The following is a 143,631-nucleotide window of genomic DNA, read 5'->3' as shown; positions in this document are numbered from 1 at the left end:
TGCTCACCGGAGCTAACAGATAGTTGGCTCGCGATCAGGTTGTTACACACACACACACACTCTGCACATCTCCCTGCTGTCCAAGCCACATATTTGATCTTGGCAAAGGGAGGTCTCTCCACAAAGGAGAATGATGCCCTGAGTTATTGCTCTCTCGTGAAGCGTAGGATGACCTCTTCAACTTCGCAACGATCGATAAATTATGGCTAAATCGGAGCGGCGAGGTTTTCGTGCCGCGCTGCGGACATCTAAGTCTGCAGATGACGTGGAAATCCGCCGCATCTTGATGAGGTCTTACGTTCACATGCGATGCTAATCCAAATATGCAGATATGTGCAAACGCTGAATGCAAATGAGTTCTGAGAACATCTTTAAATAAATCTACAGATGTTCCATTTGCATGATGTTTGAATATAATTCATGGATTTCTGGACGAGTTAAAACTCCCGAAAGGATGTTGTACTTAACGCTGAATTAGTGGACAGAAAATAAATCGTTAGTAATGATTTATCAAGCTAGAACATTGACCTGTTCCAAGAGATTTTCTCTTTCCAAATCACTGTAATATTAATATGTTTTGTGTCTGGGCAAAAGAAAGCTGTGAGCTACATTTTTTATAAACTGCCTTGATTATAATATCTATCATTCCTGTCTGGTGTTCTGGCCTTTGCCTGAATAAAACTGAACACAATTGGCTGCCTTCAACGTTCAGCACAGATCTAGACTTTGCACACTGAAATTTCCCCACCACACGCAACCGGGCTGTCGACGGTCATAGTCGAGGGCAAGCTTGTTACAATCCTGGAGAACGCCGGCGAGACCTCCCCTCCGACACCCAGCCCAAGAATGCAAGGTGCAAGAGCAGCAATTTCCCCTCCTTTCGCCGGCTGTCTTAACACGCCACACACGGAGGCCGTCATTACGGCTGGAGCGCACTCCCACCGAGAGTTCCAGGTAGAGCTGCGGCATGTGGACGGAGAAGGGGACGAACACGCTTGGATGTCGAAGCAGATTTGGAAATAAACTGAAGATATCTGGTATCTAGGATGGATGAGCGTGCGTACGGTGTGTCCTTGGGCGTAATGCGCATGAGTTGGGTAGAATATGGACAGAGTACGCCACAGCATGTATCCGATCGTAATTCATAATCCCATATTGTTGTGTTTGTCCAGGTGCGTAACAGCAGACTACGGGGTTTTAGGTGGGGGGGGCGTTGAATGGGTTTATGGGGGGTCTTGTTTCTAAGATAACACTAAAACACAATTAACCCCTCGTGACACATGAGAAGCACTTCCTGAGCCTCAGCTATACCAGCAGTTTCCCCTGCCAGCCACTGCTAGTAAGGGCTTCTATTGTAAAAAGGTGTGTTTACTTTGGCCAGTGCTCACCTTTTTGCCATTACAGACCCACCCCCTACCCCCCCTACTGCACACATGCACACAGATTGTGCTGTTGAAAACCAACCCTTTATTGCAAATTACCTTTGTCACTGAAAAAAAAAAAAAAAAAAAAAGTCTCCTCCCCGCCCCTCCCATCTCATTTGGTAACGAAGCCAAATGTTATTTTGCTGAATCTCATTGGCAATTTTTGGTGCGTGCCCACCCCCCGCACATTCCTGGCAAAGTGCTCTAAAATAAACGGCGGGCCACTAAATTTCAACGAGCCGAGATTGGAGCGGGGGGGGGGGCAATAGAGAAAAAAAAAAAAAACAAGCACACGCCAGCAAGAAAATGGGCAACTGGGTAGAACGCAGGGCTCTGCTGTTTGTTGTTACAGATGGCCACGCTCTTATGCAGGCCTCAGTTGATTTTCATTGTGGGAGAGCGGAGTGTAAAAAGAATAAAAGAATCAATTGTGAAACGCGAGAGGCAGAGTGATAGATCCGTGCTGAGGACACTGGAGGATTTATTGTGTTTGCATTAACCATAGAAGCTCAACATGCAATATGGTTTGGGGCCTGAAAAGGACTGAACTGTGGTGGACTCCCAGTGCTGTACCTCTGATTCTGAGATAGCCGAAAGATGACGGCTGACGTCACAAAGGATGAAAGAAAAGGATGCTGGTTCCTGACAAGAGATTCAAGATACACTGACTCTGCAGTTCCTCTCAACTCTATGAGTGGAAAACCAAAACAACAAGCCGAAAGGCACTAAAACAGCCTTTCCTTTTCACATGGAGCTTTTAGCAGCTGAAGCAATTTTAGGAGAGATAGAGCAACAAAGCAAGCTTTTCAAACGCATAGGTGTGATAGGAAAGAGGACTTTCCTGCACAAATTCGTGTCCAGTGACGGAAAATTACCAACTTTTCCTCCAAATAAGTTTCATCTGGCTAAACTACTGGTTTGTGTGACCGTGGAGTTTATTATTATTCATCAATCAACCTTTGGTCATTGCTTTTACCGGATAGTTTTTGCCTCTTCAGACTTCAGAACAGATGAAAATATGCAACCGTCACATTTCTTAGTCAAAGAGGTTACCTGCTATAGATCAGACAGGTGTTTATCCCAAAGCTGCATCACACAAACATTACTTGTTGCTCTGTTGTTTGAAACTTTGTGTTTTAGGACCGGTACACATCAAAAAGCAAAGGATCTGCAGGTTTACAGTGAAGAAAGTGATGATTGCAGTTTAAACACCATATTTCGCAGACCTACTAACACACAAAACCTTCTATTTGTGGTTGTTTCTGCTGTGGAATCTGTAATCAAAGATTTGTGCTGCGGAAGTCATAAATACACTCAAACACGTGCATGTGTATTAATCTCGCGTGTGTGCAAGCGCACATGTACAGAAGTGGATGTTAGGCGTGCACATGTGAATTCATGCATCGGTATTTATGCATGTGTTTTGCAAGAGCGGGGCTAACAGCTGGCCACAGCTTCACACCCTCCTCTCTGACTCAAGCTCCTTCTGGACGCAACACCGCCACATCTCAGCAGAAACAGCTGGAGTTGTCACCACTCCGATACGCCACCTTCAGCACAAAGCCACCTGGAGGGGAGTGAGAAGCGAGTGGGAGAGGAGCTGGAACAAGCCAAGGTAAGGGAGTCGGAGTGGATTCATGTCAAAAGCATTTTTACGCGCAAAAAAACATTGGGTGCGGCGCTTTCCAAAGAAACAAGAAAAGGACACAGAAGTGGAAAACAAGGGTGATGGCAGGAACATTTTAGAAAGGTAAATGAGAAGAGAAACATCTGCAGTGAGAGAAGCGAGATACACTAAAGATGATAGGTACAGGGAAGAGCAATGAGCTCTGCTCAGATGCAGGAGAAGAGAAATGAGGAGAGGCTTCCGGGCTGAAGTTCAGGCTTCTCTCCCCTCGGCTCTGTGGTTGCAATTTCCCCTCCTTTACTGTAACCCTAACCCAGGCAGTTCATATAAAAACACTCTATCTGTGGGCTTGGAACGCACTTTGACGTCAAAAGGGTTTTCCCATGAGGCCACGGGGACCCTTCTCAGCAGCGCTTGCCCACGTCAATGGAGGTAAAAGCGCCAAATTCCCACTCTCTGGTCCAATTGCTAAATTGCTCTCGTGCACAGGACGTCCCTCTGTGCGTTCTGTAATGATTCGAGATTTTATGTTGTGGAAGTGATCAACTGTAAGGTCTCTCTTTGCTAGGTGCAGCAGAGAAGAGATCTTTAATATCGCTGGTGACTTTTTTTTCCATCGTACCTCTCAGAAATCACCCAGTTCCTCTTTTGTATATTGTTCTAAATTGAATTGTTAAACATGTCACAATGGGATTACTGGAGCTCCCTTTGAAATTTCCCTGGTCCTGTTTCATGTTCAAACGTTTTCTTACATGCATGTAAAAGAGTGAGTCTACTCGGTGTTGCATAACTTTCTGTATAAGATCTAACAACACTGCTCAAGATGTTGGTTCCATTCAATTACCCGAACAGGAAACGGGCCGGAACAACACCTGAGGATAAAACACTTGAGGTTCAAATCCAGCGTGAGCTGTAACTCGCCGATACATAATCTTGCACCCTATAAAATGTAGCACAGGCCCTACAAGGTAACACCTGTTGAAAAGTCGGCAACCCTTGTACATAAAGCAACATCATCAGCGAAACAACAACAACAAGCGTGGTCAGGCCGACCCAGCCCTCTCATCTCTGGTTCATTCGGTCTCCTTGAAAAGCATGTTGGTCCATGCAAGCGAAGGTGGGAGGACCAGCTCCGCTCTGTAATCATGCCTTCTCCGTCCTAACAGACAGCTGTGTAACCAGGTGAGTCGCGGGTCTTTCATCCTAATGACAACCCCTGGCTGACTGCTGTCAACGAGGCTAAAGGGGCTTAAGGCCAACTGCAGAGAGGATTAAGAACAGGACTGGGAACAGTGATAGGTTTTCCATGCAGCTCTCTTGGCTTTGTTACGTAACGAAATCTGCCCTTTTGGAAAGAAGGCCGGAGCTAGTGGGATAACTCGCTGCCTTCTGCTTCTTGGCGGGCCGGTTTCGTTGAACCTACAGAGCGAGAGGCGATACAATCAGCGCTGTGGAGGTGTTTTTCGCCGAGCCTGAGAGACAGATGGACGCCGAACCAGGTGCACATTATGAAAACGCAACAGCAAAAAGGTGACCGACGTTGAAAAAAACACACATACTTGAATGTCAATATATACACGACTAAAAATAAAAAAAATTAAAATCCAGCCACATGTGCCCTGATCGGTACGTGACACGTCCACACGCTACCGCAATGCACTTTCACATATGGATCGGGGAGAAAGTTAATAAACACGTGTGAGTGGGTGCACGAGTGTAAAAATGTTCACGCTGACAGAGCTTACAGGTGCAGTGCAACACAGGAAATTTCTTGCAGCCAATAAAGTCCTGAATCCTGTAAATGATCCCCACTAGATTTTGGGCAGCGTACCACAGAGTCGCCATTTGAAAGTGTTATGCATAGTGGTGAAATGTGCATTTGTTTTTAATAACCACCAATGAGTTCTTGTCAAGAAAGATAAATACATTTGGAGAACTTGGGAAAACATTTGGACTTGCTGTTTTTGCTGAAAAAAAGTGTGTGTTGTCGCAAAGCCAGAAGCCAAACCAAAGATTGATTATCTAATTAATATCCTCATCAGTAAACATGTCTGTATTAATGAGATGACATTGGCCTATAGCAGCCTATGTACATATGGAAGCAATATTGAAAAACAGCTGTACCTCCTGTCTGAACGTACAAGAACTGTCGTCATAGAGTCAATAAAGCGTACATGTGATAAATTAATTCAATGGTGGCTCGAAGCAGGTGGGATTCATCATCACGCACATATACACTATATATTATGAAGCGCACTAAATCAGAACAATGCTGTCTCGCTGTTTGCTTTGATTTTTCTCTCTTGCAGTGACCCTGTGCTGCACAACACACCGTTAGGGGTTGCAGCTTGCACATCTCGACATTGACATTGTCCGTGTGTCAGCTTCACTCCTCCACACACACACACACACACACACACACACACACACACACACCCCCTCCCCTACTCTTCTCGGAAAAGAGGCACTGGAGAAATGTGGACAGAGCATAGGCCCCTCTTTCTCTGGTAAACCTCCCAACCTCTCCCTCTCTCTCTCAATTTCAGCTCACTCACTGACCATGCTGACTTTTTTTTTTGTCTAATTCTGATGTTAGAAAATATTAAAATCCAACGTTTCAATTCTGTAAAAGAAGTAGACACACATGAAGAGTTTTGTAAATATGATTTGATTTATTCCAGGTGTGTGATTTCCTACATTCCCCAGAATGCCTTTCACCATTCCTGCAAGAACAAGCCTGGACTTGCCTGAGTGTTGACCGTTAACAGATTATGCATTTACCCAAATGTCAGTCTTATGGCTGCATTGCTTTGTTAACTGTCAGCGCTATTTATAACAATCTACTTTGTGTGAGTTGAATAATAAGTTCTGACATATATAAATGCTTCTGATTCACTAGAACTGATGAATGTTTCTCGTGTTGGAGGCCCCGCGCTGGTGTTTGACCCCGTCTGGACAGGTGCCGCGCAACAGCTGCCATGTCCACCCTCCCATGGATCCAGCGGAGAAACATCAAAAGACGAAATGGACCTGTGGTGAAATGTGCCATATTTTAAAATTTGCTCCGCAGGCACAAATATGAAATCAAAAAACAGCAAAAAGGGCTGCCAAGTGGCTCAGTGTTCCAGGACTAAAAAGCATCATATTAATGGTGTCTGTGTCAGCCAAACACTCACTCTCTGAAATCTGTGTTTAGTTTAATTGAGGATTTTCAAGCTTCATGGATATTTTCAAATATGTACGCTGTAATCTAGATGTTAGTTGCTTAACTCTGGCATTTTGGCATAAACAGCTCTCGGAGGAGCCGTCTGCTGCGAGAGTAAAAAGCTTAGTGTCGGAGTCTGTAATGTGAGAGCAGCTACAGGCCTCTGCAGACACCTCCATGCAACTGTGGACACAAGAGATGCAACCATACTGCCCCCTGGAGACAGAGATGAGAACTTCTGGACAGAAAAAACAATGCACAGTGAAGCTTTATTATTTCTAAGTCAGCTCATTTTTGCACATAAAAGATAAAATCTCTTTGGAGCTCTGACTTTGCATGCAAGGATAGACGTTATCTCCATCTGTGCAACGTTCATTTCATGTTAAGATAAGGCTTTTAGAAACGTTTTAATTAAGCAACAACTTCTAAATTAATTTCTTGCAGCCCCGCCGTGTTAACTTTTAAGATTCTTACACTCGCGGACGTGTAACATCCTCTGTCACGCTGCGAAATCCCATCAAAGCATCAAGCAGCACGTTTTGATGACTCCTCGGTAACTGCAGTTGTGTTTTACAAGGTTTGCTGCGTCAGGAGCCTCTGCACTTTTTTTTTGTTGTCTGTCATTGCACTCTTTCTACATTTACGCTCATTTTAACCCGACTACCCTCGCAAATCAGAGCCGCTGAATGAACGCGATCTCATTCCGTTTTTAATATTTAGAGATTTTCTTTGATGCAGCCACCGTTTGAAGGCATAAATCTGTCGTCGCATAATTACGTCTCAGTGTGGCGGCTTCCAGTGCAAAGGCCACGACAAAGCAAACCGCCAGACTGGGGTTTATGATGCTTAGACTTGCTAATTAACTGACTTGCAGTTGCCTGCTCGACGTCACATCATTCGGCCACATGTGGATATCAGCTGAGCCCGTTTTTTTTTTTAGCGCTGAATCAACACAAGGATGCATTTTCCTTGTTATCAGTGCCTTCAGAAAGAAGATGATTTGGAAATAACCGATGGTTGTTGAACACTTTGACTGAAACTCGTCATCTCGACACTCTCTTTCTGTCCTGCAGCTTTATGCCGACTGACTTCTAACCTAGATGAGAAGCAGTAGGGTCAACACAGGTGTTCACAATGATACTGATTAAGGTCTGGATCCATTCAGGTCACTGCTGCACTAAATGAAACTGAACCTTAATGAGTATCATTGGAAACACCTGCGTCTAGATTTGAAGCTTCAACCAGCATGAAGGCTGAGGCCCTGTTTACACGTACACGGGTATTTTTAAAAACGGAGACATTTCCCTTCGCTTGTACCTATCTTTTACACGCAAACGGTGAATTCGCCTCTGAAAACGAATCTTTCTAAAAACTCCGGCTAGAGTGGAGATTCTGGAAAACTCCGGTTTTGCGTTTGCGTGTAAATTGAGATAAACAGAGTCTTAGGCAGCTGATGCGCTAAAAGTGCGACCAATGTTTACTTGTTGCTATGACGATGATCATGGAAGCGTTCAGAGTAGCAGTCGTCGCATTTCTTCTGGTGCAAACACTTTTCATGTCAGCTGATGCATCATGTCGATGACCAGAGACAAATGAGGGCTCGGAGGTCAGCAATTTTGCCACTTCTCCCACCTATTCAAAGACCCAGTCGCCGTCACCGCCAACGTCGCCGGTTTTGGGTCCGACCCGGGCGGACTGCTGTCTGGTGGGATAATTTTGAAAATAAAGTGGTTGTCCCGGAGAAGTGGCATGAAAATTTTAGGATGTCGCGGTCATCACTGTTGGTACTCTCCGACTTGCTGCGTCCTTACATCGAGGGCGAGATGACCGTCAGATGACCGGCTTGGCGTAGTTATGATGGAGCTTGATGGCGTTTTTATGCGGGTTGATGTAAACGAAAACGATGCTATGTGCACGATGTTATTTTGGAAAACATTGGGAGGGAAATATTTGTTTCTCAACATACCCGGCTATGTGTAAATGTAGCCTAAAACCAAACTGGTCCTGTTTACACTTGTCCAGATTTTGTAAAGGTTCGACAAGGTGTAAGATGGATTTCTTTCACCTTTAGACAGCCGTTTCTTTACGTCTGTCTGCTGCTGGTTGTAGTGCCATGAGGGGAACAGTGAGAATAGTACCAATCTTCTACTGTAATCCCTGGCACGAAAACAAATGTGTGTTTCCAAATATGTCTAACTATAATAAGGTTAAGTAAGTCTTAAGCATCAATTAGACTATATAGCCTTTATTTAATAAGATCTCATTAAGATCTGGATCTCTTTTGTTAGAGAAACCAGACAATACATAACCAGACAATCATCAAAAGCCCATAATTTAATTTCAGATGCAGCAAATACAAAACTTTCAGCAGTGAGATGATGAAATAACGACAGCGTTCGGACTGGCCAACGAGCGAGACGTTGTTTGTACCGGTTAGCATTACCACAATAACCACTATTAACTACCACGAGAGCGAAAAACATGTTTTATACTCCCAATAAACGGTTATACACCACGGTTCCGTGCAAAAGACTAAATTGTTGCATTCAACACTTGACGCCGACAGGCAATATAAAACATACATGCATAAAATCTTTTATAGATGGCCATTAGCTGGAAACGTTGGCTGTTACAACGCTGCAATAAAGGATGTTGCGTTTTATTGCGAATTGATGGAGTGCTCCATCGTTCGAGCAGTTTGTTACCGCGTCGGGCCGCTTTGATTTTGCACAGAAATGAAGCGTTTTGTTTAACGGCTGTAACTGATCGGAGGACGTGAACCGAGTGGCGGCATCAGTTAGTTAAGGATGAGAGGAGAACCGCATTGCTGAAAGGTGCAACTGAGCAAAGTAGTGACCTCTCCTAGTGGAGTCACATGCATGTATGAGGGGAAAAAGAAAATCAGGTTCCATGATAACTTTCCTGGAGAGTCAGAAATCTAAATCGTTTTTTTCGAGAGTTGGGAGATCATCCAAAACTGCAGAGATAAAATGGCCCAAAAACTTTATTATTGTGACAGGCGGACTTTCTGTTTCTAATTTGTCACTCTCATCTGTCATCGAGTCTTTCGAGGGTAGAAAAAAATCAGATCCTTCTGCTTCACGTGCACGCCAGATCCATTTTTATCACCATCTCACATTTGTATTTGTTCCCCTTTCTCAGTAGTCTATCTATCCCTCTGAATCTCTCATTCCATTTCTCTCTGCTTTTCTATGCCTCTTCCCATGGGGTGAGTGGGTAGGATGTGACTGTTAGAGTCATAACAAGCCGGTGGAAACGAGTCAGACATGGGAGCCAGCGGAGGAGCCCTGCTGCTTCGCCCACCTTCTGATGACTTTACAATGTGACAAAACCACTCGTCCTTGTTTTACTGGAGGCGACGTGTGTGCCAACATGCTGTGGAGCAACACAACAAGAAATCATGGAAAATAACAACAACAATTTTGGCAGGAGGATGGAAAAAAGGAGAACTGAGTTGTAGAGAGTTTGTGTGTGCATCTGAATTCCTGCATTTGCATCAATAGATCTGTTGCTCCCACACACTGAGGTGCACCAACAGATCCAGGAAACCTAATAGCGCTTCAAGCTTCCTTCCTCTGGGAAAACCCACAAGCCCACTGACGAGCTCAGCAGGCAGCAGGAGCCTCCAGATCCACCATCTACCTATCTTTCATATATCTTCATACATGTATGAAGCTATTGGTTCGCTTGATAGAGATGTGTGGCCACCAGTTAAACTTTAAAAACGATTTAATATTAACAAAAATGACAGTCTACAGCCAGGTTCAGAGGCTGCACTAAAGCATGGCGTGCTCTGAGCTTAATGCTAATGTCAGTATTCACCATTTTAGATATATAATGTAAATACTGGACAAATATCTGCAAATGAATACAATTCATCTTGTGGAGAACAAGAACATCCGGAGAAAATGTGATGATAATCCAACTACTCGCTGTGGAAGAATTTCAGGAAAAACCAAAAATGTCAACCTGGTGCAAATGGAGTACAAGACAGTCATTAGGGTACATCATCTGGGAACCATGAACGTCTGAACTAAGAGGCTACCCCCTGAAGGCAACACACGAAGTGCCAAAAAATTGGGAGTCATCCTTTTGGGAACTTAGTATCAGTAACACCATGGCTATCCATGTGTCGAGCTATTTAACCCTGGATCAAAGTCTGAACGACAATTCTTTCCTGAAAAAGCAGAATGTTCCTCTCTAAAACTCTAAAATAGAAAAATGTTAAATATTTCCAAGACTCCACAACAAGCACCCATAAACTTTTCCACTGGCTAATGTGGCCCTACGGTATATATACATATATTTTTATTTCTAGGAATAAATGGAGGTGGACGGGAACACTCCTCTTTTATTCTTCATTTGCTGAGCTTTATGGTGGAGTGTAGGCATGTCAAATGTAAAATGCAGATGCTACGTCTACACTGCCGGAAATTAAACATAAAGAAGAAACAGGTCCTCCAGCAACTTTTCTACCTCCACCGAACATAATAAACATTTTTGCGATACTTTTAAAGATTTCTGCCATTTCAACTTTCCATGAAGATATTAAAAATGGGCATAAGCACAGCTGGATGAAAATATACTTTGAGTACTTTTAATGCTATTAAACTCTTAAATAAATACTGTGAAATGCACACACAGTGCAACAGGAGACTCTCCACTGAGAGTCGACTCACATTCGGTCCACTGCAGGGGTTCTGCTGTGGTCAAGCCAACAGCAGGAATGCAGACTGGTATCCCAAGGGCAGTGGGTTAAGAATCTCTCTGTCTGCTTCTCTTTTTTTTTTACCCCTCCACCCAAAACAGTCCAGGGCCTTGGAATGGTGTTAAAACAACAGGGCTCTCTTAAATTAGCCCAGTGCGAAAGTCCAGATCAGCGTTTCCTTCATGGTTCAACAAGAGCGCTCCCCTCCCTCCCTCCGCTTCATATCCACGTGGGGGTCTTCTGAAGGCCGCGGACATGTAAACCCAATCCAAACAGCCAGGTGATGGAGATGGAGGCCTGGCTTAGCTTGACTCGGATGGCGACTTGCCAGCTAACCCGCTTTCCTCTTCCCAGTTGTGCTCCGTCTTTATTTGTGCAACCTAATGAACAGTGCAGCAAGCATGATGCAGCAGTTTAGCTGCTAACGAAACCAGGAATAACTTCTCTGCGTGTTTAGTTTAGTGTCACTAATTTAGATTTAGTGTTAAATTAAATAATACATTCGAGCAAGTTTATTTACCTTCCTTTCACCATCACAGTCTGTTGTTATGGTTGTATTTATCCAGACTTTATGAACTCAGTGCCCTATCCCTGGAGCATATTGAAGCATATTGTCAACTAATTAAAGATGGAGCAATCCGCTGGAGCAGGCGATCATCTCCAGATCTAAGACTCTGTGCTCTTGTGTGTAATGAAGATTGATTTATCTGTGTACCGTGACTGGGCTAAAACTGGACGCTGATCCGGCTGATTTGCTTTACATCCATACTCAGTCCAAAAGTGTGTGTCTGTGCATGCCTTCCTGCTGTGTCTCTCACACAGTTGGACGCAGACTTAAAATGCTCCAACTTTTCTCACAAGCCAAACTGCCTTTGTGGCTTCTGCGTTATAGTAAGTCACCCACAGGATACCGACCATGAGCCCCATCAGGCTCTCCGTCATCCAGACTGAGGACAGAATGAGGTTGTGACCTTGGCATCCACAGCCAAAGAGGGCAGATGTAGGGTTCAACATCCTTTCAAGAGTATAACTCATTGCACAGACCTTTCCCAGAGTTCCTCTGAGATTCTTGATTCTTCTTGGACTCTTTCCTGTGCCATCACTCTTCCTATCTCGCCATCTCCAACCCGGATACCTCTCTCCAGAGTCCATATGTTATCAGATACATCGAAACACACAGAGTGGTGTAATTTTTCAAGTTGGCCTGCGACCCCAGACGTGCATGTGATTTTTTTAATGCAAGTGGGACCGTGAATCAATCTCCACAACCTGACCTTGTCTCCCACTCTGGCACAGAACTCTCATATTGCCAAGGCTCATTACAGGCTAAAGTAGAAGCAGCAGATCAAGGGAGCTCCCCAGCAGGTTAATTTCCTCAACTAACCAAATCTCCAACATCAAATGGATCATCTTTCACTCCACCTAAGCTCTGGAGCTCTGAAGTCTGCGACTGAAACTCGGAGGACCTCCAACTTTTACTTTGAAGTCGTCGAAATCAAAGTAAATGGCATTGGAGCGACAATACCTTTAAAAAAAAAGGTATGTATACAGAAGATAAGCTTATCAAATGGACTGCAATTTCCCTATGAAAGATAGACTCCATGCTAATCTTGAAAGGGCTAAAATTCTGAATGATCCCCCTGTCCAATTTGAAATTGCAGCATTTCTCTGTCACTGGAGCAGATTTTGCTGAGTCACAGTGCAATGTGCATATTTCCTGCGATCAGTTTCAGCTATTGTGATGGACTTCCTGACCTCCCTCCCATAGATTTCACGTCCTCTCTGTTTTACTTTCCGGGTTGCTGACACACGCCCATGCCCTTCCATGACTAATCGTGGCAATGCCGGGAATAATCAAGGTCAACTCGCCTTCCACCTGACGCTCCACATGTGCAAAGCTTTTCACGGGCCTCACCGTCTCGCCTGGGTGTCCCAGAACAACAACCTTCCGGCTTATTCAAGTCATTCGCATGGGAGGTTTAGGAGGAAGTCAGGGTGTGTCTAAGGGAAGTAGAACGTACGACTTCCTCAGAAAGTGAAGCAAGGTAACATGTTGTTCTCACGTGTCATATTCAGGGAATGACATACACAAGTTTTCCTTCCTGATTTTCCAGAATTGAGTAATGATAAGACGGATAAGGACAATAGGACAAAAACAGAAACTAACCGGATAAATATAGAACAGAAATTAATAGAGTAGAGCTGAAGAAGTCATGACAGGGTGTTGAGAGGCTGTCTGATCTGCAGTTTAGCTCTCAGTCCACAGCAGCAGCAGCAGCAGCAGCAGGCAGAAACTCTGAGTCTCCAAAAAGAGGTCAACCTTCTGTTTGGATAAAAGCTTGCTCCAGCTGATCAATGCTCTTGGGAGGAGATGGCAGAAGTCTGGAGATCAAAAGGCTTCCGTTCCAAAAAGTCTGAAATATGTAACGTCTGAGATGTTGCCCCTTCTTTTCAAACCATAAAAAACTCAGGCTTTATCAAAAGTGAAAAGTTTGGCAGATCTTTTTAGGAGCTTGGAAACAGCCAGAAAACTATTTCAAAGGCAAGTGGAGAAGTGTTTTTAAGAAATTCCAAACTTTTGTGGAAAGCCAAAGACTTCCCCGATTAAAAAAGCATATTTAGACTTCTAATGATGTGTATGTCACTGAGAAAGATTTTTACTTTAATCTGTTCTGAGTTGTACAAAATAACCATTATGCTGATTTATGTATCCGAATCACAAACAAGCTTAAAAAACCACAACTCCTGACGCCTGAGGGATACAGCGCTTTGAACCACAACTTTTCTAACACAACTACTGCTAGTGGTTGTTTTTGTGAAGTTAACAATCAAAGACAGCCAAAAGCACAGGATGGCAATCTGACATCTTATAAAAATGTATTTTCCTTCGCTTTATTTTATAAAGTGGTGATTTTCCTGCAATACTTAAAGGAATAGTGTGTGGGATTTAGCGGCATCTAGTGGTGTAGTTGCAGAACCTCCTCCACTCACGTTCCTGTTCCAAGTTTAAATGAGAAAATATCGTGGCTGCAAAACATGCAAGAAGTAGGTGGTGAAACATGGCAGACTCCATTTGTTGATATAAAAGGCTCATTAGGTAAGAAAAACATAGCAATTAGGTGATTCTATAAATAGAGGACCATACATTTGACACACTGGAACTTCAAACTTGTAGGATTTTGAGGTTTTCATCCATGCTAAATAATCAAAAAGCAGTACTAAATAATCACAAGACATCAACATGATGCCACCAAGGCTGTTTATATCCACAGGCCATGTGCTTAACTGCAGATGTTTCACAATGTTCTCCACTCCTGTGTGGCGCTGATAATGAACAACAACCCGATACGCAATCTAGATACAGGAACCAGGCTTATACAGAGAGATAGGCAGAAATAGCTTCCATGTGTGGCTTATCTGCATTACAACCTGACAATGGAGCCATGAAAATTCCCCTCGATTAAAATCTTTGTTGACAATAACAAGAACGCAGTAGGTCACTGGGCTAATGACCCTGGCCTATGTTTCAACCACGGTGATCTGGCGCATGATCAATGATGTAATTCTTCAAGAGGTTAATCGACAATCCCGTAATCAGGCCTCAAGCAGCACCTAGATAACCTCGACAGTAAACATTTGGTTTCTATAACTGCACCTCTGCTGAGCCACTGGCGCAAAACAACCAAGGCGTTGACAGTCTTCCACCTCACTGGCGTGGATTACTTGGCAGAGACCACTAGGCAGCCCTCATGCCATCCCCCAGCTCTTAACATCGGCCTACTGGAACTGTGAGCCGAGTCCGGTAAATGATGTCAGAAGAGGTGGCACCACCGGAAAACAACGGCTCCGTAACAACCGGGAAACTGACGAAGAACCACCTGTTCCTCTATGTCGCTCAACTTACTAATGCACTAATTGCTTGTCACTGGCCCAAGTGTCCAGTCATATTACAGGCTGATAAAGAGTGACGGTATTGTAGAGCTGAGTGTGCAGCCCCAGCATTTCATTTGGTATAACTCACATCTCAAAGAGGTTTTCTCTGTTCTGGCAGAGCTCTTTATATCCTGAAAATTCATAATCGACTGCCAGGGAGTGAAGGGATAAGGAATCGTCCACGGACACAGATCGAGTTTAGATTGACTCGAGGGGTGTTCTCGAGTGACACGAAATGCAAAACAGGGGAATTAACTGTGCTTTAAAGTTTGTAGGGGTCAAGTTCGAGGGGTCTCCTGTGTGGTGTAACTCAAAACCTAGACCTGTGACAGGAAATGCAGTTATAGCTCCACCATGACAATCAATGGTGCTGTAATTATCCCTGATGTAGCCCTGGAGTCTAGTAGCCGGGGGGGGAAATGATGATGATATAGGATACAGACGACACACATGCTTCCTGAAAATAAGCTACACTGTACACACAAGCACACACACCGGATTCATCCGGAACGTCCTTTTCTTGACTGTATGACAGGTCAAGAATCTCGGGTTTGATCCACTCTGACATGAAGAAGGAAGCAGGGGGAAGAAGAAGAAGAAGAGAGATGATAAAGAGACAGAAAGGAGAGAGAGAGGTTGCTTTCCCTCGTCAGTTAAAGGCGATGAGAGGAACAGCTGTCGGGAGCTTCCTTTCTGGCTCTGTAAATCCACACGCCCCACACACGCACATCTTTATTCAATCGCTCAGTGCTAAAGGCCCGAGTTCTCCTGGGTGGGGTGGTGATGGAGGGCGACACCTCGCCGACACCCTGCGGCTCACCCGACAATCTGCATGTCCACTTGTCTTCCTGCTTTGTCCGTCTTCCTCTACTACCACCCTGCACTCCAGCGAGATTACCACAGGGGTGCCCCACAGTCAAATGGCTTCCTGACCTATTTGTCTGTAGCCGAGGGTGGGGGCGCTGCATGTGGAGGATGCACCGGGTGTGTGGACAGTGGAGGCATTGGGAGAGTAAGGAAGGGAGGGTAGTTGTATTTTGGCATCGGATACCTCGGCCCTTTCACTTTTTCCCCCCCTCCTTCCTGTGGTTTTATGGCCTACTTACCGGTAGCAGACTTTCATCTGGCTATAAGAGGGGATCTCTGGCAGATCTGTTGCAAAGATTTTTGCAGTGGCTCCAGGAGAAAAGGGATCTCCAGCAGGGTTGGACCGGATGACCCGGGGGGCGGGGGGACTGGCAAGTTCTGGGGCAATTTAACACCCCTGGGTGGCCCATTAAGGTGTGAGTATTAGGCGGGCCTGATTGTGTAGAAAATAGATCGTTTGAAGGCAAACATGACTTCAGAATAATTCAAAACTGGCTGCAAACAATATGACAGAAATATGCTTAGTCTCCTGTCATCAGTATTTACTGATATTACTAATATTTATAAAGCATAGAGTTCAATATTTTACACTTATTTAGTTTCTTGTTAAGCGGAAATTGATACCAATCTCATATCTGTGTCTTAAATACGAAGCTGGAGCCAGGACTTTAAACTTTAAAGACTGAAAGCAGGAGCAAGCTGCTACCGTGGCTCTATCCAAATAAAGATCCAAATCCGGCTACTGGCACCTTTAAATCTTACTAATTAACACCTAATAACTTTGTTAATAGAACCAGACTTTCAGGCTTTAAGCTAAATTAACCTTGTGTCTCACAAAGAAAGCAAATGTGCATTTTAGCATCTTTCAGCTCATTTTTTTTACATCAGTCATGTCCTTGGTGTGTCTAGACTGCAATATTCATTGTTTACTTACACATCTGATGCAACAGATGAACAGTTCTCATTATAATCTATGCAACTATCTGCACCGACTGTAGCACAACTACGTCCTGAAGCATTTATTGATCCTACAGGTCTATTTTTCAGCAATTTGCATGTTAACCTGAAGCTGATACCCAACTCAAAAAGGTACCCAGTGAATATATTTGACCACATTTCTCATCATGCCAAGTGTGAGACTGATGAATGGTTAAGTTTAAACATTACTGTCATGCCAACTTTAAAAGGTAATAGCCAGATCTAGTGTTTAAACCGTTTACTGTGATTGTTCTCATGTATTGTATCATGAGAACGGCATTACTTCAGTCTCGGGTAAACTCTCGTTAGAGCTTATAAAGTGCAACTAAGTTATACAGAGCACCTGAAACAAATTTAGCCGAGCAGGTAGGAGGCTATTAACAAGCAACTGAGCAAACTGGAAGGCACCACACACGTAGAGCACCGGCACACAGACAGCATTCACTGCAAATGTGCTCCGTTAGATTAAATTTGCATTTTTTTTGCAGAACAATATGATAATTCAACTACTCTGTGAAAATATACAGACGCTGATGCACGTCACAACTACAGATGGTGAAAAAAATAAAACTTGACTCCTCGAGGGAGATCTGTTTCGTGGAATGGAACATGTTAGAAGAGCGCCGCATTAGATATGACGTGGAAAATTCAAATACGTTTAAGCACGCTGCAAATTTAATTGTCGATAATGTGAGCGTGTTATGGAGCTGTTCGCATAAAGCAGCTCCCATTGTAGTCAGCATGACTCTCGGTCATCAGTGGAGGATGGGTTTCATTACTGAGCAGGGCCACCCAGGCTCCAAACTGCAAGCTGATGGTGTTTTGGCTAAAAAAAATCACATGTATGATCTGCAGTACATTGTACTAAATGTTGACTTGCTTCCATTATGGGTTGTGGCAGAAACTCTATCATCACCTGGTTTATGTTCAATCATAACACAAACTGATGTGAAGGGTTGAGCGAAAAGGGGGAAACCGAATCATAAGTTGTTCATTCTTGTGTTTTTCATGGTTAGTTCTTGTTAATTTTTCGAGACGTGAGCGCGGTGCTGGTCAGCAGCCCGACGGAGACGACAACACGCCTGATGTTTTTCATTTCGCAGAGCGAATATGTTCAAGCCTGCTTCAAGAGGTTTGTGTGGGAAAACCTCCTGCCCTCTCTGTAGTCCAACAGCCTGAGGCGAAAAAAAAAAGTCAAGCGTGACACATTAAGTACTGTGATCTGGATCACCTGAGAGAAAATGTGTGTGTGTGTGTGTGTGAGAGAAAGAGAGAAAACAAGAGGGAGAGGTGAACTGACACAGAGAGTGGGAAAGAAAGAGGGCAAAAATCTGATCCATGCTCTTTAAATCACTCTGGGATTGTTGTCAAAACATCACCGGGTCTCCATGTGTGTGTGTTGGAGAGAGAGCGAGTACTGTAGGTGGCATACCTGTGCTTGTGGGTCAGTGTGTGGGTGGGCAAAACTCTCCCAGGTAACCCCCCCGGTTTCTTTTTTTGTTTTCTCTTTTGTTTCAGTACCACTCTGCAGATGCTCCGCTACTTCAGCAACCGTTCTGGTTTTTAACTTTGATTAGCCACAGCGCCTGGACCGAATAAGGCTCCAGTGTGTTTGTGCATTGATCCACCGCTACCTTTTCTACAGCGTAATAATCTCCGAAGACATAAATCATAATACTGTGTACCGTTGCAGGGGAAGGCGAGCCAAGAAAAGCTCTTACAATGCATGTCGTCAAAACAAGGGGGATAATTACTTGTGGAAAAGCACATGTGTGAGCTCCTCAGATGGATGCATTTCACTGCTTGCTCAAGTGTTTTGGACAAAGGCAGCAGAATTGTCAAACAGGAAGAGAGACTTACCTTCCAGTGGGATACACAAAGCAATGTGTTGCCAGCAAAATGTCCCACACAAGAGTGCGTGACTATCTCCACTAGTGTCTGACCTTTGACCTCCAGTAGTTGCTCTATAGGGATTGGGATGGAAGTGGAAAAATCCCAGAGCTTTTGCAACCATTGCCCAGGTTCAGATATTTCTGACTCAGAAGTACAACCTACCTGCAGCTATGTGTTAAATAATTTACATTTTTCATCATATACAGTACTAATATCCTATTACCGTAATAGCAGAAAAAGTTGTACAGTATTTATTATTTATTTTTATAGTAAAACACATTTAACGGCAAAACCTTTATTTTATACGGCATTCATGCAGTATATTCTTGTCAATTATACAACAAAAGAGCATTTCTTTTAATGGAGAAAACTTACAGTACGAGATCTGAAACTTATTTTTTGCAGCTGCATTTCTTCATTTTTGCACCTAAAGTGCCCTTTTTTTGGCGTCGGGGCAAAAATAAACCATGCGATTTGACAAAAATGTGGAATGGAGGTTCTTAATGTTACAAGATTAACAAAAAGAAAATCAATAATCACTGCTGAGATAGCATTGATACCATGCAAGCAGACCACCCTGTCTGGTAAATGTCTTCAACACCTCGTCAGACTTCATGCTGATTTATTTTGCCCCTGCCAAGATGACCCCGATGACATCACCACTGCCCCCATGAAGTGTAAACAGGCTTATGGATGTAAAATTGGCTTACCAGCTTTTTCCTGAGCTTTCAGCCAATCATCTCACTGCCTTTTTTTCTCTCCCCTTTATTAGAAATACATGGAATGAGTTTAAATTTACAATACAGTCTTTCTGTTTGGACATGAAGCTTCCCAACCTTTTTTGGATTCTGGGTTGTACCATTTCCAAGATCAACACTGAAGGTGTCTCAGTGCCTCATTAGTGCAGAGAATTGTTTGACTGATTCGAGAAAAGGCCACATGTTACCTGCACAGTGTGATTTATCATTTGGTTGTTTACTTTTCCGTCTGACAGGTGTTTGTTTGGGACCTTGCCTGCAGCCATTTAGGGTTTTTTTTTTCTTCTTCTCGGTAAGCCTCTCCACCAAGCATTTCAGCATTTCCCCTGCTGGTGTACAGTATATAAACATTTAGACTTCATTGGGTAATTTTCCTGTCAAAGAGAGATTATGTGTCTGCTCCGCAATTCCCTCTGGTCTCCTCAGAGGAGCGTGTCACCAAAAATGGATTCAAACAGAGATCAGATCACTTTTGTTTTTCTCTGCAGTGCAAATATTTTGGGAGTGGGGAGATTGGGTTTCACTTCTTCTTTTTTTTTTTATTCTTTTCTTTTTTCAAACCGCCCATCGCTCCAAATTGTCGTATTGGAAAAAATCCTCCACATACAAGCCCGAGCCAGGAAAGTTTTCCCCGGAGCTGCACTCTCAGTCTGTTTTTATGGTGCGCTGAGAGGCTAATTGGCTTTGCAGACGGCCTTTCCCCACAGTGACCCACGGTGCTAACGGCCTAAGCGCTCATCGAGGCAATGACAGCTTCACTTTAGCTCGCTGACTGGCCCTAGGAAAATGAGTGGGGTCAAAATAACTTAAAGCCTCAGATGTGTGTGTGTGTGTGTGTGTGTGTGTGTTCGAGTGGGCAGACAGGTGACGAGTCTCTCCAAATGAGTCACCACGAGACACATATATCCAGAACTCCGCCTCAGCAGCTTCTGGAAAACGTCAGCTCACGTTTTTGACCCGATGCACTCTCAAATAAAAAAGGCAGAGTGGGATAAGAGTGATGTTTTGTTAAACCCATATGTCTTCCACTTGTCATTTTCGCCTGTCTTTGGCTTTCTGCACTGATAGAAATGGATTAGGGCGTTTCAAGTCCATGACAGATTTGAAGGCAAATCATTTCCAAACCTCCTACGTGCAACTGAATCACTCCTCAAGAGAGACCTTTACCATCAGGGAATGAAGGAGATTATTTTTTTGAAATTTTATTTGTTTTAACTGTCAAACTCCCACATAAATGTCAGTGTACTGACACGGTGGTATTGTACAATAATCCTATGTGGGAGGCAAACCTGGGACAAATCATATCTATCAGCGTTTCTTTGCATCAGTGCATCATAGTTAAATTTATTAACTAAATACTTACATGATAAAATAACCAGCTTACCTGCCCCTACATGAATTATCAAGATCCAGTCCAAGTGGGAGGAGGGAAAAGCGCGTGAGCGATTTCCACCCCAGCAAAACAGTGCACGGGTAGAAGAGAGTGGGAAACACAGATGGCCTCTGCAAATGAGCTGTGACCTGAGGCCGGGGAGAAGGTGGGAGTCCCGTGAGGCAGTGTGGGATCTTGGCGAAATGAGGGCAGGGGGAAGAGAAGTGTGTATGTGTGTGTGGACACATTAGTGTGTAGGCTACCAGGTTTACATGGAGAGCCAGCGCGAGAGTGTGTATTAACCCTCAAAAGACACCCTGTCTGCGATCGGGCCCTCTAGTCTCGTGTAAAAGTAGGTCACGTTTGTATTGCGTTTAATTATGTTTTGACAAAGCCAGAGGGTTTAGGTTACCGAGGCGGCTTTTGGGATTGGATGGCAAGGAGTCCCCGTGCACAAGGCTGCAAAGCATACATAAACAAAACACATACAAGTGCAAGAGCACAGGCTAAATACAGAAACACTGATGCTCTACTTGTAAAGGAGAACGACTCGAGACTGGTGTGAAGCTAATGAGACGTTGCATGAAGATTTTGCAGACTGAATTCACATATGAAACACAGAAACTAAAAATTTTGGAGCCTAAATTTGTGATATTTTATGGGAAAGTTCTCCTAAATTATGTTTTTTGAGTAGCCCACTTTGCAACGTACCATTAGATTTATGGAATTTGTGATTAATTCAATACAAATTTCCTGAAAAGCCAAATGTTCAATCTCATTTCAGATGAGTTTTCAAGCCAATTCAACAGACCATTATTACGCGCCGGTTCACGGGCAGATTTTTGAAAATAATACGCTTGTTCTCAAAAATAAGTGTCTTGATTGATCCAACATTTGCCAGAGAACATAACAATGTTTTAGGAAAGAATGCAAACCTAGTTATAGTTGGCAACAAAACCCCCTCCAGACGCTCTGGCTGCAAATATATAAACTCATTTCTTCTAATCAGTTCGACACATGACTTGACACTAAATGATCGGATGCGGTGCTCTTGCTTGAAAAAGACGGACGTGCATTGACAACTTGTGTTCAAGGTTCATGGCAAACAAAAATGCCAAGGTGGAGTTCATAGAAAAGGGGATCAAGGCACTAAAAAGGATTCATAGGGATCAAGAATGTTGGTGCAAAGTTGTCAAGTCTTTAGCGCCGGACTGACCAACATTGCTATCCCTGGAGACATACCGCAAAGCGTGGCGAAGTAATCAACTGTATTGTATACTACACCTGTACACACACTTGTACTCAGTCCTATATGAGGCACCTTCCCTTGACAACACTCGCTCCCCAAACCCCAAACCCACACTCTAACCCGACCCCTTCACCAAACCACTAACTGTAAAATAACCTCTTCTCAAAGTCAGAACCAACCACAGCGACTTCAACATCCACCAAATATCTTCGAGTTCGTCCAGTTCAGACGAGTCCTTAAAGTGTTCCGCAGTGTGTACACACAAACCCATCTGTTTCAGATTCTGAAATCATATTTATCCGACTATATCTTTAATAAATGAGTTTTTCTTCTCCATTTTCTCTCATTAGCGCCTTCTAGATTTACCTCGTGTGTTTCACATTAGATTTGCCATCCCTCTCAGACGAAAGCCTGTTTCCCAAAAAAAAGTCTCAGCTGTATATTTTATCAACAGATGTGTTTCATAACCGTGCCGCCTCGCTCTAATGGATATGTGAAGATTTCCCGCTCTCATTTTTAAGTGTTTACCTGATTGCATGAGGAGAAATTGATTCCTTTTTTTTCCCCACCGCGAAGCATCACGTCAAGCCTCTAGTGTCAACAACACATTGCAGCATCTTGATCCATTGATTGAGTTGTCAACAGTCGATGTCTGGATCTGACACGTTGTGTTCAGACACAGATCAGCCTCAGCTGTTTTGCCCATGTGTGTGTGTGTATTTGTGTGATCAAGAGGAAAAAGCATGGCTCATGGATCCAGAATGTTTATGAGCTGCTGTTCTGTGCTGAGCTCATCACCTTTGACCAAGGTCCCCACATTTACATGGTTACAGAGACTCACATCCAGATACATCTGCAGGAAAATCCCCCGAATTTATATGATTAATGTTGCTATATCAACAACAGGGCTATGCAGTATCAGATAACCAGAAGCAGACAGCAGAGCAGTGCTGACTCGGCAGACTGTTCATCATGGCAACAGTCGCTGAACTGGTTTTAAAAAGGAGCTGAAATTACTGGCTACGCTCTGAATTATCATATGACATAATTAAATTAAATCAGTGGTGTTTATGTGCTTTGATAAAATTGGAAATTTTGCCTTGTAGCAGAAATCAATCAAGGAGAACAACCAGTTTTTTCCCCTCAGTGACAAATTTAAAAGTAGGACACAAAGTAGGGTACCACTCATGTATCTGCTACACTGTCACTGTACATACAATAAATGCTACGGTGTGTATGGTTAATGTCATGGCAGATCATTATGATCTTTTGCTTTTTCTAGATTTGAACACCGTCAAACCAGAAAGTGGCATCATAAAGTTCCTCTACAACCGAACCGGGCTCAGCTGCTGGACGAGGGTTCCAGCACGGCCTCTGAAACCAACAAGGAATAACGTTACAAAACTGAGGCGATTTACAAATTTTCCTAATGGGAAAGGTTGCTATGTAGTGAACTGCTAACTGTTGTGGCGGTAACCGAACGAACTCAGCACCGGGATGCCAGAAGCCAAATATTTCTTGCCAAACTGTCCACCGCTGGTGAAGCAGTGTTCTGTCCTGGATCGGACCATGATCACTTGAAGGAAGATACCTGCAGAGCACAGTTGTTGCAGAAGGGGTAATGTACACACTATTGGCTACTGTAAACGGCAAACAATAACCTCATCTGATGGGGATTTTAAGCTACAGTCCTCCACTTCAGACTCTTCGGACTTTATTTGGGTTTGTCAAAGGTTACCAGAGTTTCGGTGCTTATGCTTGGGTGTATCCATAATCTCTGACTTGTCTTAGGTCCCTTTATGATCAGATCTCTTTTAAAAAAAAGATATATATACATACACAAACATGATGACTTTGATTGTTGTACGAGTGATTTGTGTGAAATTGTCAGGGTCTCTGTCGGAATAGCCTGCAAATCCATGTGAATCCAAGGCGACTGAAGCCGACGGCCTTCGAAACTACAAACGTTTTTTGCAGAGCCATGTTTCAAGTCTACAGATGGTGAGATACTCAAAAACACTTTTTTTTTTTTTTTTTAAGGAAACGTGTGTAGCAACAGAAACAACAGAACCAGTCGATGTCAGCATCTGGAAGACCTCGCGGGGCCTTTTTTTTTTTTCGAAAGTCATATTCTGCCTGGAATTGTAACTTTTGTCCCGCGGAAACGAGTCAAAATCGATGAGTCATGCTAAAAACCACAAGCGATTCTCAATAGAAAAACATGTTCTCCTGCAGCAGCTTTGGTTTTTGTTATTCACCAGTCATATTAGATTATCAGTGAGTCAAAAACGATTGCTTATTTTGAAATTTTGGTTTGCCCCTTCTGATGTGAATCAGTGACGGGGTTTGTCACATTTGGCTGTTGCTGCAAAGAATTAAGAGATCTTGTATTGCTAAGAAAACTCCTGACGCACATACACGTACATATGTGTATGCGCACGCCTAATTCTGGTTTTCACAAGCACGATGGTGTCGCCTCACCGTTCAAATCGGATTTCGAACAGTCAAACAATGCGTCTGTTATTATTATTTTTTTCCCCTTGAGTTTAACGGCAGCTTAGAAAAAATTAGGGCAGTTTAATTTTTTGGGGAAAATTAAATTCTTTCTTCAAAATCTGTTGACACCCTGTGCCCGAACTTGAACTGCCTGCCAGATTATTGTGTAATTTGCACAGTTTCAATTGCTAATTAGCTCATACATTAGTCATACTCAAACAATAAAAGGTGTGTGCGCGTACATATTCTATATATGTGTAGCTTTTGTCCTTGCTTGTAAATGAAGCAGTGGGGTTTTGTTTGTGCAGACGTGGCCCTGACCACCTCTGAAGCCCTCAGAAACTGTCCAGCTGCTTCACACTGATTCACATCTGGGACGAGTCTGCCTGTGGTTAAGACGTGAGCACGTGCACACACAGTCACACAGTAAATCCCCTTACACATCCATCCATACATGCATACATACAGGAGGCATTTCCACTTTTCTCGAAAAAATGCCTACCTCAGCGATGTACAGTTGTTTTTGTATCGTGGCCTTGTTGTGGCCCGTGACCTCCTTTTTTTTTTCTTCTCGATTCTGTAAAATGTGAACAGATTTCGAGGAAGTAGAATGGGGGTGAATAAACACAGCGACCACTCTTTCCTCTCCTCTCTTCTTCTCTCCTCCGCTTCCCCCTCTCTCTCTCCTTCTACCAATACAACTCCATCAGTGTTTGTCTGCTCCACTGAGGTTGACCCACTTGGCAAAGAATGAGCAGTGTGGTTAGAGCAAGATTAACACAGTCTCTTCACAGCCTGCCATAAGGTACAGTATACAGGGAAACTGCAGCATTGTTTGGGCATTGAATTGCTTTTTTAGCTGATTCTTCATTTTGAAGACGTTCACATTGGTTGTAAATCAGCAGTCCTGAACACACACCACCTTCAAAGTGTGTTAGATTACTGGTTGTGTGTGTTTAAAGCAGTCGCTTGTGACCCCTTATGGGAGATGTTTTCAATGAGTGTAAGTATTTCCAAGATGTGACGCGCTTTTCGGTGCCAACCTTTCGCCAAAACACGATTGTGGTTAGTACATGGCGGGAACTGAATTTTGTAATGCTTTTGCACTTCTTCTTTTCACCGTGTCTAACTGCTTCCCGTCCAAAGGAAGCCTGAAAGTATTAAACACTTTTCCCTCTCTCGTTCCTTTGACAGCCTTTGGTGTAGAGAAGCCAGTTTACCAAAATCTCATTACAAGATTTTTGGGTTATTGAAAGGTTGTATTTACAGCATTGCAGTTTCAAATAAGATTGACGATAAGCGTGAGATTAGAGTGTAAGTCGATTTACACAAGCCAACAAGGACTTTGGAATACACACACGCAAAATCCTGTTACAATGTGCCTTTCATGAGATGGATCCACCATCTTACCTTGCTCAGGGAGACTAATGGCTATCACAGAGACATTTGGTGACTAGACATTGTCTCAGCTTCTTTTATGGAGCATACTGTGTATGTACATAAACATAAAGATCAGATACTAATGGGCACGGCTTGGTGATTTCACAGTCGCAATGCTGTTCTAGTCCACAGGCTTTCATGTTCCACCAGAAGTGTGTCGGAAATTAAGTGTTTTGCTCATCAGACTTTGTTAATTTGCTCAGAATTGGTAATTTTTCCGTCATTAATATGCTTCTACCATGAGTAACTAGGCTATGTAGTTGTTTTATTTTGCTTCTACCATGAGTAACTAGGCTATGTAGTTGTTTTATTTTGAAAATCGATCGGATTCTCTATGCCATTTCAGGAGTCTGACTTCTGGCCATGCACCTAATAGGTTAATTGGTGACTCTAAATTGTCCGTAGGTGTGAATGTGAATGGTTGTTTGTCTCTCTGCGATAAGCTGGCGACTTGTCCAGGATGTACCCCGCCTATCGCCCAAAGTCAGCCGGGATGGGCTCCATCACCACCATGACCCTGATGAGGATAAGCAGTTAAAGATAATGGATGGACTTCTGGCCACCTAAATCTGCTCTGTGTTCCTTGGTGCATCCCTCAAAAACGCTTCTTAAACGTTTCTGGTGGAATAACAATCATTCTTGAGAAAGGGCGCGATGAGCACCTTCGGGCCGCGGCGCATCCTTAACGCACCGCAACTGTGATTGGTGGAATTTAGTCGTTAATCTTTGAATTTTCTGAAGTTTCAAGGCTTTATTTGAGTGGGTGATGTGAAAAACCACAGTGCAGACAGGCAGACACAAACACATTCATTTACCCACACTCATGGTCACATTTTAGCCTCGTCTAGACACACACACAAAAACTCTTGGTTGCATAGACAGACACTATGACATGCACTGCTAACTAGATACACAAATGTGCATGAACACACACACACACTCACACTTAATGCTCAACCGCCGTCCTGCCACACTCGCTCACCCTCTCATCTGGAGCACAGAGTAGCCTGTCAGTGTGTGAAATGAGCTGGAAAAGAGCGAAAACAAGAGGAGGAGAAGCGGTCGAGAGGAATTCATCAAAATCTCCCAAAAAAGGGCAAATCGCTGCCCGACAGAATCATCTTGCCGTGCCGCACAACCCGGCGGCGAGCTTCGCCTCGCAGGAATGCAAATACGCCTGAAAATGATCAATGTGGACACTTTTGGGTGAACTCGTCCCTCTTGCAGGTTTGACTCATAACTATTCCCTCTGGCGATGCACAGGGGGTTCTGAGTGGGATGTTGGTCTAATTGCAGTGACTTGCCATGTGCTTTGGGAAAGGAGAACGATACATCATCATTGGACATATGCATACAAACACATACGCACGTGCGGGCATGCATACTGGGTTTGCAGAGGCCAGAGCTGTGCCAAGCGATGATAAATCTATTTCTCCGCTAAGAGGTGTCTAGCAGGAGAAAGTTTTCCTGCCTGTCACATCAAATCTGTCCTGCAAATATCTGGCCTCATAGGAAATACTGGAGTACCTGTACATTTATGTGTGTGTGCATGTGTGTGTGTGGGCTTATAGGTTTGTTTTTATTCTGATCAGCTGCCAGATGGATCAACTTTTCCCTCACAGAATAACACAATGAGTGCCAGCGAAGTTTCAACAATCAGAAAAAGTATTTGTAAGTCAGTTTAGGAAACTTTTCTGTTGGCAAACACCATGAATCTGTTGCTCGAACCAGGTTGGCATGTGAAAGTGTGTGTGTGTTACTATGAATGAATGAATGAAGCCATTATGCTTATGATGCTCTATTCTGGGCATTGTGTGGCCGCACAGGAGTCGCAGTCGTCCACCGTCGGGCCCCCCGTCCCTCCTTTAGTTACACTCACACAGCGGGCCTTGTTGACTTTGGTTGGACTGACGTTGTCGCACAGCGGGGGCGCAGCGCCTTACTAGCCCTCATTTCGGGGTGGAAAGTCACTGCCGTCTTCCTCTCCAGAGAGAGGCCAAACAGAAATAGGTGATCCCTGCTGCCAGAGACGCAGACCTAGGTTTCCCAAAACCAACCGTTTACTGAGGACGCCACTGTTCTGCTGTAAGTCAGTGAGTGAATTTGAATTATGGTCATTTTCTGATAGCATGCAGGAGAGTAAAGCGTCCCATTTATAGGAACTCGCAAGCTCAGAACCTTGAGTCGCTTGGATTTAGTGATCGGAGTTGGAATACTGTGTATGTAAACACCATAATCTGTTTCCAGATAGTAGGCAATTTCTTTATTCTCTTGATTGCATATGGTATGTTTGTGGTTTACTCTGCATCTGCTGTGAACGAAGAAACCCTAGATGTATAGTAAGACATGAACGGGAAGCAGAATACGCTCGCATCACTGATAAAGCATGAACATTAATGTAAAACATGTGGCAAAGGCCAAAGGCTACACATGCTACCTGTCCTCCAATATTAAATAACACCCACAATCTTGTGTCAAAACCCCCAAAACTAGAATAGTACATCCTTTATGATGGGGCTAAATGCGGCATGGCCCACATTTCCATCTCATACAGTAGGTCACATTCACAGCACGCGTAAATTTCACACACATTTGTAGGTCAGTTATGTGGGCACGACTGCAGAAAAGAGCAAAAAATAAAACCACACGAGGCGGCCTTGCGCCAAGCTTGTAGTCGAGCCACTCGGTCCTGACTGGAAATTCCCAACGTGAACTTTCCATAGAGGGTGTGCAGCGAGGCATAAGTGCTGCTACTACGACTGTGATTCATTCTTCACCTCAAAACGGGGGTCATGGTTGCTAACGGTATTGGTTACAACCTCAGTTAAAAGTGCAACATGTAGCATTTTAAACAGCAATATATCATTGTCAAATTAGCCGTAATACCTTGGTGAAATTTCCACAAACAGCCTTTTTCTATGCCAGCGGTATTGGTAGCGTTTCCAAATTTCCCATAAACCCTCAAATCTGGTGACACTGCATGTTTTTTCTTGACTTTAAGAGGATTTACACCTGGTTTGGTTGTGTGCCATGAAGCGGCACCTCTTTCAATCCGTGAGGTTTTTAAACATGCTATCATTAACTTTCACCGCCTTATCATTTAACGTTATCCGTTGGTGTTAACGCGCCATCGTCCTCCTTGCCGTGTTCTCGTCATCGTCTGCCTCTGAAGCTCTTTCTCGCTCTCAATCAGGAACAGAACAGTGTGCGTTCGTGCAAAAGGTCTGACTCATCGAAAAACAACCCGTAAACTTCTGTGACCCCGAACTTTTGCCCTAATGAGGTGGATGAATGAGAGGGGAGTTTATGACAGTCTGATGGGTGGCTGAGTTTTTTTACAGCAGAGGCAATTTCCCAAAGATCCAAAGTTTTATTAATATAAAAGTTTAATGGACACACAGCCTTAGCTATTCCTGCCTTAATTGGTTTTCCCAATAAGAAAACAGTCCCGACATGTGTTTTAAACTTGGAAGTAGACTAGGAGAGAGCTGTAGATACAGAGCCTCAGAAGAAGTTATGAGTATCGTCCACACAGCTGCAGCTCCTTTGGTCCATCTATGAGTTTGCAAAATAGAAAAGTACTAGATGGAAAGATAGGGAAGCATATTTTAACGATGAAGAAGCAGGTCAAGGGATCACCAAAGGTACTGATGTTACTGAAAGGAGCATGGGTATCTGTACGAAATGTCATTGGCGCTCAAGTCAAGGTGTTTCGCTAAAAAACTAAAATGAGGTTGGTGGTGCTTGAAATCCTCAAAAAGGTGATCACCAAAGTCAGTAGGACCGATCAGAATAAAAAATTCTTTTGACGTTAGGGCTGATTTTGGTGCTTGAAGGTAGGCGTTACGATAAATGAGATGGGCAACCTTACTGGCACAAAAGTGTGGCAGCATCGACCCTCTACCCTAACAATTTTTGTAATAGTTGGCGATTGCTCAGACGCAAGAGGGTTAATACACAAACTGCTTATTGCATAATGATGTAAGGTAAAGTAAAGGCAGGTTTTGGAGTTCAGTAATATCCACAGAGATCTCATGGCCATCTTGCTCTCAAATTGTTCGAACGGCCAACCCCTGTTGTCCGAGCAGAAAGAAAATATGCAACAAAGAACATGAAAGAAATCGCTGTGACTTAAAAAGGACGTCTTCAAAAAGAAACTCTCGGGGGATAGAAGACGTCTACAGCAGCAAGAAAGAAAAAATCCAGACGCAGCCTTTGTATCTTAAATCCTTTGATGCCTCAATGATTTGGTTCCTGGCTCATACCTTTGTATAGCAGAAGACAAAGCGAGAGCCATGCCAAGAAGAATGAACAGACAGACAGAAAAGAAGGAGGAAGAAAAGTCGGGTGTATTGTTCACACCAATTAAACTGCCTAAGCTGATCTGTAACTGTAGACCGTATGGTTTAACTTTACCTGTTTTCGCATCAAGAGTTCTTCTAAGAAAGTGTACAGAACAAGACAATCTGACCCGGTTCGCCGCTGTGGAGAACAGAACATAACATTCTGACTCTTTCTGACCTCAAAATAAAACATTCGCTGGTAACTTCTCCTCCCTAAATGAAACCCACACCAACAAAAAGGCGAAGAAATCTTTGTTTCAAGCTGGTTGACTGGATTTTACTCCGGTTGATTTAACTGCCCTGGGTCTTGAAATGTGCACACAAACAGCTCTTCATCTTCGTATTCTGACCACAAAAACAACCCACCCCCCTTTAGTTAGACACTCAACAAATCTAACGAGAGATATATTAAGATTTATTTCTGTTTTGACAAAAGTCTGTTATCTTCAAAGCGTATCCCCGCCCTGTCTGGTTGGGCTATATCTGTTCCTGTAAAAGATTATGAACTAAGTGTGAATGAAAAATGGCGTGGCAGTCTATCTGTATGAGATTCACCATATCCCAGCAATTAGACACAGCCGAAACAAACATTCATTGGGGTTTGGTGTATTCCCCAAGAGAAGATTCATCAGGCCTGACTGGAACGCCGCAGGGACTGAGGTGATAATGGACCAAAGAGGTAATAGCGTGTGTGTGGTCATACACATGTGCGTATATGCCGAGCACCACTAGTGCATGATGAGGAAGCAGCTATTGTTTTTATTGGTCCTCTGCTGAATGTAGGCCAAGTACTGGGTTTATGAGACCCCACCAACCCACATACCCAAAACACAACACAACACACACACAGTCCGTATCCTAATGACCCCCTTGCCTCCCCCACTCTCTCCTCCCTTGGCTCTGCTATAATGCAAAGCTGACTCTTAACAATCTACAGCTGTTTGAGTGCAAAACAAAGCGATGGGCTCACATAACTGCACAAAAACACTCAGATTCATATATAAATACACCCACACAAGATACTTCCATCAAAGAATTCAGCATTTTTAGGAAGCAGAGTAGTTAGCGAGGAGGGTCAGGATATAATGACCGCGCGGTGGACCTGTATGGATATGATTGGACGTTTACTTGTCAGCTGGAAGCCAAGCAGCTGATAATTGGTGAAGCACAAATAAGCTGGTGCCAATCAGCTGTCAGTATTCAGACCTTTGCCTGAACCAACACTCGATCTTTGCTTGTCAGAGAGTCGGACAGCATCAGAAGTAGTTGTCTAAATAATGAAAACAGCTTGAGAGAGTGCTTCAGACCCTGCACACACTTGTTGCATGGGGCCGTCCATTATGCATGGTCACATTTTGTATGTACATTGGATATTTAGGAGGCCAAATGTGTGCATTTCCCTGACACGTTACGGGATGCTTGCAAGCTAATATGTTTCTAAATGTTTTTTTGACATCATGCTACCTCTCAAAGGGGAAAAGGAGCATAAAACCAGGTGTTCTTGGTATACAAAGTTATTAATTAATTGAAATTCGGATCAGTTCATCAAAAGGAGGCGAGGTACTAAAAGGGAACAAAGGGCAAACATGAAGATATAACATCTGGTTCTTGTCCAGCACCGCACACATGTCTCCATTTCTGCTGGTATACTTAATAAAAGACCTGTTTTTTAACCATACTTGCTGGTCCAGCATCTGCATTTGGGTTCAACCTTACTAAATCATGACAGTAAGCTGGATCATGCTGTCAGGTGGAGGCTTGGCAGAGGGAATGGTAGGGATGGCTGACAGGTTCGGTGGATGGTGAGACAGGCAGGCAGACAGATGATCCTGACAGAGAAAACGGGTGTGAGTCTCAGAGAGAGGACTGGCAGACTGTCCAGACCTTGTGTCTCAGATGTGGATCCGTCTGCAGGACAATAGTAGAATAGGATCTGGTGCCAACGCTTTTTGATGAAAACATGTTTCATCTGTTTTGTTTACATTCAGTCTGTCACATTATATGAGAAGCTTGACTTTTATGATTGTGGCTTTGCAGCGTTTCCTCCTGCAGCAGTCGAGTTGAGGTTTTGGAGGCCTTCGACGCTGCGCCTCTCGCCGGGGTGATTTTTATTTTTTACAGGAGGCTTATTGGATTGTCTTGGGACTCTAACTGGCCACAAACTGACACCATGACTGGCCGTGTGGTCTTATTCTTTCACCAGGCCTTGGTGAAATACTAACTGCGCAAAAATTCTTAGTGTTTGTTTTAATCTACTTTGAGCAGCAGATGGGTGGAGACTGCCACATTAAGACAGAGGTTGTTAAAATGGGGGTTGCATACTTTTCTGAGATATCATAACACCCCCGAGGCTTTTGACATTTTCCTACATGGCAACACCAAAATATACAAAGAAAAAAAACACAAGGTGTGTGCAAGCTAATCCAGGTACATCAAGTATATTATGACGATTACAGAAAACTGTTTGAACCTTGTAAAATCCACAAATGGAGTACGAAGCACGGTGAAAGCAGAGCTGAAGCTTGTGGCTCGTCTGTCAGACGGCGTGCACCTTTTATACAGTCAAAAAGTGATGGACTCACTAAGTGATGATATAACACTACAGTCTGCTGGAAGATGGAAAAATACGTCCCAGAACTGCTCTAGGCGAGGTAATTCTGGGCACCCTGAAAGAATATTCGTCTAGGTACCCTCTTAAAATAAATATGTATTCTATATGGGCTCCACCAGCTTTTACCCTACTAGAAGTTTTTCTAAGAGGAAAAAGGTATGCACAACTTTTGGAAGTCTGAACCTTACAGTTACCCATAACATAACATCCTCCTCTGCTGAGGTTTGCAGTCATTTATGTGGCTATATGTAGAGGACTAATTCGGTTGTGTTGTTGCAGTTCCCACAAGTTGCCCATAGAGGCAGATGAGATAATTATTTACTCACATCGTTGATTTTAACTATGAATAACAAAAGTTTGCATTATTACAAACCATTTCAGAGTATTTCACTGATTTCAGTATTAATTAGTGCTTGTTTTTCTTTGGTCTCCTTGCCAGCGCATTCTTAGCTTTGGCGACCAAAAACTATGGTTTGCTAAAAACCTATGGCTCTAAATATGCAATGTATGCTGTAGCTAATGAGCTAGAACTTGCTGAAGCAACCAGTGTGGTCCTTCAATGCCATTTTTGGAGAAAACTAAACAAAATGTGACCGTGAATGAGTTCTCTCTTTCTCTCGATAAACTTGGCTAAATCCCTTAATGTGCCTGCGTCGAGGCAGCAGCAGTGGCTTTGTGCTCAGAAAGGTGGACTTGTACAAACACTTGGGTAGAGAGTGGAAATAAAAGAGTCTCCAGGACAAACACCAAACCCCTGGCTACTCTAGAGGAACTGCTCACAGGCTGACAGTATGATACTGTAGTTGGACTGGGCAGCTCCTCAGTGTGGGACCCTCCCTGCAGCTTCTCCCCCAGGCTGTTCCTGTAAATATGAGTGTGCTCTCAGACAACCTGTCCAGGTTAAATTTGAAAAATAAAAACAACATACAAAGAGCTAAATCTTCAATTTTCAGTCTCGGCTTGAATACGTCAGCAGCTTGCAGTCAGCTCCAAAGTTTGACGCGATGAAACCACGACACAAGCTGACAAAATCTTCCAGTCCAGAACATCCTGTCTTGTCCAGAAGCACATTAGATCACGGTGAAATGTAATGTACTGTACCGAGACAAGGATTAGATGTTAGTCTTTCGCTGTGCTCTAAAAATCATATGCTGACTCGCCAGTTGCTTTGGTCTTAATAATCACAGCTCATAAAGATGCCACTCTGACATCTGAGAAAGGCAATTAAAGAGGAGACGAGGAACTAAACATCCCAGTACCATCAGTCTTTATTAACATCAACGTTGGAGAAAGCCTCAGGGGCGGAGCTTTTGCAAATCCTCCTGGCTCTGGACTCCGTATGCCTGGTGTGAATTAAAATGACCGAGGTGAATCTTGTGGTTTGTAAAAAATTGAGAATATAATGAAATTCGTAATAGCAAAGCACTAAGTATGACCTATGATCACCACAAAAACATGAGTTCCTTCATTACCGTACCTGACTGAAGTGGCTCAATATGCAAAGTAAGGCCCATGTGGTTGTGATTTGATGTTGTGTACCTCGTCTTTGTTTTTGGCTTCGCTGCTGGTTTGTGTTTGGGATTTATCTGCAGGGAGTTTGTTCCAGAAAGTAGCCCATCGAGCGGTTATCAGTGTGTGTGAAGAGCAAGAGCTTAATATGATCAAAAGAGGAGGTATTCACGAAAGAGTGACAGTGAAACAGTGAGAGGGGGGAGTAGGTAGAGAGGAAGGACTTAAAGGGTTTTAAAGATGTACAGTGCCCTCCAGTGGTGGTGGATAGAAAACCCTTCAACACACAGTACCTCAAACAACAGTTACCTGTCATACAGAATGAGTCACATGTAAGAAAAATGTGCTTTTAGAAAGCGGCTTCCAACCTCTTCTGACCATGATCATCATTAAAGCGTTGATAGGAATGTCCATCCAATTTCCACAACATCCATCCCTGCTGACATTAGACGAGAGGCAGGGAACACCCTGGACAGGTCGCCAGTTCATTGAAAACATCCATTCACCCCTACACTGATGGGAAATTAAGAGTCACCAATTACCCTAAGCATTACTCCAGCCACAAACTTCCAAGCCCCAGAAAGGCCCCAGCAGGCCGGTGGGATTTGAACCCATAACCTGTGTTCTTGCAATGCCACCTTCATATGATTGTGACCATTAGTGCTGATTAGCAAATAAAAGTAAAAGTAAAATTGCCTACAAACTATACAGTACAGTGTCGGAAAATCCCCAAATCCCTGAACAGAAAAAAAGTCCATGGCATGCGCTCTCCCAAAATGCGAAATCAAATTTGGGTGAACCAAATAAAACGGTTCATGAATAAATATGGAAATTTCCCTATCATCTGCTATATAAATAAGAAAATCCAAGATGATGAAACACATGATACATAATGTTCTCCTAAAATGACACATTTATTTTAAAAATAATTGCAGCTTTCTGCAGTTCTCTTCTTCCATTCGACACTAGAGGGAGGCAGACCATTTGAGTCTAAAAGATAGATTCACAGCTCTGGTTTCAAACAAGAACTGCAGCTCACCAGAACCTGGATCCAGTCCTGCATTCAGATAAGATAAGATGAAGCAGTGTAACATACCTGAGTGAATGCTTCCTCTCTCCTCTCTGCACAGAAAGGCAAACACCTCTAATTACTTGCACAGTGTTTGCTCTCGAATCTGCTTTAAAACTGCACAGTAACAGAGGCGTAACAAGCTACTGTAATCTGTTCAAATCTCCACTAGGGGGGAGAAGAGAACAGAGAAAAGTTAGGAATGAGAAGTTCTGCTGTGTGTTGATTAATCTCATTTGACTTGAGTTTCTTTGAGTGTTTGTTGAACTCTCTCTGGTAACTTTTCCATTCTTCGTCCGCTTCAGAAATTTCAATTTTTTTTTAAGCACAAACAAAATTAACATATTGCAGAAGACAACAGACTGGGCGACAGATGTATAAGTTACACTGTGCCTTCAGATTAATGTGCCGAGCAGTTTTCCGCGTCTGCTGCGTTTTTGTAATTGGTACGCGGTGCGTGCCGTGCGTTTTCATGCACTGATGTCGAAAGTCTCAGATTCCAAATGTCACACTAGTCATCCTGTGTACTGTCACATGCAACATGTGACAATAAGAATCCCAGCTGGGGGAAAAACAAGGCAAAGAATGAAGCTTGCACAGCATTGTAGGTAGCTTTTTCAAATGTGATGTCCTCTCAACAAAAATCAAAATGTGACAAATGTTTCCCTTAAAGCTTTTTCAGCTTCCGATTTTATCGATTGAGTCCTGCCGGTGTCACCTCTTTTAACGCTTCTATCCTCCCCTCCTTAATTTTTTGTTTATTTGCTGTGTTTGTTCCGTCTGCCACTCACAGCTCATCCATTTCTGGGTGTTTGCATTGCACTTCCCACAGACCACTTGTCAATCAAATAGTGTGGGCGGCACCATGGTGTGTTTTATGTTGGGTTCTGGGTGTTGATGGAGTTCCAAACTTTGAACGGTAACGTCATTCTCCATCGCTTTGCAGTCCTACTCACGGACTGAACTTCAGGGCCGTGTTACTGCTGATCATTGTGGGCAAATCCAAGCACACAATAAGCACCGCTAGATGTGCAACTCTCAGGTTAAAATCTCCATGAAAATGTTTACTCTTATGTATAAATACTTCAAATGAGTGTTGTCCAAACCTGTCAAATAGTGCAATAATCTGGTATTTAGTCAGAGAAGCCACTTAAAATTCAACATTCAAATAGCCTATTAGTCAGTAACCCCACATTCCCATTGTGACTAACTCACTTGATGAGTCCTCCTCTTCTGACTGCTTGTGGGCAGTACAATAGGCTCTGATTGCGTCCATGTAATCATCCGCAGCTACACGGCTTTCGACACTTTTAAGTTAGTCGTGGACTTTCTTTGCTTTTCATAACATTACGGTGAGTTAATGAGTGTATCTGGCTGGTGACAACAGTCACGGGGTATCACTGATGCAAAACATCTTTAAAAAAAAAACGTGGCCAGACAGTGTCATCGAATAGCGGAGAATATAAGGCGTGCCATCTACAGGCAGGAAAATGAAGCTTGTAAGTTAGACACTTGTGCCACCTACAGGCAATGAATGATACAGTAGGCAAATAAAAATGTATTAACAAATGTACAAAAGCTTAAATCTGGTGTTTTGTCCATTGAAAGTTCGTGATTGTCTGCAGCTATTGCTTTTTTTCCCTTGTAGGTGCAACTCCCCTTCCCATTGATGGAATGTTCAGGCTTTTATTGCCTCCTCTAAAATTCACACATGTGCTCCCAACTTTGGTGGCTGATTGAACGAAGCAATAGCAACTGGAAGCTGAGCAACGAAAAAGGAAATGGATCAAATGAAAATCACATCAGATAAAAAGGAATTTAATAAGCGCCCACACATGAACAAAGTTTCCCTGAAGCTCTAAAGGACAAGAACAGACTCTTGAGTGCAAGGTTACAGCGAGCGCTGAATGAATTTATCTGTATTATGGCATGTATTTTGTCCAAGGATGATTTAAAAGACTCCCTTCGTCCTCAGAATAAATCAGTATTGTTAACAGATTAAACCACCTTTTATATGTGATAGTTTAATTTAGTTCACTAGTTCTCAAACTATGGTACACGACCTCCCTCTAATGATATGTGGATGAATCTCTTGAATATTTTTGTTAAAATTGAAAAGATCAAAATGGTGCAAAAAGTTTTGAATGACAAACTATAAAATGACCAGAATATAAATTTACAAGAAGTTTTGCATTTCCCGAAACGTTTTTTTCTTTAAAGAAGAGTGAAATCTGGGGAAACTGGACTTGGTTGTAGATCCGTGAAGACGTTTCACCTCTCGACCTAGAGGATTTTTCACAACAGGGTCCAGTTTCCCAGATGTAACTCTTCCCCAAGATGACCTGAACAAGTTTCAACATCAGCTTCATGTTCATGCATGTAGAGCAGCTCACGCATACACCTATGATTAGCTGCGAGCTAAAGAGAAACACTGCGATCGTGGAGCCAAAGTGGATATATTTGAAAGAGATTGCACTAAATTAGCTCTGGTTGAACCGGCTCCAGTTCAGGATTCACCAGGCAACAATAAATAATCTTATTAGGAATAAAACCTGAGTCAAACTGTGCTGCTGTATTTTAACATCTGTCATGATGGTGATATTTTCTGAGGTGGTACGAGGTGTAAAAACTGCAGTTCACATGATAATAGGAACTTCATTGTTTGTGAATTAAAGGGAACTGACCCAAGCCCTGCATGGTACTGCTGTTATCTTGTGATAAGCCCTGATACCAACACTGCGTTTCCCCTCCTCAGCCTGTGTGGAGGTGTGAGGGGGTGGTGAGTGGGTGTGTGGGGTGGGGGCACGTTAAACCCCTCTCTATTTGCTTTCCCCTCAAAGGGACTATGCGAGGAATGCTGGGAATTTAACTGATCCCCGCGTGTCCCGGTATGGCTCCCAGCGCTCCTGCCCCAGCTCACGTTCTGGGAACAGCCGAGCTACCTGAAACTGGACACCGGTCGACCACCCCGCCGTGGGAAACCGGGCAGAACGAAAATACATTCAAGGAAATGTCTCCGGCACAAGCCTTACTTGAGATCACAGAGCATTTGTAGCGACTCAGTAGCACAAATATCACTCGGCTCACCTGGGGAATTTACTCAAGAGGCGATATTGAATAAAGCAGAACTTGGAATTTGTGTCCTGGCATCTTCACCTTAGAAACACAATACACAGGCTCTAAAAGCACGACACAGTAAGCTAAAGCATGTGTTCCTCAGCCATATTTTACCTGTAACACCCTTTCACTACTGAACAAAACAAAAAAATACAGAAAAAGGCTGAATTCAATAGAAAACCTCAAGGCTGCACGTGGGTTAGAAGTGATGAACCTTCCTTGATTACTCTGCATAAAAGCCTGAAAAAAATAGTTTAAAGATATGGCAGCAATCACAGTAAATTACAGAGGTAATAGCTGCCACTAATGAGATTTTATAAAATGTTTTCACTTCAGCTTTTAGAACTTTTACTGAATGAACAGACCTTGACTATTTACGGTCTATGGTTGCCAATACAAGGAGTGGTTGATGAGAATCCCACCCCAACTTAAGACCAGTATGGACACTCCTAAATCAACAGGGACCCCCAGAAGCATCTCAGCGCCTACTCCTTAAAAGGCCAGGCTGTCAGAACATCTAGTCAGTCTTCAAGGAGTCAGCACATGCCACAAAAGACTGGCGAAAAAACCACCGGAGACCATCCTTGAACCAACTGAGCTGTCTCCATGACAACTGAGCAAGCTCCATCTACCGAGGAAGGCCTGTGAGTTATGATTTTTAAAATGTCCATAGATAAAAAAAGGTGAGTGAGAATACCTTGAGTCGAGATTTTTTATTTTTTTTAGCTTGGCAAACTCTAACAGCAGTGCTTAGTGGCTCTGTGCAAATGCTGGAATGGTAAGGAAAGTTTAGCAGGTGGTTATCATCCTAGTTTAGCAGGTTATATTAGTTTTACATGTATTTGGTCATGAATTACAAATGAAAGCGTTGACCTGATGCTGGCTCTAGATCAGTGGTTCTTAACCTGGGTTCGATCGAACCCTAGGGGTTCGGTGAGTCGGTCTCAGGGGTTCGGTGGAGCCTCCACCCTGGAATTTTTTATACCATTTGTTACAACATATCTTTGTGAGCAATCGTTTTCGAGGATGCTGGACATAAAAACTAAGAAAAGGAACAGACTTTGCTGTGAAAATGACATGAGACTGGCACTTGCCAAGGTGAAGCCACGCATATCTGAACTGGTCTCTCAAAGGCAACAGCAGAAGTCACACTGAGGTAAGTTGTTGTGAGTTCATGCACTGTGTTGGTTTTGTTATTTGAACAAGGTGATGTTAATGCACGGTTCATTTTGTGCACCAGTAAAAAAAATCATATTTTATTTTTTTACTAAAGAAGGGTTCGGTGAATGAGCATATGAAACTGGTGGGGTTCGGTACCCCCAACAAGGTTAAGAACCACTGATCTAGATATAAAAGTTACATAATCACCCAGTCTTGAGGGGGGTCAGGGTTAGTGGAAATTCAGGCACCACCGAAGTTCGAAAGAATCGAACATCCTGAATTTTTTCCCCACATGGTTTTGTGTCAGTCTCTGTTGAGATATTTTGCAGGATTGGTGACAAATATGACTTTCATACTCAAACTCAGTCGCTGAGGACCTTAAATGTCCTTGACGGTGGACCGCAGACCTGAAATACTGAAAAAGATATTGGCTAAATATAGATATGTACATATTAATCATTTGTTTAAATGTAAAAACAGGTTAAAATGTATAAAAAGAGACAACTAAATAAATATAGTTAAAGTAGAAGACTAAAAAGATGGGTCTTGAGTTTATGAACACAAATATGAACAGCCTCTGCTGCTTCTTTCCACCTCTCCATTACAGTTTTCTGCATAATTATAACTTCTTTCTATAATAGGTTCTCTTTATAAAGCGCACACGTGTCTCAACCTTGTCGAATGTATTCAATTACAATTACTACTTCATTAAAATTATCACATTATATCTCGGGCATATAAATCTGAACTAATTTTAAAACAAACACGCGCCACACATACCTCCACCTCCTCTCTGACCTCCTCACCGCAACAGGTCACGTTCAGCGAGGGGCGGAGGTGGAGGTGGAGGGGTGATGGATTGGTGGGACGGGGGCGTTTGTATCAGCAATGCAGCGAGGGATTGTGGGAAACCGTGGAGAGGCCAATGAGAGTCCTCCAGACGGATTGCTGCTGGGCATCGCCACCCACCTATGACTGCTCTCCAGCCGTTGCCGTGGCAACAGCGGTGCTTGATGGGAGAAGATCCTACTTTCAAAAAGAGCGTGTGTGTGTGTGTGTGTTTGTGTGTGTTCGTGCGTGCTTATTTAAATCTTGAAAGCCAAACTCCTCATGGTTGACCTTGATACTGAACAAAGGGAAAGATGCACACAGGATGACCCCTGAGTTAGACAAAGTTAGAAAATCAATACTGGCCTGAATACTATATCGATTTCTCTTTGGCTTAGATTTTGGAACAATCTTAGAAAACGGGCCTGGAATCGTTGTATTCAGGATCTCAGCATTCATCCGGTATAATGTTTCAAACCTGACAGCCATTATGTGGAAAAAGTGGAGCGTTTGTTTCAATGCAAAGTTTGAGAAAAAGAGCACGTCGGTACATTAGATCAGATTTCTTTTGGACTGTACCCGCGCGTGAAAAGATGGAGTGAATGCACTGATGTGTTTATATGTATTTAAGAGAGGTAAAGAGGAGATTTGAGCGTGGGCTGAGCTGTTCATGTTTATTCATAGCCGTGTTGATCTCTTCGCAGGTTTGGCTATCATTTGCTCTTTTCTCCCGTCCATCCCTCCCTCTCTCTTTCTCTCCATCTTTTGTGTTATCATCATATCCTTTTTATTTCCCTCTCTCTCTCGTGCACACATACAGGTGTGGGTAGCTCAATAGGAAAGAGAGTTTTTTTTTTTTACTGAGCCTACACACACACACACATAGACATGAGTCGTGACTGGTGTGGAGTTGACTTCGCAAGACGAGTGAATGCACTCTTAAATGATCCTTAGAAAGAAGGTTTCTGTGGCCAGAATTTAGAGATGATCAAAGGGGGGATACAGTCAGTGGGGAGACTGACAGCCTGAGTCCAGAATTTTGACACTTTTGAACTGAAAGGGTTAAATTCAGGGAGTTTTCTGCAGTTTTTCCTTCAGCACAAACACAGAATGATCGAACGGCAGATGGAAAATTACCAATGTCTTGATCCTCTTCGGTGGAGACAAAGACAAGTAACCGTTTATCCACGATGTTATGTAACCACTGTACAATTAGGTAACCGTTTAAAAAGCTCCCTGTTTGGTAATCCAAACGCAGATAAACGGGATAAGGGGGTGAGATGAAAACAGCTCTTTTATGAAGTACATGGGAGAGATGTGGCTGGCATGGTAGATGATTGACAGGCTTGGTGGATGGTGAGACGGGCGAGAGGTGTTAATCTCAGACAGGTGGACGGACAGGTAGGCAAACAAAGTGTGGAGAGTAACCATGAGTGGACTTATGATCCAAAAGAAGACCGGCAGCTTGTCCGGCGCTCTTGTAGGCAGGGCTGATGATGAGATGGCAGACAGGTGTGGCTCATGATGGACAGGTGTGTCGAGGACTTTGCGTTACCCAGTTTAACTTCTGTTAGTTTGAGCTGCTGCTCGTGACGCAGCACATAATGTTCAAGCTGACTGAACACATTTTCTTTATCGGATCATAATTTCTCAAATTAGTTGAGCTACTCCACAAACGCCCCCGCCCCCTTGCTTGCTTGATTTATCCGTCATACCAATGTAACTTTTTTTACGAAACTGGATTCAGATTTTTCGGCTCAGTAATTAAAAATGTTCTGAAATTAATGGAAGATTCACTAAAACATTGTAATGTGGGTTTGCAAATGCTTTGACACCGGTTACATGAGCTAAAAAATATGCAAAATGATACAATTAAGGGTCTGAAATGTGCATTTTCACACAAAAGCATTCATTTCAAACAAAGCGCTTCACTGAATCAGACATCTTGAAGTACTTTGTCGGCGTCAGTCGTGTGGATTATCTCAGCTTTCCAACATTTTGTCAACTTTTTGACCGTTCGGTCATTCATTTATCTGATACTGCAGACTCACTCTTGTTTGTTAGGTAATGTGCCACAGCCTAAACGCCCCGGCATTAAACCTGATCTGAAAACAGTCGAGCAGCCTTTCTTCATCATCACCTACCTCCTCCTCCTCCTTTCCCGCCTCTTCACCACTTCCACCCACGCTCAGCTTTTGTTGACTCTTGTCCTAAGTGAGTGCGTACTGCGCGTGTTTGTGTGCCGGGTTTTATCATATTTTCCTCTATTCTGCATAGTCTTTTGACATCTTTTGTTCGAGATGTCTCACAGTTTTGTTTTGTTTTGTTTTTTTTGCCCTTAAAGGCTTCTTCCAGTCTGGGAGCTGCCCAGGTGAAGGAGGCGATTTGGTGCCGTGTTTTGCTGGCAAGAAGAGAAATAGACAAATCTGTTAATTATCAGCCTTAAAGAAGCAAGAGCTCCATTCTAAATATATGCAATTTAGATGCAAATATACGCAAGGAGTGGGTGTATCTGCCCTCACCCTGTCTGAGGAAACAAAAGACATGCTGGCAGGGTTTGAAAGTTTAAACTGTAATCCATTACATGTTGCTGATTGGCATATTAAAATGGCATACACAAAATATTGCATTACTTTTAGTTCTCAGTACTTCAGGACATGTTGGAAAATTCATGTAATTTGGAGCCCACATTATTAATAACTGATTTTTGTGGATTTTCTGCACACCAACAATGGATTGCTTCTTCTTTTTTATTATTATTATTATTATTGGAATTTAATTTCTCTATCTGCATTGCGTTGGCAGCTTTTCTTCTCAGCGATCGCGGCAGACTCCATGCAGGAATTAACCAGCCAATTTCTCTAAAGCACAAACACACTCTTCTCATCAGCGGAATTCACACTTGACTGTTGCCATGGCTCTGCGAATCTGCCGATGTCTATCCGTCAAGGCCAGAGTGTTTGACAAAGATATTGTCTGGAATGATGATTCACTTTGCACTCAATAGCCAGGATGTGTGTGTGTGTGTGTGTGTGTGCGCCGCTTGCGTTCGTGTATGTGTGTGTCAGAATTCAGACTGTTCGAATTCATGTTTGTCCAACCTCTCGAGGGAAACAAGCATATGAAAGTTCAACACAATGTCTTTCTCGACAAGCTGAAGCACCAATAAAAGAGGATTAGCTGAGGATTTGGCCTTCTAAGTTCTGTGATTGCTACTGTTGAACAAGGCTACCACACAATACATATAATTCACATGGAAAATATAGATCTTGAAACTGAATGTGCAAGCCTGACTCATTTCTATCAAGTCTTAAAAGTCTCGACAGGCAAACTGATTCTAGGATTTTGGCGTTTTTTGGCAAAACAGAGCAGGCGCTGCTTGCAAAACGAATCCATCAGAAAATCAGATGACTCCGTGACGGATTCGTGGCATTCTCTGTTTTTCTGTTGAGAATCTTACTGGCAGATATTAAACGTGGCGTTTTTTGTTTTTTTTTGTCTTTGTTGTAAAAACGAGGCAATGTGGCTGTTCTTTGCCAGAAGACGCCCACACTCCCCATGTGTTCCCGTTCGCTTCTCTTGTACACAAGATCCGCACGCAGACGCGCACACATGCAGAGAAATCCTTCAATATACATGAAATTCATACTCTGCATCGAGATGAATCTGTCTCCATAGTGGGAGGTGATGATGTTAAAGGATACAGTAAATACTCGCTGTATCAGAGCGTCAAACTGTCGAGTTTTTCTTTCAGAGTGAGATATTTCCTCAGATTTTCATCTGTGGAAAATAAAGATGACGCTATGAGAGTATTGTTAATGTAGAAATATTTTATTTGACTATAAATCAAATGTACTAAATGATGAAAAATAAATAAATGGCCAGACTTAACTTATTATTAACCCCACCTTCCACCCCTATGTTCAGAAATGTTTTATTTTATTCATATAGGAACATGTCGCTATTGTTATCTTTATGTTAATTTTATCTACATGTGAAAGTAGTGGCTCGCTGTAACCATCTGCTGAGAACTGTGACAATCTGGCCTTCTGTCATCGCCACAAAGCCACAGACTTATAATATTTGCTCTTCTTTTGCAGTAATCACAATCCTTCATAACCGTAATAATACCTGCCGCGTGCAGATATTGTGAAATAAAAGACAGTTGCCTAAATGACAGCACTGAACATTACTGTAATATCAGTGTTCCTGTCTGCCGATTGTGAAACAGCACATGAATAGTAATGCTCAGTGAGAATTTGTGGCAGCGTTAGTACTATCTCCTGCTTTCAATTCAATATATTTGATTTATTTAATTCATCTGAGCGTATACTAACCTCGCCGCAGGTTTAAAATGTAATTAGAAACAAAATGTGATGCTGTGCAACACATTGAAACTTATCAAATGTTGAAAATTTCTATTCTTTTTTTGGTAAAATTCTTAATCTGATTTTGAATTTGACGCCAGCAACACGTTTGAAAAGTTTCAAAAAAGGCGTCCCGGTGGCGACGAACGACTGGAAAAGTTGTGGAATGTTAAAGGAAAACACCTGGTGGAACATCTCGCAATTTATGAGGTTAACCTGCAACAGGTGAGCAATTAGTAATAATGGTAGGTAAAAGAGGAGAGGGACCATCTGGCTTCCTTTTTCATCAAGACAATGCCAAACCACATTCCGCACGTATTCAAACCAGCACGGCTCTGTAGTTAAAGAGTCCGGGTGCCGACTTGTCGCCTCTTGAAAATGTTTGCCACATTTTTAATTTGAAAGCATCGACATCAGGTCACAATCTTTAGTCCAAAAAAAATGAAAACGTCAATGTAGTTTTAAAATAAACTCTTCACCTGCGCTGCTTCATCGTGTTGAGTGTTTTCAGAGCAGTTCAGACTGAGTGCCTCAGTCCTCGCCGACTATAAATCGCTGCAAATCTAAATTGTTTGCGGCTTTTCAATTAACACTTTCGTTGCACTTTTTAAATTTCATTTTGGGCACTTCAATCCAATTAAAAGCCGAATTTTACTCACCTGTATGTCGGCACACATGCTCATTCACTGATTCACTGAGGCTTTGTTGGAGGTGGAAGACGAATTCGGGTATATTTGTGCACAGTCTGATCGTGTTCTGTTCTAATTTTGGTTAATCCACCTTTGCAAACGCAAATGATAATATATTTAATCCCGGTTTATGAAACGCTTTGATTCTTTTATTTCCATCTTTCATTCAGCTCCCTATTCTCGAACATTCAGTTTTTTTTTTACATATAGTAGCTGCTTGTTGCTTAGGAGTGCTCCGTGGGATGGTAACATAAAAAAAAATGCCACACGCTGTGCATTGGGAGATTTAGTCCTGTTTCCACATATGATTAACTCCTAAGAACAAAACATGATGTACACAATGCATCAAACAGTAGACAATCCTACTGCGTAAATTAGCATATTATAAAGAATAGTCCCACTACAACTTAAAAAAAAGACTAAATCTATATGGTCTAACAGATTACAGGCTGTAAATGTAAAGGACCACCAAGAAATGTACAGGTTTTCTACAACTAGAAACCGATTTCTGCTCCAAACAAAACGTTGCCTTCACACTTGAAGATCCAGAGTTCATGGTAGAGGTGAGTCGTTCTCTTTCGTGCACAAACAAGAGGCCTTGAAAATAGAAGACACAAACACCAGAATGGTGGGAGGGGGAAGGGGGGGAAGAGTCACAGAGTGGTGATTTTCTTGATTAGGTTTGAAATTTTGCACTAAAGATTGATGGAAGCTTGCATTGTCCAATATGAACGCAATGGAACTCAATGCCACTCAGCTATACTCGCCAATGGGCAACAGGCTCGTGCTGGGCTGGCTGAGGAGGTTAATTAATGTCATTAATCCATGAATAGATGTATGTATATTGTATGTAGGTAACATAGGTCACAACGCAGGCTGTGGATTATCTTGATCAGGTCATGATTTCTGGAAAGAGATGGATATATGAACAATATTTTGTTGCTTAGCTCCAGCTCTCTGTGTTGCATCTACAGCTTTAACTCCATCCTCAGATATAAATCCGTCAAATTCATAACTCCCGTTGTGAACAATAACAGCTTCACCTGCTCAGTCGTGGAAGACAAACACCATCCTTCACCTTCTACGATCTGTCATCGATTCCGAGAAACATCCAGGCGATGATGGAGACGCGGGAAAAGATCATACTTAAAGACATATTTCTGTGCAGGGAACAAAAAAAAACAAAAAAAGAAGACACGATTGATTGTATTTATTTACCCCAGAGTGCATGTTTGAAACCGCTTCCTCCGAGGTCACTGTTCATTTATTCAGCATGACTTGTTCGCCTAAAGCGCAAATTCCTTGAAAGTATGAACTCATGTTAAAAATGAATGTTTGCTGCTCTCTCTCACTCGCACCCCCACAATCCTGCTGCCGGTTTGCCCACACACACACACACACACACACACACACACACACGCACATAGACACTCCAGGCATGCATACGCATGCAAATGCCTACACTTGCTGTACACGCACGCTCACACACCTACACAAAACACACGCATGCAGACTACGTGTGGAAGCGAATGTTGTTCATGCATGTCTAGTAGCGTTGAGCTATGCGGAGAAGATCTTTGATCTCAGCCAGGCAGCCAACCGGCTTCTCAACTATTTGCATTTAGTCTCCTGGGTCTGTTGGCATCTTGGCCCTTCACCAACTACAGATGCAGGTTACAGAGGTAGCCAGAGGGAGATTCCCACACATTCCTGTTTGTGAGATTGTGTGTTTAAGGTTGTGTTTGTGTGATTTTATTTTATTTTTTTGTGTGTGTGTGCGTGCACAAGCCTGTGTTGTTGCAGGCTAAGAATATAGCCATGCTTTTGTGTTTGTGTGTGTGTTAAGAGAGAGAGAATGAAGAAAGAGGCCAAGCCAGAGTACCTGGGCCGGCATCAAAGTACTGACAAGAGAAAAAGAGTGAGTGAGAGACGGAGGGAGAGAAAAAGAGAGTGAGAGAGGGGATAGGATACAAGCGAAGGGAGGACAAAATAGAGAGGAGAGAGAGGCCTCTCCAGGAGGTCACTGAGTTTCTGGATCTCCGCTCCTTTTGTCCCACAGCACATTCCATAGCAACAATCTGACCAGTCAGCCAGGGAGCCGCAAAAATGAAAAGAAATATAGTGGTGGGGGGGGCAGCCCACCTCAGACTGGTATAGAAACGCTTGAAGAGGAGTTACTCTGCAGCGTAGATTTGGTTTGAGCCTCGACTTCCCAAAGGCCACGAAACAAAATTATTCAGATTTTATTAGACTCGCTCCAGTGACATTTACAGGAAGAGCTCTGTGTCTTCCAATCGTTTGTAAAAACCTCCGGTGCCTTGAAATGATGACAGATTGTTCTCACCTCACATTAGCGGTTCACTACTAAGTAAAGCTCGTTAATTAAAGCTCACACATATGTCAGGATACAGCGTGCAGTAGATAAAGGGTTAAATCACCCACTGAACTCTTTGCCCCCCGCCGATTTGATTGACATCAATCGGGAGTTTTTTTGCGGTTATTTCGTCCTCAGGTGTTTTTGGCAGCGAGCATCATCGAAATGCTTTGATCCCAGTCTGCTGTAAACCGTTAATACGTCTTAATAGCTCAGTCAGATTGTTTGACATAATTGCTTCAAAACCGTGACAGCTCCAACTTTTTTTTACAAAAGCTTCACACAGTAGCTTCTCTAAAACATGTGATCCCCTTTCGACCAATGAAGAAGGTTCATTCGGAGATTACCTAACAGCGTTAGGGTTTTATGGGCGGGAATGTTTGCTTGATCTTGATCCAGACTTGGATACCTTTTTGGATTGCCAATGAAATTTTAAAAGCGACTTTTAAAACTTCAGATTCACTGGAAATATTCTGCATCCTGTTGAATAACCAAATGAAATTGTGTAACGCGTTTTTTTATTTTTTGGGCGGGGGGAAGTATCTGAAACGAGATGCAAAATAAATTTGATTTGTTGTTCAGCGAAGTGGCCCCCTTTAAGCCGATATTTTCAGCTATGCAAATGAGCGCTGCCTAAACACAGGAATTCTAGAAATTACCTATCGCTCGCTGATTTCAGCGCTCTTAATGCATTTCCCCTGCGCACCAAAGTCAGGGAGTTCGCTCTTGTTCCCATCGGTAATTTGAAATGTAATTACCCGTCATTTTAGAGTGCTTCAGGAGCCTGACACCTACATCTCCCTCTCTGCCTGTCTTTCTTTCTTCCCTTTCTCTCTCTCTCTCTCGCTGGCTGTTTTTGTATGCTAGTGGAGGATTGTATATTTTCCACCCCCGCACATTTTTGAGCACTACCCCTACCATTACCTATGTAAATGACTCGGGCTCAGACAGGCGGTTTACAGAACCACCTCTCCTACACCGTGACTAAATGAGTGCTTTTACATGCGCACAGGATACCAGATCATATCTCTGTTCAGGAAAATCTGTTTATGTGCATCTTTTTCGTATGTATGCACGAACGAGCATGTGATGGTTCAAAAGTAGTGAACAGGAAACGGTGTTCAGATTTATCAGCACTGTGTGTTGACATGTGTTAGTAGCATGTAGCAACTGGGTCATTATTGACGTGCATATGAGCTTTTATGCAATTAGGACACTTCCACTCTCTTTAAAATGAGAAATTATTGAATATTTCCTGACACAGATATGCACGAAAACGCACTCAGTCTTTCAAAGAGAAGATACTTGTATCTGTTATTTAGAATGTATTGCTTCCTAATAAAATACTCTTTGTAAGTGGTTTATAATTTGTGACTAACAGCTTAATGGTTGAGCTCATTAATGCTGTATAGATTATGTAACTATTTTACACATGCAGTTCAGTTTACTCCAGACAAGAGTGCTACTCAACCTGGTTAAACAGTTATATATTATCTCCTGTTGCTCCGGAGGGTGATTTCCTATGATAATGACGTTTGATAATAATGTAGTCCACATAATGCAGTTTCTCACTTTCTAATAAGCGGTCAAAATCTGCAGTTGTAATGAGTTGATAAATGGATTTTGGTCCAGATGCTCTGCAGCCATTTTCTGAGAGGTGAGAAAAGACGTGGACCGGAGTCGACTCGACATAGACTTGAGGCGTGTTCAGTTTGAATTCAATGTCATACCTACACATACATACTGAGCTGGTAAATGGAGATAAATTAAAGTTACTTAAGAGAAACTTTGTAAAGATAGAGATACTGCAGGTATGACTGAAGTATCTTGGGCAGGGACTAAAGACTTGAGAGAAAACGACTTGGAACCAGAGATTTCTACAACCTGCCAACCCAGTTGGTTAGTAACTAAAAAGCAATTAGTTAAAAAGTGGCAACAAATAAATCAAATAAGCCTGATAGCTTACTCACTTTACGTGAATCTGAGGCCGAAGAAAGTGGGACATTGCTATGGTTACATCAGTAGATGGATGAAAATTATAACAACAGTCTGCAAATCTGATCCTCAGTTCATATAAAACCTTCACCACTGTCAAACTTTCTCAAAGAACCAGGAGCTTATGTGCCGGAGGAGAAATCGGATTCTTTCTTTTTTTTTTGCTTGTCCAGCCTGTCCACTTTTCACCCATGCAACATTTCATTATGCATTATTCTTAGCCTGCCTTGTAAAACAAGCCTAAAACCTCGCAAGCTCAGTTTTCGAGATGATATATATTAGTTTGGAAAACGTCCGCTGAGCATTTCAGAGTCCGCCGGTTTATTAATGAAGCGAGGTTCTGGATCAAGCCCTGAAGACAGAGCAGGTAGAGTCAAGGCCGGTGTTATTAGTGTCATACAGTATCCACATTATGAAAACACCAGACTATTAAATTCAGCTCCTTTCACATCCAGCGCTGATGTTACCACTGCGAGAGTGTGATCTGTATCGTGGCAGACTATCAGCTCAGAGGGAAACATTATCTCAGAAAGCAAAATGGAGATAAATATAAAGACAGCTGGTGATTTTCATGAATATTTCGCATGTTCACAGTATATTCGCAAGCTTATATCTCACTAGATTCCACCAGCACATGTATCCAGATGTAGCCCAGCGATGAAGTGAAGTTATTTTTTGGTTTGCCCCGCTCATCACACCGACACCTGGTGACACACAGTCCGCGGGAGCCTTTTTTTTCCTCCGTGATCCACGATCATCCATCCTACAGCAGTTTCAAACTGTTTTCAGCTTGGAAAGCCACCCACGCACCAACCAACTACCTGCAGACTACAGGGTTTTTTCACAATGTCCTTGCTTTTATTTACACTTGTTTACATTCACCTGCCTTGTGCACCGAGAGAGATGCAAAGCACACTGTCAGTCAACCCCCTCCATCTGCCACGTCTCTTTGTCTGTCTCATGGTCAGATATTCTTCTCAGCTTGGCGGATGTACTCTGACACAAAGTCTTATCTCTCATCGTGGAAATGAATCAACTCTGCCGATAAATCAGAATTAATCAGCTGCTTCCGAATCCGGTGAATAGAGTGAACTGCTGATAACCTGCGCCTCCCGCCATAGAGTTCAATTTACAGAGCTTCTGTTGCTATGCAGATATCAGGACGCAGCCGTCCTGGTTATCCCGTGTGTGGAAGTTAAGTGGCTCCAGAAAGATAAACTGATATCATCATAGACTTAAATATTTCTTCGGCGTTTTTGAGCTTTGTGTGCATGTGCAGCTGACACTTTTGACAGTCTATATCGTGGACTCAAGCCACAACTTCGGATATCATACATTCAGGACAGATATATATATATCTTTTGTCATGTACTCGCATGCAATATGTTCGGAGGAGCAAAAAACACAAGCACTGCTTTTTATTCTGAAGGTGTTCACATACTGAAATGATATTACATTAAGAGCAAAATTATGATTCAAAAATTCGTACTTTTAAAATTCTAAAATATGCAATGAACTACGCTTTGTAAGAGTAATGATGGCTACCTTTAAATCATCTTTCTGGTTATGCAGCTCAAAACACTTGGTTAACGTCAAGAAATTTGTATGTGTTCTTTATTTTAAAAAAGCTGTATATATGCCAACGCAAATATGTTTGCTCGTGCATATGCATGCCATAGCAGACTCCGCCACTGACGATTCAAAATGTAAGGAGATAACTAATGAGAGTAAATTCATTTAATGGCTGTAGCTGAATAAATATCAGCCATAGATAGTATCAAAAAAAAAAAAAAGCTTAGCTTTAGTTGGGGGAAGATTATGGTCCTGGTTAAATATTTCATCAATCAGACACACACACTTTTAGAACCAAAAACACAAACGGAGGAAAAGATATCTCATCAGTTTGCAGTGAGGAAACACTGACTGCATTACAAAAAGATGAAAAGTCAAATAAGGAAAGATTAAAATGTGTAAATAGACTTGAAGTGTGAGATTAACCATGTTAGCCTTTTCAGTTTTGAACTAAAATCAAGATTTTTTCTCAATTTAACCAGTTTAAAAGCCCAAACCAACCAGGACTTCCTCCCTATAAGGAAAAAAAAACATATTTGATCAAACAGATGAGTTGAATAGAAAGGTAACGTGATTTGATCCCTCATCGTGTATAGGCAACATCGGGCCTCCATACCATTATCGCCATAGTAGCACCATTCCGTAGGGTCGTGATTTCTCCGCAGCCATTTTTTTAATGAGTAGCTCTAAGCTCATTTTCCTTTTCAATTTCACCTCCGTTTTTTTTTTTTGCTGCTAAGTACCTATTATTATTGTGTTTTTTGCCTGGCATCTGTCACCTGTCAATCAGCCCCTACTTGCCTGTTCTGCCATGGTGCCAATCACCGCTCAACACCCACTTCTTATATTTTCTGCAGCTGCATGAAACATACATCACGTCCAGTCCTTAAACCGAAAATGGCTTCTTTGCTTAAATAATGAATCACTCTTTGACCCTTTTTCTTTTCCCTCGTTTTTTAAAGCCCGCTCTCTCAGCTCCCTGCTGACATTCGGTCAAAACACGGCACACTCTTGAGGGCCTCGAACCGGTCATTTCTTTGCCGTTAAATATAAATTTAACCCCTCGTGATGCCACCGCTGAATCCCCTGCATTTATTCTCATCTGATGGCTTCTCCGCCTCACACAGCAGGCTGTACAGGATGAATTTAGATCACTATTTATAACCCTGTTGCAGTGCAGGTTGCTCAGATTCTCTTAATTCAAAATTAGCCGGAGAGTTGCCTCTGTTTTATTCCTATTCTGTAAAAACTTGTCAAGGATGGGGTAGGAAATTTCTCCTTTTTTGTGCATATGTTGTTGTTTCATGCAAAAGAATGGACTAAAAATGAGGATTTCTGTTCATGTTTTGTTGCTGATGGCACAGCGGCAAGTTGCCGGACGGCCTGTAGCTACCTATTCCTCCACTAAATGACCTGCTTATGTACATAATAGATATAACTACCGCCATTACAAGCTGCTCTGCGAGAATCAGGATGAGTCACAGGTGTTCAGAGCTCTTTGCTGAGGCTGCCCTTCTTTAAGACATGTCCTCCAACAAAAAAAATCTTCAGGTGACAAGGAAATGTGGGGCTTTTAATGGCCCTGCTGTGCGTTTTTTGTGTGTGTGTAGGTGTGCACACACATGCATCACATTTGATGCGTAGGGGTGTGGAGTGGTCAACTGATGAGGCACTGTGGAGGCTGAGAGCTCTGGAGAGTGGTGTGTGGGTTGGAAGCCTCCTCTCCTCGCAGTGAGACACACACACACACACACACACACACACACACACAAAGCTGGGGGAGGTGGAGGCAGCAGCGCTCGCTTTTCGCCGGCTGTCCATTGATCAGTGGAGAGGTTGGTAGACTTAAAAGATCAGTGTGGAGACTAGTGGCGAGCAGAGAGGGAGAGAGAGAGGGATGGAGAGGAGGAGAGCCGGGAGTCCTGTAGGATGCAGACGGAGACAGAGGGGAAGAAGAGAAAGAGAGAGAGAGAGAGAAAGAAAGACAGACATAAGCAAAGTGTGTGAAGAGAGAGAGAGACAAGGGGGAGAAATGAAGAGGCAGATCACGGCGTCTGGGGGTTGCCCTGGGTTTTAACAGTCTGGAGGAAGCCCTGCTGGTAAGCACTTGATGTTTCTGTGTTTTTCTACGTGCTATGTATGTGCACATCAGCCTATTTGTATGCCCGTCTGTGTCTCGTGCTGCCCATGCTTCGCTGTTGAGCCACTGCAGATAGAGAGAGAGAGAGTGAAAGAGAGACAGAGGGGGGATGCCAGGCGTTTGTCTCCACAGTGCAGCAGGCAGGAGTACAAATCTTCCATCCACTGCAGACAAAACCATTCAGTCTGTTATCTGTTCAATTAAAAACAGCAGCGTGCTCCAGGCTGCTGCTGCTGCTGCTGCTGCAGAATCCATTCAAGACTGTGTGCATGTGTCCATGTGTGTGTGAGGAAGTGTCAGGGTGCGAAAATCTCACACACACACACACACACACACTTGCTTGCTTGCATTTTCAAGTTGTCGCTGATGAAAAAAAGAAGAGTGTAATCGTATGTAATCCCCTCAGATGCAGCTTCTGTGTGTGTGTGTGTGTGTGTGTGTGTGTGTGTGTGTTTGCTACCAAATGTCAAATTGATGTCACGTCAATAGGAGGCTTTGACAGACTGACTGGGTGCTTTTTGCATTGTTCCATCACGTCCGCACACCCCCCCCAAAAAAATAAATCACCATATGGGACATTATACATAACGCTTGTGCTGCTGCGGGAAATTTTAAATCGTGCTCCTACGGTGACTCAACTTCAAACCACAAGACTTTGTTCTCCTGTACCTCCTGTGGTATGATGGGAGTGTTTCTCTTTTTTTCCAGGGCGGCAGCGTTGAATATTGAATATAATACAGCTACAGCTGCAGTCGCCGGTGATGCAGTGAGTGTTATAAAAGCAGGGAGGTGAACCATCAGATGACCCTCGCAGACCACCGTTCAGACCTACATAGGGATTCTGTTGATTGTTCAACAGAGGAGGGGAAACATGCTTATTTCTGATCGGCTGTGCTGTTGTAAAATAGAAAATAAACGCAACAAAAGTAACGTGCGCCAATCAGAGATTTCTGCATTCTAGAAAGGGAAAGAAAAATAGCTTTAATTGTTGCCTTAGAGAGCAAACTTCATTCATAAAAACACCTGATTTTATATGTTATATGTACAAACATAAACTGAATACAGGTGTGAGTTTTTCCCAACTCCAGAGCACTAACTTAATTAATTCTCCTATTTGGATCTGATCATTAAAAAAAAAAAAAAGATCTCTTCACTTTAATGAACTCACGTTGATTTAATGCAACCTCTACATCACTAAACCACATTCACTTGTGGCTTGTCCCCCGTGGAGGTCCCCGGACCCCAGTTTGTGCACCACTGAGCGCCGGGGCAGCAGCAGCTGAAGAATCCCCCCCTTATGATATGGAGGCAACACGCGTTGACGTGTCGCGCTGCGCTTCCGACCTCGAGTATCGGTATGCGTCTTCTGCTGCAGACACACACACACACACATTCACACACACACACTCACTCAACTCACTCACTGACGCACAACACTCTCATGGGGGACATGCGGCCAGCAGACTCTGCCACGGTAAGTGGAGCCACTTTTTTTCTTACGGCACTTTATCTCCCGTGGGGTGACGGCGGCGGCGGTGGTGGCGGCGGTGGCGGCAGCAGCGGGGGTCTAACAACTTTCTCCAGCCTCGGTTTGTCGGTGCTGTTGTCGCCCGTGTTTGGAGAAAGGGAAGTTTAACAGACTTTTTTTTTTTTCCGTCGGCACCGTTCCGCCGCCGTTCACAGCCTATCCACGCAGATTGCGCAACGCGGCGTGTGATCGGAGTGAAAAAAACGTGAAAACAACTCGATATAGTCGCTTTTATTCAACGCTGGGGTTGATATTAAACGCTCACTTTGGCCAAAGTCCACCTCATCATCTCAGTTATGCTTTGCTTTGGCCATGCGGGGCTTCTCCCGGGAGCACATTTCACTCTCTCCACCTTAAAAAAAAAGATTTTTACGCACCAAACTGTCGTCTAAAAAAGCAAAAAGCCACATCTACACTTCTGCTCAACAACTTGTTGTTTTTCTTTTTGTCACTACCTAAATGTTTCGTTACTTTGAGGGCCAAGTGCTGCTTGGTTTGCGTGTGTGTGTGTGTGTGTGTGTGAGAGAGAGAAGGGGGGGCAATGCGCAAAGTGTGTGGTCTCCAAGCTCTCCACCCCCGCAGAGACGCACGGTTTGCGCGCACACATACACACATACGCGTACACACACACACACGCACACGGTCGGGCATGGATGTCTCCGGGTCTCAGGAATGCGCCCGGCGTTTTTTCTCTGTATTTTTCACATTAAGAGCAGTTTGGGAACCGCTGCCACCCCGCGCGGCAAGTGAGTGGCAGCGAAACGGAGACTTCCGGTTACGTATTTCACAGTAAAGGTCGGGTAGGACTCGTAAAGGTGACGCAAACAAAGAAAATGCTGCTCCCATTTTGTCTTTGATTTGAGATCTGGCAGTGTGGTTGTGTAAGAACGTGTGATCTTTTGAGGAACAATGAAATATTTTCAACTCCTTTTTAAATTTATTTTCATCATCTGTTAATACGCAGTTGATCAAATGTCAAAAACTGATGAAAAAAGTCTGTTTTCTGCGTCTTGAAGACTTAAGTCAGTGTTTCATAAATCTTCTGTTTTCCCATCAATCTAAAACCAAACAATTATCAATTTATCAATCAAACTACAAATACTCTCAATTCCAACGCTGGAACTCAAAAATATTTGGCATTTTTTGCTCCTGAAATTAATCAATCAATTTAGGCTCTGATTTCTGTAGGATGTTAATCTGGCATATAACACTTAACTAAACATCAGTTTTTGCTTTGCACAAAAATTTGCACTACAAAAAGATAAAAAATAAAAAAATCACATCGCTTCCGGTTTGCTCCATGGCGAACCCCGGCCAGCTTGACGCTGTAGAGGAAGGGGGAGGTTGGTGGGGGGGGGAATGTGGAGAGGAGAGAGGGGGAAATTCTTGTGTTTTTGGTATGCGATTACCCAGCGGAGAACCCATGACTGAAGGGGAGGAGAAGGAGGAGGAGGAGGAGGTGGAGGAGGACTGGGGTTGAGTTTAGGATACATTCCTCGCCTTCCTCTTTAAGTTAACCACATTATTGGAGCTGCTGACATGTTGCCTCCTCACATGACACCCATGAGCTCCCAGCTGATGCATTACCGACTGGACAAAGTGGTCGGTTGACCTCAGCACTGACAAACATGATGCATGAAAAGTCCCAATAATAATAATAAAAAAAAGTATTGTACTTAATTTATGCCTTTTCTAATGAGTTAGGGACTGTATACAAATTATTGACCTGACTTTGTTTGACCTTCCATAATTTTGACATAGTCCAAATCATACAGCTGCTCTCTAAGATACAGTTAACTTTACTGTTGTTCTGTTGAAGAATAATGCATCTTTATGATCCACGACACACACACAGACCTAACTATTCAGATACAACTGTTTCATCTGTTTTTACAGCCAAAAAATGTAAAAATATATAAATCTTCGTTCCCTGCTCTCCCAAAAAATGTTAGACCACTCTCCCTTTGAGAAAAGTAAATAAAATAAAATAAAATACTGCCACTTTTCTGGCTCCACCTCCGCTCAAATCATTTGCATTAACTTCAGAAACACGGCAACATCACATCTGACATATTAAAAAATGGGGGCTTGCCAGATTTGCATAAAAACCAGTGGAGCTCTGCCTGTTCTTCAGAATCTCTGCTCAACCCGTAATCGCCCACTCGCTAATGACAATTACTGTAATGGACTGATTGTTGGATTATACCACCAAAGTGGTTTTAGCGCACATCTGCATAATTGTTCTTAGCATATACGCCCCTGTGGGCTCCTGGCTGCCATTAGCTGCTGCAGAGTGATTGAGGAGCCATTCGATGCTTGAGGAACAGCCGCACATTGTGTGCCGACTGTGTGGGTGTGTGTCTGTATAGCCTCTACTGTGTAAGCATCGTCTAATTAAAGACTGTTTTTGGATTTAGATTTGTTGTCGATCGCTGCAAAAGTTCACTTTAAGGCGTAAACTTTTAGGGGCCACCTTGAGCAAGGCGCTGACTGTCTTGCCTTCAGCAACCAGCAGCTTGCCACTACTGCTGCTGTTTTGCTGTACAAGTGCGAACGGATGAATTCGAAAGCAGGATATTTGTAGTAAAGCGGCATCCCACTGAGTCAGCTCTGGGAATGAAGAAGTAAATCTTCTACGAGTGATGCGATCAGTGACAGTGAGGTGAGGTTGCGACTCTTTCCAAACAGTGTGACACTGAAACTTTAATCGTAGCGCCTCCACCGGGAAATGTAACAATGCATAATTCCTTTGGAGTTGTGTCTGTCTCGGACTCTCATCTGTCCCCTCGTCTGTTAAAATGTTGATAATATATGAATATTAATGATATAGTTAGACAGTCTTTGTTCGAAAACACAATGTGGAGATGTGTCCAGCCCTCCTCGAGAATCAAATCAGTGAAAGTGAACGTCACATGACCAACAGATGGACGGACACATCCGTAGTACATGGGGGACTGTAGCAGTGTGAGCCAGATCAACAGCTGAACCCAGCTTTCCCTGTTACAGTCCCCCCTGTTTAAACATGCAGTGAGGCTTTTTTTTGGGGGGGGAGAGAATCTGTGTTTCTCAAGCAAAAGTAAAAATGTCTGAATCCAGCTCAATGGTGAAAATTGAGTCAGCATCCGGGAAGTATTTTGCCTTTGCCGGTTTGTAACGGCACCTCGAATCCGCACAGAGGCCACCGTTACTTCATCTCCTCTTCTTCCTACTCTATTTGCTCATCTCTTGAAAACAGGCCAACATCCCACACACACACACACACACACACACACACACACACACACACAGACACACACACCAAATCATGCTCCCTCTCACTCTCTCCCTTTTTCTCTGAACAGCACTCTGTGCTAATTACTCTCCGTTTCCATAGCGATGGGTAGCACCTCTCTTCTTTTTTTTTTTTTTTTTGTGTCATCTTGGATAGCCCATCGCAAACATGCCTCGCATCACATCGTTCGAGCGAGGCAACAAGGTTTTTTTTTTTTTTATACTCTCAAATTATCAAGGACGTCTAAAGCACTTAGGAGTTTCTCTTTTGTGACACCTCTTTATATAAATTCATCAATCTGATGTTGGATGGTTTTTGTCTCATACATTTGTTGGCCACGGCATTTTGTGCAGCGCTTTCACAAACGTGTCATTAATGTCTCAAAGATTCACCCCTGTGCCGTTAAAATTCAGCTTTAAATGACATTTTTCACAATCTCTCCATCAGCTTCTTACTCTGATTTATAGGTTCCTCCATGAACACATATTTGGAGCAGTTTGGGTCATTTCACATGAATGATTTCAATGTTTGAAGGGCTTCTTCGCTGGTTTGACACGTGTGATTAGTAAAATTAAAACTCCTTTCCTTTAATCTTTGCTCATTTAGTCATAAATATATAACGGAATAGAAAAAATACTTCAGATTTGAAAGTGTTTTTGGCTTACATCATGCTGTCCTAGCACTGATTCTGCCCGAATGGATGAAACCGTGAGATTAACATAAAAGAGGAAGTGCTGGGAATTGTTTATTCAAAGGGGACATTTCATCTAATTATTATAAAAGGATCTATTCAGTTTGTATGAATGAGCCCACACCCCCCTTCTTTCTCTCACACTCTCCCAGCTATAGATCTGTGGGTGTCACACGTTAGGCTATATATATATATATATATTTATTATATATATATATATATGATATATATATATAAAATACAATACACACACACACACACACACACATGTGTAACTCAACACTGAAATGAGCCAGAAACTTAGCAGGGGTGGTAATTACAGCAGGGGGGAAGACGAAGAAACAACTCTGGAGTGGATTCAAGGTGTGTGTGTGTGTGTGTGTGTGTGTGGTGTGTGTGTGTGTGTGTGTGTGTGTGTGTGTGTGTTAGCGGCTTTGAGTCAAACCTGAGAGAGGGGAGAGAGAGAGAGGAGAGGGGCGGGTGGAGGGGGCAGAAAGAGAGCGACAGGCTGACAAAAACAAAAAAAAGGGGAGATTATCGTAGCCTGAGTGCCCTCGGTTCATTACCATTAAACACAAGGAATGTTCCGTCGGGCTGAATGAATGGAGCCAGACGTTCGAAGGATACGTTTAAAACTTTTAATTGATTAATTCCACTCGTTTAGGACTTTCTATTTGCAGCTGCAGGCCGATCATTACAGACTGAGTTGATAATGTGCCTAAATATCAGCAATAAATCGGGTTTGCTCTTTACTTTAATCCATATTCATGTGACATTTCATCACGATGACTAATTAACAGTGATTTGTTGCATAAAAATGTTTAAGTGCGTGCAAAGTTTTAAAAAAAAAAAAAAGTGGCTTTATCCTTCCCTTTGCACGTACTACATTATCCCAATGACCCTGGGTTTTATGAATGGGCAGCGAGGAAGATCTGCCATTGGCTGAGAGCAACAGCCAATCAGGGGGGATCATTTGCAACAGAGGCGGGAGTACATGAAGGGACGAGTCGACGTTTTTAGAGGTCAGGGCCCAGTGGTGGGTGTTTTATTTATATATATATATAATAATATATATATGATTATATATATATATATATGTATATGTGTGTGTGTGTGTGTGTGACAGCTTCACACACTGACCTACTTGGTGTACTGTAGGCGTCTATACATAGCTGTGGGAAACGATTGTGGGGGGAAACGAGTAAAATTAGCAGTCAGGGCCACCTGTCTGCTTCTCACAAAGGCGGAAACGCCAGAGCAGGCAGGGCACAGACGGAGGGAACAGGAAGGAAGGGAGAGGAGGGGAAAAAGAGGGATGAGGCGAGAGAGAGAGGGGGGGGAGGGCGTTGATCACACTGCTGGTTTAACTCATTCTCTCATGCTCTTTCTCTACTTTTTTTTTTTTCCTCCTCTCCCTCGCTGTGACACAGGGAGACATTGTTAGGCGGTCTGGATTTGAGGAGGAGGTGGAGGGGGCACTTGGTGGTCTGGGCCAAGCAGAGTTCACATACCTCTCTGCTGGATCACTGCCAGACTTTCAAAGAGGATATAGGTGGAAGATATCGGGAGAGGAGAGTTGAAACGACTCTGAAAACCTTGCGTGACGACAGATTTTGTGCAAAAAAAAAAACCCTCGTGCCGTACGTGCACAACTGCCACCCGCTCTCTCTTTACATATAGGCCGACCACTATTATCACTATATCGCATGCCACTCTTCCTGCATTTGTCATTTCAGACAGCCAACAGGAAGTCTTCATCTTCTTAACACCGATAAAGACTTCCTGTTCTAAAACGAGCAGCTCGTTTCCTAGAATCACGATTTTTCAGCCCACACTCGGGTTTGTTCCTGCATGTCTCCACCAAAGGAAGAGTCAAAAATAGTTTTAAGAGAAAAGCAGCCATACATATATACATATATATACACATACACACACACACACATTTAAATCAGGTCTTATTACTGCTTTGAAATTTTCCAATATGAAATGTTGGATTTGTGATTTCCTGTGGGGGTTTAAACGCAGCCGTCTCATTGTCACCTGTGCGTTCTCACAGTCAAACCCGTCGTATGATATAAAGTGGTTCTTATCTGAGCGTCTTTTTCTTTTGCAGGACTCCTTTCAGACTTCGGAACAGCAGCAGATGGACGCTCCGGGGGAAAAGGCGTCGGTGAGAGTCCTTCGGCGTCCATCTGTGGAAGGCAGGCGGGCAAAATGGACGGCCGTCTTGGTTTGGTGTTTCAGCGTGGGAGCGGCGCTGAAAGGCAAAAAAGAGGGAGATGAGGAGAGAAGATGGCAGTTTGGCTTGTTTGTCCTCATGCACCGCAACCTGTGAATGCTGTTTGGCTTGTTTGTCCTCATGCACCGCAACCTGTGAATGCTCTTTTTATCAAACTCACATTTTTAAACTCATTTCAATTTAGATACTTTAATTAGGACGTACTTCTTGGCATAGTAAGGAAGGGTCGACGATTGTGTTTCCAATGGCGCTAATTAAGGTTGTGTTCTATGTAGTGCAGCAGAGCCTTTCCAGTGAGCCAACATGCACCACAGCATACTTAATTGGATACTTAATTAGTATCATTGATAACACCTGTGTTGACCCTGCTACTTCACTTCAAAATGGCTGCTGTGGAAAAGGTCTATTGTAGCGTTTAGCGCCAACATTCGATTGCCAAAATCTAAAAATTACAACTTTATTACCGTTTTCACAAGTGTACTTTGCTTCACACTCAACTTTTTGACTGTTATACCGTCGAGCTACTCGCGCAAGTTGAGACCTAAGCACAGGTTTAACATCTTAGTTTAGTGTGCATGGTAACCCGTTTAGTGTGCATGCTCCGTTTAGTGTGCATGCTAACCCGTTTAGTGTGCATGCTAACCTGTATTTTCCTTTACAGGTATTATAGTGTGTGTTTAACACCTTAGCAGTCCAGTTGAAACTCAAGTAATAAAATTCATCGTTTACATCAGTGTTGTCCAACATTCATGGTTAACGAAGCTTAAAATGAAGCGACGTCGAGTTGTTAGCGGTTCAGCCAAAGCGAGTGATAGTTCTTCTTTGTTTTATTTGAAGAACTTTTCAAAGCCCAAGGAGTAAAAAAAAAAAAGTAAAGTCTGAAGAACTTTAATTTTGCATAGCGGGAATGCAAGTTAATTATTTTAGGACCCTTCAGATTTAACTTGCAGTCCCTCGGCTCCTGCAGTGACACAAACAAAAAATCTGTGCCATGTAGGAACAGATTGACGTGTTATTCTCCATGTGAGTCCGGCAAACAACCTTTTCTCAGCACACGTTGCCAACACGAGATGTTGGCAGAGCATTCATGAGTGATGGCGCAAGTGGGAAAACGGCCTTTGTCTGCTGTATTGTTAGCAACTCTTCCTCTACTTCTGTTTGTATGTATTTAAAATGGTCTCAGGTGCATTGTTATCACTTTTAATGACTTTTTTTGTGTTATATATTGTATGATATGCTTACCCACATCGTGAACTGCATCATAGCTGCAGTGGCCAACACTGACGGCACTTCCGATACCCAGGGAACCATCTTTTTCGTCATATTTCCTCCGCATGAAGTCGTTTTCCTCCTCATCATTTCCCGTCTTGGCTCTAATGTGGCAACCCGGTGGCCATTTTGGCTCCAATCAAAGCTGCAAGAGCCACAGGGCGCCCAGCGGTTGCTCAGTAGTCAGTGTAGATCCTGTGGGGCTGGCAGCAGCTACATCTGGCTACTGGGTCTCTGCTGGCAGCCATGTCAGGATGCATGATTATGAATGAATGAATGATTGAATTATCATATTTTGCAGCTTGTGAAGTTATATTTTGAATTCCTTTCCAACAAGATTAATGTATTATTTTCAACTGGAGTTTTCTGTGTAGTTCACACCCTCTCCTTGTGATCTTTTCTGCCAGGCAGGCTTTTAAATTTCAAAGAAATGTCTCGAATGCCCACCCACTGTGAAGAAAAAAGCCTTCAGCACAGTTAATCCTCGGCTGCATGGGCAGTCCGGTTGACAGTTTTTAAAATAAAGAAAATGACATTTCTAGATACTGTGTAAGTTCTGGACCTGGCATACAGTGTAGGATTCTGTGTGTGTCAGTCTACAGCTACATTGTCTGCTGGGTTTCAGGCCTATACTCACACACATCAATGTTTATACAAGTCTTTATTACTGTAAATGGATATATGAAAGTGCTGTGATATGTTTGAGGAACCCAAAAAAAAAAAAAGCATGGATAATTTGACAACTTTGTGTTTATTGACTCATCATAAAACATTCTTCAAACAATAAAACAATTTTAAATGTCCGTTTCTGTACAATGCTTGCTAAGCAATTTTATTTATATATAGAAAATGTAAGAGGAGTTGTGTTAAAATGACAAAACTCCTTCAAATTTAATGGCAGGTACTCTGGAAAAAATAACAGCATTCCCATCAACAAATATTTTCAAGCAATAAATATGTATTTATAAATAGTGTAAATTTACATCAAGATTAGAAACATAACGAAACAAAAACAAACGAAAAAAAAAATCACAAATTAAACTTTATTCCATAAGTCTATGTGCAACCCATTCTCTTTGTGACTTGGCTAGTGAGTTTTTTTTACTAATTTTTTCATTTTTTTTCTTTTTTACCTAAGAAACAAACGTCATAGTTTTGAAAACAAGACAAAGATAAAACATAAAAGCTGTAAAAAAAAAAAAGAAAAAGAAAGAAAAATCACCTAAACTCTTCACATTACAAATTTTTTTGGAGATTTTGCTGTCGAAAGAGTCTTAAAATTACTATCTACTGTAGAAAAAGACCAGTTAAGCAGGTGCTCAGTAGGGAAAAACAATAAAATAAAAAAATTGGAAGAGGGGGGAGGAAAATTCGAGAAATTAAATCCAACTTTCATCCTGTTGCCAGAATGAAGAAAAAAAATAAAGAAAAAGGGACAAAGAGAGAGAAAGAGAGAAAGGTTGTCAAGTCAGTAGTCTTTTACGGGTGGTGTTGCCAGTTGTGACAGTTAACGAGTATCTACAAAACATTTTTATCACGCGTTAAGAATTCCCCCTCGTCCCCGGTTACCAACCGTTTTTGATTAAGTCCTCCATTAAAACAGGGCGGAAACATTGTCACTAGAAGGGGGCTGGGAGGGAAGGGAGAGGAAGAAGGGGGGGGGGGAGAAGAAGTCCTGTTAGCGAGCTCGGTTGGCGCCCCCCCCTGGAAGGGCAAGGCTCCAGCACTTCAAAAACAGGTTGCATAGACAGACACACTCGGCCGCCTCAGCCTCCAGCCGTCGCTATGGAGACCAGCCATGTGGTGAGGGTGAGGAGACCGCCTTGGCTTTCCTGAATATCAGAAATGGTCCGCGTATGTAGGTGTTTGTTCTCTTTTTTGTTTTTTTTCAAATGTTATTTTTCCCCAAATCTTAATACAAGTTCCTGTAAAATGGGCTTCATGGCTCCACAGCAGAAGAAGAAGAAAGAGGTTGTCACCTAATGTCAAGATGAAGATGAATGAAGAGGAGGGGCCTGGAGAGGAAGATGATACACGGGGATTAGTCAAGTCAACAAGCTTTTCGGGGGGTGTTTCCGGTCAACATGCCGATACGCCACACGACAAAAGCAGCAGCATGTCGACTGTTTGATGTATCACAAATATTAAACAAGCAACCCGAAGATGCCTCTTCGTTGGTGTCTAACTATGTAGCGTCAAAGAGGAAGCACACCATCGCCGGTTGACTTACAAACTTTCTTTTATTTCCTAACAGCCCTGTCTGCAGTTCTGTCTCCAGCCGTTGAGCTATGTCCATACGGAAACTCTGCAGCCAGAGGAGATCAGAGCAAATATATTGGGGTGTAAAATATGATCCAGTTTCACCGAAGTCACCGAACGAGGTTAGAAAGTTGTGCTTTTGTACAGCAATCGGTGATCGCAGGATGAGTCATCGACGTGTTTTTAGACAAACTCTAAAATATCATAAAGATAAAAAAATAAAAAAAACTTTTTTGTCATTGTCGGGCCAGATACTCGAGTAGAGGTGACTTATGTGTTAAAAACACATTTATTTTCGACTTCATGGGGTCTTTAAAAGATATGGCATTTCAAAGCAGCGACAGGAAACCTGGCAGTGTGAACATTATTCCAAAGAAAAGAAAAAAAAGAAAAAAGGAGTGAACCTTTCTGTCAATCACTCGGCTGTTTGGTTGGAATGAAAACTTGCTGACAATCAGCGCTTTGTATGCGATTTAATTCCACACTGGTATATTTTTCTTTTAATACATCAAACATTTTAATTAAGATTTCAGATACGGTCGATTCACACGGATGTGCTGGGATTCTCTCTCAGTGCCTCGCCCTCGCAACCTCTCTCCCCCTCTCCGTCTGCTAACTTACTAATGTGAACTGGTCGTAGACCTGCATCAGGTCGTCCATCCTGTGCTGCTCCAGCACCACAAAGTCGTCCAGCGTGGCGTTGCCTTTCCTGGCGCAGTCCTGGCAGTGGACCACGTACTGCTTCTTGGACAGGAGCTCACGGCGCACGAACAGCAGGTTGAACACCTCCACCTGCAGAGTTTACACACACACACACACACACACGTATGTAAGCTGCTGTGTTTTTTTGTTATTCTCTCTCAGCTCTGATTTGTGAATGTAAATGAAGCCGAGACTGCAGCGATGACGTCAATCCTGCAGCTGCTCCGTGGATGGCGGATAATGGAACAAATGCTCGGACACGACGACGGCAGACATTTAACGAGACGCGGACACATCAACAGCTGAAACACTGCATTTAAATAAACATCACAGCCTTTTAATACCGCCTTAAATCTGTAGCATAAATGACTTATTAGACTCAGACCAGCCGAGAGAGAGAGAGAGAGAGAGAGAGAGAGAGAGAGAGAGAGTACATTTTCTAATCCATCATCATTCACAATGTGCCCAGTTAAGGTGAGAGATTTTTTTTAAGCTCCTGGTTACCCACGAATGTGTAATCCTGTTAAATTTCACACCCCTGATGACTGAAATGTTCCCGGCGTGCGTACTGACCTCGCAGATGGTGCAGTAGTGGGCCGGCTCGTCCCTCGTCCTCGGCCTCAGCACAGTTTCCTTGCCGGCCGACGTCAGGGCTTCCTTCACCCACTGGCACTGCTTCAACGTCCGCAGCAAGCAGTACCTGTGAAGAGGAACGCGTCGTGTTCAAAAACAAAACCGGACAGGAAGAAGACACAGAACACACACAAAAAAAAAAAAACTGCTGACTCACTTGATCATCTCGAACAGCTTGTGGTCGGACACTTTGATGTTGCGTGCCATGTTCCAGGAGAGGTGCACCATGGGGACCATGGACTTGACACTCTGGAGCTTGTTCCACTCGTAACGCTCCACGGCCAGCTTGTACTGGTGAGCTGAAAAAGCAGTGGCGTAATACACTTATTACTTGACGTGACGAGAAACCAGCAGGTGTTTACGTACTGAATGAAAAAAAGACGGATCAAAAAAATAGACTGAGAGGAGAAGCAGTGAAAAATGTGCCTGTGTTGTAAACAGGAAGTTATAGCTCAGCTAAAAAGGTCACGAATCCGCGAAAAGGCATTCCAAACATCGCGGTAAAGGTCACCTAATTCCAGTCGTACATGTTTAGACAAGCTTGCTGCCCTAATTGAAAGTCAGAGACAAACATAAGAGGATCCCTGGCGTACCCGTGAGAGGTCCGACGTTCCAGGCGATGTTGTTGCACCAGCCGATGGCCTGCACCCAGTGGACGGTGCCCGTGTTGAGCCACACCAGGTCGCCTGGACGCTGGATGAACCGATAGACCGGCACGTCGGCCTCGTACAGGTCCTCCAGGTTGGGCCACCACGAGCCCATCAGGAAGTTGATGTTGTTGCTGCGAGGTGAAACGAGAGCTGCGATTAACGTAAAAGGCAACAGAGGGCGACGGAGGCAGAAAGGAATTCGGGGGAAACTGCAGCTTACTTTTCACAGAAGTTGCTCATCACTCCCCAGTAGGGCTCCGGCACCGCAAACCATTCACAGTCTCCCGGTCCGATGTTGATGTTCACGGCGCAGAAGTTGTTGTGTTCCTGGTGACCTGGAGAGACGCACAAAACCTTCTTCAGTGCACAAATCTAAAGAAATAATAACAGAGTGTGAGCCTGCGTGTGTGTGTGTTCACCTGCTATCCTGCTCCCGGGGACCTTCATGTAGAGCTGAACGGTGTTCATGCCCAGGATGGTGTGGCCCACGTGGCTGAGCAGGTTGCCGGCTGACACGACTCGAGCGAAGGCGGGCAGTTTACTGAGCTCCTGGAGTTGCTGTTTCCACCTGGCGGAGAGTGATTGAGACAAACAAGCAGGGGGGGTCACTACAAGATCAGTTTTTAACAAGATAACAAATACGACAGATGATGAGCTGCACTCACTTCCTCTCGTCCGACACGTCGATGTTGGTTCCGAACTTGATGTGCTTTAAGGGGCCCCTTCTTTTGCGTGCAACACTGAAGAAGACAAAGAGAATTTAGAATAAACCAGAACGCTGGAGCTTTCTAATGTGGCGAAAGAGTGAAACAAAGTTAGTTAAATACAGAGAACAGTGTTGGGTACCTCTCTGCTGACGCTGGCTCTGTGTCCGAGGGCTCTTTTAGTGCCTTCTTCTCGTTTTCCTCCTGAAAACAAGCAGGAAACCCGTCAAACTGACGCAAAACTTAAATCCTGAATGAGTTTCGTTTAACGGGGACACACACACACTGACCCGTAGGGACTCTTGGAAGGACGCAGCCTGATACTGGGCGTATTTGGCGATGGTGGTGTGGGCTCGGGCGCTTTCGCAGCGCCACATTTTCTTGACGCCGCTCGGGTCCCAGTTCTCGTCGGCGGGCTGGGCGAGCTGAGTCCAGACCTCCACCAGGTGCTCCGGGTTGGCCTCAACCAATGTCTTTGTGGAGAAAAGACCCAAGTCTGCGAAGAAACCAGAGAGGGGGGGAAACGAATAATTAAAACGCTGACGTGCCTGTGATTGACGAGGGGAAAATAACCAGCGGAAAACAAAACACTTACCCAGTTTGAGTGCTCCAGCCAGTCCTCTGATGACAGTGACGGGGTTGGAGGGGTTTGTGCAGAACTGGTGCAGTGGGGGGAAGAAAGCATCCCTCTTGTTCTCCAGCTGGTCCACAGACAGAAAACAGGAAGTTAAAATCAGGTGATGAACATAAAACACAAAAAAATCTGAATGGTACTTTTTTTTTTTAACTCACGTAGATGCTGGGCGTGGGAGGGTTGAGCTTGTCTTTGGGCAGGGCTGGTGAGGGCGGAGGGGGCAGCCGGGGTGGGGGGCACTTATCCAGGAGGATGCTGCTGTTGGAGAGACCGTTCCTCCCAAGATTCCTGCACGTACACAACGCAGAAAATGTCATAAAATTAATCTGGAGGGACTCTGTTAAACTCGATAGTCTGTGCAGGGTGATATCTGCATGGCAACAACGGCAGCTCGGTAGCCTTCGGTGTTGTTTACGGTTACATAATTGTTTGCCTCTGGTTCTGCAGTTACTCTGCAACTCCACTGGGAGGAGACATCTTCCAAACAAAGCACACTCAGCTGCCATTTTCATCATTTAATATCCAGATTTTTGACTCCCTGATAAACAGCTCCGAGCTTTTCGTGCTCATCAGAGTAGAAACGGGGCTCACGTTGGACCTTTTTCACCAAAATCTGTCCAAAACAACAAAGTACCAAACTCAACATTTAAAAAAAAAAAAAAAAGCTTTCTATGTGAGGTGTTCACATTTTCAGCCTTCATACTTGCACACGGATGCTGAGAAAGCCATTTATACGAATCAAGAGCATTCTCTAAACTCAGTCCCGTCCCTCAACTGATCACCTCAGCCTGCTTGAGCGTGCAAAATGTTAACCCGAACCCGTGATGTGAGAGAAAAACGTTGGGGAGGATGTTCAGTCTCACCTGCAGGCCTTCAGCACGTCTGTGGAGCTGGGGTAGATGGATATCGAAGATGACGACGATGAAGACGAGGAGCTGTGTCCGTGCGGAGGTGTAGCTTTGAGACTGGCGACGGTGGGCGGCTCAGCCTTCAGGGGGCTTTGAGAGTCCTCGGAGATACCTCCCTTGCCATTACCGTTCACGGCAGGTGCAGTAGATGATGTGGTGGTGGTAGCGGTGGTGGTGGTGGCGGCGGCAGCAGCAGCGGTGGTGGTGGTCGTCGTGGTGGCAGCGGGACTGTGGGCGCCTGTTTGGGTGTGTTCTGAGGATTTGGGCGAGGGCGTGGCGGTGGACATGGCAGAGATGGGCGAGGAGGCGGCTGAGCTGCCCTGCGCGTGGGGGGTGGAGGGCAGGACGGCCGGGTGGATGTTGTTGACTTTCTTGTGGGACTCCGGCGTGGTGGATGCTGTGGAAGCTGTCCCTTCTGACGGTCCCTCACCCTCCTCTGGGCCCTTCCCCCCTGCCAGCAGGGCAGATAGTCTAGGATTGTCTGCGCTAAGGCTCTGCTTCTCGCCACCTTCCGTCGCCTTGCCACCGTCCACCGAGTGTACGTGATTGGCTAGGCCGTCCGCCTGCTCCGCTTTGCCGTCGGCTGCCGACGGCGACGGCGTCTTGCCCTCTGAGCCCCCGTTGCCGAGGGACGCGGCTGCCGTGGCGAGGGCGGCTGCGGTGTTGCTATCTTTGGTAGCGGACGCACCGGGTGCTGCTCCACCTGAGGTAGAGGAGTGGGGCAGGGAGGGAGGGGATGGGAGGTGGTTGTGAGCCGCCTGCTGCTGCTGCTGCCGTGGCGATGGGGCATTTGTGGAATGTCCAACCTGATTGTTGGGGTGCATGGGGGCGGTGGAGTTGAGGGTCTGGGGGTGAGAGAGGGTGCCCTCACTAGTGGAGCCCGTTGCATGTGGAACAGACCCCTTCTGAAGCCCCTGAAGGAAGAAGAGAGCGACTGTCAGACGCTGGGAGAAGAAAATACAGGCGGGTAACATGCATCAAAGAAGTTTCCACGTTCACAATATTTAGCCAACCTGATGACGATCCTTTTGTGGATTAAGCTGCTGGAACTCGATAAACGTTTTCATGTGTTACTTACATCTTTGTTGGCTGCGTGAGAATTCCTACATACTTTAATTCACATGAATCTCATGGGAGGGATTTCACAGATGGTTTCAAGAAACCACTTGATGGATTTTTCTCAATGATTTCTTCGTCTTTTTGAAACACAACACAGCCAAGTAGGTCAGTGGGATAAAACAGAATTATATCCATATCCATTTCTTTGCTGAGCGACAGAGAACTCGCCAGAGGGAGAAGACGGAGGATGACTGTCACAGGCGGGCGGACCAAAAAAAAAAGAAAAAGGAATGAAAGAGAGAGAGTGAGAAAGTCTAACCTGAGAGGAGTTTAGGTGCAGGGCCTGGCGCGGCGTGGCGTCCTGTGTTTGCGTGCTTGTGCAGGTGTGAGGTAGCAGTGCTGCGTCGCCGCCGCTGCCGGCAGGTTGCAGGTAAGGCACGTCTCCGTTGGGTCCTGTGGCCGTGGGCCCTGACTGATTATTACTACTACTGTTACCTCCGACAGGGAGGGGGTCTGAGTGTCCGTGTGTCCCGGCCCCCACGGGACCGTTGGCCAGCGGCTGAGGCGGGCACAGGGGCCGGTGGGGTGGCCCCAGGTGGGGCCGGATCGGGTGGAGGCTGGGGCTGGGGGAGGGGAGGGAGTTGGTGGTGGGGCCGTTGGGGAGGGAGGGGCGCACCTGGGCTCCCGTGGCGTTCTGTCTCATCTGTAAATGGAAAAAAAACGACAATTATAATCCCTCCTTCGATTTATCGTTCAGTTTACGGAGAGCAGGACAGCAGAGACGAGTTTACCAATCCGTCATGACAGATGTCCTCACATATCCTCTCCGTTTCCAGAAGCCAGTCACGGCGGGATCTTCAGACTGACTGAATCTGAATCTAGAGACCTGACTGGCCATAAACTGCCACAGTTTGTTTTCTTTAAATCTGGGTATAGAACCAGTGAGAAGCGCAAACGGTCGCTGTTTAAACTTGTATCGTCTTATGCGCCCAACTACACTGGTTTCCACATGCCGCGACAAACAGTGAAAGGCTTAAGTCAGGTCTGAATCCTACCGTAGTGTTTACACGCTCAGGATTAGAGAGTTTAGTTAGTCTTAATCTAACTTAATGAGTTAAATCTACAACTACCCTACTACACGTGTTTAACAACTTGTGATCCGACTGAAGCGTCATGAGTACATGTGTGTGTTTTTTTACCTGGTGCTGGTGCTGCTGCATCATGGTGAGCTGCGCCTCCAGCTGCCCCAACATCTGAAGCTGCGGGGGCTTCAGGCTGGCTCGGTTACTCCGCAACTGTTCCAGCACCTGGAGACGGAAAGCAGCGAGTTATAACATAACATATATTAAAAAAAGCGAAGATTTTAAATGTAGTCGAATATGAGAGGAGGTGATGTTTACTGACCTGTAATTTCTGCGGGGAAAGGTACCAGTTGGGAACTGGCTGCTGTGCTGAGTTACTGGCCCACGAATCACCCTGAAAAATTTGATTGACAGATTACGGATTGGGAACACGTTACAGTTTGAAAAGGAAAGGCGAGCAACCCTCCTGTCCGGTCGTATTTACCTTAGAAGGGCTGGAGGCTCTCCTCCTCTTGGCTGGGCAGGACTGGTCCTCCACTTGGCCCAGCGGGCCTACGTGAGGGGGCAGAGACTGACCTGAGCCCCCGCCTTCTGCACTGTGATTGGGCTTACAAGCCTGGAGGTAGGGGAGAGGGTGGCGGGGAGGCGCAGGCGGAGGGAAGCAAAAGAAACAGAAGGGAGGGGGGGAAGAAGCGTAAATGAAGGGACAACGGAAGCAAGGAGAAAATGGAGAAAGAAAATTAAAAAACGGAGGGAAGCAATCAAGCGTGTTTGTTTATGGGTAGCAAATGGGAGGGAAAAAAAAGGGGCAAAGCAAGGGATGGAGAGTAAGGAAGAGAGAGAAGAAGAGAGCAATATTGTGATTCTGTGTTTGTCGCTTCGACAAAAACAATCAGGACACGGAGAGCAGAAACATTCCTGTGAATAATCAAGGTGTCACTTAAAGCCCTGAGGGCCGTTTCTTTTCCTGCTTAGGGTGGAAATTCGCCACGCTAACCGCGGCACTCAAAGAGGTCATGGTGACGTCTTTGGCGCGTGTCCTTATCGGGCTTTCGGAGGGGCGATACAAAAGCTTTACAGGTGGCGATGGCGTAAGTCGACCTTTGAGAGCGAAAGGTTACGACACATTCCACTTCCCTCTGAGGGAGCCGATGAGCCAGATGTGACTGTCCGGAGGGAGAGTTTGCTTTGTTTTGTTCGGAGCTGCCTTAAAAATTAATATTCTAACAGTCCTTGAGTGATCGTCGAGTCTCTCTTATTCTGTTCAAGAGTGTCTCGTGAAAATTAAGACACCAAAATGTGTCTTAAAACTGAATTTCAAATGTGCTGCACTCTGATTATTTTTCTCCTCGTAGGTTTTTTTTCATTTTCTCATCAAGTATCAGGATAAAAACCACCGTGAAGTCACATCTGACCCATTGAAAATCCGTCCATCCCCAAAATGTCTCCGGATCCCAAACGCACTCACACCGCAGCAAGAACTTACAGTGAATTGACTCTCACCAAGTCAAAGCCGATCAAAGTCGACACATTCCAATGCTATGAAGTCAATAACACACGACAGTGAGCGCACACACAGACACACACACATGGACAAGTGGCTACTCGCATCTACTGTATGAATGGAGGGTGAGGTGGTGATGAGACACTAGGGGGCGTCGCTGGGGCTTTTTTTGTGAGCAGCTGCAGGACATCTAAGGTCAACTACTGAAGGAAGGAAGGAGGGGAGGAGAGGAGGAGGAAGAAGGGGGTGAGGGAGAGATGGACAGAGCCAATGGGAAGCCTGGGTATTTGCTCTACGGCGGCACGACCTCACCGATCACACAAAAAACAAACAACAAACAAAAAAACAGGAAGGAAAAAAAAAAGGGCCAATCATCAAAGAGTGTGAGAATTATATAATTTAAGAATTAATCGCTTCAGGAAGTCGAAACCAAAGCAGATTAAGAGCAAAACAGTGGTGTGGGGTGCAGGTTCAACAAGTTTGCCACCTGAGACTGGATTTGGAAATTAACTGTAGGGGGTGCGGGGGTAAAAAAAAACCCTGAATACCACATCAGAGAAAAAAACAAACAGGATTAATAGAAAGAGGAATTGAATGGGAAAGAATGAAAAGTGCTTTGCTGATTGAGGTTTTTTTTCTTTCCCCTGGTTGAGCTGAGCATGATGGGTGAAGCCGAGTGACTACTGCGCTGTGCAGAAAGGGAGTGCAGCACTGGGTAACGCTTGGCCGGACGCCTCCACCCTCCAACCTCATTTAAAAAAAACAAACAGATGCCATAAAGCAGCCCGTGTTGGATTTGCGCTCACGGTGAAGCCTCCAATCAAGAGTGTAGCAGTGAGGAATCATGGGGAGTGTGTCTTTTTTGCATGTCGTCGGCTTCTTTAGACATCGGACAGACAGAGTGGAAGGTGGGCGGTCGTGGTCCAAGTGTTACCCATCGGTATGAACAACAGTGCATGCGCATGTGTTGGCCTGTGTGTGTGTGTGTGCCTATGTGTCTGAGTGTGCACTCAAGTCAAAAAGAGGGAGAGGAGGAGGGAGAAGGGAGGAGGTAGGGGGAGGGAGGAGGGAGGTGTAAGTTGCTCTATCTTGGTCTCTCACCTGCTGTGGTGCACTGCTCAGGCCTCCCTGCCTGGAGGTTAGCTCAGCTGGGATTGGTAGACTCCATGCCTCCTCAATAAGAGGGAGCATTTTACTTTTACCCTGTAGGCTACTGAGCTGGGGGTTACTCAACTGAGCCTAGGGGAATGGAGAACGACGTGAAAAAACAAAAAAAAGAATAAAACACAAGGCTTTTTTTTCTTCTTTTTTTGTTGGAAAAAAAACAAAACGATGACCTCAAAACAAGGAAATGATCAGCAAATGGCAAATAGAGGTAGAGGTTATAAAACAAGTGGAGCTAGGCTGGATATGTGTCTTTGGCTGGCTAACCACACAAGGAGGCATTACTACTTTTGAATGACATTCGGCATACAGTAATCCCAAAACACAGTCACAAGTTTCCATTAAGACAAGCCTCCGGGCTGCTTGTCTTAATGGATCGGATGCTATAACAACTGGTGGACATGTAACATTCCTTCATGCATGTGTAAAAGGAAATAAAAATGACAGATGAATAAATCAACACATGAGATATGGGGATTTGCTTAGAACCCCCTGATCTTTAGCTTCGTCGTGAATCTCTTACATCACGCTGCTACCTATCAGCCAGGCACAGGTTAAGGTCGTGAAATAATGGGGGGAGGTCGCTGGATTTTATTCTAAAAAAAGGTGGGCAATGGGTGTCTTTCCCTGCTCTTGTGGGTTTTGAAAGTTTTCCTTTGGGCCTTAATCGGACACTAAAAAAGAAAAAAAAAAAAAAAAATCACATCCCTGTGGAATAAGATGTAGACTTATTCGACACAGTCGTGGCCGCACACAGGGATGTGAACAAAAAGGACAAGCAGAAGGGCAGGAGAGGGCGGTGATGACAGTACAGAGGGAAACAGTGAGAAACCACACCCTCTGCTCCCTATACTAGTGGAGGGAAACCCCAGAGTGTTGTTAATGGAGAAGCAGCAGCCAGCGGTTCCAATTAGCGGTCTCCCAAACTGATCTGGATCTGTATCCGCTATATAAGCCCTGATACGTTTCCCCGAAACATTCGGTTGTTTGTGCAGGTGCGCCAGCGGTCAAATATGCCCAATCATGCTCTGTTACATACATAGATGTAATTAAAATTTATATAATATCAGCTCGGATTAGCGTTTCAAGCAGGGCAGAGCCACAGATATAAATTTGGCGTCTGCACCACAACAACCTTTGAGCTCTTGTATAGCCTGCTTTAAAAAAACAACAAACAAACAAAAAAAAACTTCTCTCTCCACCCACCTGCAGGCATTTGATGCGGTGGGCGAGCGCCGTGGTGTTGGTGCAGCCCTTGCTGCGCGTGGCGTTGATGTAGCACTTGATGGCGTCGTGCGGCTGGTTGCAGGACTCGTACAGCGTGCCCAGGTCCATCCAGGCGGCGGCGTGGCTGTGGTCCAGTTGCACGGCGCAGATGTAGGCCTGCAGAGCGTCCATGGGCTGGTTCTGCTGCTGGTACAACACCCTGGAGGAGGATAAGGGTGGAGGAGGCAAAGGTACGAGGGAGAGAATAGATAGATGAACATGCAAAGGATAATGAAGTGATTGAATTAAGGGTTAAATTAGGAATTTGTCATGCTTTTCTTCCTTACACCATCACATAAAGTGACTCTTACCCTATAGAGCACCAGGTATCTGCACTGGCCTCGGATTTGTCTATGGATTGCCGATAGGAGATGAAGGCGTCCTGGACTTTCCCAATACTAGAATAGCACCTGCAGGAGACACGGGGCTGTCAGGGTTGTGCATTCAAAAACAATATGTCATGTGACTGACGTGTCAGTGTGTGTATATCGCACCTGCCAAGGAAGTACCAGGACTGTCCAGAGTTCGGGTCGGCCTCCAGAGATTTCTGCAGACACTGGATGGCATAGCTGTCCCTGCTGGCTCTGTCCCCGAGCTGTTCCACCGTGTGATGCATCCAGCCTGGAAAAAAAAGGTAACATCAATCTCATCACAGCGTTAATTGTTTCAGGCCCGGTTCCCCTTGATTATCTTTTTTAAAATTATATCTCGACACGAGATTCCAATATTCTAAAACTTAACCAAACCACGTGTGTGCGCCTTCTTACCTAGCTGCTGCAGGGTAGTGGCCTTCACCTGTGCAGGAAGTTCCTCCGTCTGCAGGAGGCTCTCGTAGGCCTCCTTGGCAGCCCGGTATCTCTTCTGGATATGAGGAGTGGAGGGGGGAGAAACAGGAGAGGATGTGTACACAAAAATTACAAAAAAGGGTAAAGATGTTTAATCAAGCGTTCCTTTGGTCTTCCCATCCCTCTAATGTGCGGAGAAATAATGCCCACTGCTCAAAATCTAAAGAGATTCGCTGCACACAACCTAAGCCTGACACTTCTGCTGCAGCGCGGTGTTCTGACACAGCACTTAAAGAGGAAGAAAAAAAACAAAACACATTAAGTCGTGAAGCGCCTCTACTCCCAGAGCTGGCGAGAGCGACTGTTACTTCTCTGCTGAAGCCGACATAAAGAGAGAAAGATAGAGAGGGAGAGAGAGAGAGGGAGACCACCAGCATACAAAAGAGGGGGGAGACAGACTTTCTTGTTTCCGTGGCAACCCCGTCGATCGGCCAAGAGTAATCTCCTATCCCCACCCGCATGCCACCCACTCATGCACCCTGCTCCCTCCTCAATTTGTCAGCACCTGATTCAAAAATACTAAAAAACATTCAGACGCGCTGTGATTACACAGCTGAGTTATGAGCCGTCGCCTTAATGCTGGACGTTAAATCAACATGCGGCGCGGATAAAAAATAAATAAATTTAAAAAAAAGGACAGATGTCTTGTGAGCAGAACAGAAGAAGAGCGAGCACTCACCTGAATCTCATACAAATGAGCAATGTGGAACTGAACTGTAAGAGAGAAGAACAACACACATGTTAGGCAGAGGTTATTTAACATTGAAAAAAGGTTTCCCCCATCCCCTCTAAGAGTTAGTCCGCCTTGTATTCTCTTTAAGTCTTTGAAAAGTAGAGCGCCGCGCTGTCAATAAATAGGTGCGAGAAACCCCCGAGGTTGCCCGTCTACACTAAGTGTAACAGACCAGATAGGTAGCTGTGCTCCTGGCGGCACCTTCCTTTGTCTGGAGCGCTGCAGTGTCTGATCTAAGCTGCCTGAGTGACTCTCAGCAGATGGAGGGAGAGAGAGAGAGAGAGAAGAGGAGGGAGGGAGGGAGAGAGAGAGTGAGGGCACCCGAGCGAGAGAGAGAGAAGAGGAGAGAGAGAGGGAGCAGGGGAAGAGAAAGACGGGGGCTGCCCTTGCTCTGTGTGTGTGTGTGTGAGTGAGAGGAGAAATGAGGGGGGGGGGAACACACAATGAGGCAAAGGCAAACAGCGAGGCAGGCGCTGGGCAAAAAAAAATGGATATTGCTGTCGCCAAGGTAACAGGTACCGGGGCGGGAGAGATGAGATGGCAGCGGCATATCAAATAATGCCGGCGCTCTACCCAGACTGAACCCCACCGTCTCCGCTGTGAACATAATCTCACACTTTGTGCCCAACACAATAAAGACGTCCGAGTTCCGACGCTGCTATTTTTAAAAAGATTCGTTTTACATTCGAGGAGCGGCCGTGGGCTCCCGCGTGGATATTTATAACACGAGAACTGATGGGGATTTGATGCTTTCCACGGCTTATTAAAACATCAAATGAAATCCATCGAACGTCGTGGTCGTTGAAGGACTTTTTCCAGGCCCAATTCGATTTCTGCTAAAATAGATAAATCCAAGCACTTTCAAGGACGTTTGAGGTCATGGTTTTTTTAAAAATGTGGTATGAATTTTTGTGGGGTTTTTTTTTATTTACTTCAATACAAAACAACTGTGCTCTTTGTTTTCAGCTCTCGTGTGCTTATTTATATAATTTTTAAAAAAACTTTCAAGGCTTTTTCCTCCCTCCCCCTCAAATCCAAAAACTTCGAAGGATTTCAAGGACCTCTGGAAACTGTGTGTAATGCATATAAAAATCTCTCGTCTGTGGAACATCGTCTTTCCATACATTTCACTTTATTCATATGTTTCTATGATTTATGATTAAAAATGAAACTAATAGACAATCTAGAAATCATGTGATTAATATATTTATTTGAAATGAGGTGCTTACTTTCAGCTTTGGACAAAGTGCAGGGGTTGGAGTCAATCAAAGCCAGCTGAAAATGCTGAGAGAACACAGAGAGAGAGAGAGATCAGTAACAACATTTTTTTATGAATACAGCTTGATTTATCAGCATTATCATTATTATTTGTCACTACTCTGCAGGAAACCGTTTCCCCGTCTCGCTCTATACCTTTAGGCTTGACTCATAGTCTGTGTTGACCTTGAACATGAGACCCAGGCGCAGGTGGATCTCTTTGGCCCGGGAGAAGCCCGGGTCAATGTACAGCACCTCCTGGAATGCTTTGATCGCCCTGTGATGAAGAGTATGAGAGGGGGGATTAAAAATAGACAAGAGGGAGATAGAACACATAAATAAAAGACGACATACGATAAGAGTAGATTGTTGGACCAGGTTGAGGTTCAAATCCAAAACTGCGTGAGCTAAATATAGACTACAACTGAAACAGAAACTATTTTTTTTTTTTTTAAATGTTCGTTCTGGGTCAGAAGGAAGCAAAGCGAAGATGTAGCACTCTGTCTGTGCTCATCTGAGTCACGCGGTTTTGTTAGTCATTTGTTTCGCCCCGCGCTTTACGAGCTTTTATTCTGCTTATGCGTCTGAGTTATAAGAAACGTGGCCGTGTATTGGATTTGCCTCTCGAAAAAACAAATCGAGCGGTTTTCGCCTGCAGCCTTCGAGAACAATAGCTCCCGATCTGCTGACGCTTGCATCTGGATGCTTTTTCATCTATCCAGGGGGTTTAAAAGATGCCTGATTCTTTCTGGTAATTCAGCCTCCTCTGGTTGTGGGGTTGCCATGGAAACAACACAGGACTTTTTTTTTTTTTTTTAAATAGCTAATAGAAAAAACAAACAAACATGCATTAGGGTTCCCACACCTTCTTAAAACATCAAATTACAAGGACCTCTCATGAACTTTCAAGGACCCAAATCGGCAACATGCAGGTAATATATAACTGCCAGCACTTTCAATGACCCAAAGTCTATTGTCAAAAGCTTTCAAGGCCTTGATTTGGATTCCTCAAATTCAAAAACCTTACAGGATTTTAAGAAGCTGTGGGAAATCACGATATACAGACTACAACAACTCGAGGTGTGAAATCCTGTTCTCTCGCTCCTGCAGATGATCAATGCAGCTGCTTTTCTACTATTCACGTTTTAAAGCGGAGAGTTCAGCTGCAGCACGAACAGGATTGCTTCAAGCCTTTGCAAGAAAATGCAAAACGGAACGAGTGGTTTGGAAAGAAAGGGGGGGGGGGGCTCTAGGAAGTCAGCGCTCCAGGCCACAGATTAAACAAGTGCGATACTCTTAAAAGATATATTCATGTTGTGAGCTTCAGGCTTCAGGAGGTGCTGGTAGCTGGCGGTTGTTTTTATGCAAATCAAATAAAAGATACTCACCACTGAAAGGCATTATAGTGGAAGTAGACCATTCCCAGGCCATACAGAAAGGCAGCATTCTGGGGAGGGACGGAGAGAGGTGCAAGGTCATCATGACAAATAAAGACGACAGTTTTAACATGCATCAAAACTAACTCTACATACTGTGATCAAATATTTCAAGACACTTGTGAAGAAAAAGCCACACGTATTTACATCACCTTGCGGCTCTCTGTTACAGTTCGGTGATCAGAGAAACCAATAACTAGCGATCGCTCTCACCGCAAGGCATCGGCTTCACAGGAGAGACGCGGCAAAATTGACTCTGACACGAAACCTGAAACCCCGGCTGAGGCTGATACACTCTTTCTGTGTATGAGCGAGTGAATGTGTGGGAAGGAAAGCAAGGCTGTAGGTGTGTGCGTGTCTTTGTGTGCGTGTCTGTGTGTAATTGACAGGGCGTGAGAGTATCACTATCTAAATGAGAAAGCGAGCGTGTAGGCACGTGTGTGTGTTTGTGTGTGTGTGGCTCACCTTCCAGTAGTCTGACTGTAAACTGTAGTACCTCTGGTATGCCGATAATGCTGTAATTAAAAGCAGAGGGAGGTTGAGAGTTTGTCTGTGTCACCGCAACGCCGCTGAGCAGTCAGCATTTATGTCGAGCTGGAACACAGATGCCTTAAAGTTGTCGTATATTTTAAACTTTGCCAATATGAAAAGGATCAAGGGTTAATCTTAGGGCTCAGAAATAAATTGTAGATCCATGTAACGTCCTTAGAAGCTTGGTAATTGAAGGGTTCGTCCAATCCAAGATAAACAGAATAATTAACCGAGCGTCTCTGCCACATTTTCTATGAACCGCCCGAGCGGCCCGGCGAAGAGGACGAGCGTTCGCTCACCTTTCGGGTAATCCTCCAAGAGGAGGTTGAAGTGGCCGAGCTGGCAGAATAACTCCGGCTCCACTTTGCCCTCGGCCTTGAGGATGAGCGAGTCGTAGCAGCGGACAGCCTGAGAGAGGAGACAGAAAGAAAAAAAAAAAGCAAATTGGCATGGTTATGCAAAAAGAAAGAAAAAGAAACACAAGAACTTTTCAATGTCACAGAAACGGCTGACGTCACCCTCTCTGATTCTGGCCAAGTCGGCTCATTCTTCAGGGGAGATAAATATCAGGCCCAGACTAACCAACTGGACTGAGGTTTGGTGTAGATAAGGAGCTGAGGGGGGGGATTTCCATTCCACATCTTCCTGCCCCGATAAAAAAAGCTGCTGCCTCCGAGTTCACACTTATGGCAACGTCATTAATCCTAATGGGGAAACTGTGTGCTGTGCATTTGACCCTAAAGAACAGCACCTGGGGATTTGATGCACCCGGTCAAGTGTTTCTGGCCCTGATCCCAAAGGAGTCGTTAAATTGTGAGTCCAAACTGATACTTCTAGTTACTTGATGATGGTTCAACATTCACGTAGTCTGCTCGCCCTAAACTCAATTTTTGCTTGCCTTTATACGAGTTGTTGTATATGCTGCTATGAGACTACAATTTTCCAAAAACGTGCTGTTAAAAACGACACAGTTTCTTTCGATTTCACCGTCATTCTCTAAGTGCCGCCCGTCTAATCTCCTGTCTTCAGGATAAATGAAATGTTCGCTTGCACTTCAGCTCGTAAACTTTGTCTTCACCCCGCACCGTTCTCTCACGGGTGCCTGACTAGGGCTGGGTATCGATTCAAATTCCAAGAATCGATTCGATTCCGATTTTCAAGACTGAGAATCGATTATCATAATCTGATCCGATCCGATCTTGATTCGGGTTAGTGTTATTAAACCATTTTTTTGGTCGCCTGAAGCCCTCGTTTTCAACAACGGAATACGGGCGCATATCTTTGCAAATGTAACCCGCAATCGCCTCAGTTATTTTAAGAGAACGTACAGAAGTGAGTGTTCTTTTGTCTGTAGTTTTATTATATTTCCGGTGAATTTCCATTTTTCCCCACGTTCATGAACGCATCATAGTCATTCCGACGGCCATTGAACGCACCTCGCATGTGTGAGAGGCCATAGTGTAGTTTAAACACAGTTAAAGTTCACTGGGGGAAAATGTATTAAAATTTTAATTTAATTAAATCGATCTTTGGATGTACGAATCGATCTTAAGGGATTAATATGCAAATCGATTCAGAATCGTAAAATCGATTTTTTCAACACAGGCCCTAATCGCTACTCAACATAGACTGGAAAGAAGTCAAACACAGTATCCATGTCGCCTTCTCCACAAACCTGAGAATGACCTGCCCGGTACCATAACGAGAGCCTGTAAAAGACAGCGAGCTGTGCAGCGCCAAAGAGAAGCAGCTGCATGAGCAACTGAAACTGAGAAATGACTTCCAAGTTTATACAGACGCGGATTGTATTTCATCGCTCCTCTCGGCTTTCGTGAAGATTTGAAATTTAAGCCCTATTTATCACCTTTAACCTTCAAAAAAATAAGCGCACAGGTGACCTGCCGTTTGCCCTTGGCGGAGAGCGTCGTCGTTGCCAAGCAACGCTTTCATAGTCAAATGTAGTTATTTTCTTATCAGGAGACTGAAAAGTTCAAATCTTTCGCAGAAAGCAGAAACGCATACCGTGACACAGAGAGATGGACGGGCTCACAAAAGCTGAGCGAGCGGAGTGAGGAGTGATGCCGCGATGTTTCTTGGAGCGCGTCGACACTGTGGACGTGCCGCTTTGTCTCCAGGATCTCAGAGTAAAACAGAGTTCTGCATCTTATCTATATGGAAGGAAAGTGCTTCCTCTTGAGACGGGAGAACTTCTGAGTGCTCGTAAGAAACTGTTCGCCTGACAAGACGAACAAGTTACGATGTCCGTTTAACCTGAACACACAAACACGTCCACACATTCTCTGTAAGGAAGCAGAAAAAGCCGATCTTGATCTTAAATCACTTCAGAATTTGAGTAAAATATCTTGCGATGTCAGTTAAATAAGACATTTTTGCATGAAAACTGTTGGAGCTTTCTAATATTCTTCTGGATTTTTCTGTTTACTGTGATACCGTGAGTGACAACAAGGAAATGTGGCGTCTCATTAGGGAGTGGGACACTTTCATCAGCAGTGACAGAGAGGTTTTGCTAATGATTTCTTCGCTCCTTCACATCTCTTGCTGTAGCCTTGACTTTGGTTGCATTTTTAAAAAAAAGGAAGCTGCACAAAAAGCTGCAGCGCGGGTACAGGGTGGGTTCTTACAGCAGCTTTGGAAAAAAAAAAAAGGCTGATTAATACGTGGAGATAAAAACCTGCGGATGGGTTTTTAAATCATCGGACGTTCTGTCACGTTTGATTTACACGCCACGGTTACAAGACGCCAGCTGTTATTGAATTTTCAAGGTTTGTTTTCTCCACCGTGTTGATTTTAAAAGGCAGACTGGCTCTTAAATCAGCAGCCAAAGATGAATTTTCTTTATTTACATCCACGTTTTATACAAAAAACTGATGTTCAGACCGCTCCACGTACAGGAAAAGTCCATGGAAATCATGAAATCACAACTCAAACTTGTGATTTTTAAACTTTAAAAGTGTATCAAAATGCAAACTCATATTGTATAAACTGTGATCCCAAAGCACTGTAACGTCTGTACAAACCAACAGCGACATAAACGTACTTCTCATGCATCGCTAAGCATCTTCTGGGCAACAACATAAACCCCTCGGATTAGAATCTGCGACGTGTGAACTCTGTTGCCCCAGCGGCCTGCCTGCCTTAGCAATGAGCGGCAAGTGTGTCACCTCTGAGCTTCTCTGCTTAAATGACACAATACTTCCAGTGGATTCGTCCAATTAACACACTGCCCCAAGTGTGGCTGAGTGAAACGGACCACACACACACACACACACACACACACACACACACACACACACACACACACACACACGTTTATGGTAATCCGATTGGTAGAAGAGGGCTGTGCTGACACAGCACTTTCAGTTGAGCGGTTATTTTGTGTCATCCTCTGCACTCCCCCCCCTACCCCCCCAGAATTAAAATTTGCCGAGCGAGTGACACTCAGAAATGTATCCGACGTTCATTTAACGGCCGTACGTGAGGAGAAATCTGAAATTTACCGGAAGCGATATCATCTATACGAGATTTGGGGGAATCACTGTACGCCGGCTGATGCGACAGAGCCGGAGCCAAAAGGAAAATCTGGGTTAACTATATGCAAGATCCTTCTGGACACAAATGACGCGACAACACCGTTATCAGCAATTATGCTTCCTAATGGGAGCTGAGGACTCGAGCAAACTGAGAAAAAAAAAAAAAAAGGCTAGCTGGGAAGCGTTACATAATAATGTGAGAGTGTTAGGGAGCATCGCTGCACACGAGCAAGGTTAGGCGACATGACTGTGCATACATGTGCGGGTATAATCAAGATGACCGGCAAGGCCGCTTAGTGCGCGCTGCTGTGAGGCAGCGCTGATCCTCCACAGGTAAGATGTTTCACGTCTACATCTGCATCCAAGTGGCTGGAACACAAACAGGATGTCTGCAAGTAACATTACTTCAGTGATAGGTTGTTAGTTGCTGTGGGGAAGAAAAAAAATGAAACGTCCTCTGCAGATGACCCTTCTTAACTACTTCGGAGTAGAGGTCAGCTACAGCTCAGCTGGCCTTAGTCAAGGGCAATGCGAGAGCGGCCCTAATACTCGGCATGCGCTTTGTTGTTTCTCTGACGTGGAGGGAAACCCGCGCAAGCTTCACCCGACGTGACACCAGTCAGCCCGTCGTGATGAATAAACCCAAGCCATGTATGCAAAAAAAAAAAACATTGTCACACGTAGAAAATAAGAGGACAAGTTCAAAGCTTCTCTTCTGTCTGGTTAGTCTAAGTTTAATGAACACTTCCTATTGGCGGTGATCCAGTGACCCAGTTCTGTCACAAACGTTGAACCCGCAGTCGTCTGCGTGTAGACGCTCTGCAGCCAGACAGCCAATAGGAAGGGAACGGCAAAAAACACACCCGACCTTTTACTTTGTCAAACGAGGACTGACAAAACGAGACACTTCGTGCAAAACGGGGGTGTCTCGTTAATTCTCGGCAGACTATCTGACGTTGGAGTCGAGATGCGGTTGAGGTTGATAGTTTGTGAGGCCACGTTCTGGCTTGTCAGACGTTATCAGGCGTAAACGCAAGAATACTATTAACAGAGAGCTTTGCTGCGAACAACTGATTTTTTTCATGCTTCCGATGCAGAAAACTGCACATGAATAAAGTCGACTTAGATTTTAGATTTTTGCAATTACGTCTCGTACTGTGCTCTGCCTCAGAGCCGTGCTAGTTTCCTCTAGTGTCTGCTGCTCACGGCGCAGCCGACGTCTTCATCTCGAGATCCCCAAACTCTGGATATTAGCATATTCAATAGGAGCGCTCTCTTTTATGTGTAGTTTAAACTGGGGCTGTAACATAACACATTACTTCTCAGCCGTTTGGCTTTTTGTGTGTGCAGATTTTAAATTACCCTGCTTAAATAAGTTTGTAAAGTTTGAGTTATAACAAGATTTACAAGTAAAACGTAGATCGTGCACATATCGCAGGCTTGATTTATGAAGTTAATAATCTGCCCCCACTACTAATCGAGTATATATACCTGTATGTCTATAAACACAGGGCCTAGGTACGCTTGGACTGATGTAATGATGACGACACATGAAAGACGGGCCCGACAGAGCTTTTTTATAAGCAGCAACTGGATCAGATGAATCTCAAATGTTCATATTCTTTCGCCTTACATAACAATCAGCCATGCCAGCTACCTGACCGGTGTCAGACAAGTGCAGTACTCCGACACGTGGAGACAGCTGAGGTGTAGGTCGTTTAGGAGTAGGAAGGTCCGACTATGATGTCAAATGTTACATCGCCAACGTAACAACCAATGTCACCTGCGACAAATTCATTTCTCAGGAGTCCAGAGAGTGACATGCAGATGTTTTATCGTGCACCAAAACAAGAAAACATCACAGCATTATGAGCATTTTATGGCAATATTACCAAGCAAGCATGTGTCACTTTAACTCGTGCAATGCATATTCTCCTCATGAGCTTCCAGAGGAGCAGTCACACTTTCTAGGTATCCCACACCACCTAGCGAGCACATTCATGGATGTAACCCCCCCACCATCACCACCACCACCACTCAAACACAAGCTGTCAACAGCACCATCTCCTCCACGGTTCAACATAAAGTCACAGCAGCTTCAGCTTTGTGCAAGGTTTGGACGGTGCGAGAGCACATGCGGAGCCAAACATGGAGAAGAGAGAGAGGGGGGGGTGTAATGACAAAAAAAAAAAAAACTGTAAACAAAAGACCCTGACACCGCCTAGGTCAGCCAGAGGAACACGCACACGTTCACAAAGACACCAAGAGCGGAGAGGACACTTCAAAACAAACACACGCAAACAAGTCGGAGCGATACATTCATATCAAACTGGTGATTATAGCTTATCGGTGTGTCGCTCCGCCGTGTCCCGCCATCTTGGACAGGCAAAGCCAGCCATTAAACGTTACTTGTAACGTTTGTCACACAGACTCCACCACGCGAAAAAAAATAATTAAAAAATAAAATGTCCACAAACATATCTTTATAAAGTCGTTCAATGTCACGGAAACAAGCCAAATGTCATGGGCACTAGTTAACCGGGCCGGATAACGGCTGTAATAAGCGGCTACAGCCTCGGACGTTACTTCCACCAACGTTATAACGGTTACAGCAAGATAAGGACACTTGTGTGTGTGTGTAATGTTTGCGATAAAACAACATTAAACTTTACTAATTAAAGCTCAATGCTCTTAGTATTTAATGAGCCACACACATAGACACACACAAAAAAAAATAAGCCGTGACGACGTTTTGTTTTGTTGGTGGTGGTACAAGTACACAAGGTGGACTAACGTTAGCCGGACGGCTAACAGGGAAGGGCGGGTTGCCTAAGAAACGCTAGCCCGCGTTAGCGTTCGAGAAGTCGGGTTAGAATCACAGGAGGCACCGCTGCTTGGTCGGTTGGCTACGAGTTACCACGGCTACGCGGGTGCACGGTAGCCGTTCATCGGGTGATAGGGAGCTAACTAGCGGCTAAAGCTAAAATAAAAAAAGAGAGAGAGAGAGGGCTGCGGCTAGCTGGCCTCCTCAGCGAGTGGGCCACTTTGAGAGAAATTCACACAGTTAAGAGTAAAGTCCTGCGGATTTAAAAAAAAAATAAAAAAAAAGGTGGTGCTCGGTTAAGTTAAAATACAATCCCATGTTTTTTTAGATTCGCTACCTTCATCAACAGGGCCTTCGTTCTGGCGCCATCTTCATGAAGCTTCTGAAATCCAAACAGTGAGCTGCAAAGCAAAGAAGACAACATTGAATCACTCGCGAAGAGAGTGCGACGTGCAAACAAAACGGGGTGAAAACGATTCAATTTTCAAAACTGTGCGTTTGTGTGAGTGCACGGCGCCGCCGTTCCGACCTGTCGATCCCGGCCAAGCTGTCCCTCTCCTGGGCTGTCAGTGTCGGAAAGTCCTCCTCTGTTTCACTCGCTTTTCCCGCCGCCATTTTCTTTCCCTCATCACCACCACCAGAAGAAGAAGCCGAGCCGAGACTCCGAGCGGCAGCGCAGGCAGCGACGGCGACCGACACACCGCACGATTGCATGGAAAAATCGCGACGCGGGGTTAGGGGGTGGTGGTGGGGGGGGGGGACAAACGGGTTTTGCTCCGCCGCGGGGGTGAGAAGAAGAAGGAAAAAAAAAAAAAAAAAATCAAAAAAGAAAAACCGAGGGAAACAAAATGCTCAAAAACTTTTTCTCCAGGATGAAAAGAGATGCGAATCGAGATGTAGTAAATCCTTTTTCGGGGGGTGGTGGTGGTGGGGGGGGGGGGCGACAGAAGCGCTCTCCGGGTTAGCTCCTCAAACGTCACATTTTTCCCATCACAAAGTGATAACTGCGCCGCTGTTTTTTTTTTTTAAACGCAAAATAGCCCGAGTGCGATATCCAAAAAGGTGCGAGTGTTTGACAATAAAAAAAAAAAACGCGTTTCGGCCGCGAGGATAAAAGTTGTTATAATTGTGTCACCCAAGCGAACCCACGCGCCGCTCTGGCCACGCCCTCTCCCCCCCTCCTCAGCCAATAGGAGCGCCCGCATCCCACCATATGACTTCCCTGCTATATCATTCTTTTATCTCAAATTTTCACATTATCCCTGCAAAAACACTCACATTTCACACTTTACCACCCCTAGAAGCACACTCTAATATATTTATTCTATAAGCTTAAACCCACACGCATCTGTAGTAAAGTTAAAGAGCTTTATCTCCCCTGCCAAATGCAATAATTTCCACGAAATACTCATCTGGTATTCAGTAACTTGCGTTGTTTTTTTGCTTTACATACTAGTTTAAACCCTTGACGCCAATGCAGCCAATGTAACCACACCACACCACCTGTCTGCACTTTATTCCTATTCAATTACATCTTCCTATCTATATTATATATATATATATATACTAATATATAAATAAGTAAAAGTTGCAAAGCATTTTTTGTCCCCCCCCCAAAAAAAAAAAAATAAAAATTGCTGAGCCTAATCAAGCCAGATTAAATAATTTCGACTGACGTGGCAAAAAGCATCATCGGTGGGGCGGGGTTTAGCTTTTGTCAACATCCTGGGTGACATAACCAAGGTTTCTCCAAAATGGCGACGGTGGATCACAGGGAAGGTTGGTTTTGTTTTTGTTGTGAGGGCATGCGGCGTTATTTCTCTTATTTATATAAAAAAAATTTGCACTATTTTCCCCCAACAAAGACCAAACACACATGGATGCGGGCTTAGACCTCAGTCCAAAAAAGAAAGCCCATAGTGCGCACTGTTATTGTCCTTGCATAGAATAATCAAGAAGCCCCCAGAGCCCCGGGATGAACCCCTCTTAGAGGTTTGAACAATGGAAATATGTCTATAAATCATTATATGTAGGTTTAGGTTTATAATGTCCGACTTTACAAACCTGCACCACCTGATCATGTTGTAGTCTCCTGTCATGTCTCATTGCAGTTTTATTCCTTTATATCATGGTCACTTACTTTTGTATATTATTTATATTATGGTCACTACTCTTGCAACAATATTATTATTTGTATCATGGTCACTTACTTTTGTAATATTATTTATATTATGGTCACTACTCTTGCAATATTATTATTATTTGTATCATGGTCACTTACTTTTGTAATATTATTTATATTATGGTCACTACTCTTGCAACAATATTATTATTTGTATCATGGTCACTTTCTTTTGTAATATATTTATATTATGGTCACTACACTTGCAATATTATTATTATTTGTATCATGGTCACTTACTTTTGTAATATTATTTATATTATGGTCACTACTCTTGCAATAATATTATTATTTGTATCATGGTCACTTTCTTTGCAATATTTCTCACACTATGCTCACTTTACATTACAATACTCTTTTTATATATCATGCCACTTTTATCCTCAGTACCTGTCTGTTTTGAAGGTTGTTTTTCAGGTTTGCCTTTTCTACTTTTTTCTAATTCTGTAATGTATGCTACACTTTCCTCTGCTGCTGTAACAAGTAAATTTTAAATTTCCCTGTGGTGGGATGAATAAAGTATATCTAATCTAATCTAATCTAATCTTTTGTCCTTGTCTCATAGCAGGTCAGGACGACCCAGAGAGTGATGACGAGGTTTACGAGGTCGTGGACCTGACAGAATATGCCCGGAGACACCAGTGGTGGAGCAGGGTGTTCGGGAGCAACTCCGGCCCCATTGCTGAGAAGCATTCCGTGGCCACCCAGATCATGATGGGAGGGGTGACCGGATGGTACGCCATTCATTCATTCATTCGGAAACAGATTATGTGAAAAGATCTAGCTGCCATTCATAAGGCACATGTGTAATAGACCTCCTCCTCTCCACACATACAGGTGTGCAGGTTACCTCTTCCAGAGAGTTGGGAAAATAGCTGCTACCGCTGTCGGAGGAGGGTTCCTTCTTTTACAGGCAAGACTACCATAACACCCCCAGTTTAACATGTCTACATTGTCTCTAAGTGGTTAAAAAAAAGTCCATCCTTTTGTAAGATCCACATTTTGACAAGTTAATATAATGCTCAGCTGGTCTTCTTTCTAGAGCAGAAAGACTAGCATTGTGTGCCATCTGGATGCTCATTGGGTGTTGCGATCCGCATTATTATTTTGCCTTTTCCTCTTCCAAAACATTCTTGTAACAGTTTTAGAAGTGGATTTACACCAGTCCAAACACATAAAGCAGTCATTCAGATGCGGTTTATGGTATTTTCACAGTGTTGTATCCATCTGCGTTTTTAATTTTTTTGTTTTACCGAGGTTTCACGTCTCAATTAAAGACAAATCTCTGCACCCAGAAAGCAAATAGATAAATCGATTACAGCTTTTTTTTTGTTCACTCAGTGAAACGATAATTTAAGTTGGTTCATTCTCCAAAATCAGCTGTTTTCACCAAGGCTAGAAAAATATCTTCCTGTACCAAATGTTCTGTGAATACATTATTTAAATATTGGTAGATGCTTCATAGTCCCCCGGTAATGACTCAAAGAATGGCGTTACCTTCTGAAAGGTTTTATTACAAAGATAGAATCATCTGCGTCATGATTTTTTATTTTAATTGCGGAAAGGGAATTTGTTTCAGATGGTCCTCAATAAAACACAGATTCTGTCTCACCATAAAACCGCCAGGCAGCGATACAATAAAGCACAGGAAAAAAATAGATAAGCACTCAGTAGGCAAAGGTTACTCATTAGCCAGGAAAGCATGTGACGTTTGTGTTTCCTAATTCTGATTTTAATATTTCTAAACGATCTGCTCAGGATTGGTTCTGAATACTAGACTCTTTTCTTCCCCACCCACCCGCCCGCAGATTGCCAATCACAGCGGCTACGTGCAGGTGGACTGGAAGAAGGTGGAGAAGGACGTGAACAAAGCGAAGAAGCACCTGAAGAAGAAGGCGAACAAAGCCGCCCCAGAAATAAACACGTTCATTGAGGAGGTAAAGGTACCTGTAACAAAGCTTGCTTTTTTTATTTCACGCTTTTGCTTATTTTTAATGATCCAATGAATATTAAACCCGACATACCTCTGACATGTAATTAATTGGAATTAAATGACTTTTACTTAGATAATTTGGGTTTCGTGGGGAGGTTTATTTCTTTATTTATCCACAAACCAACAGTGCCCTCTAGTGGATCATTAGCAATACTACACCCACTAACTGTGACACAGCAGGCTTGAGGGAGCTGGCACATTTTGGGTTCATCTGAGATATTGCACTTATCAGAAGTTAATTTTCCATTTCCTAATCCAGAATACACAGTACACTGCTTCTGAGCTCTTATTCGACTCCCCCTTCCTCCGCAGGCCACCGACTTCATCAAACGGAACATCGTCTTGTCCAGCGGCTTCGTCGGCGGCTTCTTTCTGGGTCTGGCCTCATAAAAGCTGCCCCCCCCAGCGCGCGCACGCCGCTACCTCCTCATACTGTGAACCACATCACTACATAGGTCACTTTCCTCTCCATTGTTTACCTCCCCTTGTGTGCATTGATTCACCTTTTTAACAAACTGAACAGCAAAGGGGGAGAGTGGGTTCAACATTAAAGCATGATCTGTTGTGACAGTGGTGTTTGCTGTGTAACCGACGCCTTCCCCCCTTTTGTTTTAAATCAATCCTCGCTTATTATTTCCTACTGGGAGGATTTTACTGTGAAGACTTTCTTCTGTGGGATTCGTAATGGATTTTATTTAATTTTTTTTGCCAAACTGCTGAGTACGTCACGCTGCCGCACAAACTCGCACAGCTTCCCCGTTGCTTTTTCCAACACTGATCTGAGTCTAGATTGTCCATCCCCTCACATATTTTTGCCAGGCGGATGCTGATCTCAGATTGTTAGAAGCTGGCATGTGTGGGCGTCTTTGTAAATATAGTCAAACCCCCCCCCTTTTTCAGAGCTGTATATTATTATATAAACAACACGGAAGGCAGCAGAGTGGGAAGTTAACACCACCTCCCTGGTCTAGTGTTAGGAGTTTTTTATGTAGCTGTGAAGTTTGGAGAGCTTCTGTGCTGTTTAAGCATGTGAGCGATCCAGTTTTTAAAGTTTGCCACACAGACTGGGAGGGGTGAAACAAAGTTATTTTTCCACTCTGAGCAGGAATTATTGATATACAACACATATCATTAGTATAAATTAAACGTTCACAAATACAGATCCTTTTATTCCAATAACCCTCCACAGCTCTACAATGCCCTGTAATGACAGGATGAGACTCTCTGCTGCTGTTACCCCTAATTACCACCATCAACAAGCCAGACACCAAAAGAGTCAGCGCTCCTGTCATTAAGGAGCATAATGGAGCAGAAACGGTGACTCCTACGCCCTCGCTATTGTCATTGTGCGTTTAAGTAGTGTCAGTGTAGCAATAACACGACAGCGATGCCGCCGAGTCGTGTCCTCACATTAATTATCCAGATAGGACATCCGCACGCACGAGTCCACTTAAGTTGATCACAAGTTGCTTATTTTGTGTTTTGTTTTTTTTGCCTTTTTCTAACAGTGCAATATTCAGTTATGTTTCCGACGTCTATCATTTTTTCTATTTAATGTTATTTTGTTACCTCAGTTGGATGGATTTGGTTGTTATATAATAAAGCTGCCTGATTATGTTTGGAATAACACTCAAGTATAAATGTGTTTTTTTTTGGGGGGGTGAAGTTGGGAAGATGGTTGCCACACACACAGGCCATTAAAGTTTTTAGCCTTTTCTCTTGTCTTAATGTAGCATCACTCACTCAGTGTTCACACTGTCTGAGCTTCTGTAAAGCTGCTAATTCTCACTGTTCATGCAGTATTGAAGCTTGATCTGTGCCATGATGGGTCCTTTAAATCTGATGGATTTGGGTCTGGAAAGCCCTTGAATCTGATGTTTAAAATGTAGAAACTAATTTATACCCCTTATGCAGCAGAATCCACATCATTCAAACATTGAAAACCTTCAAGGCTTTGTATGAATTCTTGTTCACAGACACAACAAACCTCACCCCACAGCTGCTTAGAAGAGTTCACTGTTTAAACTGTTCACCACACTGCGTGCTTTTTCTGCTTTTATTTACAACTATGATGGACAAAAATATAGAAACAAGACAAGAATCTATGTACAGTGTAGTATTTACAAGAGTAAACCAGTGATACTCAACTTAAGGCCCTCTGACCACTTATAAATTTACAATAAAAATAAAATTCAGATGGGGATTGCTTTTGTTTGGTAATACCGGTTAATAAATGTTCAACATGTACAATGGCTGTGACTTGGGAAGCATGTATTTATCAGCGATATGTGCGATGCACAAAAAGTTCACCCACACCTGACCTGCAGAGGGGCCGCTGCGACTAAGACTGAGGACAAATCGGACAGATGAATTTGCCCCTGTTTCGTCACCTCATGTCAGTCCTATAGAATTTGCCAAATGACAGTTGCTGTATGCATTTGATGATGAGAGTTCCTGCACAATCACAAGTCAAAACATGCAAGTGGTCCCTGGTCAAAAGCAAATTGAGTATCCCGGCGGTAAACTATGAACACTGGAATGTCTTCTTCCACACTCATCATAATTAGGACAACACAGTCGTGTTTAGATGCTGGATGGATTTGGAGAAAAGTAGCAAAGAATATTGTGAAAAAAAACCTTTCTGTTTCATGCTTTTAAAAAAGTATAAAAGAGAGAGAGAGAAAAAAAAAGTCACATTTTCCAAGAAAATGCCGGCGACGCAAAGCTGCATGTCGAGTCCTTTTTTTAACAAATGAATGCAGTGATTGTAGTCCTGGATTTCCTGGAGGTGTTTTCTGCCACTCAGATCGGCATTTTCAGGAGGGCGCATTCTGTCAGTAGCGTCAGGGTGGTGATCATGTATTTGCTGTTGGAGATCTGAAGCAAAAAGTGAAAATTAGTACAATTATATTTAATTTTTTTAATATATTTGTGGCTGTGTGTGTTAAAAGACTCTGTACCTTTATCCTGCCGCTGTACTTGGCTGAGCCCAGTGCTGTGGAGACCTGGTTCAGGCTCCCCGCTGACAGATCCAGCCTGAAGTGTCTGTAAAAGTGGCTCTTCAGCATCTGGATGAAGCTCATCACCTCCTCAATGTCAATACTGTCCTCCTCCACTTCCTTCCCTGCTTTATTCTCCTCCTGAGGATTCTTTCTCACGCTGCTCCACAGCTCCCAGGCATCTTGCGGGTTAACCGTGTAGGTGATCTGCAGCGGCGGCGCCACCGGAAGAGTCCAAATCATTTTCAGGTGCTGGATGCTGGACTCGGTGTGACAGTTGGTCCATAATGCCACGAGCCACTGCAGGCTTGTGTGGCTGATCTCCAGGGGGCCAAAGTAGCAGTCGAAGTTCTGCTGGAACCAGGATTTGACCACTGTGGTGAGATTCTCGGGCCCGCTGCTGCAGAATAGCGGCAGGCAGACGAAGTCCTCTGGAAGGGAGTGCAGGTAATCGGGGTTGCCGTTGATGCAGGTCAGCCAGCCGCTCCATACAGACTTCTGAGGCTCGTCCTGCCTGGCAAACAGAGGCTTTGAATGGATCTGTGTCGGGGAGGAAGAGAACGGTTAGAAAGCCTCACACAGGACCCACGAGGCCTCTTCAGGAATCTTGTTCTTACCTGTATGAGGACAGTCTCTGCATCATCGACCGCCTCGACCATCCCCTGCACCACAGAGAAGGAGACCCTGACGCCGCCCTGCGGTCCCTCCACCTCCACCGCCAGACCTTGCTGCTTCTCCGCGGCGATGAACGCAGACAGCTGCCTGGAGTAGCTCTTCAGCTGGGTGTGTCTGAACCGATAGAGGGGAGTCACGTACGACAGCTGCCACTCAGTCTTCACCAGTAAGGCCAGCTGCTCTGCGTTCACCTTGTCCTTCGATTGGGGGTAAAACAAGAAGTTAGTATGGATTACATACGATCACTGGGATGAAACGCGGAGACTGTGACTCACTGTGATATTGCGTGACTTTGGAGCTCTCCTGCTGGTGTTGAACCTCCGCGCCGTCAGCGCCGGAGTTAAGCCGAGTCGTGAACCAGCACCGAAGCAGCTCTGGTACGACTGCCGGTAGCTCCTGCTTTTGGTCCTCCTCTTGACGACAAGGCTGTTGGTGGGAGTCCTTGCAGTGCTGGAAAACACACACACACAGATCATCACATCAGCTTCCTCTTAGTCCTCACATTGCTCTATATATCTAGACTCTAACCGCAGTAGACCTAAACACAAAGCCTCTATTTTGGAGGAAGACCATTGTGAGACTACGAGGACAAAATGTGCAATTTTGACCCAACACAGTGCTCCCATGGTTGTAGGATAGATGCCGAATTGAAATATGGACACAAATGAGTCATAAAACGTCGAGTTTATCACTCTAGCACACGAGTACATGTCATGAAACACAGGTCAACACTAAACTACTCGATTACTGAATGTAATTTGGCGTGGCAGTCCCCTTCATAACAACCGGAGCGGTAAGTACGGTGGCTAAAAGGACACCGTGTGCAAACTAGCGCCGTTTCTCTTGTCGTGAAAAGCTATTAGGCTGCAAAAATAAGTGTTTTTACAGCGGAGTAAATTAATAAACACGAGTTTTTTTTTACCTGCTGTCGTGTCGCTCCATGTCTGCACCGACCGACCGAACACACTGAGGCCGGAAACAAATTTGAACATCGCGCTCTGCAATGAGTCTGCGCGGTAAGCGTCAGCCAATCACAGCGATCCAAACAGGAAGTGCGGTTTATTTATTTATTTATTTAGAAAATTAATGAATAAAATACATAAATTAAATACAGAGAAAAGCAAGATAGGGCAGAATAATCACACAGATACTAAAATATTTAATGAATATTTAATTATTTAAAAAATCTACATGATTTTATTATTATAATACAACGTTCAAAAACACTTTTAAATAAATCAAACACTATGAATTACTATTATAAATATTATAATTGTAATAATAATTTAGTGTGTGTGTGTGTGTGTGTGTGTGTGTGTGTGTATGTGTGTGTGCGCGCGCGTAGCTGCACAGACTAAAGTGTAGAAGGGATGAAAACATTAGATAAATGAATGAATGAATGAATGAATGAATGAATGAAGGTAAAGTTGGAGGACACATCATTAAATGTGCAGATACACAAATCAAAATAAATCAAATACTATGATTTACTATTTATAATAATATAATTGTAATAAATAATTTAGTGTGTGTGTGTGGTGTGTGTGTGTGTGTGTGTGTGTGTGTGTGTGTGTGTGTGTAGCAGCACAGACTAAGTGTAGAAGGGATGAAAACATAGATAAATGAATGAATGAAGAATGAATGAATGTAAAGTTGGAGACACATCATAAATGTGCAGATACACAAATCAAAATAAATCAAATACTATGATTTACTATTATAAATAATATATAGTAATAATAATAATTTAGTGTGTGTGTGTGTGTGTGTGTGTGTGTGGTGGTGTGGTGGTGTGTGGGTGTGTAGAGCACAGACTAAAGTGTAGAAGGGATGAAAACATTAGATAATGAATGAATAAATGAATGAATGAATGAATGAAGGTAAAGTTGGAGGACACATCATTAAATGTGCAGATACACAATCAAAATAAATCAAATACTATGATTTACTATTATAAATAATATAATAATAATAATAAAATAAATAATAATAATAATATATAATAATTAATAATAATAATTTAGTGTGTGTGTGGTGGTGTGTGGGTGTGTGTGTGTGTGTGTGTGTTGGTGTGTGTGTGTGGGTGTGTGTCGCCGCACAGCCTACCGTGTACGAAGGGATGAAAACATTAGATAAATGAATGAATGAATGAATGAATGAATGAATGAATGAATGAAAGTTGGAGGACACATCATTAAATGTGCAGATACACAAATCAAAATAAATCAAATACTATGATTTACTATTATAAATAATATAATAGCAATAATAATAATTTAAAATCAATTTCATTATTTCATGCATCACCAGCCTTGTATAATACGTTTTGTGAAACTGAACAACCTTTTGCAGTCAGTGAATATTATATAGACACATACACAGACTAAAGTAGGACCATCAGGACTCCAACTAGTGTAGACGGGATGAAAACATTAGATAGATAGATAGATAAATGAATGGAGGTAAAGTTGGAGGACACATCATTAAATGTATTTGTATTACACCTTCCTTGTTTTTTTTTTGTTAAAGGGGTTAAGTTCAGGTCGAGGGATGCGGTAAGGTATCCGGTGGTTGTGGTTAAGGTTTGGGGAAGTCTCAGAGGAATGAATGTATGTCAATACAACGTCCTACGTGACAAAAACGAGTGTGCGTAATGGTGTGTGTGTGTGTGTGTGTGTGTGTGCAGCACTCGCTGCCAGTTTCACGAGCAACCACCAAAACCATTCCCCTCCCTGTTACCATGGAAACTGCGCCCTTTCATTTTTTTCCCCCTCCACATGTCTTTTCTTTTCTCTCCAGCACACACTTTCCTCCATATTTATCATCCCCATAGTCTTCCACTTTGCCCTTACTTGTTTATTAAGGTGAGCTCTTGTGTATGCGTGCATCTACGTCTGCATATTTACCTGCAAATATCTGTGTGCAGAATGAAGGACCGTTCAATAGCACATGCATGCATACATACATCCAAGTATGATGACCACATCAACAGCCAATCGGATTATCGGTAGCTGCTGGTGGGGCTTCAACCAATGGGGGATGTTCGCAGATGATGTGCGAGCAGAAAGGATGCAGCGCCATGGAAACTGCAGAGGGTGCCATCAGAGAACAGCGCACTCTTGTGGCACCAGATGTCTTTGTTTATCCTCGTCTGCATGGATGAGTCCACCTTTCTGCTTCAGGGAACTTCTTTTACTCATCTCTAACTTTAAAAAATAAATATATATTTTGTCTCTGATGGCCAATGGAGGGAGATCTGACTGATTTGTCCTCAATATCCAGGACTATTATCAAAGCAGTAGTTTGTTCTAGAGAGATGTTGTTATTAAATTATAATAAAACTTTAAATTCAATCACTCCTGCAAAATAGTATTTGACATTTTGTTAAATATAATAAAAGGTGTATGTTTGTAATTAGTAGAAAATCGAATCCCCCTAATAGGCAACAGTTTTGGGCACTTTATTAAATTGAATGATACTGTTTATTTGTATATTTTGGTGTAAGAAATGCTTATTATTCATGACAAATAAGGTGAGAAAGCTCTATAACAGAGTGACTTTATTCATGTTTGCATCTGCACTCCATCATGGATGTTCAAAATGGAGCAGTGGGGAGGTATAATGATTCCTTTGAGCACCATTAGGGGGCGTAACTAACACATCCCAGGTCTCGTCTCGCCCCACACCTGAGAAAATTCCACCTGCGTCCCCTCCACCTGCCACCTGCAGAAAGATTACATGAAAGTGAGTCGACTTAATCCTGACATTATAACACACTAATCGCCTCTAACATGGTTCTCCAGTGATCTTTGGCCCACATGTTACACATTTGTTTAGAGGAAAAAAAGGCTCGAGATTTGCTGGATAATCATGCATAAACTCCAGTGGGGAGCGTTTTTAGATACAATCACAATCACCTGTGTCATTACTGTCCTTTATTGTGCTGGGGAACCTCCCTGCGGACCCATGGGGATTTGGGAATCACTGGAAATGTCAGTCTTTATATATATTGCATATAAGAAAATGCATTATTTTAAAAAAAATCATGAAACCAGCAGTGATGGGTGGAGAATACATCATTACTGCATGTTAAAAAGGATGGAGATAAGAAGGGGGGAAAGGCTGACGTAAGGTGATGGGGGTTTTGATGTTCGACGCTTGCGCGGGACACACTGGATGCAACCCGTTTTGGAAGGAGATTAGGAAACTGCGCCTAAATCGGACCCCCACCGGACGCCATCTTGGCTCAAGCGTTAAAAACACAAACCTAAGGCTCCCTATGATCCTGGTGCCATTTTGGCTCTGGCCGGACCAGTTTCCTGGACTAGAAAAGGGAGGAGCCTGGCATTTCTGGAAGTCTGAGGAACAGCCAGTCAAAGCCAGCCAGCCAAGCCAAGCATCTAAAGTCAGCGTTGGACGAACGGGAGCGACGGTGGACGAAAAAAAGGGGGTCGGCGGTGTTGGGATATAATTTCACGTATTCGCGGTGCACACACACACACGGTGTATACAACCGTGCGGTCGTCGACAATGCATGCGAAGGTCTTCCATTCGGGCTCGGGAAGCTGAAACACATCGCGGCCACATTACGTTTTCGGTGGGATAACACTTTGGGTGTGCACGGGCGCAATAACGGACGAAACCGGTTATTCCATCGACGGTTAAGCTAACCGTTTTTCAACGGTTAATCCCCCCCCCTCGCCGCCGCCGCCGCCGCCACCTCCCGCCCGCCCCCCGGTTAGCTTGCGGCGAAGGGAGCATCTTCAGTGGAAGTGTCCGTGGCTGCTACAGAGAGAAGAAGGAGGTGGAGAAGGAGGAAGGGGGAGTCCTGTATGCAGAGAGTGGTGTTATTTCTCAGCGAGGAGATCTCCACGCCCTGGGGTCCGGTCTGTGGTTACTATTGAAGCTAGCTCGCAGGCTAGCCAGCTTTACCGGAGGAAAGGGAGGAGGGAGAAGGAGCAAGCAGCCCAAGTGAAGGTGGGGCCGGCCGCGGAGTGACAGCCTTCGGCCGCCAGCTAATGTGGCTAGCCGCGGCTAACTTGGACTCTCCAGTGTGTTTTTATTTTTTATTTTTATTTCTTTCACCTTCCCTGTCACTGACATTGTCGGAGTAGGGGTTTAAATTACAAAAAAACAAACAAAAAAAAAAGGAGTGTGCACTCCACTTTAAAGTAATTTTTTTTTTTTAAATCAGTAAATCCTAAACCCGTGTTGGGTGGGATACCTCGAGGAGAGCATCCTCGTTTTACCTGCATGACCATGGCGGACGACGACGTGCTGTTCGAGGATGTCTACGAGCTGTGCGAGGTGATTGGCAAGTAAGTGTGCTTTATATTTGACTGTATAGTGTGACACACACACATAGTGCAGCTGGTTTTAAAGGCCCACAGGTTTTTCCAAGGGGAAAGTTCACTAGGTTGGTGAAAAGAGGATGATCCACCCACCCTAAAGTCCAGAGATGTTTAACTTTTATCATTATGACCTCCATGCAGGATGTGTTCTTTGATTACAGGTGGAGTAGTACAGTCCTTCCACCTTTTTTTTAATTATTATTAAATGTACTGTAAAGCAGAGCATACGCCTGAACTGCATGGCGTTCATTCTTGGCTGCTAGACTAGGTTTGAAACTCAAGCCATGTGGAAGAATCTTCTCAGATGTCCGCAGACAGGATTTTCCTTCTCCTAATCCCTCTGTTTGACATACCTGTGTCACAGTCACAGGCTCGTTGAAGGTGTCTTCGTGTAGACCAGGAGACTGACAGAGGCGGGTAAAAACCTTGGGATGAGAAAAGTTCAACGTGATCGCCCCGGCGTGCATGTTACTTGTGTGTGTGTGTGGTCAGAGATGGCTCCTCGAGGCTGACAGGCCCATCACAGTCCCGGGCTACCAGTCAGTCCCCTCCCCCCTGCGAGCTCCGCTTACTGGAGGTCTGAGGGTCCATTAAGTTTGTTCTAGGGTAAAGAGGCACACACTCTCTCCAGACCCTCAGGCTCTGTCCTTTATCCTGAGACTTCCTGTTGCCTTGGTTACTAATTGACGGTCGGTTCAGGACCACTACCTTGGAGACCCATTAACCAATACAGGGAAGCTACTGGTGAGAGTCGGTCCGGAAACAGTGCATCTATAAGTTTGTGTGCTTTAACTTGACAATATAAATCAACTAGAGTAGTAAATACAGACAAGTGGGGAGATTCTTTTGAATCCACGGTCATGAATGATGAATGAAGAGTTTTAATATACTTTGCGCTCCCTTTCAGTCGAACAGCATTTTCTTTTTTTTCTAATCGTTTGTTTTAATCCACCGTAGCTGTCAGATGAGCGGAGTTACAAGCAGAAAAGCTTTGACAGGACGTCTTTTCAGCAGAGCTGCATCGATCACTTGTCAGCTATTGAAGCAATCGCCATTGTTTTGAGTAATATTTTAAGATAAAACGTCCAAATATTCAGATTTCAGCTTCTTAAACGTGAATATTTTCCCGTTTCTTTCGTCCTCTGACAGTAGACTGAATGTCGTCGGGCGAAAAAGACAAAAAGGAAATCTGAGGATGCCACTTTGGGAACCAGTGATCAATATTTTTCATCATTTTATAAATAACATGTTTTAAATAGCTCATTGATTTAATCAAGAAATGATTGACAGATTAATCCATCATGACTAGGATTGTCAGCTGCAGCCGTATCTTTGAGCAATCATCAACCTGCATGGCAGTATCTGTACATCACATTTGTAACGGCTAATTTTATAGCCAAGATGGAGCAACCTCCAACCAGTCTGTGCTCCCGGAAGCCAAAAACAAATACAGTATTTGCAAGTACTTCTAGTATGGTCTACACAGGTCAGTAGAAAAGTAATGCATGAGCGAACAGTAGTGTGGAGCACATCGTAAGCGAGGTGGCACATTTATGTCACCGAAAAAGACCCGAATATCCCTCTCATCCTGCCGGTTCCTTTGTGAAACTGCGGCTGATGGATCAAGTGCGTTGCGTCCCGGCGTCATGGGATGTGTTGCAGGAAGAAGGGAAGGATCATTTTTCCACAGCTCTCAAGGTGGGAGGGGAAGGGAGGCAGAGGTGGATCAATGTGAGACAAGTGGAGTTGGGAATGGGATGGCCCTGAGGCGAAAAGGATATAAATAATGCCAGCAGACATTGACTGCAGCACTCTCTGCCATCTCGCACTTTGTCTTTAACCCTGTGTTTCACTGTCAGCACTACAGGAGGGAGTGGACGACATGGCAGACAGCTGAAACCCGAGGACGTTAATTAATTAAAATCTAAAGCGGAAACGCTTCATCGCCACGGGAAACCATCACAAAAACTTTATTCCACGTTATCTGTTTCTGGTTGGAGGATATTCCTGCTCTGCTTTTTTTTTTTTTTTTTTTTTTTTTTTAAAGCCAAAGTGTGTTTTGTAACAGAAAGAAGGCCATTTTAGCACATAGGGGGGTAGCCTGATTTATCTCCGCACAAAATGGATCGAAGGCAGGATGATAATTTAGCCATTTGTTCGGACGAAATGGATTGGCAACAGTGTGTCCGTGAAGACCTCCTCCGGGCTTCCATTAGTTTTGTTTTTCATGTTCTTCCACCATTTTAATGAAACTCAGGAAGTGTTGTTTCCACTGACTTTTCTCTCACTGAATCTGAGACTGGTTTCAGTTCAGAAATGTCCAAACAATGTGAAAGATTTGGAGGTGATACGCTGGTTCTGATGGTGTCTGATCAGGGCACCCTGATTACAAAGTACTATAATTAGAAGTGGGCGAAAAGATTAATCCCTAATCAGTCCTGTCGTGTAACGGAAGAGTTGTCATGGTGATGGTCTCACATTATTGAGTGAACTCTCCCTTGACCTTTGACCTCGGCTCCTTTTCAAACTTGTACATAAACCCTATTATCCGGCCTTCCGACCTCTATTGTTGCTCAGAGAAGTCGTCTGTTATTGTCTCTGATCGGCTTGTGTCGGGGAGGAGCAGCCCGGCTGGGTGGGATTGAGGGCGTTGGGGGACGCCACCACCGTCCAGTAATCATCTCCTCTAAACTGGGATTGTGATTGGAGTAAATGTTCAGGGTGATTTCTGCCGGAAGACGGTTAGTCATTTCATTTTTTTTTTTTGTTTGAAGTTATGTTCTTTTCCCTTTTTTAATTTCCTTTCAGTGTCTTCTGGATGCGCCTTTTCAAGTCTTTGTAATAGCATCGAGTTCAGACAGCGTTTAAGGGAAGTACTGACACCGGCTCATTGTCCAGTGGGATCCTCTCCTTTCAGTGCTGCCTCCTTTCTTCTCATTATCTTTCGCCAAGCTTCTTTTTTTCCACGTTCCTGGCATCACTGAGAGCTTAGCAAGGTTTCAGAACTGGGAGCCAGAGAACAAAAAGTCAAAATATTTGAACTTTTACCAAGTCGGACCCCTGATTCATCAGGGCTCATAGTTGCATGGCAACAGCGAGAGCTGCATATGTCTTATGTAGCCAGAGACGCATGGACTTTGTGATTCTTACAGCTCATGCATGTAAATGTTCCTCCACCGCCCCCCCCAGCCTGTGGTTATACTATACTTCAATAGAGGAAGATCAGACAGGTCAGGTGTCAACTCCACTTGTGACTGGATTAACCGCGGTGAAAGACGACACGAGCTGAACAGGCGTAGGCAGCCTGCTTCATTTTGTTCTCATTGTTTGGAGTTTATATAGTCAATATGTGGAGATGATGGGACGCGAACACGCTGCACTAACCACGAGGCCTTGCAAAGGCGTGTTTTGCAAAGCGCCGAAGCAACTGAATCCATTTCTGTCTGTAATGATTCGGTTTAAATAGGACTGAGGTTGTTGAAGAACACTACTGGAGTCACAGTGCTCTTTATTTCAGCCCTCGGGTGCTAATTAGAGCCACGAATATTGAGATGTGCAACTCACTCTAAACCAATGAAGTGATCAGTCCTCTGGCTTATTCTGCTTTGAATAATTAAATTGCTTGGACATTTAAATCTCCCATTTTTCCTTGATTGTTTTTAGACTTTTTATTTTTTAGAGGATTAATGAAAGTTTTTTTTTTTTGTTGTTGCAACCTTTAGCATACAACACAAAGTGCCATGCTGCAGGAAGCTTCAACTGTGCCTTATCTATGCTTCTCGTTTAACCAGCAAATTAGATAAGGCACGGCCAATCAGGAAATATTTAATGTCACCCTTTTTAGCTTGATATGGCTCTTATCAGGTTCACTGATTTGTCAGATGTGATGGAAAAGAATGGCCATAATCACTTCTCAAAACCAAGTTGACCAACAGTCCAAACTTCAAAAAAAAGGGTGAGTTAAAAGATGATGATGCAAATCGTCATATTAGGAGCTGGAACTGGAAACATCTGCTTTATAAATCACTGAAAGGTCTATTGTGTAAGATTTAGAGGCCTCAGTTTACAGAATAATACTCATCACCATGTTTTCATGGCCTTAAAATAAGAATCATGATGTTTTTGTTACCTTAAAATCATTTTTTAGCGGTCATAGTTTTTATTTCACATTTGGAATGGGAGGGCGAGTGGCCAGGATTTGCGACAACATTACTAGACATCAGTAAATCCTACACACATTTTTTTTGGCCTTTTATGCCTTTATTGATAGTACAGCTGAAGATAGACAGGAAGCAGGGGGCAGAGACACGCAGTAAATTAGCCGTCCGATGTGGGATTCGAACCGGGGCCAGCTGCAGCGAGGACTATAGCCTTCACACATGGGGCGGCCGCTTAACCCAATTCGCTACCGACCGCCCCGCACACTTTTTTTCAAAGCATTTATCAATCAATATGATAATAAAATTGTTGCTGATCAATTTTTAAGCAATTGTTTACTTGAACTGGTTTATTTGGTACACTTGCAGATTAGGGTAGATTCAGTATTAGTGGGAATGGTCATTTTTGACCAAATATTCATTTAGTGATTTTGTTTTGGTCTGTACAAAACATTTGTCGGCCGGAGCATTTCCAAAGTACTTCATTATTCTGCTGTTTTGTCACATATTTGAGCTTTTTAGCCAAATGATATTGCATTATTGCAACACATTGTGATTTCAGTAATATTTTGATTAATTGTGCAGCTCTAGTTTATATTGCAATCATTTGTAACAGCAGGCAGCAGATCTTGTCCTCGGTTTATTTGGCCGTAGTCGGGCGCGTGTGCCAATTTGGTTTGCATGACGATATCGCTCTCCTATTCCGCGCTCTCATTTATGTAAAAGTGATTTGAGAGGGCGTCATTCAGCCGGAGAAGTGCGGGTTGAAGCCCCCCCACCCACCATCCTCCAGCTTGGCGAGCATCCAGCTGAGCTGAAGTGTCCCGAAGCATGACACTGAACTCCTGCTGGGATCAATAAAGTATCACGTTATTGAATGTGTCATCTTCCCATCTGTTTGGTAGAGGAAGATGTCGAGAGAGAGTAATGGTCGCGTCGTTAAAAACTAATGTTGTCTCAGGTTGTTTTCGGCTTGCCTTTGGCTCAAACTGTTAGAATGTGTTTACTGTGATATGGTTGCAGTACGTGGAGCAGCCTTTTTATAAACCACGCCTGGCCTCTATAGTATAGCCTTTTTAATTGTTTTCTCCCACTTAGAGCACAGAAAATGCGCCTTTAAGCTGCCCACACAGCAGATCGATAGTTATGAATGGATGGTTGTAAAGTTCTTTCAGACTAGGCCAGACTCTTCAGGGTTGTTTGTACAGACCTGGATCCTCTTCTGGCTTATGCAGACGAAAAGGATTTTCTCCCAGCTCCGGAGGGTATTTTTGCTCTGAATTTCAGTTTGCAACCTGGAATGTTAATTTCCCCCGCTAATATTCAAAGGCTTGTTTCTCTTGATTTGCATAAGGGAGCACTCTGGATTATTGTTGCTTTGAGATTCACAGCCCACAGTGGAACAGCACTGAACTTTGTTGAACTTGTAAAATTAACAGCTTTCTCACTTGCGCTCAGTTCGGGCAGCGGGGCAAAACACACTTATCCTCGAAGCCTTCTCTTGAAATTTCTTTTGTGCCACTCATTCAGCTATATATGTGTGTGTGTGTTACGGCCTCATAAAATTAAATTAATGTTTAACTTGATGCTGGCTCAATGAGACCATAACATATAAAAGGACACCACACAAAAGTTTCAAAGTTTGCAAAAGATTCTTTATTGATAAGTTGCCACTAGGGAAGAACAGAAAATTAACCCATAAAGTAATGAACCAAAAAGAGATGGAGACCCCGGCCGAAAGAAACAAAAGAGAGGGAAACACAGGGCCACGCTGTGGGCTGTCCCACCCTACACTTCCCCACTAACTAGGGAAAAACAGGCCTAACCTAACACAAAACGAAAAAACTGGACTACCGGAGGTCTCCAACTCAAACTACAATAACAAACTAAAATAAGGAAACTCTGCAGCCCCAAAAAGAAAGAAACACTCCCATTACCTGGCCACACATCCACCCTAAGATGGTGAATAATGGGGGAGATTCACACATCACCAAAACTACCAGCCAGGACATTTCTAGTGCCTTTTAATGTGCCCAACGCATCAATCTTTGATTCAGAGTTTTTCATCTGATGAACAAAAACAAGAGGGTTGTGGTCCGTAAACACTTCTGTGGGTGCACCAGTGGAGCCCACATGAACCTCAAAGTGTTTCAGTGCCAACACAAGAGACAGGGCGTCTTTCTCGATGGTGGAATACACCCGCTGATGGTGGTTACATTTCTTTGAGAAATAAAAAACTGGGTGCTCCACACCATCATCTCCCTGCTGGAGTAAGACTGCCCCTGCATCGCTTTGCATCCACAGACAGCTTAAACGGCCGATCAAAATTGTGGAGCGGCAAGCAGCGGCGCATGAGTCATCAAGCCTTTAATACAGTCAAACGCACCCCGGCAGCTCTCAGACCAATGATAACGCCTATTTGGGCTGAGGAGGTCAGTTAGGGGAGTCGCGATAATGCCCCACCATCCCCCAAAAAGCGGCGCAACTGGTGCCTGGAGGACGGAGCACGAAACCACAGAATGGCCTCAACTTTGGACTGAATTGGTTTAACCTGCCCACGACCCACAATTTTCCCCAAATAGGTGACTACAGCTCGACCAAATTCACATTTAGCAAGATTGAGCGTCACATTGGCGTCTATCAAAGACTGCATGCAATTGCTCAATGTGTTCCTCCTCAGATGGGCGTCCCTATCACACAAATTTTAAAATCCATTTTTACAGGCACAATGTAATCACACCGGTAACAAAGCACACAGCAGCTAAGATGTGAGTAACAAAGGAAAAACAAACACAAAACTTCAACTCAGACTAAAATAAGAAAACTCTGCCATCACAGACAGAGTAAAAAGAAAAAAAAAGAAACGGGTTAACTCAGCTTAAAAGAAAGAAAAGAAATCCTTCCCCTGCTACTGCGGCCTCCCTCCTCCTCCTCTTTAATCCATCCCTGATTATCAAATTGACTGTGGAGGAAGGAACAACGAGGGAGGACAGCAGCCCCAAAAAGAAGAAACACTCCCACTACCTGGCCACACATAACATACATATATATTTTTTTCAAAGCTCTGAAATCCTAAAGTACACCGCATGAAACTGCAGCTGGGAGATATATCTGCACGCGTCTTGTTGTTAATCATTATGGTGTCGTAGTGAGCTCTTTCAGAAAACACTCCCAAATGATGGTGTGCAGAAAACCACCGGTGTGTCGGTTCGTCACTGCACGCCGCTGATGACAACGTGCACAACGCCTGACCGGGCGAGACGCAACTTTCTTGGCTCGGGCAAGGCGCCGACAGTTTGCCTTACCTGAGGAACTCGAACGACGCTGGTGCATTTCACAGCTGTGCAAACACTTCCCTCTCTCCCCTCACTATTTTTGGACATGGGCTAAACCGAGTTGAATTATGCTAGCTGCTTGCCACAGCTAAAGAGCAAAATGCTGCTTTAAGCAAAAGACGGTCTCTCTCAGGAGAGCGGTGCTGGCGATGTCAGGGCTGCAGCTACAGATGTGTCCCATCCCTGCTTTGGAAAGGAGAGAAAACCTGAGAGGATATTTGGCTCGTGGCCAGCGCGGTTGTTAAAAAAGCACCCTGACGTGCAGTCTTTGATTTATGCCGAGGTGGAGTCTGTAAAGATTGCCACTCTGAGCTGATGTTTGGCGACTGCCGCTGTCGGATGTGAGCCATGCGTGGGCGTTTTTTGCATGAGCCCACTCAGCACAGCTGCAGTGATGTCAGTATGGCATGCGGCCTCACCACTTCCTCACAATCACACACCCTCTCTCTCTCTTCCACATACTGGCTCTGTTATAAATGCCTCCATAAGAGCTACTGTACAAGGCTGAACGGCCACGCGTTGCTTTTTTATTCCACATAAAGAGATGAATCGCATTCTAATTTATAAAATTAAACATCCCCCCTCCTCCCTTTTGGGAATTGATTCTCCCTTGAATTGATAGCCAGGACTACAAATGGGCTTGATGCATAAAATCTGGCAGGTTCACCCAACCTCACCTCATTGCTTAATGGCTGTAATGAGTTTTATTGACACACATTAGATCAGTGCCAAGATGGCCTCGCTGCATCATTTGTATCCCTGACTTGACTCACTGGTGAAACACACATCTGAAGCTGATGTAAGGTCAGAATGGGGAGGGGGCATCTGTAGCTGCATCACACCTCCTTTTGTTTTTTTTAAATGGGAACCACATCTGCTACAGCACGTCAACCCAGGAGGGCAAAGGTCAGCGTGGTGGCGGGATTGCCAGCAGGATTCCTGTGAACACCGGAGGGAACAAGGTGGTGTTTTTTTTTCGTTTTTTTTACGGTTCTCTCAGGCCAAAGCGCGAACGCGTTTTGTTTGCACGGGTTAATCATTACAGCAGATGTGAGAGCCAATCAGCTGCGGCTCCTGCGGCTTGACACCAACACGGTCAGGGAAGTTCGTTTGCTAATTCAGTTAAACCAACGCCAGCTTTGCATAGCATAGCAAATTGGGTGTTTATAGTGTGTGTGGGTTTTAGTGTGTGTACATATGAGTGGGGGTGTGTGTCTCCAGCAGCATTGGTTCCGCCTCTGAGGATTGTAGACTCGGGAGATGTGGAGACAGCTGTAACACGGCAGGGGTGTGTGTGTTTGCGCGTAACTCTCAGTGGGCTCGGAGACAGAAAATGTGAGAACGTCTCGGCTTTTATTGTGTCTTTTCCCACCGCTACGTAACAGATTTAATCTCACGCCTTGTGCTTTGTCATAATGAGAGAGAGTTATCACATACATGTGTGAGACTAATGACATAACATGCGTTATAGATCATGCCACTTAATGTGTGCACATAGTGGTAGAATGTCTAATGTAAGGGTAACGCATAATAATGGCGATACCAAATGTTATCATTGTGTCGCACAGCTCAGCAAGTTTTCCAGATTCCTGTAAATCTTTCAAAATAAAAGCCTCATTAAGAATTGAAGGGATTCTGTCCATCGGAACGCCGTAGGGCTTTTTAATTTTGAAATTCGTACAAGAAGTGTTTATAATAACAGCTTTAACAGGGTCAATAGTAGCAGATCAGACCTGCTACTTCCTGACTGTACTAGCTGGCTAGTTCAAAGTGAAAGTCATTGTTTGTTCACGTTGGATAAATGATTGACTAATTTACTGAAAAATCAATATATGATGTCTGATTAGTTGTGGCTTTAATTGCAAGGCTCTGATATGTCGAAAAACACTCGCTGCCACAACCTAACTTCTGACAGGAAGGATTAGGAAAGTCATTTTCCCCAGTCTGTGCTCTCACATATTTATACACTGTTCTGTTTATAAACCCCTCATCTTTTTTAAAACTGCATTTCCAGACAGACTTCTTTTTTTTTTTTTTTTTTTTTAAAGGAAAAAAAAGAAGAGATGAAACACTGTAATTACAACAGAAATGAAAAAAACAAACGTTCAGGGTGGTGGCAAATCTGTTTGGGTGGCCCACCCTAAAAAAAAAAAAATCTCATGTTGCAGTTTGTTTATTTCCAATAAATAACATGTTAACATTTTTATTTTATGGGATTATACCTGCAAGAACACCTGTGTCTGGACTACCTTGTTCACCTTTTTCATACAGACTCTTGAGATTCACTTGCCTATCCTATTGGAGAGAGTGCAGAAGAAAACGGCTTACAGCTTCCATATGTCTGCCCCCATTGCAGTTATATCAGGAACCTTACAACTCCTTTGCCCTGAAATAAACCTTGAAGGGAAGGCCACCCTTGCTCAGGTCTCTGTAATAAAGCTTTTTATTTTAGCTTTTACAGCTGTGCTGCACGCCGCTGCTCTATAATTCCCACTGGCTCGAGCACAGAGGCTACGACGCGGAGCTCGCCACGCTCTGTAAAAGCCAGTGTATTCTCAAAATTGGCACTATGTCACCAGGCTGGTCTGGTGTGTGTCGGGTTGTGTACATGTGTTTCTGCTGAAAAATGTTTCAGATGTGTGTTTATTTTTTTTTTGTAGGTGTCTGTGACTAACTCATCATTTATGTTTGTGTGTTGCAGGGGTCCCTTCAGCGTGGTGAGGCGCTGCATCAACAGGGACACGGGGCAGCAGTTTGCCGTAAAGATCGTCGATGTGGCCAGCTTCACCTCCAGCCCTGGCCTCAGCACAGAAGGTGAGAATTACAGCAGACCTGGTTTGAAGGCCGCAATTAAGTCTTTTTGGTCTATTTGTTTTTCTTTCTGATGTTTAGTCGTGCTCAATCAAAGCCACAAATGTCACATATTTGGCCCTAAAAAGAGATGAAGTTGTGTTTTTTAAAATGAAAACAACTTGCGGTTGCCAATTTCTAGAGCTGTTTGTTTTGAGTAGGAAAAAAGCGGTCATCTAATTGAGGGTTCTCAGTGAACTGCAGCAACGCTCTAAATTTAAAGGGTTAACTAACTTGCGAGTCGCTCTAATGCAATTTGTTGGGTTAAAACAAATGTTGTGTATGATCTGCAAACGCTGGCTCAGATCTCAAACACACACACACACACAGAGTGTAGCATGGCATTCTCACACACAAACAAATGAGGCATAATATGACACATGCTGCACTCAGATGAAGTGTGTGTGCGTTGTGGTGGTAAGAGTTGGTGAGATATTGAAGTATGCTACATTCTCACCATGTGGTTTTTGTGCTTTGTCATGCTGAGGTCTATGTGTGTTGTCTAAGAGAGAGAGTGTGTATGTGTGTATGTGTGTGGGTGTGTTGGTGCTAATGTTGGCGTTCACTCTGCGCCATCTGTGATACCCCAGTCAGAGATTAGCCCGGTAGCCAATAACAGCAAGACAGGAAATGACCCGAGGGAGGAAAAAACAAGTAGAGATTTTACACCAGTGTTTCCCAGAACAAAGCCTGCATCGTTTTTTTCATTAGTGTGATATCATCATCCTGAAATATCAATGTATTCTCCTAAAAAGCTGAAAAATATGAAGTTTTTCTTGCGTTGGAAATTTTGCATCACTTTGGTCAGCTGCACCGAGCATGGTCCAATAAAACCACAGTGAGATGACAAGAATGCCCAGAGGATGGAGCAACAATAATGAATAAATATGTAAAGCTCAGTCTGTTTCATACCATTGTAACATTTGTCATAATCATTTATAGAATAGTATTTCAAAAGTTAGTATTAATAAGAATTTAGAGTTTAACGTTTATTTGATTATTAAAGCACATATTATTGAAACTGAAGTTGTTTTGAACCTAAATGACATTTCTGTATCATACACTATTTAGTTTAGTATTAGTCCTGAGTTGTTACTCAAAGGAATGCAATTTTTAAAACGTCTCCTGGAGCAAGAATGATCAACAGATTTGAATGTTTCTTTGTTAATATATAGTGTTACAATCCAGAAGGAGTATGTCTATCAAATTCTAAATATTTAATGTTCCTAACAGATGTTTCAGAGGCGTTTTCCTGGAAAATAAATAAATTCAACCCCTTTGTGACTAAAGAAATGATGTTTAGAAACCTTGTAGCTTCATACTTTTCAGTGGCTTTGTGCTCAGCTTGTGCTTAAAGTGCTAAAGGAAATGATAAATTCCACTGTGGTCACTTAATTCATGTGCGAGTCAAAAGCAAAGTATGATGACTCACATGGCCAGTACATGTCATATTGTAAAAACAGAAGTGACACAAAGCTTCTCCATCCAGTGAAAGAGACAAAGCTTCCCCCTCGGCTTAGAAAGAAAGAAAGTCCAATTTTTCATACCTGCAATTTTTTTTTTTAAAAAGTCACAAGAGAGGAAATAAGCAAGGGGCCACTCAAAGTGTCACGGCAGAGAACTGGAGCGCAGCCAGGCCTGGAGAGTGGTTTCCTGAGACCACATACTTTAGCTTATTAGAAAGAAAGAAAGAATCTGCGTCAGCACAAATGGTGAGTGAAAAGAAGACAGAAGTGCTACAAGCTGCGGAACAAACATTCATACTTCTGTATGAATATGTGTGTGTGTGTGCGTGCGAACATGTGAGGAAGTGATTAATGGCGTCATTAAGAGTGCGAGTGCTGAACAAAAGCAGAATAAGCGCGTGTGGCGAGCACTCTCAATCAACATCAAAGCTTTATGGGTATTGAAGTTTAAAGAAGAATACAGCAGTGCAGTTTTGCAGCCAAACTAACGAACAGCCGCGCATGACCAAGCGTTTCTGACTCCTCCGTATGGTTCCTGTATATGCACCATACTCTCCTCACAGGCTGAAATTATTTAACGTTGCATCGGGTAAGAATTGATTTGGACTAGGCCCAGCGGATGGCAGATTGCTTTCATGCAGATAGTTCTCGGCCTCTCCGGCCTCCCTCCCTCTCTCCCCTCCGTCTGAGTGGTTTCCTCGTTACCGTGCAGACACTGGGCAGCATTGTTTAGTTAAAGAATAGATGCTCGACGAGACAAGGACGAGGACAAGCCCAGAGAGGAGAGGAGAGAGAGGGGAATGAAATGAAAGCAGGATGAACAGTAGAATGGGGGCTCTGTAGTGGGGACGCGGCGTCATTTCTCTCTGTTGCATAATGATACTGGTCTGTCACGACACATCAAGCACGCACGCGCACACACACACACACACACACACACACACACACACACACACACACACACACACACATGCACGTAGATCAGTAGACTTGCAGATGGGGAGTGGAGTGTGTAAATGAGGTTTTTATGGAGTGAGGCGCTCAACAACAGCACATTATGTCTGTCAGCCTTCCTCAGCAGGCTGTCTGGCTGCTCGTCTCGCCAGTTGTTGTCCATTCTGTTCAGTATCATGCTTTTCTTTTTCTTCAGAGAGAGATGGGGCACTCCTGAACAGTGTTCTCCCATCACTATAGTTTTCTCTAATGAGTCATTAAGCGAAGAATGCCACAGACACGATGTAATTGTATTTGCAGTATGGATCTCGATGTGGTGATAACAAACGGGGCGGCGTTGAATGCCAGATGTGCATAATACACATGTGTAACAAAACTATTTACCCTGTTTGCTCAAGTGTGTTTGGAAATGATATTCTCTGTGACTCCCTCTGGTGGTGAAGTGGAGGTGCAGCAGGACAGGAGAGGAAAAGGAGGAGGAGGAGGAGAAGGAGGAGGGTGGTGTGCTGCTGGGCATGTCCTCCTCATTCTGCATCTCCATAACAAGGGACACAAAATGATTTAACGAAGCTCTAACGAGTATCTCAGCCAAAGAGCTCTAAAAAGTCTGTTTTCCAAATTTTGTTTTTCTTTCCACCTTTTAATGAACATATGATAAGAAAAAGATCAAAGTTAGCTTTAACCCCTCTGAACACCCCAAAGGTTAACTCTGCTGAGTCACTTTGTTAAGACTGTGGTTCAGTCACACGTCTGTTTTGCACCACATCATCATTTTTAAACTTGAGAAATATATCGGAAGTGACACCCATTTTCACACCTCCTATAGCACGAGGCCATATGTTCCGCAGTGCTGACATTTGTCATATGTCATAACTAAAATGATACATATTTTAAATATTTAATAAAACTCTGGAACTACTGATGCCACTTATTATATAAAAATCCTGGAACGAGTCGCATTGAGACCTGAAGGCACGAATAGTGACACGTTAAAAAGATAGATCAGTGTTAGGCGGATAAATCATGACATACAGGACATTCTTTTATGCACCTGATAAATGACATTTGCAGATTGATAATTGGTTTGTTGACTGCATTATTGTCCACAAATTGTTGTACTAACAGCAAACGACAGGAAATAATCTGAATTATTATTTGAAATTTGAGTTCTTCCCCTACAACTGAGCTACGGAATAGGGGTGGGCGATATATCGAATATACTCGTTATATTTCTGTTGTGTATGTTCTACGTGAGATGTATGAAATGACTATATCGCGACCATCGAGTACTTGTCACGTAAATGTTTTAAGCCGTCATCATTTAATTCTCCGGAGTTTTGCCTGTCACTCACTCCTGGTGCTGCTCACAGCACGCAGCACACTGCCCCGCCCACCCAGAAAAATCCCCTGCGCGCATGCGTATTATGTCAAATAAAGTCGGCAATAAGGCAATTGAGAAAACTGGGAAAGTCAGCGCAAGCTTACTGCAGCGTGTGGACACTTCCGGTTTCCAAAATAAGACGTGGGTGTTAACTGTATTAAAGGTTTATTTATAAAATATGAAGAATGGTTAAAATTTGATTTAAAAAAGTGTGTCTCATAAGCCAAGTATGATCCTGCACTGCTTCAGTGCTCATATGTACATTATGAAATATATTAAAAATTCATAAAAAAAATATGACAAGTGTTAAAATGCTATAAAAAGAGGTGTGTCTCATGCAGCAAGTGTAAATCTACTGTTCTACATTGATTCTGAGCATTTACAATGCTATCAAGGTAATAATGACATTATTATTTATTAGAAATAAACAATACAAAATAACAACAACAAAAACATCGAGATATATATCGTGTATCGCGATATAGCTTAAAAATATCGAGATATTGGTTACAGGCAGCCCTACTACGGAATATGAATTGTTGCGTGTGAACAATTTCTCACCACAACCCCTCTTTTCCACCAACAGATCTGAAGCGAGAGGCCAGTATCTGCCACATGCTGAAACACCCCCACATCGTGGAGCTGCTGGAGACCTATAGCTCTGATGGCATGCTCTACATGGTTTTTGAATTGTAAGTAACCACGCGTGTGTGCATGGCCGCTGTTTTTAGAGTTGGCTTTTGTTTTGTGGTTCTTAACCAGGGCAGGAAACACCTGTCTTTGTCCACCACCACCACGGCTGATCAGTGCCACGCTCAGCTGTCTGGAAAGTAGACAAATCAGCCGCAGACTAAATTTACCAGCAGCTGGCTGAAGGTTGCTGGTAATTTTTTCATCAACACTACAAAGCCCTTTTTTAGTGGTTGGGGCTTTGCATGAACCAAATGTGTTTGATGTGTTCCAGTGTGAGAAATGACTAAAGAGATAATCAGACTAGATATTTCCGTTTATATATTTCTTTACAGCCCTCTAGGTTAGTACAGTGCATTTTTGTATTTGTGGTCTGGAATAAAAGAAATTGATTGTGTTGAAATGAGAGGCTCACACTGCGCCTTGCAGCTCTTGGTAGACTGCAGCCCTGCCTAATTACACAGTAATGATATATAAAAAAAAAAATAACGTGATGTAATCTAAGGCATCAGTGTTCAATATAAAATCCACAGGAGTCCGAAGAAGAAACAGCTTTCTGCCCCATCCCGCAGTCTTTGTTGTGAATGTAATTTTCTTAATCAACTTGCTAATTTGTTTCCTCCGTGTGGATTTTATGTTGAAAATATACCTCAGGGATTGTTCTGCTTGAAAAGTACTATCATGAAAATAATATAGAGTCATAAAGTTGCTCCCTGACATCTGCAGATTTCTAAACTCTTCTTTCTGATTTCCCTGCTCAGTATGGACGGCGCTGACCTGTGTTTTGAAATAGTGAAGAGAGCCGATGCTGGGTTTGTGTACAGCGAAGCAGTGGCCAGGTAAGACGCACAGTGTGGGGAACTGTGGGGAGGACGTTTTTAAAATATTAATAAAGCTTAAAATAAACAACAACGCCCTAAACGATCCCCCCCCCTTTCTGTCCACCCAGCCACTACATGAGGCAGATTCTGGAGGCACTTCGATACTGCCACGACAACAATGTGATTCATCGCGATGTAAAGGTGAGATGTGTCCCAGGCTAAGCCACTGAAACCAACAAGCATGACATAAACTGACTAGATAACTGAGCTGTAAAATTTTCCCCCCGAAATAATAGACGACCTTTCAGGTGCCTGTCTTTAGCTGTGTGAAATTGATATCTGTACTGTGTGGGGAGACAAAGGTCATGTACCAGAAAACACCCCCTGCACACGAACGTCTAGTTTTTCTGTTCTGCAACTTTGCAGAACTGAGAAACTGTTCAGGCTGTTCATTTCAAGCAAACCGCTGCGTCACGCTGGGCCGTGTTGCATGTCACAGTTCTTATAGTCAGATTAGCACCAACCAGCGATTGTAGCAGGATTAGCCTATCTAACACAGGCGACAAAAAAACACCAGACCAGATGGAGCAGCCCTGGACCAGGCCGTTGAGACACACACACACACACACAGTCCCTAAGGGATCAACACAGCCTTGTTTTCAGTGGAAAACTAATAGCTGTGCGTGCTGGCGGGTCAAACCTGGGTGAAATGGTAGTTGCACATTACTGCTGGTGTTTGTTTTAATTCACCTGGTGGCTTTTAACACAGTTAGGAGAATTCAAAAAGACTCTGAGAGGTGTGAAGTGAAACTGACAAAACCATGTATTTGAAGGTTTATATTCTAGTTTTTCAAAATAGAAAATAACATATTCCTATGTTGGTTTTAACATTATTCCTCTGATGCATTCAGTCCATCATTGCCAATATACACAGTTACTTATTTTTACAAACACACTCTTCCTGGCGTGTGATCTTAGGAAAACTGCAGTCCCGGTAGTCACTGGCATGCGTCTACTCAGCATTGTCAGGCATTCGTGATTCCCACGAACACAATCAGAATATCTCAGTAAAAGTAATAACATATTTATTATTTTAACAAAAGAAGTAGGTAGAAGTGCAGAAATGCTTTGCTTCGATTGACAAACAGCTGACGAGTCATGTCCCTTTATTCATTTCTCCTGCGTTCAGACATTATTTAATCGCTGCTGGCCAATAGGTGGAAGTGCGTTCAGCCCTGTGCGGCGGAGGTTAGAGTTGATGACACAGATACTTGACCTGGGGGTGCCTGAGGGGGTGTTTGGTAAACCCATGGGCACAGACGGTCGTCTGAACTCCATCGTCGAGCTGTTGGATGTCGCGTCGTTTAGGAAGAGAAACCTGTTGCCCAGTCGGTGGCCGAGCGTTTGGAGCACAGTTTTGCGCACTGAGCCAGACAACAGAAAGTACATGACAGGATCCAAACAGCTATTAAAGGCGGAAAGTAACAGCATCACCTCATTGGTCCGGTCCACCTTTTGCAACTGGGTGCAAGTCACTGAACTGCTGAGCTGGGACAGGATGTAGAATGGGCGGAAGGCGTGGTATGGTGCAAAGCAGACGGTGAACAGGAAGAGGACAAAGAAGGACTTTTTGGCGGTTCGTTTGTATCTCTGTGCGTTCGGGAGGTCAGGCTTATCCCGCGACACGCTCAGCAACTGCGACGCGATCTTCCCATAGGACACCATGAGCATGACGAAGACGAGCCAGAACAACAACACCAGCACGCCGTTGAAGTAGGCTTTCCCTTTGGCTTTGCTGCTACGCTGCTTATACTGGAAACATTTGTCATTGAACTCTTTGTCTTCTGCCATGGCAATCATGGGCACCAGCGCCACCAGTGACAGACCCCACAGAGTACCGCACACCACCCAGCTCCACGGCCAGCCACGCCCCAACATTGGCATCCTCATGCATCTCCGTGCTCGGCCTTTCCCCTTCAACCTCAAGAATCGGTCCAAGCTGATGAGTCCCAGCAGTGTGATGCTGATGTACATGTTCATGTAAAACAGATTCCCCACCAGCTTACAGGCCACGTATCCCAGCACCCACTTGTTTCCATTCACATGGTAGAAAATCCTGAAGGGCAGACATGCCAGCAGGACGAGATCAGCCACAGCGCAGTTGATGAGGAAGACCCGCACGGAGTTGCGACTCGAATGCAGGAAAAGGAAGACCCACAGGGCGAAGAGGTTACCCACGAGCCCGAAGATGAAGAACAGGGAGTACAGGACTGCAAGCGGCAGACGGAGGGCCTCGTCATCAAACGAACACTGCGGTTCTGACTGGTTTGGGGAGACCGCTGAAGAGGTGGAGACGAGAGGGGCGGTCGAGAAGGGGAAGGCTGAGGTAGACACTCGAAGAGAGGAGTTAGCGAAGGGGGAAGAGAAGGTGCTCATCGCGTCTGAGGGTTGTTGATCATTAAGCTCTGGGAAAGAAGAGGGGAAAAAAATCAGTTAGCTCATTGATTCTAACTGAATAATTACAAAAAACATTTTGAACAGCGAGAATGCCCTCACTGTGAAACCGCAGGTGGGAATTTTATGAGTAATGCACAAACAGGTGAGTAATGTGTGGGTTGTCGTATGAAAGGTCATGTAATACTCAGTGTGACGTGGAAATTACAGTAATTTATGTAATGTCGTGAAAAAGGCACAGCGCCATACAAAAGAGGAGCACAGATTTCTCACTGAACAACACTTCTGCTGTCTTCATGACTAATTGAAACTTTTGTGCGTATTTAAGACATAAATTCCAGTCCGGTGATATTACAGTAAAGCCAGGGGAGCGCGGACACACATGAACACATGGAGTCCCTCTCTGACTGCTACACACAGATGTTTGGATTAAGGCGGAACACTCACCATCAATTTTCCCTCCGTGGGAGACTCGAGCACAGCTGCAGTTTTAAATGTGTGGGAACGTGCAGAGAGGTGCGAGAGCGCGGCGGTCCAGTGCGTTCGTGTCCTCCATCAAACTGTAAAAACCACAGATGCTTACGTGCTTATTAATAAGAAAAGAAAAGAAATAGCCAAGTCCTTTCACACTTCTTCCTTTGCGGTCTTATCGGCCTCTGAATGAGTCATAAATCCAGCCGTCTCCACGTTCCTCACATCCTTTTTTTAAGAGCGCCTGCCTGCTTCTCCCCGTCCTCCTCGCAGCTCAGCGTGCCCTTCAGTCTTTTTGTGTGTCAGTCTCTCTTTTTTATTTCTTCGTCTCCTCTCTCCTGCACTCACAGATATGACTATGTTTGGTCTGCCGGGTCCTCTGCTCTCTGCCTCTTGTTTCTCTCTCTTTGTGATCTCGCACCTCCTTAGTCAGCTCCACGCCCCCAGAAGTGCAAAGAAAAAAAGAGAGAGAGAGACAGGAAGTGAGCCCACCACACACACACACTCTCTCACCCTGTTCCTCATCTGTAACGCAGCTCTACCCCTGCACCGTCCTCTTCAGAATAAAAATGACATGCATTTGCAAGAATACTACATTAAACACAATTTATTCCTCCAACGGAGGTGGTGTGTTTTTTTAATACTGCGACATTCATCTTATGAGCACAAGTATTGATTACAGCCTGTTTTTCAGCACGCCCAGTGGTCCTTGTATAATTTAAGTCTTGTCCCGAGAGTTCCCAAACTGCATCTCTGAGGTTTTGCATTTAAAAAGCCGCAGCTTCAGTTAATGAGCTCAGTTTGAGATCCGTGCTGGTCCAGACAGACGGCAGTTTAACATCAATTAAGAGTTCTTGTCTCGGTGAGTCATTTAAGTGTCTGATGTTAAATAAACTTTCATAATAATATCACGGATGTTATGTTACAAGGCTGCTGGAGAATCTGCTCTGAATCTCCTTGTGTTTTACGACCCACCTGTTGGCTAATGCTCTCCTGTAAAATGGCTCTGCTTACCGCGGGGCACGGCAAATATTTTATCACCGGCCTCCTCCTGCAATATTTAATCCTCTACAAATAAGGTTTAAGTGAAAACTGTGGAGCAGACATTTTCACACTGAAGTGCAAGTACACGCTGCAACAGAAAACGGACGACGGGGGGTCCCACGTTACTGTGGTCGCGGTTACGGTTGTAATTTGCAGAAGAGTTCTTCTTCTGTATTACGTGAGGAATTGTTCACTGTGCTTTGCAGCTTCTTTCAAAAAAAGAAAATCACTTATTATTCGTCATGCAGCGACTAAATCAGGGGGGTAGGAAAGGTTTCCTCTATGTATCAGCATCATAATAAAATTGTGGTTGTAGTTGCGAGACTCTTCTTCTCATTATGAAACCGGTTCACTAACCAGCATACATATGAAACATACGGGATTTTGCACTTTGCACAGGAAGAGCAAAGCAATGCTCTGCACGGTCACTGTTCTTTGCAAAGAAATGCTTTTTTTCTTTTTGTCAGTAAGAGAATATGTCACAATCACATCTCTCGGTCAGCTGGTAGATTTTGTGCAGCTTTCCGAATCTAATTAAAGGCTTACAGGACAGCCCCTCATTGAACCTGTTGAAATATATGAACCATAAATCTGTTTTTTTCACTCGGTTTGACTCGTTTCTTTCTCTTTCCCTCTGCAGCCTCACTGCGTGCTGCTGGCCTCAAAGGAGAATTCTGCTCCAGTCAAGCTCGGAGGTTTTGGAGTGGCAATCCAGCTGGGGGAGTCTGGTTTAGTAGCTGGAGGTACACGAGCATGACCCAAAAGACCCTATACCGGAAGAATTAGAGAATTCATTGATTAATCATTTGTGTCTTTTATGTTAAGACATGTTTGCTTGTGAATTTCAGCAGTGTGGGATCAGTGTTACTTTATCTTTTATTGGCCAGACTTAGAAAGAAATGTTCAAAGAGAACTTGACTGTGGTGACGTGAGCAGTGTTTTGGATATGAGTAAGCATGATTGTGTGCGTTTGTTTCCACATTTCAAAGACACACGCACAGTGGGTGAATTAGAGTACGTGTGTGTTTGCACATTAGATATGGATTGGATTATGTGTCCAGCACGTACCCCACGTTTTAAAGAGCAAACAATGAATGGATTCATCCTAAAACATCTTCCTTGCATATCTATACATCCTTATACCTTTTATAGCAGCAGTTATCCCGTTAGATCTTTCATTTCTCCTGTTTCAGAGCAGCTACGCGCTCTTATAATGACCTCTCTGCCTACTCTTCAGGTCGAGTGGGTACTCCGCACTTCATGGCCCCGGAGGTAGTCAAGAGGGAGCCATACGGCAAACCTGTGGACGTGTGGGGATGTGGCGTCATCCTCTTCATCCTCCTGTCTGGCTGCCTTCCTTTCTACGGCACCAAGGAGCGCTTATTTGAGGCTATCATTAAGGGGAAATACAAGGTAAGACCATCGGCGTCCGTAACCAAGCATGACAGTCTGCTCCTTTTTGTCTCTGTGCTGCAGTGTGTGTCATAGGTTGACCTTGTGGGCCTCTTCGTATCAGCTATGATTCTTGTGGCGGAAGTTATCATACACAGAATGTTTTATCTGTTCTTCCCTGCTGTCGGACATGATTTGATACATCTTACATGTTGATAGCTTTATGTTAAGTGAGTACATTAAAAGGCTAACTGTTGTGACCTTTACAAACGTCAGTGATGTGAGCAGAAGACAGTAAGATAAAAGTCTGTGCAATTTAACAGAAAAGAGCAGACTGATTCTGAGGGTGAATTTCCTGCATGGTGTACTAATCTGCGGCAGGTGCAGTCACCACAGGACGACGCCGCGATGTCGTCTGTCAAGCTGCTGCTAAATTCACAGATCTTATTTAGAAAAATGCAAAATGAAGAGCTCTACCCACACTGCAACATTTTACATAATGGACCGTGATTATTCTAAACATCCATAATAATAATAATAAAAAAAATATCCTGGGTTCTGAAAATGTCTGTTTGTACAGATGAACCCGCGCCAGTGGGCCCACATCTCCGAGAGCGCCAAGGATCTGGTGCGACGCATGCTGATGCTGGACCCTGCCGAGAGAATCACCGTCTACGAGGCCCTCAACCACCCCTGGCTGAAGGTAACAACACACACACACACACACACACATATTCATACTGCTAATAAATTCACCACAGAGCTCTCACTGTAGATTTTGCCATCTTAAATCAGGTTACTGTCTTTGAACTTTCTGTGGGTAACACCACTGTGGTAAGGAGTGAATCCTTGTGCAATAACAGGTGCACGAATACAAGTCAGTGCAGCATCGAAATTATTTCAAATTTTAAAGCTGCACTTTCTGTCCTAAAGTAACGGAGACACTGAGTTTGATACGAGCTTTGATCACTCCATCACCTTTAGCCTCTCTGATGCTGACTCAAACCCTTCCTTCAGCTTCGACCCATAATGCTGCTTTCACATCCGTTCTGAAACTGTTCGAATAAATGTACAAACATGATTGCATGTTTATGACCCCACCGCGGTGTTTATGGTTTCTAACTGTGCTTTATGGGAATGCCTGTGTGTGTGTTTGTGTGTGTGTGTGTTTAGGAGAGGGACAGGTATGCCTACAAGATCCACCTGCCTGAAACGGTGGAGCAGCTGAGGAAGTTCAACGCCAGGAGAAAGCTGAAGGTCAGCGGCGCGTTTGCTGCATATCTAACAATCTACAGATTCATAGAGAACGGAGAGGAAGCTGCGATGCGCCTCCTGCACAGCGCACAGCTGCTCTAGATGATACAGATCAAGATTAAGTTCTTGTGAATCTTCTCATGAATGTTGCCACCACGATCGTCCTCTCAAAACACGTTCACCACAGTGACTTTGTTCTGGTTATCTTCACTGTGCATCACAGGGTGCAGTGCTGGCTGCTGTTTCCAGCCACAAGTTTAACTCCTACTATGGCGACCCCCCAGAGGAGCTCCATGATTTCTCAGATGACCCTACCTCCTCAGGTAAATTATTCAACTGGGTTTAGGTGGGTTCCCAAATGTTTGCAGGTAGGATGGAGACGTTAAAGGACAATGAAATGGATTCAGATGGTGCAGATGCATGTTAGGTAGTCTTTGACTTTACATGACGCATCAAGAACTAGACAGTCCTGCACCAGGTCACACACTTTCTTTCCAGTTTCTATTCTCGTGCTTTCTATTCTCATGCCTTATCATGACCTCCAGCTGTCTGTGTAAACTTCCCCTGACTTTGGATAAAGACAGATGTTGCACAACGTCCTCACTTCCCTGTCTCAGCGAGAGACTTTCACTTCCTTCTGATGGGAAGGCTGCAGGCTGCGTCTGCCAATCACTCGCGAACGGGAGAAAATGAGCAGCGCGTCAAATATCCGCCCTTTTAATAAATGCGCGCAACGAGCCAAGCTCTGCACATTTTCTGCTCTGCAGCCAGATCTCCTTACACCACCACGTACGTCCTTTTTCTGCTGAGGCTGGCAGTCTGCTGCAGTCATGCTTCCTGGTGACTGGAGGTCTACAATAGCAATGGAAGCAAAAATAAACCAGACGTGTTGCCGGTCATGGACTTGTGTAATATAGCACACGCTTGCAGGAGCATGGCAGATTATTCACAATTGGCTGCTTTTGCTGAGTTTTCTCTCTGTTGCCGCTCTTTCCTCGATTCTTCCTCGGCCTCCTTTTATTCCCTACCTGCCCTCACGCCTCCTCTCTCTGAATATTTGTGCCCCCCTCCCCCCTCCTTTTCTTTTTGACCCCATCCCATTGTGAGGTGTAAAACTCTAATCTCAGCCTCTCTTTCTTTGGTGTCTTTCTTCTGCTCTGCTGTCTCTAGGACTGCTAGCTGCTGAAAGTACGTATCCCCCCTCCAACGCCCATAAAATCTTGATGTGTGATATCATCATGACATCATCATGTGCTTTTTTTTTTCTTTTTTCTTAGTCTCGGATAATGTGGTTTCTAATCCTCCCAAAATGGCTCCCTCTGTCTTCTCCCCTGTCTCTCTTTAAGAAAAAAAATGTGGTTTGATGAGTGTGCTTTAAATCCCAAAACGCTTCTTCTTTTTGACCTGTGAATACGATATTCTGTTCACATGCATCTTTAATATTCCAATCACAGCTAAATATTCAGATTGTTGTTACCGTGTGAGAGAAACAAAAGACGAGGAGAATAAGGTGCTTACATGCCTCCTAACAAGGGGATTATCTATCATAATCAGGTTTTTGCGAAAGCTTTTCTGTACTCCAAACACCCATTCTCAGTTTTCAGATGCCTTTTTTTTAAAAAAAAATCATCTTTTAGTGATAAATCAATTATTGATCTGACTACAAATCAGTTAATTGCTATTCAGATTGGCCTGATGCATGTAAACAGACCTGATAGCATGTTTTCTCTTCTGCTTTTATGTCACAGTAATAATTAGATCAAACACTCATTTGTTATTTTATATAAGTCCATTAGTCCAGAATTAGATGTTTGCAGTTGCAGGATTATTTACATCTGGGATTTTAATTAATTAAAAAACAGTGCAGGGTTAAAAAGTTTCAAGGATGGAGTAATCCAAAGTCTGTAAATTATTTATTCAGACTTTTGTAAGAGAGAGCGAGGGAGAGGTCGTTCCCTGGTTTGGCTGTAGAGGCCTTGGAAAAGTCCCGATCACAGTGGTGTAACATCATCTCGCATACCACTAATAAATTCTGTGGTCAGTTAAGGATCGCCCTGCGGGTCCAAATGTATCCAATAAAAATGAGGTTTTTTTTGAGTAAGCTTCCTGTCTGGGAGAGGAAAATGTCTTCTGACCACACGCCCGCCTGTCTGCCTGTCATCCGATACGTAGGCGGCACATATTTGTGCAGACTATTTTTTGACGTTATTAGGTACGTTGAGGTTTTCATATATTTGTTTTTAATATTCATAAATTGCATTTTTCTCGGGGCGTACTGCCTCTAACTCCATCATCCACACTGTGACTTTCTGAAGTGACTTTCTTTCTGACGCTGTATTGATGCCATGTTACCGCTGTTTCTCTGGTTTTGCTGCATGTGTGGGCGATGCAGCAGGTACTTGGGGGTTAAAATAGTTTTGAGTGTTTGTGTGTGTTTTTATGTGTTTTCTGTCGTGCCCTCTATTGTCCGTGTCCTCTTTTTGGTGTTATTTATGTCGTGTTTTATTTCTTTAATCGTTCCCTTATTTTTGCCTGTTTGTGTATGTGTGACGTAATATGTTTCGTGATCTGTCTGTCTGTCTGTCTGTCGTGTTCAGTGTTTGCATTTCGTGTCTGCTTGGTGTACTTGTGAGTGTAATCTGTGTGCTGGTGCTCGAGTCTGTATTTGTGTGTATAATCGATGTGTGTGTTTGCGCAGGGGCAGTATCGCAGGTTTTGGACAGTCTAGAGGAGATTCATGCGTTGACGGATTGCAGCGAGAAAGACATGGACTTCCTCCATAGCGTCTTCCAGGATCAGCACCTCCACACCCTGTTAGATGTGAGTACCTCTTCCTCTGTAATACCAAAAGTGCCCAGTAGGTGTCATGACAAGTCAAGAGTCAGCGACATGCAGTATTTTTTTAAAATGCAGCCGCTGTTTGGGTCGTTTTGGGTTTTTCATTTATGATTGACATGAAATTGTGAAATGGTGATGTTGCTTTATCGCATGGCTTCATTATATGTGACTTCTCGTTTGTCATTTCAGCTTTATGACAAAATCAACACCAGGTCGTCCCCTCAGATCAGAAATCCTCCGAGTGATGGAGTGCAGAGAGCCAAAGAGGTAAAGAAAGAAGATGAGAGCACACATTCCCAAAGCTTTTAAACAACTAATCAGACATTTAATCATCTGAAAATGCTAATTTTTCACGTACTTAATTATCAGGTCGTGTCCTAAACAATGAGTGATGCTTACCCAACAAGCTTTCCTAGGCAAAGCGAGTGAATAATGATCAGACACGGTGCCGCGACAGTGTTATTTATCATGAGCGTTCTTAAGATTCACACCTCTTTCTCCCTGTGTTCGCCAGGTGCTGGAAACCATCTCGTGTTACCCAGAGAACATGGAGGCCAAGGAGCTCAGGAGGATTCTCACACAGCCACACTTCATGGTGCGATATTCCAGCTATTATTACATTCAGATCTCTTCAGAGAGCACGCTCATCGGAGTGTGAGAGATTACAACCTAATGTGTCAGAAGCGCGGTCCTTTTGACAATCCACATAACTCCCTCGGCCGCAAAGCTGCTTAGCACCTGAGCTCGGTGAGCCCTCAGGCGGGGACGAGCACAAGTAAGGGAGGAAGAACAGAGACGGGGTGAGCGATAGAGTGAACCGAAGAGAAAATGCACTTCGCTGTGGATACAGAGTAACTGTTGCGACGTTTGTCTGGTGGCTGTAACAGACCTGCGACCAGAAGAGCAAACTAAGGGGATATTATTGACGGACTGAGTGGATTTCATGTGAAGGTATAACATTGTTATAGTGTAGTGGAGTGTAGCTTGTTTTGTAGTATTTTGATTTATCGTCCCAACGCTGCAGCTAAATGTAGGATGATGGACGTTAGAATTAGATAGCCAAGAGGGCGAGGTGTTTCCCTGCGCTTATTCAGACTGTCGCACTTTCTGGAGCTGTCCGCGTTGGTTCAATCCAATTAGGCCGTCTTGCCTCTTGACCCGAGCAGCTGGGTTACAAGCAGAAACTATTGCACGGCGACAGACAGGAAGAAGCACGTCTCGCTCGCCAGTTCTTTCACTTTGAACCTTTTCCTGTGTGGCGTACGGCTTCATTCCTGTCGGTATTCAGACACTTGTTAGAATGCGTTGTTGATGTCTTTGTAAACATCGGTTTGTTCCATAAGCCTCTAGTGCCAGCTGTTTGAACTCTCCACGACTGTCGTGCATCATCAGCGAACATGTTGCTGCTCCGATGAGCAGATGTGATCATTTGGCGAACGTGGCTCGTTGATGTGTTTTGGTAAAAACAGACTGTGTGAGTAACATGATTAGTGCCCAAATAGGATTAGTGTAAGACACACTCTTTCTCGCTCTCACACACACAAAAACACTGTTTTCACCCACATGTACCTTCCTCTTAACTGGCTTTTGATGCCATTGATTTACTCTTTAGCTTTTCAGAAAAAATATTAATAGAGATGGTGTTCTTTACTGTCGTTATTGGCACGTCAAGCACTTCAGTTGGCATCACTGAAGTGCCAATAATAATAGTAACGCTGTGTAACATTGCAATTATCTGAAAGTTACCAATTAAATTAAGCATATTAGAAAAATATTTCATATTGTAGGGCAAATTGCTTTCAAAATAAATGTTATTTTTTATTATCTGTTTCCGTGGAGACAGCCCAAGTAGCAGTAAAACTTTCGAGACTCTGGAATTTCCAAAACTGAATACATATTTTGAGATTTATTCATTTATGATAGCCGACTGCTGTTTGTACCAGCCCTGGGAGTTGTAGTGTTACCAGGGAAATGGTGACAAGCAGGGTGTGATGTCGTGCTGATTTGAGCAGACTCTAAACCGCTTGGTTGGAAATGCTTGTTTTATAATTAGTCTCTCTGTTCTCGACGTTCCAGCTGACAAACGCGCCGTCCCGTGCGTTCCAACATTCCCCATGGCTCCACCTGTAGAGAGCTGCTGGATTTCTGATTGTCTGTGTATCCCCCGCAGGCTCTGCTGCAGACCCACGATGTGGTGGCCCATGAGGTCTACAGTGACGAGGCGCTGAGGGTGACTCCCCCGCCCACTTCTCCATACCTGAACGGAGACTCCCCAGACAGCACCAACGGAGACATGGACCTGGAGAATGTCACCAGGGTTCGTCTGGTCCAGTTCCAGAAGAACACTGATGAGCCCATGGTATGCAGACAGAAACTGGGACACGCACATATGAATATTTACAAGCTTACTTTGTGTTTGTTATCTGACTTGTTCACTCTGGAATTAGGCTCTTCGGCTTTCTTTATAAATAGACGCACAATGAGTAATGTGTTGGTCACCGACCATCAAGTTAACACATCCCTGAAAGACTTCACGGTAAAAGTATTCTAGTGATCATTTAGCGTGAACATTAAAAAAAAAAGCAGCACATCTCTGTTTCAGCGGAAAAGGAAACTCACAAGGCTGCCGTTAGATGAAAGTATCAGAAATGCACATGTGAAACTGAACCACAAACCTCAGCGAGTCGATGAAGTGCACCAGGGTATAACGCTTTAAAAAAAAAACACTTTCTGCATTGTGTGAAAGTCAACTGGTTTATTGTAACACTCCAGCTTGAGTATGTCAGAATTTGATATAATGCATCAGGGTGCAGGTGAAATGACAGCGCCACATGCTTAATTGTCCTGCACTGGGACTATACCACACATACTTCTGATCTGTTCTCCCTCTGACCCTCTGTCCGTTTCTTCTAGGGCATCACTCTGAAAATGAACGAACTCAACCACTGTATTGTGGCCCGAATCATGCATGGTGGAATGATTCATCGACAAGGTACGCGTCAACATAAAAATACTATGTGTGAATTCATGCATGCATGAAATGTAAAGCAGAGTGCTATTTCCTCAAATTTACACGTCGTCTTGTAAAATATCAGTGGATAAAGTTAGAAAGTATTCAGTGAAATCACTCCGTGGTGTTTCATTGGACGTAAGCCCCCCAAGTGCAGAATGAGTCATCACTAACTTTTCATCATTTATCAGGAAATGACAAACTCTTAAGTATCAAGAAGAATACCTGGAAATACCTCGGAAATGGCATTTTTGTCATCAGTGTAGGTGGAATATGTGATAAAAACACTTACACATCATTGGGACTTTAATAGGAAACATTAAGCTATTCATTTTGTCAGTCTAATGACATTATAAATAATTTGAAGTCATTCGCATCTTCCTCTCTTATTGGACAGACTCCTGGTAATTGAAGTGACAATGAAATGTAACTCTTCCTTACATTAGCTCTGTTCCCCCTGGAGCCATCTCAGTAATCCCCGGGGGATTTTTTTTTTCCTGGCCTCTGCTTTGCAAAGCACTGATGTTTCAACACCCGAGAGCCTCATTTGTAGCCTTTATTAATTCATTATTTCTGCGCTTCAGGGACTCTGCATGTAGGAGATGAGATCCGAGAGATTAATGGCATCAGCGTTGCCAATCAGACGGTAGAACAGCTCCAAAAGATGCTGGTAAGTCAAACAGATTAGACTTCCTCCTGCTGAGACTTTCCATTAATTTGCTTGTTGAGTGTCGCAGGCTGCTCATGTTTCTTGGCATGTTTTTCTGTTAGCATGTATGACAGAATGTAACATTTGATTTGTTGGCACAGAGGGAGATGAGAGGCAGCATCACCTTCAAGATTGTACCCAGTTACCGGTCCCAGTCCATGTCTTGTGAGGTACCGATCAACAAATACACACACTTCTGTTTGCATATTCTAAGGAGAGGGGAAAAGTATCCATTTTACAATTTCTGTTGCAGAAGGAGTCACCAGATTTGTCCCGACAGTCGCCTGCAAATGGTCACGCTAGTGTCACCAGCTCCATCCTGGTATGTTCCTGCTTCTGTTTTCACTCACACACACTTTCCCAGAACTCATTAAACTCAGCTTCTTTTTAGTCATTTGGTTCTGACACAGCTCGTGTGCCTAAATCTGAACCAGGATCAACCGGTAGCTAACAAAATAAAAGCATACAATGTCATCACAAAAGCATTTTTTAGCTGATTTTGCCCTCCAAACACAATTTCCCTTCAGGGATTAATAAAGTATCTCTAATCTAAAAAACTGTTGTCATCCCAACTAGGACCTGCCGTCAACGATCCAGCCCAAAGGCCGTGTGGTGAGATTTCCTACTTGTTTACACTATGACTGCACCTCTGTTTGCCTTACAATGCACTACTGATATGACAAACTAACACTCATCCCGACAAGTCCAAATCTGCAGGAATGTACTCATGCGTATGTACTTAAACGCACTCTTCCATTCTCATTCCGTCTCTTCTGTTTACATCAAGTATTACCGTCCAATGTCCAGACCGCTTTGGCCCCGGCTGAACATTGGAAAGGGTTCCTACACCAGTGCATTGTAGAGTAATATGGTATTTCTTTTTGCTGTACTGTGCTGAGAATAAATTTAAATGAGTAATATAATTAGAGTTGGAAAACGTTAGGAACCCTGGTTTGTCTTGGTCACAGCCTCCTCTAAAATCCATTTCTCATTTGTTGATTTGAGCCATTTTTATCTGTCTCACACCCACACACACACATACAATGCAGTATAAACACCGTAATATATTAGATTCAGCATCCAGTTGTGGGTCCTTCATCACACCTCCTTTTGTTAATGCCCCCCCAGCGTTTTCTACTGCATGATATGTGTGTAAGTGTGTGTGTGATGCTCTCAACCCCATAGATCTCCAGATCTGCTATCAAGGACAAATTGTCCATTAAGGTAAGATGTCTCTAAGTGGACCCTTCGTAGACGTAGATCCCGACTTCTCCCACCCCCATGGCAAAGTTCGGTTCTTCATCATAGTGGTGTCTAGATCCCATGCTAGCTATCAAGGCTTAGTCTCCATTCCTGGTTCGTCAGTGGACGTAAAAGGCAACAAAAAAAGGATGTATGCGCATCGATAAAATGGACACGCCCACAGGTGGAGACGTGGTGAAGCGCTTTGTTCTCGTCTTGCTGTTCATCTATCTAAATGTCTGTGGCTTTCCCTGCTTCGGCTTCTACGCTGCGCTCGTGTCCCCCTCCGCTGTCTTTAGCAGCCAGGCTGCTTTCCCCATACGTCCCCTGATGTTCAGAACGCCGTTCTTTGTCTCTGCGTCAGCGCCTGACGACTTTTCTGTGCTGCTGTTCCCGCCCTTACAGATTTATGTGCGTGCTCAGTTCGAGTATGACCCGGCGAAAGACGACCTCATCCCATGCAAGGAGGCAGGCATTCGTTTCCGGGTGGGCGACATCATTCAGATCATCTCCAAGGACGACCACAACTGGTGGCAGGGAAAGCTGGAGAACACCAAGAACGGCACCGCAGGCCTCATCCCCTCACCCGAGCTGCAGGAGTGGTGAGGAACTACAAACACAATAGATTTTTTTTAAGGGTTTCTGTTCCCAGCTGAAACTAATCTTCATCTATAATAATGTAAAAGCACATAATAGAACAGTACGTGTTGTTTTTCCAGGCGTGTGGCGTGTATAGCGATGGAGAAGACCAAACAGGAACAACAGGCCAGTTGTACCTGGTTTGGCAAGAAGAAGAAGCAGTACAAAGACAAGTACCTGGCCAAGCACAACGCAGGTGAGTCGACAAACTGAGACAAAGCAGTGTAACTGAAAGCAGAGGAAGACTGTCTCTAATTAAGATTCTGAAACGTGTGCTTCCTCGTTATGTTAATTGAACCTATAAATGAATTTCAAACACAGTCTCACTAATTGGTGATTTAGAAATCAGACGTTTGGAGGTTTAAAGCATGTGTGATAAATAACAACATTGTTGTGCCTTGGTATTGTCCGGTGTGTGTAACTGCTGCACGCCTGTTGCGTTCTCCCTCTGACAGACCTCTCCTACTTACTGCTGTCTGATTTGTTGTTTTTCAGTGATTAACAGTGTTGCAATTAACAGCTTTTGATGTTTACAAATTTCCGTTGTGTTCTTTTGGTTCAACTTGTCTTCTTTTATGGTGTCCTTCTATTAACCCTTCCGCTCCCGCCCTTTGTCCATATTTCATGCTGTCTCTTACCCAATGACATGGCTGCATGTAAGTAACTCCAGACAGCTGGTGTCCAGCTTCTGTGTTTTTCTTCCTCCTCTTTCTGCTTTTAAACCTCATCCTCCTCCTCCCGACGTCTCTTTGACTTCTGAATGACGGCTGTTTATGTTTGGTTTGTTGTTAGACATGTAATTCAAATTGACGAGATTCCAGTCAGCTTTGTTGTGTTTTTCTATCTGACCAAGGCTAGTGCAAATAAGCTAATATTAATGTTTCATTAAGGTATGTGACCTTCCTCTAGTCTGCTTGTTTTACATTATTAGATCTGCATCATTTGAACAACTCGGCTTTAAATATTAAAAACCTGTGTGATTGAAGCCACAGGGACACTTAATGTTAATCTCATTAGCATTGCTCGTGTCCCCTCTGAGTCTCTGTTAGTTTTGCATTTATTGTGATATGTTTGTGATTATTACAACAGCCCTGCAATAAATTTATACCTTCATCTTATAATAAAGTTTTAGTTTGAACTTAATTTGATTCAACTGTTTAAATTTTTTTTAATCAAACTTATTGCAGCGCTGAGTGTATATTAACCACCTGCTTCACAATTCACATACAGAGTCAAATAGTTTTTCCATATTTGCTTTTAAATGGCGAGCTTACTGTATATTGTCATATGATTTCCACCTAACCCCTGCAGAGCTATGCACAATCCCCCATATTAATCTTTTATAGTTCGCAGCGCTAATCTAGTGGTTTCCCTCTGTTCTGCAGTGTTTGATCAACTAGATCTGGTGACCTATGAGGAAGTGGTCAAACTGCCATCGTTCAAGAGGAAAACGCTGGTTCTGCTCGGTGAGTTCAAGTTCTTAAAGAATCTCAAAGTCGTTTGGCCTCTCGTGCACGATGCTTCTTCAGTTAACGGACTGGTGTCGGGTCACTGCTAAATTATGTGTAGGTGTATTACAAGCCCCATCAGTCAACCTCTTTGTCAAGAGCATCCACAAGACAGTTATAATTCACTGTTGTGCATCAGAAACTTCCATTCCACCTGATTACACCAAACTGCACCACTTCAGTATCCACAGCCGAGCAGAGTTGGGCTGACAGCAGCAGCACCTTCTGAAATGACCCCCGCGGTGGTTCTGGTGTTGAGAATCATTATTGGAGTATCTCTAGCGACTGAGTCAGAGTTTAGAAGTGGATAAACTAACCTGTTGTCTCATTGTACTGCGCGCTGTCTCTTTCAGGTGCCCATGGAGTTGGTAGGAGGCACATCAAGAACACACTCATCACCAAACATCCTGACCGCTTCGCCTACCCCATCCCTCGTAAGGACACTCATGGTTACATAACATCACACTGAAAACCTCTGCTGACCCCACCAGTATAAATTCACAGAACTGCCTGAGCACCATTCAACACTTATTCAAGGTTTAGCATTGTGGAGAAATAGTTTTCTGTAGAACCCTTTGTAACATAAATGCACGCACATGACACTGTGTCATCTTTTATGTGCTTCATCCCTCTCTATCGTCTCTGCTCAGACACGACTCGACCTCCCAAGAAGGACGAGGAAAACGGGAAGAACTACTACTTTGTGTCTCACGACCAGATGATGCAGGACATCAGCAACAACGACTACCTGGAGTACGGCAGCCACGAGGACGCCATGTACGGAACCAGGCTGGAGACGATCAGGCAGATCCACACACAGGGCATGATCTCTATTTTGGATGTTGAACCACAGGTAACGAACAACGTTAGTGCCTCAAAACTTCTTTTCAAACATACAACTTAATGAAAGTCATGATGTTTGAACCTCATTCCATCTTGCGGACACAGAGCCTCCTCTCTGAAACCCAGCTAATGTCTGTAATTCGTGAACGTCCAGATACTCGGGCGGTGCATAACATGAACGTGAGAACACGTGCGGCGGTGTTTTAGACATCACTGTGCTCTGTAAGCTCTGCTGAGTGGAACTTGTTTATCACAGAGCTACAACCGCTCTGCACAAACACGAACACACAAGCGAAAGCATCGCAGAGTGCTTTGTCAAGATGGCAGCGACGACACGACGGCACCTCCTGTTTACACCTCGGCAAGATATATTATCAGCGCGCGCTCCTGTTAGGAGTAGCCGCTTAAAAATTGATTTTCTAAATATAATCTAACCTCGTTATTTTGCTGTTTCCATATTTTGTTTAATTAATTAGCTGTTAACGTTATTTTCCTGGACTCACACTGATGCCAGAGATTATCCTAACTGCATTTTCCTCCAGTGACTCAGTAAATCCATGTACTTACCACTTAAGATACACTAGTATTCGTGTTATTATAACAGCGGGGTCCTGTAAATTAGACTCATTTTAAAATTTGCCCCAATCATTATTCTAATGTGCTTTTTAAGGATGCTTGAATAAAATATTGAAGTATTAATGATTCAAGTCTTTAGTTTGGTTAAATGAATTAAGTAATAAAACTGTGTCTCTCTCTCTGTCATCAGGCACTAAAGATCCTCAGGACAGCCGAGTTTGCTCCGTATGTCGTGTTCATCGCAGCTCCCACCATCACTCCAGGCATGACTGAGGTACACGCACACACTTTATGCCTCCTCTCTCTCTCGTCCTACTTTCTCCACGTTACTTTATTTGCACGCACTAACTCATTCTGAATTCAAACAAAGTGCCTGCACTTCTTATTTGTCATCACCTTTTTTGCTTTGCTCATGTTTCTCTCACTGCACGTGTCCTGTGTGCTTTAAGCATGTCTGTGTTTTCTTTGGCATGCCCCGTTTTTTTTCATTTGCAATGAAAAGATTCCAAAGTGGTGCAGGAAGCTGCCTGTAAGTACCGCCTCAACGCTGTGAGCTGAGCTTGTTTAGCAGAAAGGCATGTCTGGCCTCTGTGTTTGTGTAGTTTGAGTCGTCGTCGTCGTCTAGCTTTGTCCACTCTTATTCCTCTTGATTTCCTCTAAATCCTCCAATCCCTCTAATAATCCTCTTAATTGCGTGCTCTCTCTGCCCAGCCCCGCTCTTCATTTCCTTTTTCCTCTCCTTCCTGTATCTTGGTCGATTTGGGGGAAATATCTAATTGATGATTTGTCTGCTAAATATTATGATTGAGTTATTCTATGAACCTGAGGCCTGTATTGATGGTCTACTTAATATTAAACAAGTTACAGATTGTACTCAATGTTGTTCCTACATTGCAGCAACTTTACTAAAAAACAATATAACTAGCCACATCTGACAAAACAGGGCTCCATTACAAAATGACATCCACTGAAACCAGTCTGTCTCTGTCTCTGTCTTTGCCTCCATCACACCCTCAGGACGACTCTCTTCAGCGGCTCCAGAAGGAATCCGAGATGCTGCAGCGGACCTACGCCCACTACTTTGACCAGACCATCATCAACAACGAGATCGACGACACCATCCGGCTGCTGGAGGAGGCGGTAGACCTGGTGTCCACCACCCCTCAGTGGGTCCCCGTCTCCTGGGTCTACTGACATACACTCAACAACAACAATTAGCTCAACACCTTGAACGATCCATCTCTGATCCGACGCGGATGCTAAACTTTGGTCAAAACCCTTCTTTGAATCACGTCTCTCATCAGAATCATGCATTTCTGTAGATAAACTGTTGTTGAAAAAGAGGGAAGTGAAGAAACTAATGACTCTGACGCCTCACTACAGAGACTTCATCCTGCCCCCCACCCCCTTTTTCTCAACAGCCTCAAAGGCATATTGTTGTGTACATATATACATATATATATAAATGATAAAAAAAAAAAACTACGTGAATATGGTTCTGTCCTTACATAGTTGAAGGGTGTGGAGCGGAGGGGCAGTGTGGTAGATATTTTGTACTTTTCTTTTGTAATCGACGGATGGGTGGTAACATTGGAAAGGCAATAGCGAGCATGACCATAAAGCAGTCTTATGTGGGTGCCTGTGTGTGTGTTGACCTTTAAAGGCACTTCTTGTGGTACTCTGTGTCCCCCTCCCCCTCCCCTCGACCTCCTCGGCCCCTGTGACAAACAAGCCGAACTTTGAAGCACATTAGAAGCTGCTATAGTGGCGACAAGTTAACTCCCTCAGCTCCAGATGCAAGTTTGAGTGAAGCAAAAAAGCACAGAGAACTTGGCAGTTTCTTTCTCCCCCACCCTTCCCCTCCCTTTATTTATTTCACCGGCCCTCTGTGCCTCAGTCAGTCTGTTGAAGGAGCACACTGCATCCCTCTCCGCTGTCTTTCCGTGTGTTGCTGTAGCCCTGTTGTACCATGCTTCCCTTCTCAACCTCCGACGGTCTTTGTTTACATCTCAGTTTGCACAAAATGGACAAAGAAGAAGACGCGTGCTGCATCTCGTCGCCTCACGGTACTCATTCGGTCTTGCCTACTCTCTTTCTGGCTGCGTTTACCCCCCTCCCTTCGTACATGAAATACTAATCAGCGGTCAATGGACCTGGAATCTCTAAGCTATGAAAAGGCACATGCGTCCACCACTAAACACGGCTTCCTGAGCTGAAAGACAAAGAAAATAAAGAAGAAGAAGAAAAAAAAACACTAATGGAAAGGAGAAAAATAAACTGCCTTATCAGAGCCTCGGGGAGGAAGTCTGTAACACCTATGCACACCTCTGGTTTCTGCCAGGCAGACCGCCACGACAACCATTCTCTTCTTTCCTCACGGTAAAAGTGAGCCGTGCTTGTTAAACTAAAAGTGTTCATAGGAATGTGTGTGTGGACGGGGAGGGAGGGCCTCATGTAGGTGGGATAAATCCAATCCTAGAGCCACCGTTTTGGAACTGTTAACTGTTGTCTTTAAAAATATAAAAAGGAGTATTCTTGTTTTGAGGGAGAGAAAATAACTAAATTTTGTGTGTAAATGTTTCAATGGTGCGTACGTCATACGAGTGAATTACCAAGAGCCAGTGTATATTAATCCTTAAAAGAAGCTCAGTATGTGACATAACCTCTTCATGCTTTACCGGAAGTGGCACAACGCTGCCCCGCCGACAGAAACTCAGTATGCAGGCACATCAGCTGAAGGGTCTTTGAAAAAATAAAAAAGAAGAAGAAGAAGAAGAAGAAAAAAAATCAATATTTTCAACTGTGTGGTGCAGGTCGCTGTTGTTCCACTTCAAGTAAAGTGTTTTCATTTCAAGTCCTGTGTAAATTACCTCTGCAAATGACAAAAGCAGCTCTTCTGTATGAAATGTTGTTCTTTTTTGTTATTTCATTTTTAAAAAATATATATTTCCTTTTACGTGTTTAAAGTAAACCGCCTCGTCTTCCTTCTGTTTATCTTGTATAATATTTTTTTTTTTTTTACACACGCATTAAGAAATCCAACAGGGGTTTTGTTCAAACGCTGCAGAACTTTTTTCAAAAGACAAAACAAATTCTGGATATTGTCTCGTTGCTCTTGTTGTAACAAGTGAAGATTTGTCTATTGGATTTCTCAATGATCCGATTTTAATGAGACGCTCCCTCAGACACGACTATGTAAATCTATATTCAATGTCATGCCCACAAGGAAAGCGTATATAAAATTCTCATAAATAATACAACATTGCATTGTTTGCTGTAGCCATAATGCTTTGAAAACTCATTGATATCCTCGTGCAGATCAGCTCAAACAGCTGCCAGGCTCTGGTTAAGTAACACAGGAACGCCTAATAAACTGATTTCTTTATGCATCTGTATTGATTTGAAGCGCGGTTTTCAAGGAGAGACGAGTGTCTAGCCATTAAAAGAGGATTGCAAAGCCTCAGCGGGATCCGTTCCAGGGTTTACTGGTGGAATCCAAGGCCTGTTCTGCTAACGTACCTAACAAATGTTACGTTTGAGCTCATTGGTGTACATCAAAATCTTTCAATGATACTGTGGAATTAAAGTTCTCAAAGTATAGCAACTGAAATCATTCAGCTACTGCCGACAGCAAGAGCATTTTAATTTCTGAAGTTTAATAGATAATTTCACCTCACTTTCATATTTGAAGCCCTTTTTGTCCCCACTGTCTGGCTGGCTGGATGTCAAAGTGAAAAATAAAATGACGAGAAACGCCCATAAAAGCAGAGCTATAAAAGACCATCTGAGTTCACGCAGAGTTCAGAATTATGAATCAGAGCCGCAGACTGGGATTCGGTCGTCGAGGACATGCTGGCTATCGCTTCAGGCCTGGAAGCCTCTTCTCGTTTGAACAAGACATCACAACACGACAAAACCCTATACAGTACAAGCTGCCAGGTAATACAGTATCACATCAACGGCTCACTTCACCCAAATTCCAAAAGAAAAACAGAACACTGAGTTTGTTTTAGTGGCGATGAGGCATGCACAAACCATCCAACTGATGGAAAAATAAGTAAAAGAAATGATTAACTGGAAATCAACATCACTACTTTGGATTTTACTACTATTACTTAGAGATCTTTTCAGAGTTCTGGACCCAAATCTGGAATAACGTCTTCTCTATATTCACCATCTAACATCCATCCACCCTTATTGATGCACGTGGGGTGCTGCCATTGAGCTATTCATGACATTGGTGCTGTGTATTTTTTTTGTATTTCAAACTCGTGAGGAAACGGGAGGTCACACGCCCCCCCTTTTCTTTACCTCCACTAACCACCCTAGTCCTCTTTCCTCCGGCTCCGTCCTGCTTCTTCTTCTCTTCCTCCGCCTCCTCCGCTTCATGGTTTTCACTCTTTTTTTTTTTTGGACACATCTCAAAATTCACTGAACCTCATAAGGACTTACCATTCTGAGCTAGTGGATCGCCTTTCTTACAGGTTTTAAGGCTTTCTGTGGGGCTTGCACTTCAAAAGCATTTGAGGCTCAAACCAACAACCTCAAAACTGCCTCAACTCTTTGAAGCAATGCCTCCCGTTTCAATATTTTCCCAATCAATACTGAAATAGGTTGTACTTAAACATAACAAAAAAAGTCATAGATTTACCTGATGGTTATTGTTACTTATATTTTCAGAGTCGACACACAAAAAGAAACTAGGCTCTATAATACTTTGCATATATTCTACTCTATCACTGTCTCGTGTATTTTGTTTAAACTAATTATCACGGCAAACAAATGGTTGCATGATAACTGATTGGCTGCAGGGTACACATGGACAAAAAACTGAGCAGTTCGTCCAAAAGAAAGACCGTCAGAAAAAACATCTCCACCTATGTGGGCCAATACCTCAGGTTGGTCACGTCCTTCAGGTAAGAGTAAAGTACCAAGTCCTGATGATAGCGTGATGATCGCAGTTTCCAGTCGGTAAAGAGACAGATAGGATAGTTAAATACTGGATTACGCCCAAATGATGGGACAAGCAAACATGTTACATTTATTTTTCATTCATTTACTTATTTATTACACACACACAAACACACACTGTTAATTATACACATATATACATTAAGACAGTAATGGGGTGGGTACACAAGTAAGACAGTATGACAAGTAAGGATGAGTATGACAGTACCCCGTCTTACTCCCCTTACTGTTTTAATGTATGTATGTATGTGTAATTAACGGTGCATGTACAATTAACAGTGTGTAATAAACAAACAAATGAATGAAAAAAATCAACATGTAACATGTTTGCTTGTCCCATCATTTGGGCGTAATCCAGTATTTATCTATGCCATCTCTCTCCAAACGTGAAGGAGAAACTAAATAGTAAATATTTCTTATGACATTTTTTTATTTGCTCATTCACGTGTCTTTGATTTACAGAGTGTACGCAAATAACTGAATGATCTTGCACCATGGTGCAGACCAGCATCGTACTCTGAGGCAGACCATAGACAGTATACAATGGATGTAGTATCCACGACGTCACCTACAGGTTTCTGAAGAGTGTGGTGGCTCTGGCTGCCGCCATATTGGCAGTGCAACCATGTGTTTACGTTTGAATTACACCATGTGACTTAGAATGTAAACAAATCAGAGAAAAAGGGGCGGGACAAATGGAACTGTACAGATCAGAGCAAAACCACACATCAAAGGCACATGCATTGTGACATCATCAGGACGGTATATAAGGCCACGACGCTTCAGTCAGTCAGATCATTTCAGACCTTTCAAATCGTGATACCACAGTGAGAAAGAGCCAGAAAAGACAATTTGCAAAGAGACAACGACTGATACAGAATACAACTGTTCGTCAGAGATCTACAACTGCAACCTACAAGCATTACTTTGTGACTGACTACCAGCCAAAGAAAGAAAATGCAGCGCCCAGGGAACCCCAGTGGTAACCAGAAGAGCGATGAAGAGCAGACCGTACGCGGCTGCTTTTGTGAGACCAGCTGCCAACTCAACCAAGAGTTGGAGGAAACAAAAGCACAGCTGAAGAGACAAAAATCCTTGAAGGAGTCGTTCATCAACAAGGAAAAAGAGACAAGGAAGGAGCTAGAGAGACTCAAGAAGTACACCAATCCAGAAACTCTCAGCACCGCAAAGATCGCCAACCAAGTCAGCGACAACACCAAGAGGAAGAAAAAGAAACTCTTGCAGGTCGACTATGAGGAGCTGCAGGTGGCTCACATCATTAATGAGGAAAAGTTCCAGGCAGAGCAAAACAAGAATAAGCTTCTTCAGGAGGAACTGGAACGGCTCCACATTTCTTACCAAGTGCTCAACGCCAGGTATGAAAATGATGTCCCCAAGCTCAAAAAGCAAGCCTTTTACCTTCAGCAGGATCTTGATAATGAGATCTTGCAGAAGCAGCTCGTGCAGTCTGACTACGAAGAAGCCTTCAAGGCACTCCAGGAAGAGAGAGACAAGAACAAGACTCTCCAAGAACAACTGGAGCAGGCGAGTGTGTCACTCCATGAGGTCAAGCAGCAGGCTGACACCCTGAGGTTTGACCTTGAGAAGGAGCTTGAGCAGAAGAAACTCCTGCAGAAAAGTTATGAGGAGCTGCAAGAGACACACAAGCTCAGTCAGGACAAGTTCTCTGCCGAGATTGAAGCTGAAAAGGAAAAGAACATGACTCTAGAGAAGGAACTGGACAAGATGCACGAGACTACCCAGAAGTATGAAGCCGAAGTCACCACGGTCAGAGAGCAGGCCGAGACCCTGCAGCGTGAGCTTGAAACGGAAGTCAAGTCTCATGCAGTCTCAGTGTCAGAGGGCTTCCGTATGACCCAAAACGTGAGGGCTGAGCAGGAAGCCATCCGTCAACAGATGGCAGAGGAGATCACTGTCCTGCAGCAAAATGCCCATGAGAGCAAGAAGATTTTTGAGAGCGAGCTGGACAACCTGAAAACTGAGCTCAGTGTTCAGATCTCACTCAGCCTGAAGCTATCCACTGAGTTCACGGCTGAGAGAGAGGCTCTCCAAAAAATCACAGACAATAATGACAACCAACCACCAAAGGAGGCTGAAGCCACTGAGGACAAGCAGTGTGAGCAGGAAGAGACCATCAGTCCTGCACTGGCCCTCGAACCACCGAAGCAGGCTGAGGACAAGCAGTGCGAGCAGCAGGCGACCATCAGTCCTGCACTGGCCCTCGAATCCCAGAGAGAGGCTCAGGGAAATCTTCCAGACAGGACAGCAGAACCACCTTCTGTCTGGAAGAGGACCCGTCACTTTCTGGGGTTGAGGAAACCACAGAGGTGGAAGAGGAGGAGGGAGAACTAAAGAACATCGAGTTCTCCGGGTTTTCTCCAGGTGCTCTGGTTTCCCCTGCGTCCAAGGACGCAAAAAAACGCAAAAAAAAAAAAAAAAAATTAAAACAAACAAAAAAAAAAAAGTTCAAAGTTCAGACATTGTTATATTTCATAGTTTTTGTAGTTGCACAGTTCTTGGGCCTTTTTACAGAAACATCCTCTGTCTGTGTCATTCTAATTTAAGATGACATCACAGAAACATAAAATGTTCTCAGGGTTTGAATGTAGCTGATAATATCCTAAGTGAATATAAAAAGATAATATTTATTCAAATATTTATTTTTTTAATTTAAATTAACTGTTTATGCTAAATTAATTTTTTGTCCTTCACAGTCAATGGCAACTGGGAATTCATGGATTCATGCATTCGTTCTTTAAGCTACATTACAACCAGTTCACCCATTAACAATAAAAACTGGTTATAACATAAAAACATAGAATGCCTCAGAATCTGACATATGACACATTCAAAGCTATAGTTGTGATGTTTCAAAGTGGGGTTTTAACTGCAGTAGCTATGCTATGCACTGCTGTCGACAGGGTCAGCACAAAAAATATATTTCTGCCAAAAAAAAAAATCACTCTATGTTTAAGTGTACACCATATTAAGAATATTTTCATGCTTAACCTTGCTATCAGACAACCTTTTAATTCAGTGCTAACTTTAGAACTTCCAACAGCTGTGTGACAGCAAAGCAAATATTACAAGAAAACACTTGAGGGGTCACAGACCTCGTGGTAAAGACAACTTTCCCAGTATAATAACATGACACGTTTGGTATCAATAGATTCAATAGACTTTGCGGGGGCTCCTTTAAGGTTCTGAAGTTCACTCTTTTTTTTTTTGGACACATCTCAAAATTCACTGAACCTCATAAGGACTTACCATTCTGAGCTAGTGGATCGCCTTTCTTACAGGTTTTAAGGCTTTCTGTGGGGCTTGCACTTCAAAAGCATTTGAGGCTCAAACCAACAACCTCAAAACTGCCTCAACTCTTTGAAGCAATGCCTCCCGTTTCAATATTTTCCCAATCAATACTGAAATAGGTTGTACTTAAACATAACAAAAAAAAAGTCATAGATTTACCTGATGGTTAATGTTACTTATATTTTCTGAGTCAACACACAAAAATAAACTAGGCTCTATAATACTTTGCATATATTCTACTCTATTACTGTCTAGTGTATTATGTTTAAACTAATTATCACAGCAATCAAATGGTTGCATGATAACTGATTGGCTGCAGGGTACACATGGACAAAAAACAGTTCGAATCTTGTGAGGTGCACTGGCTTTTGACGGCTGCATCCAAAAGAAAGACTGTCAGGGCCGATAGTGCAGATTGGTAGAACACAGCCTGTAAGTAGTGCAGTCGTGGGTTCAAATCTTACACGATGCAGTGGCTTTTGAGGGCTGCGTCCAAAAGGAAGAGTGTGAACTGCCAAAAAACAACATCTCTTCCTGTGTGGGCCGGTAGCGCAGATTGGTAGAACGCTGCCTGTAAGCAGTGAAGTTGTGGGTTCAAATCTTATGCCGTGCACTGGCTTTTGAGGGCTGCGTCCAAAAGGAAGAGTGTAAACTGCAAGAAAAAACATCTCTCCCTGTGTGCGCCAATAGCACAGATTGGTTGAGCGCCGCCTCTAAGCGCTGAAGTTGTGGGTTCGAATCTTATGCGGTGCAGTGGCTTTTGAGGGCTGCGTCCAAAAGGAAGAGTGTAAACTGCGAGAAAAAACTTCTCCTCCTGTGTGGGCCGATAGTGCAGATTGTTAGAGCGCAGCTTGGAGCTTCTGAAGTTGTAGGTACGAATCTTATGAGGCGCAGTCAGTTTTGAAGGCCAACACCCAATATTTAGACTTAAGAGTGCCCCTTAGGCAAGGTCCTTACAGCCTCGGATACATGGATGCTTTGGAACATCATTGGGGCTAACCTCTAAACAGCGTTAGTCGTAGAGAATAGATGCGATTGGAAATTGAAATCATATATACATTAAATACGGCAAGGTTGACTGTCAGATATTTAAATTAGATATTTGGGCCCCAATAAATATGATATGATAGGTTTGTCAGAGAAGAGGGTGTAAGAGTAAAGTACCAAGTCCTGATGATAGCGTGATGATCGCAGTTTCCAGTCGGTAGGATAGGCTAGTCAGATAGATAGGATAGGGTTACGCCCAAATGATGGGACAAGCAAACATGTCACTTTTATTTTTTTTCCATTTACTCATTAATTCAGTATGTATAATGAATGTGTGAGTAAACGAACAATGAGTAAATGAATGAAAAATATCATTTACTGATACTGATACATAGCATAGCATGGCAAAAAAAAATCAGCAAAAAAAGTCATATTATAGTATGGCAAAAAATCAGTAAAAAAGTCATAGTATAGTATGGCAAAAAAAATCAGTAAAAAAGTCATAGTATGGCAAAAAAAAATCAATTAAAAAGTCATAGTATAGCATGGCAAAAAAAATCAGCAAAAAGAGTCATAGTATAGTATGGCAAAAATTCAGTAAAAAAGTCATAGTATATTATGGCAAAAAGTCAGTATACTGTAAAAAAAAAAGTCATAGTATAGTATGGCAAAAAAAAGTCATAGTGTGGTATGACAAAAAGTCATAGTATAGCATGGCAAAAAAAAATCAGCAAAAAAAGTCATAGTATAGTATGGCAAAAATGCAGAAAAAAAGTCATAGCATAGCATGGCAAAAAAAATCAGCAAAAAAAGTCATAGCATAGTATGGCAAAAAAAACAGTAAAAAAGTCATAGTATAGTATGGCAAAAAAATCAATAAAAAAGTCATAGTATAGTATGGCAAAAAAACAGTAAAAAACGTCACAGTATAATATGGCAAAAAAATCAATAAAAAAGTCATAGTATAGTATGGCAAAAAAATCAATAAAAAAGTCATAGTATAGTATGGCAAAAAACACAGGA

At 43.6% G+C, this 143,631-nt stretch overlaps 5 protein-coding genes across 20 annotated transcripts; 2 read left to right on the top strand and 3 right to left on the bottom strand.

Annotated features, from left to right (window-relative positions):
* Positions 1-63,476: 63,476 nt before the first annotated feature.
* Positions 63,477-87,874, bottom strand: LOC104937847 (lysine-specific demethylase 6A). Of its 2 annotated transcripts, XM_019266816.2 has the most exons (30): positions 87,016-87,874; positions 86,824-86,887; positions 80,411-80,519; positions 80,046-80,095; positions 79,533-79,591; positions 78,301-78,421; positions 78,117-78,171; positions 76,834-76,868; positions 76,077-76,170; positions 75,804-75,930; positions 75,621-75,719; positions 75,250-75,469; positions 73,981-74,118; positions 71,860-71,991; positions 71,698-71,769; positions 71,493-71,600; positions 70,613-70,996; positions 69,190-70,148; positions 68,485-68,614; positions 68,288-68,393; positions 67,983-68,188; positions 67,835-67,896; positions 67,654-67,728; positions 67,408-67,556; positions 67,209-67,323; positions 66,932-67,119; positions 66,496-66,637; positions 66,279-66,405; positions 65,625-65,795; positions 63,477-64,759 (listed from the first exon to the last, which is right to left on the bottom strand). In XM_019266816.2, exons 1-30 carry the CDS (start codon positions 87,198-87,200, stop codon positions 64,730-64,732), a joined length of 4,512 nt encoding a protein of 1,503 aa, XP_019122361.1. In that variant the 5' UTR covers positions 87,201-87,874; the 3' UTR covers positions 63,477-64,729. The 2 variants fall into 2 exon arrangements, with proteins under 2 accessions (XP_019122361.1, XP_019122362.1); XM_019266817.2 differs by lacking the exon at positions 73,981-74,118.
* A 312-nt stretch (positions 87,875-88,186) lies between these two features.
* Positions 88,187-92,290, top strand: LOC104937845 (FUN14 domain-containing protein 1). 3 transcript variants are annotated; one of them, XM_019266815.2, is made up of 5 exons: positions 88,187-88,265; positions 89,234-89,402; positions 89,506-89,581; positions 90,477-90,605; positions 90,974-92,290. In XM_019266815.2, the coding sequence occupies exons 1-5, from the start codon at positions 88,241-88,243 to the stop codon at positions 91,049-91,051; spliced, it is 477 nt and encodes a 158-aa protein (XP_019122360.1). In that variant the 5' UTR covers positions 88,187-88,240; the 3' UTR covers positions 91,052-92,290. The 3 variants fall into 3 exon arrangements, with proteins under 3 accessions (XP_019122360.1, XP_019122358.1, XP_019122359.1); XM_019266813.2 differs by having other exon boundaries at positions 90,477-90,611; XM_019266814.2 differs by having other exon boundaries at positions 88,188-88,265; positions 89,237-89,402; positions 90,477-90,611.
* Positions 92,291-93,156: 866 nt separating this feature from the next.
* On the bottom strand, positions 93,157-95,364 carry cenpl (centromere protein L). Its single transcript, XM_010754161.3, has 5 exons — positions 95,258-95,364; positions 94,611-94,785; positions 94,278-94,532; positions 93,622-94,200; positions 93,157-93,538 (listed from the first exon to the last, which is right to left on the bottom strand). Exons 1-5 carry the CDS (start codon positions 95,275-95,277, stop codon positions 93,464-93,466), a joined length of 1,104 nt encoding a protein of 367 aa, XP_010752463.3. The 5' UTR covers positions 95,278-95,364; the 3' UTR covers positions 93,157-93,463.
* A 3,749-nt stretch (positions 95,365-99,113) lies between these two features.
* On the top strand, positions 99,114-136,334 carry LOC104939945 (peripheral plasma membrane protein CASK). Of its 13 annotated transcripts, XM_019266820.2 has the most exons (29): positions 99,114-99,312; positions 99,530-99,653; positions 109,880-109,992; positions 114,416-114,521; positions 115,281-115,358; positions 115,469-115,541; positions 119,950-120,052; positions 120,547-120,722; positions 121,282-121,404; positions 121,875-121,958; positions 122,179-122,278; positions 123,126-123,143; positions 124,651-124,775; positions 124,983-125,060; positions 125,308-125,388; positions 126,964-127,152; positions 127,707-127,785; positions 128,388-128,473; positions 128,614-128,682; positions 128,766-128,834; positions 129,089-129,124; positions 129,698-129,736; positions 130,160-130,356; positions 130,474-130,589; positions 131,779-131,859; positions 132,255-132,335; positions 132,552-132,766; positions 133,511-133,594; positions 134,338-136,334. In XM_019266820.2, the coding sequence occupies exons 2-29, from the start codon at positions 99,589-99,591 to the stop codon at positions 134,512-134,514; spliced, it is 2,841 nt and encodes a 946-aa protein (XP_019122365.1). In that variant the 5' UTR covers positions 99,114-99,312; positions 99,530-99,588; the 3' UTR covers positions 134,515-136,334. The 13 variants fall into 13 exon arrangements, with proteins under 13 accessions (XP_019122365.1, XP_019122366.1, XP_019122370.1 ...); XM_019266821.2 differs by lacking the exon at positions 99,114-99,312 and having other exon boundaries at positions 99,454-99,653; positions 124,654-124,775; XM_019266825.2 differs by lacking the exon at positions 99,114-99,312 and having other exon boundaries at positions 99,454-99,653; positions 131,794-131,859; positions 132,552-132,754.
* Positions 116,149-119,104, bottom strand: gpr34a (G protein-coupled receptor 34a). The gene is made up of 2 exons (XM_010756489.3): positions 118,242-119,104; positions 116,149-117,805 (listed from the first exon to the last, which is right to left on the bottom strand). Exon 2 carries the CDS (start codon positions 117,774-117,776, stop codon positions 116,526-116,528), a length of 1,251 nt encoding a protein of 416 aa, XP_010754791.2. The 5' UTR covers positions 117,777-117,805; positions 118,242-119,104; the 3' UTR covers positions 116,149-116,525.
* Positions 136,335-143,631: the final 7,297 nt, after the last annotated feature.

This window comes from Larimichthys crocea, chromosome XIX (genome assembly GCF_000972845.2).
Source record: "Larimichthys crocea isolate SSNF chromosome XIX, L_crocea_2.0, whole genome shotgun sequence".
NCBI lineage: Eukaryota > Metazoa > Chordata > Actinopteri > Sciaenidae > Larimichthys > Larimichthys crocea.
The sequence above is the reverse complement of the archived record's forward strand: the minus strand, read 5'-3'. Positions and strand labels throughout refer to the sequence as shown.

What these genes read in the sequence shown, in the direction of transcription:
- LOC104937847 (XM_019266816.2), bottom strand. Translation starts at nt 87,200, where the DNA reads ATGCAATCGTGCGGTGTGTCGGTCGCCGTCGCTGCCTGCGCTGCCGCT. An exon ending in TGAGCAGTGCACCACAGCAG is followed by an intron (nt 71,992 to 73,980) that starts GTGAGAGACCAA and finishes CCCTACCTCCAG; the next exon opens with GCTTGTAAGCCCAATCACAG. An exon ending in ACTACTGCACCATCTGCGAG is followed by an intron (nt 65,796 to 66,278) that starts GTCAGTACGCAC and finishes TAAACTCTGCAG; the next exon opens with GTGGAGGTGTTCAACCTGCT.
- gpr34a (XM_010756489.3), bottom strand. Translation starts at nt 117,776, where the DNA reads ATGAGCACCTTCTCTTCCCCCTTCGCTAACTCCTCTCTTCGAGTGTCT.
- LOC104937845 (XM_019266813.2), top strand. Translation starts at nt 88,241, where the DNA reads ATGGCGACGGTGGATCACAGGGAAG. An exon ending in GACGGTGGATCACAGGGAAG is followed by an intron (nt 88,266 to 89,233) that starts GTTGGTTTTGTT and finishes CTTGTCTCATAG; the next exon opens with CAGGTCAGGACGACCCAGAG. An exon ending in CGTTCATTGAGGAGGTAAAG is followed by an intron (nt 90,612 to 90,973) that starts GTACCTGTAACA and finishes CTTCCTCCGCAG; the next exon opens with GCCACCGACTTCATCAAACG.
- cenpl (XM_010754161.3), bottom strand. Translation starts at nt 95,277, where the DNA reads ATGGAGCGACACGACAGCAG. An exon ending in ATGGAGCGACACGACAGCAG is followed by an intron (nt 94,786 to 95,257) that starts GTAAAAAAAAAC and finishes TGTGTTTTCCAG; the next exon opens with CACTGCAAGGACTCCCACCA. An exon ending in CAGAGACTGTCCTCATACAG is followed by an intron (nt 94,201 to 94,277) that starts GTAAGAACAAGA and finishes TCCCCGACACAG; the next exon opens with ATCCATTCAAAGCCTCTGTT.
- LOC104939945 (XM_019266820.2), top strand. Translation starts at nt 99,589, where the DNA reads ATGACCATGGCGGACGACGACGTGCTGTTCGAGGATGTCTACGAGCTG. An exon ending in TCAACCACCCCTGGCTGAAG is followed by an intron (nt 121,405 to 121,874) that starts GTAACAACACAC and finishes GTGTGTGTTTAG; the next exon opens with GAGAGGGACAGGTATGCCTA. An exon ending in GAAAACGCTGGTTCTGCTCG is followed by an intron (nt 131,860 to 132,254) that starts GTGAGTTCAAGT and finishes TGTCTCTTTCAG; the next exon opens with GTGCCCATGGAGTTGGTAGG.